The following is a 141,693-nucleotide window of genomic DNA, read 5'->3' as shown; positions in this document are numbered from 1 at the left end:
TGAGATGCACAGAAGTTAAGTGACTTGCTCATGGACACACAGCTAGTAAGCAGACATGCCAAATCCGCAAAAAAAAAAAAAAAAAAAAAAAAGAGCAGAAATTGGGCTTGTTTTTGGCTTAATTGGCTTGTGAGTTGCTTGTTGGCTAGTTTTTGGCTTGCAGCTTGTTGCTTGTTTGGCTTGTAGCTTATTGCTTCTTTTTTTTGACTGGCTCCCAGCAAGCGGGGGCAAGCAGGGGCAATGGGGGGAGAGAGTCAGGGGTGCACAGCGGGCCCACCACAGTCCTATTCTGCACACCGGTGGGATCTAGTCACAAAAAGTGTTGGGGTTCTTAGGGATTGGCTTGTTTTGGCCTTGTTTCGAAATGGGATGAGCTTGATTTTTGGCATATTATGAAAGTTGGGGTGCCTATTTACCGCATGAAAGTTGGCAACTGTGCATAAGTGGCACAGCGTGGGAGTCTGGATGTAAGTTAATTTTACAGGTACTGCTCTGTGGACTCATTTGGAGTTAGGATTCGGGCTTAGTCTACACTTAAAAGTTTCACAGGCATAGCTATGTCAGTGAGAATTGTGAAAAAAAATCACCCCCTAACCAGTCTAGGTATGCCAGCAAAAGCTGTAGTGTAGACACAGTTATACCAGCAAAAAATAGTCCTTTTGCCAATAGATCTTATTTTGTTTTGGAAACTGGTCTAAACGGTACCAGAAAAAGAGTTCTTTTGCTGATATAAGCAGCAACTTCACTAGGAGAGTTTGCCAGTATAACTACATCCATATAACTGTACCAGCAAATCCTTTCTAGTATAGATCAGAAGATCTATTTCCAAGTGGTATAATCATTTGCTTAGGAAGCAACTGGCTGGGATTCTGCTATGTTAGGGCCTTTTTTAAAGTATATTGAAACCAAGAAGTTTCAGAATGGTAGCAGTGTTAATCGGTATCAGAAAAAGAACAGGAGTACTTGTGGAACCTTAGAGACTAACAAATTTATTTGGGCATAAGCTTCCACTGCATGCATCTGATGAAGTGGGTTTTAGCTCACAAAAGCTTATGCCCAAATAAATGTCTTAGTCTCTAAGGTGCCACAAGTACTCCTCATTCTTTTTGCTGAAACTAACAGGAGGTTTTCCATTGATTTCAAGCGGCTTTGGACCAAGCCCTAAATTTGCCTGTGGTTTAGAGTCTGTTCTTGCTCCCACTGAAGGTAATTTCAAAACTTCAAATGACTTCACATAGGATGAGGCCCTTAAAGCACAATAATCTGTTTTCAGTGTAATGCATTTGAATGAGGCGGCCTGTGTGCATAGAAAACAGAATCAAGGTTTCCCATGCCAGGGACTCTTTTGTTTTGCTTTACAATCAACTCCCCAGGGAGCCAGGTGGTGTGAGGAAATGAATGGGAATCCACAGAGCATAATAGAAAAGGCAAAGAAAAGGGATGGAGGCCCAGCAAAAGGGTGAGGTTGGTGGGGGAAGGGGCTGAAATGCAAAGGAAAGAAGAGGCAAATAGTCTACTTAGGGCAGTGGTGGAAGTCCTATTGTTTGGAACTATTAAAACTAGACTGGGCAAAACACTTGAATATGCTTTATAAGGGACAATCCTTCATCTGCAGAGAGACAGACTGGCTAATCTAATGGGCCTTTTCCATTTATTATCATTAATTGTTAAAGCAGCAAAGAGTCCAGTGGCACCTTATAGACTAAAAGACGTTTTGGAGCATGAGCTTTTGTGGGTGAATACCCACTTTGTCGGATGCATGTAGTGGACACTACATGCATCCAGTGAAGTAGGCATTCACCCACGAAAGCTCATGCTCCAAAATGTATGTTAGTCTATAAGGTGCCACAGGACTCTTTGCTGCTTTTACAGATCCAGACTAACACGGCTACCCCTCTGATACTTGACATTAATTGTTAATTATTATTATGATTGGTAGCAGTAGCAGCAGCAGTTGTCATTTATTTATATTAAGATAGCACCTAGGGACTCCTGCTGAGATTGGGCCGCCACTGTGCCAGGCACTCTACTATAATACACTGATCATCATTATAATTAATAATCATAGTCATGGGGCTACCCATGGTAGCAAAGTGAAGCAGATACAAAAGTGCTTGCTGGATCAGGGCCATAGAATAAGAAACAGTCCTTCCCCAGTGAGGCTTATAATCTGAATAGAAAAGACAGATGAGGAGTTGTGAGCAAGGGAAAGCACCCACAAGCAGAGTGAACAATTTGATGGTTTGCAAATGTCTTATTAGTTCCATGATTTTTGTTGAATTTTGTTTTGTTTTGATTTTTTCCTTCTCGGATTTACATGCTTCTATTATATCAGACTCTACTACACCAAGGATTGAAGCAGGCAAGTGATCAAACTGAAGAGGTGCTGGAACAATCTTTATAGTGGGGGTGCTGAGAGCTCTTGAACCAAAGCGTAAACCTTGTTATTGATGGAAGACGCTTCAAGCCAGGGGGTACAGCAGCACCCCCCACACCCCTAGTTCCAGCCAGGGCCACCCAGAGGATTCAGGGGTAAATATAGTCCATCACCCTTTGTTGTTGGTGAAGCAGACACTAATGAATTGCTGCTTTCCTTACCCTATCCTAACTTAGAGATCAGATCATCAGAGGAATCTGCACCTCACAGTAAACACTAAGGTCACAAAGAATCCTCACCACACACACACAGACACACACAGACACACACTATAGAAGCTATAGAAGTTTGGGTTGTGAGGCCTTTATCCTTTCACCCTCCTTCACCCCCAACACGCCCTCCCAGGGGAAGGAGGCAGAAGCAGCATTGTGTTGGCAACCATTTAACTAACAGTCAGATGCACTTCATAATTGCATAAATGAAGCTGCACTACATAACTGATCCTTGCCCAACTTATTCTAGTTACAAGTGTGAGAGCTCTGATGTAGTGTGCAAAAATCTGAGAATCAGGTTGTCTTGGTCCTTCTCATCTTGACTCTGCCACTTATGTGCTGTGTGACCCTGGACAAGTCGTTTCACCTATCTGTATCTCAGTTTCCATATCCATGAAATGGGGATGATCCTATTTATCCACCATTGCAAAGTGCTTTGAGATCAAGGGATGAAAAGCTCTTTAGAAGTGCATTAATGTGATGTTTTTCTCTCCCACAGTAAGTGGCTTGTAGCCATAGCACTGTAGCTTGGGCTTTTATTGGCTCTTACAAACAAATCAGGCTCTGTACTGTCTGCGAGATGTCCTATATGCTGTGAGTAGCTCTGTTGGTGATTCAGGAAATGGTGGAGCTGTGGTCCTTCTATTTACACTGCCAGCACTAGAGCCAATGTTCTGTAGCACATTCTCTTGGGCTAAGGATCAGAAGTTGAAGTTCTTTATCTCCCAGTCTGTCTCCAGGGGGATCAGCCTGGAAGGGAAAAAAGTGGAGGTACTCTTCCAAACTCGGCTTACTAATTAAACTCTGCTTATATGAGCAGACAAAATGTGACAGTGCTCACAGTATGTTGTGCAGATATTCAAAATATGATGCTCTCTAAGCGCCATGGGGCTCCTTGAGCTTGACTCCCACCTGGTGGGGCTTAAATATGCCCTTGGGTTCACAGTAAATTGGACAGATCTATGATCCGCCCTCTCCTTGCTTACATGAAGGAGGAATGAAATCGTTAACATGTGTAGACATTTAAATGATCAGCACTGGGCATCTGAGCTGACACTTCACTAAAAGATGAATGGGACAGTTCACACAGCTCAGAGCTATCGTAGGTTTTCGACAAACCCAATTAGGCTAGAAACTTTTGCTGGTATAGTATTATTATTAATACTTATCTCTTAGATAGCAGTTTTCACCAGTAGATCTCAATCATGTTGGTTAGGGGTGTGAATTTTTGCGACATTTCTATACTGACAAAAGCCCTAGTGTAGATGCAGCTATACCATTATAAAAGTGCTTCTGACAGTACAACTAACTCCATTCAAGGAACTGGTATAAACTATACTGGCAAAAGCATTTTTTTTTGCTGGTGTATGATATGTCTCCACTGGGGAGGGCTTGCTGATCTAGCTATATATTTGCCCTTAGACATCTCTGCATCCTCGGTTACACGTGATTCATATTTCTGACATTTTTTTTCACAACCATAACAGCTAGAGGGTGTAGGTTCTGTAGAACAAGACAGCAGCTTGAAAGAGTTGCTGCTACTATGCCATAGAGCTGCATACTGACCTAGTCCAAATCCGTGTCTTCCATACTCCTTGCAATGTTTTAAACAGGTGGATCCTTTACACATCAGTGATGCCTCCTCAGGAGCGGCAGAATAAGCTTTACCCTCTTTTTTCAGTATGATCTTTACCCATCACAGTAAAATGGCCCTGAGCTCATTTTTTTGTGTCAGTTTTGCCTGCCACATTCAGAAATATGTGAATGGAAAAAGTAAATCACCCCAAGGCATCATCAATATAACAGCCATGAGTGATATATTTGTCACTGCGCTACATGATATTATGATAGCAGAAAAAGGAAGAAAAGCAGTACAATTCTTTCTCTTCACAACTCTAGTCAACAGGATTTTTCAAAGGCCATTTTAGTACTCTTTGAAAACTTTGGGGAAGGAAGAGACATTGACGGCACACTTACAATACTCATATATTTATCCCAAATTTAATCTAATCTAATCTATCTATCTATCTATCTCTCTATCTATCTATCTTTGGGATGATTAGATTGTTAGGAGTAAATGTTGGTAAACGATTTCACCTTGCACACACAAACTGACAACATTTCCAGACAAAATAACTGAAATTTACAAAGTGAGAAAAATTGCTTGACGACCAATTACAGTTTGATTTAAGGATATTTACTTGGCATATTTTGACACATGAGGTTGACCGTTTGTTTTTTAACAGTAAGAAAGCTTGAAGTTTTTGAATTCCATGTCTACTGTCGTTATTGCCTGAACCCTCAAAATTTTCCACAAATGTGAAAATTTAAATTGATACAAATTGAAAGAAATGCTTAAATATTAACATCAATATTATCTGTCAATGTTATTTTAAAAATGGAATTTTGCCAAGTGTCTTTATTGAGCTGACATAGGAATATCCCCTTTGAGAGTTTGTCCAGACGTTGTGACCTTGATGCTGCCAGATTGTGACACTGGAATTACAGTGCAGCACAACACTGATCATCCTCAATATGCATCAAATTGATCATTAATTCCTATTGTTCTAGGTCTCTTAGTCAGTTTCTGATCCTTGAAAGCATTCTACTACCTAATTTCCTTAATAGCCTCTTGTGAGGGACTTTGTCAAAGGCTTTTTGAAAGTCCAAATAAATTATGTCATCCAGTCATCCTCTATCCAAAATTCTGTGGATGCACTGAAAGAATTCTACTAGATTGGAGCGGCACTGTTTTCCTTTACAGAAGCCACCCTGGGGCAGATAAATGATGGCTGGGAAGGGCTTGTCTACACTTAAAACACTACAGTGCTGCCACAGTGCTTCAGTGTAGACATTACCTATGAGGACAGGAAGGATTCTCCTGTTCATATAAGTACTCCACCTCTCTGAGAAGCATTAGCTAGGTCATGGAAGAATTATTTCATCAACCTAATGCTGCCTACACTGGTAGTTAGATTTTTCCCACTCCAGAGAGATGTAGTTGCACGAATGTAAAATTCTAATGTAGACCAGGCTGTAGATAGATGCATGGATGGACAGATACGTTTGCACTTAACAGCCTTGCACAGGAAAAAATGTCACTTTGAGTCATAACATTGGGAAGGAATGTTCAAACTTGTAACAGCTGAATTTGCTATGCCTCAATAAACACAAAAAAGGCGTGGTGAGTGTTACAAGTTTGAACATTGCTTTCCAATGTTATGACTCGTGAACATTTTTCTGATTGCCCACTCTTGTGATTTTATTTCTGCATTTCTCGTTTTTCTTATAGCCCCGGCTCCTAGACAATAACTGATTATGTGAGCATCTCAGCTTTTATTGAAGAAAAGTAAGTGGTTGGGCAGAAAAGGTGAAACATGTGACCTAAGAAAACCCTAAAAACTCAGAAAATAGAAGGCAAAGAAAAAGAACCTAGTATTTATTGGTTTTGTTTTTTTAAAGCTCATGTTTTTTAAGCCAGTCTCTTGAGTTGCTGTGGCCTGATCCATGAGATATTTGAAGGTGTCACTAATGTTTGTAAAGTGCTATATAATTGTTAATAAGACAGTTGCCTTTTATTCCTTGAAGGCACAATCATGCTCCTCTAGTCCTGGAGCTGGGGTGAACCCAGAAGTACCTAGATGAGAAGCAAATACGATGGGGGACTGGGTGGGATGGAAGGCGCCATGCAGATGTAAGACAGATATTATAAGGAATGGGCCTACGCCGCATCCCTGCGTTCAGGGGGTTTGGATTTGGGGGGGAAGGGGTAGGGCGACCAGATAGCAAGTGTGAAAAATTGGGATGGGGTGGGATGTAATAGGCATCTATAAAAGACAAAGACCCGAATATCTGGATTGTCCCTATAAAATCAGGCCATCTGGTCAACCCTATGGGGTGGGGGTTGGTTCAGCCCATTATAGACAGACCAACTGGGGTCTGGCACTGAAGCCCCTGGTGTTGGGGTGTCAGGGTGGGGGCAACATCTTACCCTCATGACTTTGCACATTAAGCACAGCCTCCGCCCTGGGTCCCCAATCGACCAGACAGCAAGTGTTAAAAAACGGGACAGGAGGTGGGGGGTAATAGGAGCCTATATAAGAAAAAGACCCCAAAATCAGGACTGACCCTATAGCATCGGGACATCTGCTCACCCTAAAGGGGCCCCAGGGCTGGGGTCTGGCGCTGGCAGTGCAGGCTGATGAGAGGGGGAAGGGCTCCCCCGGACCCTATTCAGGGAGCAGGAGAGGGCGGGTTCCACGGAACTGTCACTCCTTTGAGAGGCGCTCTGTGATTTGACCGCCGGCTGGGCGCGCGGTGGCAGGGTGCGGCTATATAAGTCCGGGCAGGGAAGGCGGCGGCCGCCATTTTGTCCAGTGAGGAGAAGCAGAGCGGGAGCCTGTTTGGGATCGAGTCGGCTAGAGCGTAGCGCGTGCTCCCTTCTCGCGCCCACCCCGGGATTCGGTGAGCGCCTCACCTGGGGGTCGGGGACGGGCTGACCCGGGGCTGGGCACCGCGCTGGGACGGATGGAGTCTTCAGGCCCCGGCGGCGGCGAACAAAGAGCCGCCGCCATTTTGTGTGGCCGGCCCGGGCGGCGGCCGCTGCGTTGAGGGGACCCGGGCGGGGGCGCAGCGGGGAGATAACCCTCGAAGAGCGAAGGCGGACCCCCCCTTGCGACGGGGGCGCGGCGAGATGAGGCCTGGCTGGGCGAGAGGTGCCGCGGGGGGTCCGGGAGAGGGTCCGCGGGGGGGCGGGCCTGGGTGGCGCCCCGTTCCCAGCGCGGCTTCCTGGGGTGGGCGCTGGTTTAGGGGGTGCGGGGCCTGCCGCCGAGCTGCGCGGGAAGGGATGTCCCCGCTCTCCATACAGCCCCGGGGGGGAGGGACAGGCTGGTCGTACATGCCCGGCCTAGGCTGGATGGGTCCCCTCTGCGGCGGGCACCTGGGCCTGACCCGGGTCCCCTCTGCGGCGCCTGCCCCGATCCTGCCCCTGGATGCGCAGATCCGCTTCGCGCGCTGCTCCGAGAACAATGGAGCCCGCGGCACGCGAGGGCTGCGGCGCCCCCTGCAGGTCTTGCTGGTGCCAGCTTTCCAGACCCGATATTTAAACGGGGGCGGGGGTCTCCGAATAACCTATAGCTAATAACACATCTAGAAGAAAAACTCGAGCCTCTAGAGTTGAGTCTAGCTTGATTCCACCTGTGCCTGGCATAGTCTCCTGGAGCCAGGGGTTAAAGAACCACAGGTCCTGCCTTCCTCTCAAAGAAGGGTGATCTTTCTTGAAGTTAGCTAACTTGAATTAAAATCCTAGTGAAGACAAGTCTGTTTATAGTTTTAACACAAGTTAACCTGCTGGGAGCCTAATCTTTACACTTCATTATGTATCATTGCTGTGGTTTCTGGGTGCAATGCTTTTTAGGTACCTATTTCCTATGGATTTCAGTGGAAAGTGGCAGCCTAATGACCCCTGAGGATCTAGGCCAAAATACTGTAGTTATCTGTAGGTTGAATGGAAGTAAAAGAAATTTACTTTCATTTCTTCTCTTCTAGTGATGCATCGTGACTCTTGTCCACTGGACTGCAAGGTTTATGTAGGTAACCTTGGAAACAATGGCAACAAAACTGAATTGGAACGAGCTTTTGGCTACTATGGACCACTGCGCAGTGTGTGGGTTGCTAGAAATCCTCCTGGCTTTGCTTTTGTTGAATTTGAAGATCCCCGAGATGCAGCTGATGCAGTGAGAGAACTAGATGGAAGGTAAAACTTGCTTTTTAGGCTATGCAGTTAATTTAACTAAAAATAATTGCTATAGACAGTATTAAACAACTTGTATTCACACTTAAAACTGACCAAGATCAAGTAACACTGAAACATCGTGGTCTTGAGTTTCGTAATCAATCATGCAAATGTTGGTTAGTATTACCGACTAGTTTAATTTATAATGCAGAATAACCATTTTAATTGAGGTGGTTAACTGTAAAAATAAGCTTTTTCACAGATAATCTGTTCATATTTTTGGTCATTGAAGTCAGATCTAGAATCATGTGCTTGTGTAATAATGTTGGTTAAGGGTGTGATTCATTATGTTTAACTGGCAAAACCCTAGTGTAGAGGCATTTATACCAGCAAAGTAGTCATTTTGCTGCTATAGTCTTTCATTTGGGGAATTGGTATAGGAAATGTTTTGTTGGTATAAGCTGATATATTTGCTGATATAATGACAAACCCTTTCTAGTATAGACTTGGCCTGAGATTGGAAATTTGAAATACCTAAACACATCTAGAAGAAATACTTGAGCCTGGAGAGCTCAGCCTAATTTGATTCCACCTGTACCTGGCATATGGTGCACAGGAGATTGACGCTAAGTCAATAACACTTCATTTTGAGTTGAAGAGAATTTTGTTTTTGTGAGAACTTATGAATACTATTAAATACATGTAACACTTCAGAAGTGCCTGGTGTTTGATCATTGCTTTTAAAGTGGAGCTAAGTTTAAAATTTGAAATGCATGAGAACAAAAATATATTTGAATTTTGAGCTATTAAATATCTTTTAAAATACTGATATAAAAACATTTGCATTTTGACTGCCAACCAGATTTGAATGTATTATAAACAGCTGAGCAATCTATCTTGATTTTAAATTCACAGGTCTCTATAGCAACAACTGAGTACATACTTCACACTAAACCATAGTGCAGTGGTTCTCAAACTTTTGTGCTGGTTACCCCCTTCACATAGCAAGTCTCTGAGTGTGACCCCTCCTGTTCATTTTTTTATATATTTAACCATAGGGAAAGCACCGAAAAAGCCCTGCCATAGTGCAATTGTGATTTCTGTAAATTGTACCTGAGTATTAAATGCTGTCCCTTCATCTCAATCAAATTAAAAAATGAATTGGTTTAGTTTTCTTGTAAAATTCTCTTATAGGGAGAGAAGAGGAGATGCAGGATTTTTTGTTCTCTCAGAAATATTAGGGAAGCCATTTTTGTTCTAGAGTATACAGTAAAATCTACTTCAATTAATTAAATCAGATTTTTATCTTGACAGAAGACAGTAATGCTGTGAAGATATAAAACTGTAGTGTTCACTAAAATTGATCCTCTTTAGTTTCCATCTGTATCAGATGTATATAAACTACCATTTGAGTTAACGACGTCAACTCTATAAAATCCATGTCCAGAAGGTTCTGTCTCCCTGTTTAAGTAGCTTTGGACATGAGGCTCTGGTCACTTGTGAATTTTAAATCTTTTTATACTGGGCTTATTATGATAGCTGAGTGCCTTATATATCTGACTAAATGTACACAAGAAATGTTTCCCTTCTCCAGTGCTAGGTCAGTGTGTCTTCAGTGCAGACAGATTTGTTGCTTGGAGCATTAACAGTAACCTTTTTTCCAGAACACTCTGCGGGTGCCGTGTCAGGGTGGAGCTGTCCAATGGTGAAAAACGGAGTCGGAATCGTGGTCCGCCTCCCTCATGGGGTAGGCGTCCTCGAGATGATTATCGCAGAAGAAGTCCTCCTCCTCGCCGCAGGTACCCTAGGTCAAAGATCATGCATAGAGCTGTTGAAATTACCACTTAGCATCATAGAAGCAGGCTTTCTTTAAAGCATGTTGATGGGTAACATCTTAAACATCCTGATCACAATTCGGAGATGCCAGACACTTTATATAAAAAATCAAGGTGAACATAAATTGTATTGAACGTTGGCTTTTGTCCTTAGGTCACTGTGTAAGTTGATAGTCAGCGCCCTCTGCCCTGGACTTACCCTTTTCCTTCCTAAAATCTACACATCTTCTAGTCCCTTTCCCTTTCTTACCATACATCTACTTAGGCTGTTCCCTTTCCTTTTCTCCATAATGGCAAACATTACATACAGCAACTTAGCTTTTCCATGCAAGTGCATTTCTCCACTTCGTAACAATTCAAATATTTGTCATGCAGGCAGCTGTTTAATAATGTTAAAACAAGTAACAGTTGCGTTTTAAATGTACAAATCTAAATTGACCCTAGTAAAGAATTTAAAATGTCTTGTGACAATATCTGTCATTTGAGTTTTGCAAACTCAAATCTAAAATATAGCAGGGTTTTTAGTAACTGCCTATATTCTTGGACCCAGACTAAATTGTCTGGATGTTCTGTAATGGTGCACGTCTCACACCTACAACATGGTTCATACAGGACTGAATTTACCTATTGCAGGTGAGTGAAGTCCTCACAGGATAAGCTTGAAACCATGTCCCTTTTGCTGTTTTTTTAAGAAAACCACAATAGGAGTATGTTAGCTGATAGACGGTTGTACTGATGGCTTGTTTTTCATTTTTTATGCTTTTTGGTCCATCTATTAATAAAAATGAACCCGTTACAGAGTCACCATCATGTCTCTTCTCACCACCCTCTGAGTCTGCATTAGCCAGTCAACTAGCCCTTTCAGCGTCATGTGACCAGCGCGCCCCATTCAGCTTGGCTGGTGTCGTTTCACATGACCCAGGCATGGCCAGTCGTCAGGTTGCACCGCCCTTTGGTTCCCGAGCATGCTGTTTTCTCTCAGCCTTCTCTCCAACCTTAACCAAATCGGCAGCAGCCACCTCGACCGCCCACACATTCCCGGCCAATCAGCTCAGCTGTTTATTTACCAAATGTCTTCACAACAACTACAGCAGCAGCCTTCGGCTAACAAAAAAGCAGGAAAAATCCACAACACCCCCTTCGCCAACCAACTAAATACAACGCAACATCTGGCAAAACCTTTTCAGCAAATTCTTCTTGGCAGTCAGTCCGGCAGCCTCACCTCACCATTTCTAGCTTGTTGAAACCAAAAACTAGTAAGTTTTTCCTGCTTATACAGTTTACTGCTGGTTAAAATAAGGAGTAAGCGGCTTATAAGTAATTATTTTTCTCAATCAAAGGCTGGCTGTGCATAATTGAGTGGTAACGTACATATGTTGCTTGAATAAAACTTTTAAGGGTGATAAGGAAACTTTTTAATGTAAATGGAACCAAAAGTAAATGAGGTATATTTGCATGTGAGATGCCAAACTAAATTTTTAATAAAGCTCTAACAAATGTAGCTTTTCCTTGCAAATCTGCCAAGTCCTATCACCTTTAAACGGTTTTACTAACCGTTTTCAAAACTTAAAACAATTACTTTTTTGGGATGAACTGGGCCAAGCTAAGGTTTTTAAGTCTAGACACACTATGGCATTTCAGAGAATGCCCATCACAAATATGCAGTTCTAATGTAGCACTTAATGGCATATCAGTATTTACACAGCGCATTTTCACTTTTTCTCCACTTGGTATCTCTTATCTTGTCATGGACCTTTTGGCTTGCATGGGTTCCAAAACATTGGTCTATGCTGTTTTTTGGAACCACTTGTGGGACTTTGGTGTGGTGTTCTGGGCAGTGGATTTAGTTGAAATGGAAGTGTTGTTGCATTGGACAGGTCTGCTGTGAAGCATTAAGTTAAAGTGAATTCTTGGTTGCAAAAGTGCTTTTCACACTGAGCTTTGTTTTACTGTTAATCTTTTCATACATTTTTACTGGACGATGGGTGCCAGTTGTTTCTTGGCACGTTCACTGGGCCCAACAGTGAGGTTGACAAGTTGGGAAATACCTCATCCCATTAATGCTAAAGAAATTGATAAAAAGGCTCATTTTTCTATTTCTGGTTCTAGATCACCACGAAGGAGAAGCTTTTCTCGTAGCCGCAGCAGGTAAGCAACAGTTGGCTAAACATGGGCTCTACTGTTTTACCCAGAATGCTTTCTAAGGAATCTTTTTAGTAAAATCCTTGGTTGTAGTCACTCAAGTGTCATATTTAAAGTAGTTATGCTGATACAGAACATAAGTTTTAAGACTTGGTAAATGTTCCAGAAAACACTTACTAAAGACTGTTTTTAAAGGGTTCCAGGGTTGATGGGGCAGGGGGAGGGAAGGCATTTCCATTACTTTAGATTTGCTCCATCGTTGCTAGGTTTCTGGCATTCCTGCGTGCATGGCAGTAATACACTGTTTCCTTGTTGCTACACTGCTTACCTCTGCTGTGTTGAGACACTCTCTCAAACTGTTGGGGGAAATTGATGGTCCCCCAAAGCTGTCCTACTCATGAAGTGGACTGCCTCTAGAGTTCTATTTTTCACTTCAGAGCACTCATAGGAAAAGTTGCATCCATCACTAAAATGCATTAGTTCAGGGGTAGGCAACCTATGGCACGTGTGCTGAAGGAGGCACATGAGCTGACTTTCAGTGCCACTCACATTGCCCAGGTCCTGGCCACCCATCCGGGGCCTCTGCATTTTAATTTAGTTTTAAATGAAGCTTCTTAAACATTTTTAAAACCTTATTTACTTTACATACAACAATAGTTTAGTTATATATTAGACTTATAGAAAGAGACCTTCTAAAAATGTTTAAATGTGTTACCAGCACTTGAAACCTTAAATTAGAGTGAATAAATGAAGACTTGGCACACCACTTCTGAAAGGTTGCTGACCCCTGCATTAGTTTCTTGGAATATAAAGCTGCTTTGATAGCATGTAAGCTACATGATACAGCAGTTGGTTGGGCACAGGAAACTATCAGATGGAAACCAGTGGCTCTAGTACTGTGCATGTAATTTTTAAAACTTGATTAAATATAAAAATATAAGTATGCAGTAGGAGTTTTAAGCAGTATCAGAATTCAAGCTGATTCCTCTAACTACATGAGGAAGGAGAGGCAACTGTCTTTATTAATGGATAATTTTCCTGATTAAATAGTTCCAGACTTTACAGAGACTGTGATTCTTTTTAATGAGGTAATAGAATTGTACACTTAATGCAGTGCTGAACTAGACATGCTAAACATAAGACAATGATATTTGAAAAAGGCAGTTGATATAAAAAAACTAATGTGGTGCTCAAATGTACATTGCAAAGGTGGGAAGGCCTGCAATTTTCTTGTTGGCTTTAGCTGTAAGACACTTAAATACACTTGACCTTACTTTACATGTTTCTTTGCACAGTAGTGGTCCTTCATGCATATTCATTCTCTTGTAATATAATCCAGTTAAACTTCTCACTCGTGTGTGGATATTCATCTTTCATTGTAATCTCATAGGTCCCTCTCTAGAGACAGAAGAAGAGAGAGATCACTTTCACGGGAGAGAAATCACAAGCCTTCCCGTTCCTTTTCCAGGTCTCGTAGGTAAGAATATTTTGCATCTTCAGATTTCACTTTCTATTTGATTTTGAAAGGCTTATGCCATATCATCGATTCAGTGACTGAAAGCTCTGCTACAGTGAACATTTTTCTGTAGTGCTTTAGGTAAGGTCTTTTCTCAAGGAACTTGTAACCTAAGATCAGTTGATATGTTTATAACTTCATCCACTCAAAGATTTTTAAAGTACTTTCCAAAAGTTTCAAGTACGTAATTTAGAGTTGTACTGGAAGTAACTTCCCCAAGTAAAATAGTTTGAGATGGAGCTATTTTTATTAATATTCATTCTCTTATTTAGTCGTTCCAGGTCAAATGAGAGAAAATAGGACTTCAGGAGGAGCTGTGTACAGGAAGTCATTAGATCTGAGCACAGGCAGGAGGAGTATGTACAGAACATTGTGTTTTGTTGGAGACTTCATAAAGCTTGGTGCATTTTTAAAATGTTTTAGCTGTTGATCTTGCTTTTCTTGTATCTTGTAACAGGTGACAAATGTAAAGATGTGAATCTGTATATGGTTATGAACAGATCATATGATTTGTAATAAAACTTCTTGTTTTACAATGTACCCGTATGCTTAACTTTCATTTGCCTTGAGTGGTCAACTTGTCTTGCATAGACAAATATATTTCTAGTTTCCCTATTCTGTCCTGGAATCTTTTCTGGGTATCAGATGTAGATAACTTTTGAAAAGAAGGTTGCAGTGAATATTCATTGTAATAAACATCTATTACGACATCAGGCTATTAGCTTATCCAGAACAAGATGCTGATTCCTAGTAGTTTTTGGAAAGAAGGCAGAAATTGCAAACCAGTAGCAAGTAGAAAGTCTGAATTGCAGATAGTTTTGTACAGAACTTTTGGGGGAGTTCTGTTGATTTCCTACATTGGAACTCTGAAGAGCTACATTATGTAAAATGTATATTTTTATCCCTTGGGCCTAGATAATTTTTGTACTTAATGTGATTAGAGCATTTTTTTTAAATACTTGATAGCCTAAAATGCAAGCTGTTTGGTTAACCATATCTTACAGAATTTCTGAGCAGACCAAATTACACAACTGGAGTGGATGGCTTGAGTGCATATGGGTACATTGTAGAAGTGAAACATTACTGTGCAAGAATTTTCATGTCACTTGTAAAATGTTTTGTGAAATCCTTGGGATTAAAGTTTTTGGTTACAAATTTGTTGTAAGCATTTAACTTTTGAGTCTCTTAACATGTTTCTATGCATAACATTTAAATCAGGATGGTTTAGGCACATCTTAGTTCTAACCTAATACTGTTTCAAGGTAAAGGGAGACAAATTGCAGTTACTTAAATTTAATATTTGGAATAATTAGCTAGTTAGCAGTGCTACGTTTCAGTTATAAAATGCAATTCATTGACAAGCCCCTTGCTGCTTGGAAGTAGTTAACTGTGCTCAATGACTTAACAAGGCTGGGGCTATGATCCTATGATGATGGCTGGGCAGTCTGTCAGGATTACTCTTAAATTCAGTGCTTAGTGTTGTGCTTTTCCGTGATGAGACACTTGTTAAAAAACACTTCAGTATATCTAGGGTGTTGACTTCCCATAATTGAGTTGGCAACCTGTTTCATAACCAGAGATTCAGAATTTGTCAACCTAGCTTTATCATGTATGTCCACGAGACTTAAAATTGCTTGTCTGTAAACTGAAGTCTTGCCTGGAGGTTTCACCCAGGGTGTAAAAATTCATGGCATGATTCAAGTGTAATTAGAGCACCAAACTGCATAATGCTCCTTTTCTTCCTGTGTCTGGGGGGGAAAAATGGTACATCATTCTTTGATTTTTGTGCATTTAGATTAAATCCATCATACTTCGAACAATCTTGTGGTTTAATTTCCTGAAATGTCTCTAAAAAGGGTGCTGCATCATTTACTTTAATCTTGAAGTTTTAATGCAAGGAATTGTTTATATTAGTACCATTCTACTCCGACCTTTTTATTCACAAGGAAAATACAGCTGTTAGGTGTTAATAAAATGGAATGAGTTATCACAACATACAATTAATCACTCATTAGTAGCAGCTTCAGTTTTCAGAGGTTGGCATCCATGTCTTACCCCTCTGATTTAGCCAGGCTTATTCCTGACATCAAGTAAAAAATTAGTCCCTGGTAATTTAGCAAAAAACACTGCTCATGGTTGCTTTTTTTAATCTTTCTGCATAAACTGATAACACCCTCAAAAAAAGTAGGCAAACCAGTCAGTAGGCAAGTATTTTCAGTTTAAGATTGCTGCAGTCTGGCTAGAACAAAATCTTAACACTCCCTTTTAAAAATCCTAAACTGTATACACAAATGGGATAGTCATGTGTACCTTTGTGGAATTTCAGTGGTTACTATTAAACTACAGTGTTTTTCTGGATATGATTGACTACTCTTTAAAGGTATTTTTAATTATAGGAAATGAATTGCAGCTTTTATTACAATGCAACATCTGTGCATGAACTTACTGTCTAATCTTGACCTTTTAGATAACATTCTAAAGTGACCAAATTTTCCAAAAAAGGTCAGTGAGCTTGGGTATTGGTTTTTGTATGCCCAGCATAATACCTCAGTCTCTTCCAGAAGAGCAGAGAACATACAAGTCTTGTGGACTTGAGTTGGAGTTTGATTCTGGGGTTTTCTCAAATTAGGCAGTCTCACATGATGATCATGTTGAAACATTGGGCAGCTAGTGGGTCTAGATTTAGCTATCTGGGAGGTTACCCTACTGTGTATTGTACGTTGTTACTATTACTGACTTTGATTCTTGGTATATCCTTTGTGTCAAACTCCTTACTACTCATTTGGTCTCTGTGCATGGGGAGACTTTTTTATACTACTAGAAAAGCACCCAGACACCAGTGTGGAAATGACCTGGATCTGTGGTTCTCAACCTTTTCCACCCTACTATACTCTTTCAGGAGTCTAACTTATGTACTGCAAGTTTTACTTCACTTAAACTACTTGCATACAAAAATGTCATGCACTAGTACTGACATTGCTTGCTTTAGTCTGTATAAAATTTTAGTTTGTACTGACTTTGCTAGTGCTGCTTATGTAGCTTTGTTGTAAAACTAGGCAACTGTCTAGATAATTGAGGCAGCCCCTGGAACCAGTGACCTGGATGATTTAATGTACCAAATCAGAACTGTTCCTTTCCTCCCTCCTCTGCTCTCAGCAATTTGTACAGGGGTTGCCACTGGGATGTTTACATTCTTCATAGCTTCCTGGGAGTGAGCTTTCATTAAAACTGTTAAATTCAGCATTTCATCTAGCTTTTACCTGTCCACACTTGTGGAGTCAAAGCACCTGCACTGTGATTTATAGAAAGTAGTGTCTGTTAAGGCAACTCCTTCCCTTCCAATCCTGGAGAATTCCTAGGATATAAAATGAAGTGTTCCAACCAACCTTCAGTTCCACTGTGAAAGGTGCAGCAAGCTTGGATTGCACATGCTGTCAATGTTTTCCTTTCCCCCACCTGCTTTTTTCCAGGTCTGGGTGCAAATTTTGTTTACAGTCAAGTGCTCAAGGTTTTTAAAGGAAAAGAGCTGGCCAGCTGGCATGGGCTTTGGGAGTGCCTCACAAACAGCTGCTGATGGGAGGCTGGTCTGCTAAGTCTGGCAATCTCTAAATTCCACATCTACTTGAGGATCTGGTCTCCAGGTCTCAGATTGATCTAGAAGACCTAGTTATGTGCCTAAACTGATCGGCTGTCAGGGCCAGTTTCCAAAGGGTCTGATCCTTCAGCAAAGCATGGAGCCAGGGCTGTAAAACCAGGATCCTGATTTGGCAACCAAGCCTGGATCTGGAGCTGAAAAACTCAAATCTCCATTTAACCACCACCTGGTGCTGGAGCTGCAAAAGCCAGACCTGGATTCACAACAATACACAGATCCTGAGCTGTATTTTTTTAAAAGGAAAAGGATCCAGATTTGACAGCTGAGTACAAGCCTACAGCAGACAGCTATGGATCCAGAGCCAGAAACCAAACCTGTATCTAGATCTGATAACATAGATCTGGGGCATGAGTCTGGATTCAGATTTGACAGCCAAACTTGAAGGACCAATGAAATGAATAGGTTTAAAACTAACAAAAGGAAGTAGTTCTTCACACTACACACAGTCAACCCATGGAACTTGTCACCAGGGGATCCTGTGAAGGCTAAAACTATGACAGGGTTCAGAAAAGAACTAGATACATTCATAGAGGATAGGTCCATCAATGGCTATTAGTCAAGATGGTCAGGGATGCAACACTATGGTCTGAATGTTCTTAGTCTCTGCCAGAAGTTGGGGATGGATCACTCGATGATTGCTTGTTCTGTTCATTCTCTCTGAAGAACCTGGCATTGGCCCGTCAGAAGACAGGATACTGGCCTAGATGGACCTTTGGTCTGACCCAGTATGGCCGTTCTTATGACTGCCAAGCACAATTGGCAAGAAGAGGTCCAGTTGCTTCAGATCCAGCCAGTACAAGAATGACACCTTTGAGTACTGAGTCAGTTGACTAGTGGTTACGTACCACTAGGCCCCACATCTGCTCACATCACTTGGGTCAACACGATCATTGCAGAACTGCTTACCTTATTGATTCCATGCCCAACCTAGTGGTCAGAACAAACCAATCCAGCATGGAAGGCCCAGATCCTCAAAGGTATTTAAATGCTTAAGTCCTCAAAACACTGGACAGGGGAAATGCATTACAAACTTCTGATCTAATCTAAGGTTTCTCTTTAGAGAGGAGAGTTTTAACATTTGCTTTATTTGGCCATTTTCAGATGCACACACTCAATGTCCTGCTTGTCTTGGAAACGGTTTTTCCCCTTCTGATGCTCCATCTATCAGACCCTTCTGCTTTGAAGGCGAGATGAGGGAGCCATCCTTAGGCTACGTCTACACTACAGGATAAATTCGAATTAGCTTAAACCGATTTTATAAAACAAAGTCAATTGGGCGCGTCCACACTAGGCACATTAATTCGGTGGTGTGTGTCTATGGTGCAAGGCTAGCGTCCATTTCTGGAGCGGTGCACTGTGGGTAGCTACTGTAAAATAATGAGGCCAATAACGTCAATTTGCGTCCACACTAACCCTAATCCGATATAGTAATATTGATTTTAGCATTACTCATTTTGTAGGAGTACAGAAATCTATTTAAAGAGCCCTTTAAATCGATATAAAGAGCAGTGTAGTGTGGACGGGTGCAGCGTTAAATCGATTTAACGCTGTTAAAATCAGTTTAACAGCGTAGTGTAGACCAGGCCTTAGACTTTTACTGTCAGAAGTTTTAGAAGCAAATTTAGTCAGTTCTGGAACTGTCCAGTCCCTTGGCTCTGGGTAGGATCTGTTGACTTTCTCTTAAGCTGCTGGCCCATTCCTAACAGCTCAGTTGTGTAGCAGAAATTTAGACACCCTTGGCCAGAGTACCTTTTTAGCCAGTCACATCCTCAGCAGGTGTATGCTCAGAAACCTGGTTTTGGGTGGCTGAATTTCTGCTAGACAACATAGCTATTAAGGTTTGGTGAGGCTCCTGGCCAGTCCCTAGGGCCACGTCCAGACTAGGGTATTAAAATCGATTTTAGATACGCAACTTCAGCTACGTGAATAACGTAGCTGAAGTCGAATTTCTAAAATCGAGGTACTCACCCGTCCAGACGGCGTGGCATCGATGTCCGCAGCTCTCCGTGTCGATTCCGGAACTCCGTTCGGGTTGATGGAGTTCCGGAATCGATGTTAGCGCGCTCAGGGATCGATACATCGCGTCCAGACTAGATGCGATATATCGATCCCCGAGCAATCGATTTTAACCCACCGATGCCGCGGGTTAGTCTGGACATGGGCTAGGACATGAAGATGCTGTACTCCAATCCTCACTTCTCAATTGATAGATCTCACAGATCCCAAGATTTCCATATTATGGAATCTCTGTAGACTCAAGAAACAAATTCCGCTGTTGGGTCCAATTGTCCAAAAAGGACTGCTTATTGACTTCAGCATTTCTTTGTAGCCAAGGAATGCAAAGGCAGAGAGAGACAGAGACAGACCTGGAATGCTCTCTCTTCAGGGAATTAAAAGGCACATTGCCAAGGTTTCTGCAGAGAAGATACAGAGTGCCGTAGGCCCAAGTTAGATTTAGAGCAGTATACGAGAGATCAGAGTAGGTCTCTTGGTACATCCTGGAACTGAAATAATAGATACACTGACAGATCTGTGTGTCTGATCTATTAGAGGAGGAAATTTTGTTAGGACACTAGTTGCTGGAAGTCTGTGCTGTCTCTTGGGTGTAATTTGTAAAATCGTGTGTAAAAAGGCCAAAAATGGCTGAGAACTTAACAAAAGGATGGTAACAGACCACAAATCCCAATCAGGAGTCTATTTGCTGGTTGTATTGATTTGTGGGGGGTGGGGGCTGTATTGTGCCGGGAGAGTTGTGTGGATGGCAAAGGAGGGGGGAGTACAGTGAGGGGCTATGTGGTTTGGGGGTTACGTGTGCTGGTTGTGTTGTTTTGCTGTTTGTGTTGATTTGTGTCGGGGGGGTATTGTGCTCGGAGATTTGCATTGATCTATGTGGGTGGCAGTGGGTGCATGGGTGTGACAGTTGGGCTGGGTAAACCACCATCTGGGCAATCTCCCTCTACAACCACTGAAATTGGTGCATGCAAATTAGCTGTAGAGTCAGGGTGGTGACTGGCTATCACAGTGGTGTCTAGGCATGGCATGGATACATGGCTTACATAGCACAGATGTAAATCAAAGTCAAAATGGCCGAGAACTTAAAAAAACTGGAGCCGGGAAACCCAGCAATGACTGAATCCCTGGTGATATTCTGAACAAAAAATGCTCTCAGCCATGCTGGTAGCTGCTGCCATTGCTTCTCCCTGGCAAACATTTTAGGCTTCAGATTGACACACAGAGTGATATTCCTGGAATATTATACAGATTACTGGGATCTGAGCTACCGACCTCCCAGTTCTAACCCAGGAAAGAGACTGTTCAAGTCTGGTTCTGGAGTGGTTTCACCCTGGAGGACAAAGTGTCTAGGATTCAGTAGTGCCATTGGTAGCTTCCACCCCGCAGCATGGGTAATAGAAATACCTAAGGGTTCCCATCCTTAGCTGTACCAAGCCTCCCTTGGATCCAGCGGAGTACATGACTCCAATGGCTGGCCCAGCATTTCAGAAGCTCCCAGTAAACCTAACTGATTGGAATCACCTCAGGGTTGAGACATCCACCACCTACACTTCATAGAGAATCTACTCCATCCTTTGGAAAGCTGTTCAATGGTCAGTTACCCTCAGTGTAATTAACGGAAGGAACTGATGGGAGGTTGGGGCCAGCTCCCCCTTTCATACCCTCTGAACCCTCCTGGAGGGGCAGGAAGGGGCGAGGGGCCCCAACAGACACTACTTTCCAAAAGGTTCTGGAAGCTCATGGCACAGACGTTTTGATCCCACAACCGTGGATATGCAGCAGCTCATCACGAAGGACTCCAGTAACAGGTAAGTAACCTCCCTTTCCTAATTCTGCTGCTTGAATATAGGAATTTTTTTCATTCCTATTGCTTGTTGGCCTATTGCTTTCCATCCTGAAAGCATACTGGAAAAGCAGGAGACATAGCTAACGGAGTAAGACAAAGATGCTATATATATATTATGATAACACAGTTTGATTTATGACCAATACCTGTACGTACACGTGTACACACACACACACGCTAGATGTTCTGCACCTGCTGTATAGTTACCAGTCCTGAACATAGCTTTAGTCTATGGCTTGATTTTGCAGCTTGGGTTCGTAGCTTGTGGCAGCTCACTGGCCAGGAAAGCCAGGCACAAGGAAAGGCTGGGTCTGCCCTCCCATTTTGGCAGCAGAACGTTGCCCTTTCATGCTGTGCCCACTGAGGCAGCACAAATGTCCAAGTGTGCTTGTCTATTGCTCTGAAGCTGTCTTGCCATTAAATCATGCCCCTTTCAATCCAGAAATCATGAAATTCCTAATAGTGACCTTGATCTCTATGCTCTCCTGGAAAAGATGGGGAAAAAAAAAAACACAACTCTCTTCCCCTCCTCCCCGCTCTAGAAATTGCAGTCCACTGTCTTCCTCTCTGGCCTTGTCAGTACCAGCCTTTCTTCTTAAAATTCCCTGGCTCGCCCCATTTCTATGTTGAAAGCTATGCACCCTGGTCGTCCTCCATCCTGAGAGAAATGGCAGTGGAAAGCACTCAGTGCATCACCCACTTGTTTTCCTTGCTATGGGCCTTTTCAGGGACACAAAATCCTTTTAAATACATTTCTTATCATTCCCCCTTCTCTTCCCTTTGCTGTGTCCTGTCACCATAAACGATGCAAAGCCTCCTCACCAAGTTACATTGAAAACTGATGAGAACTGGTGACCACTCCACCTTCTATTTTGATTTCCTTTTACTCAAATCATAATGACTCAGGGGAAATGGACCATTGTGATGTCTCCTTTCCAAGTACTGACTTCCTACAACATTGCTTAGCATATAACAGTTGATAAAATGACAGCCCTAGGCGGCTGCAGTGGAAATAAAGGAAGTGACTATTGCAGGAAAAAAATATACACTCAAACATGGTTTGCAGGAGTACAGCTACTGCACCTATGTAAGATAAGATGATTTAGGAACTTGGAAAGCAGGTAATGCATCAAGTAAAAACAGATTCCATTGTCCTGTGTTTAATGCTAACAGCCAAAGAGTTAGCATTAAAAGAGCACAGGATAGATAACAAAATACTGTTACAATCATCCAGGCTCCTAAAAGAGTCCACCTGCAAACCTAGGGTGACCAGATGTCCCTTTTTAAAGGGACAGCCTCATTTTTGGGGGACTTTTTCTTATATAGGTGCCTATTACCCCCCACCCCCTGTCCCATTTTTTCACAGTTGCTATCTGGTAATTCTATGCAAACCCCCAAATTAAGGCTTGTACATTTAGCCCCTCCCCCTTCACATGCAATTCTGAGTTTAGATGGCTCAGCACCATTGAACATATTTCCTGAAACCCCCATGGATTTGGATTTTCAAGGGCTCAACATGCACAGTTGGCAACAGATTTTCCAAAGAGTTTGGTAACCCCCAGCTCCCAATGTGACACTTCAATCTCAGGACACGTCAAATGAAAATGTGGCTTTAGAAAAAAAAATTATTTTGGTGTCTAAATGGGAGTGAAGTGGAGTCCTTTGGAAAAATCTAACCCCATTTATGAGCACTGAACTCTTCTGAAAATTCTGGCCCTCCCCTGTATCTCTGTAGTATAGGATCCCATTCCAAACTCCATGCACCTCAGCTGCTAGCCCAAGTGGTACCCAAAGCAGCTCAACAGCAGACATATTTTAAAGGCCAAATAAAGATGTTGTTCATCTACCACGCTCTCCCTCTTTAATTATCCTGGACTGCAGAGCCAATGCTATAAAATGTGTGCCGAGTTCTGCCTAATGAGCTTTCTGTTACATGGTTTTTCTGGAGAGTGAAACACCCTCACAAAATATGATCTTGTTTTAGTGACCCAGTGAACAATCGCAGCACAAACTCCATCAGCCAATGCCAGCTCAAATCTGTTTTGACATCCTCCAAACGGGTGATGAGGTGGAGCTTCGACACTTCATGACAACAAAGAAAAGTCAAAAAAAATCCTACTGACACCAGCCTGACCCTACCATCCCTACATAGACATCAGAGCAGGGCTGGACCTGCCCTAAAGATTTTCAGTGTGCTCATGCTAAATTAGATACAGGGATTGACTTCACCCATAAATGCAGCTAGCTCTGAGGTGAAACATACCCCGTTTAACATGGCACCGCACTGATACCTTTAACAGCCACAAGTAGCCACTGCTTCAGTTTGCTGTCTCCTCTGAAAGACTGCACTTCGGGGGCAGCACAGAGCCCCCTCTTGCCATGCTAGGATATTGATGCAGTGCTTATTAATGCCATCCAAACAAGTATGCCTTTTAGAATCAATCTGATCTTGTGCCAGATCCAGGCAAATACAAACTAAAGAGACACTGGAACAGAACATACCTAAGTTACTCATATGCTACTTTATCATTTATATTATTTAAGGAGTTGACAAGGCTACTGCTATAGGATCTGATCTAAAGCCTATTGAAATTAATGGGAGTCTTTCTATCAGCATAAGTGGGCTTTGGATCAGGCTATCAGGCGAGTTTTAGCTGCCACCGTTTTTTGCATGAGATGATGTTATATCTGATTCCAAGACGGATTCCATACATAAAACCCAACCATAAGTGGCAAATGTATACTCTTGTAACTCTAGAATTCAGTGGAGTTACTCCTCATTTATAACAATGTAATTTGGATCAGAATCAGGTCTCTGAAATTCTGTTCTTACTTAAACCCAAGTACCCCAGTAAAGACTATGAAGTTGCACATGTGTAAATAAGAACAGTTTGGCCCTGGTCAGTTGCAGTGTATTTATACATGACATGGGGCACTGTGCTGATTGTCAATGCCATCCAAAAAGCATGTGCTCAACACAATACATCCTGGTTCATTACGTAGTCAGAGAGAAATGCCTGGGGAGCACTTGGAGATATTTCGTCAGCAGCGGCGGTATCAGGGCGTGGCACCAGTATCAGGGTGGGGAGGCATGTCACCCGTGGGTGTCACTTTTCAGCTAGATGGAAATCATGATTGCCAGCTGTAATTAAAAACGTTGTTTTCACCTGCATTCTCAGGCTGTACATGCCACTTAGCGCAGGAACAATCGGAAAACTACCTTGAGCATACTGGCTGCACTGTACCCACAAGGAAGCAGTATCATTCTCAGCCTGAGCACCTTTCTGGGAACCAAAATACTGCCAGTTCCACACAGGGGTGCAATATTTGGCTCTAGCGTTTACTCAGATTTTCTCAGCCCTACCAGTGGTTAAAAATACCATCCAGACGCTATTTGGTGTCACATTAAGAACGCTGCCAGGAGGTTGTGATCGCAGAAGAAATGTTTATCTGGCGGATACAAGGTAGTTTTCATTTTCCAGTGAAATCAAATTTTAAGGCAGATTAAATGGATCAGCTCTTTCCGTGAGATTATTATAAACCCGTTTGGGGCCTGATCCAAAAAAGGCCTCACTGCACTTTGGATCAGTCCCTGGCTGCTTTACACTTACAAAACGTCAAGGGCGTGGTTCTGATCCCATGTATTTTACAAAGGCAGGACTGCAGACTTTAATGAGAATACGCCTGACTTACATTGTTGTAAGAAAGCAGAATCAAGCCCCTTGAGATAAATCTTCCCATAATAAACCCTGTGAGAGCCCCTAATCTATATAGCTAGGGCAAGGGCCTGCTTCCTTAAATTCCTGTTGATTTTCTGATGCAGGATTGGACTCAGAGTTAGCGTGCATATGACAAACTATGGGCCAATGAGAGTTGCAGAGCTGTAACTGATACCCTAATTTACCTCATTGTGTAAAACAAGGCTCTCTCTAGTCTCAGAGTCAGTTTCCTGTATGTCTTTTAATGTGGGTAAAGATTTGTACAAACAAGCAGATCGTTACCCTATATTACAGACAGAGGCATGGACCAGTGGCCTCAGTGCAGAACTGGGAGCCAGGCACTCCTGAGTGCTAATATCTATGCCCTCTGCAGTCACGGGCATGTCCCATGCTGAGAAATTTTCAGGAGTGACTTCTGATGTTGATGGTCGTACCCAAAAACTCAGCCACCCCAAATCCACGGCCACTCTTGTATAGGGTTGCCAACTCTGACTGAAGCTATTCTGGGAGATTCTCCCCCCCCCCATTACATGACATAATGTCATTTTCTTAAAAAATCTTATCTCCCGGGTTGCTTTCAATAATCACTGGGAGACTGATATCAATTCCAGGAGACTCCAGGCCAATCCTGGAGGGTTGACAACCCTACTCTTGTACACTTTTAGCCTTATCCTCTCTGCCTCACTTTCTAGATCTGTAAAATGGGAGAAAGGACTTGACTGCCTTGAAGGGATATTGTGAGAGTCAATGAATTAGCTGATTAATATTTGTACAGTGCCTTAAAACCGGCAGAACACCAGCGAAGTCCATGGGTCTATGTCAATTTGCACCCACTTAGGGTCTGGCCCAGTGTTGTTGGAGGTTTGCGCTCATGCACGCTTACGTACAGAGGCTACTTTGTTTATTGGCAGGTGAAAGCTTCGCCATTCTCAAAGACCAAATATTCAAGCTTTCTGTGGGTGGAGCGTGGAAGGGAAAGTGAAATTGATTCCCCAGCCCAGGGCCGGTCACAGTCTAGCTCTCTTCTACAGGTGCCTTTTCTGGCTATGAGCAACCCCTGATGCAAGTCATACCAAGTAAACACAGATTCCCTCCCCAGGCCTACCACTAAGTTGTCCCCAGTGGGGCCTTCTGGGCACTTATGGCTACACACAGATGCCTGTGCACCCCCTTCAGCCAGCAGAGCCCCTTGTACAGACCCTGTACAGCCCTTAAAAGAGGCAGGGGGCCCCTCCCACCCAAGTTAATTTTATCCCTGTAAGGTTTAGCATATGGACTTTGATTGCCTTCTACTGCCTTCGTGCAGTGCCTCTATCTCCTGTTGACTCACAGGAGGCACTCAGTTTCTGGTAGGATCAGGCCCTTTCTTACTGGGTGAAGGCAGCAGAGACAATGAAATTTCCACTCACCATTATGGGCATTTATTTATTCAGGCACTGGCCACATCTTGGTTTTGTAGGGAGGTCTATAATGTGAAACAGTCAGGCTTTGCAAACAGCACTGGAGTGGCTTGCACTGGAGAGGCTTGGGCTTTTGTTAACATGGGCGGAGGGCAGGACATCAGTGATTATTTTTAAACCACAAAGATCATGAGCAAGCTTGAGTCAATAGCTTACCATAGAAACATCCTTCTAGAGTGTAAACAAGGAAGGTCACATCTTGCCACCCTAGTACATACACCTCCAGCAGCACTATTAGGCTAGACTGCAGTGTTGGGTATGCAGCCTGAGTGAGGGACAGGGCCTAAGATGCACCAACCAAGAGTGACCCCAGGAGGTACAATTCCCTCCTCCCTGATCTAGGAAGATACTAATCTACTGACCTATCCTGGAAGTGAATTATGACATTCCCTACACCAGCTCAGCTGTGCTAGCCGCTACATTGGGGACAGAACCAGGGCTCCACCATTCCTCTGCCCACCTGTGCCAGAGGGAATAGACAGACACACTTGGTCCAGCATGCCCACGGTTGGGTGTGGTGAGGTTTAGAACCCCAACACCGCCTCCTCTCCCTGGCCTCATTTCCCTTTGTGGGCATGTACTCCCAAGATCTAGTCTCATCCATTGAGATCAATGGGACTATTGACATAGTCAGATGCTACTTGTAGCAAGTAAGGGTGGAAGCCTTGGGCCCAGAAGTTTCAAGCACATGCAGTCCCTTACCCCGCAGGGGTATGGGGCGGGAGGGCTTTATTTTTTAAAAGTACACTATTTTATGGATGAGGAGATCACATTAAGTTTAAAAAAAGGTGTGCCAGTGTCTGGGTAGTCAGTTCAAATTCAGTGAGTTCAGGCCAAATTTACAAAGGCATTTAGGTGCCTAAAGATGCAGAAAAGTGTCTAGTGGGATTTACCAAGGGGTCTAGACAGATCAGGAACTTAACTCTCATTGGCCTTCAATTTGAGGCACCTAACTCTTTTTCTAAAGACCTTTGTAAATCCAGACCCGTGACCAAAAAGTTCTCGCCCTCTAATGGCTGTTCGGTGATGCTGCGTGAAATCAACTTAGTGGGTCTAAACTCATTCTTAACAGTCAGATCAACAAAGCCAAAACAAAAACCATTGGACACAGGCCCAGCCCAGAGGCCCAGCACTGAAAGGGACATGGAAACGAAAGTACCTCACACACCCCCAATGTGGTTAGGACACAGAAAAGTGGATGAGTAGAGCAGATTGGCATTTTTTTTGACTGAAAACTTTTCCTGCCCCCTCCCCCAAAAGGGTTTTGATAAAAACAATTTTCATTTTAGACAAATTATTTTTATCGGAAATTTTCATTTCGTTTCAGTTCTTGAACAGCAGAATTTTTTCGCCCGCTGTGCTCCAAAGGCTGCCTCCTGTCAGTTACACTGGAGTAAATCCAAGGTAAATCCACCTAAATCGATGGATCAACACTGGTGTCAGAGCCAGGCCCCAGAGCTGTGTTTTGGGGCCCAAACCTATGAAGTGCTGAGCACTTTCAACTCCTCTTGACTCAGGTGCGTCTGAGGGTGCTTAGCACCAGGCCAGAGTGACCCCTGTAACCGGGTGCATGAGTGCCTCCTCCGAGCCTGAGTTGTCTCTTCATTGGCCTGCTTTCATTTCCGTTCTTGGGCTCCTTAAAAAAGCCACACAGAACATGGGTTTATCATCATAAACTGTTCCAATCAAAATAAAGTCCAGATTTCATCCTTCCCCACCCTACCTTGCAGGAAACATCTACTGCACTGGAGTCCTGCTGTAGCTCAGTCTCTCCCACAACCTGCCAGTCTTCTCCCGCTTCGTCTCTAGGCTGAGAGGTCAGTGGTTCTCCTTCCCCTGCTGGTGTCTCTCTCTTTATAAGGCCCAGATACCTTCTCCCTTAAGCCCAATTGGGCAGCGGGTAATCAGTCATAGGTGCACTGGATCCCACTCCCTCTTGAAGGGGCCAGTCACCCTGTAGCAGGCCCATAAAGCTTTGGCAGTGATCTGGAGGCAAAGAGATTGAGCCTTTAAACAGTTGCAAAATGTCTTCAGACATCTGATCCCAACTGCCACTCCCACAGCAGGTGCCTCAGGCAGGTGCAGTGCATTTTGCATAGGCATGGTTTTCTCTCCAACTGTGGCAAACGGTATGAAGTAGTAAAACCAAAATAAAACATTAAAACCCTGCAGGTACTTCCTGCAGCCTGATTTCAGAACCTCGTAACAACGAGGTTCTTTTCTACCAGCCAAAGAGTCTCCGTAGCTCCCACTGGACAGTTCCTGAAGCAATTACGTTAATGACTATGAATGAGCCTCAAAACCAATCCCGGGTGGAAATGAGTTAGGCAGCAAATGAAAACAATTCATACTCCAGACTCTCTGGATCCAGCAATATTTCCAGTAACCCAAAGGCCTTGCTTTAGAGAATGCCTCACATAACCATCTGTGCTTGGCAGGATTCTGTTTACACTCTACTGGGTTTGGTGTCTCATCAACATGCCTTCATAAATAGAGCAAACAATGGCTGAATATGGCAGGGAAAGAGTCAATTACCATGATCCAAGTTCTTTTAGGGGCAGAGTTAATCAAGCATTCAGCGTTTTGTCATTCGTGTCTTTCTTTCCTGGGAAAATCCTATTAGTATAAAATCACTTAATAGGGTACTTCAAAGAGCTGATGGGAAAACATTCTTTGCTCAGTTATAAACGCCATTCAGCCGAACACTGGATTCATTTAAGACTTTTGCTGGAGCATGAGAGTTTCATTAAGAGTGTTCGCATTTCCTACGTTAAAAAAAAAAAAAACAAAAGCTCATTAGCCACAAGAATGGAAAATGTTGGAGATTTTCAATCTTGCTGAATAGATTTTAAGAGTCTGAATATTCATGGTTTGGCCCCTTGTGCGGCCATTTATACCTGTGCACAATAGATGTTTCACACTGCCCATCTGATCTGGTCGTATTTTACACCTATTTTGTACAGGCACGAGGGATGAAAAGATGCAGGGGAATGGGCAAACTGGACCATAACTATATTCTGCCAAGTACAGTTTGTTTCAGGGAAAAAAAACAGCCAGCCTCCTGCTGTTACTAGAGAGAGTTATGAATCCTATAAGCTGCTGAGCATGGAAACAGAGCTTTTTACAGGATCAAGTCCTTAAGTAATCGAATGCAAAAAAAAAAAAGGGCCTTTTCTGCACTCTGCTTTGGAGATGAGGGCCCGATCCTGCAATCCTCACTCAAGAGAAACTCCCATTGAGAAAAGCAGAAGAGGACTTGAGGATCAGTTAGTGTTCATATTCCGTGCAGGCAGGATTTAGCCTGGGGACACTCCAAGTTATACAGTTGTTACATATTAATGACATATTCAGGCAAAAATCAGCCTTAAAGTCCTTAAATGTACAGACACGTAGGTACATGCAAGCTTAAAAATAGTCATTGCTACAGTTCAGATGGGACCTAAGACAAAGGGTGTGATTCTTCTCTCTGCCTTCCAGCCAATATCATCACCCCTAAAACACTAGGGACCAGATTATCTCTCCGCTTATGCTGGTGTCGGTCCATTGGCTTAAATGGAGTTACACTGATTTACACCAGCTGAGGATATGGCCTTCAATTCTGGCCCAGGGGAGTGTTACCCCTACTTTGCACAGAGGCAAATAACTCCACAAGGTGCAAAGCAGTAGAGACTCGAGCCTGCATGGCCAGGTCTAAAATACAGACTTCTGCCAGCATAGCTAGGTCAGTCAGCGGTGTGATTAGTGACTGGCAGAGCTGTGCCAGCCAAAGCCCCCAATGCAGATGCAGTTATACCTATCAGGTTTCTCTTAGGGGGGCTGGAATAAGCTAGGCTGGCAAAAGCACTAGTTTTGCTGGTATAGTTGCATCCACAGTGGGCTCATTTTGACAGTATATTATAATGGTATAGTGAGATCTGCAAAGCAATTCTAGCATAGACCTGGCTTCTCTTTATCAGAAAGGGGCTGAACCAAAAGCCCAGCCCCAAACCAAGTGAATCTCAGGGTGTCTGGAACCTTCACGTGAATTTTACAGCCCTAAGCCTCTCTCCCTCTTTTAAAGCCCCTCTGCCTTATGTTTCAAATCTGGATCTAAGTCAATTTTGAATGGAAGTCCAGCATTCCTGGGACTCCTGTCCACGCTGCCCAGTGAGATGTTTGGGAGCCTGTCACACATGTTTCTGGAAGGGAATGAAACTGGACTTGGAGGAAATAAGTTCAGGCATGTTTTACAGCTAGACTCTGCTGTGAGTCCAACACTGTCTCACTGATGAGCAGCAGGTGACTCATGGACACTGTGGTGCAAGAGACACTGCCTTCAATGATAAAGAGACACTGCCTTCCATAACCTGATCAGCTTTAGACTAAATACTTGTTAGAGTAACGAACACAGAGCGTAAAGAAAAACATCTGTCAAAGAAGTAATGATTGTTCTTTATATAACATTGGTGCCAACACCAAGCATCCAAAAATCATAGCTCAGTCCCCCCAGAATCATGAGTTAAGTTTAAAAATCATGAGATCTTAAACAAAAAATTTACAGGTTTGGGGCCTTCTGAGCTTTCAGGGGTCATATTTTCAAATGTTTCTCCCAAGACAGGAAGGCTGGAAACTTTCTTTTTTAAAATGAAAAAAAGAAATTCTCATACAACCATTGGACTCCCGGGGCACCAGTTAGTAAGAGGCTCATGATAAAAAATCGTAAGAGGTGGCTACACGCAGACAGCTACATCCCTGCCCCTCTGAGTAGACAGTCTCTATGTAACTCAGCAAAGTAACCACTAGTGATAGTGGGAAAGGGGGCTATAAAGATATGTAGAACCTCAGGGAGAGCTCATGGGATAAGCAGCTCAGAGTTGTGTCTGTCGCTTCTGAGAGTCATTCAAATCCCATAGATGTGAGGGTATGGCTAGGACCCCTTAATTACAAGGGATGTGGTGGATTCTCCATCTCTTGGAGTCTTTGAATCAAAACAGGAAGATATGCTTAGATCAAGATATGGTAGTGGGATCAACAGAAGGGAATGTAGGTGAAATTTAATGGGGTCTGTGATACACAGGAAGTCAGATGAGATAATCTAATGGTCCCTTCTGGCCTTGAACTATGAAGCTCTTAAAAGATTAGTGCAGGAATCACTGGGGGGAATTTCTGGCCTGTGTCATGCAGATCAGACTAGATGATCAGAAATTTTTCTGCTCTTAAAATTCATCTCTCTCTAGAGACAGCATCCACAGAGAAAGCTGGGAGAGAGGTGACAGTAAGATCCTAGAAGACACCAAAACATTTTTACAAGCAGCAACTAATAACTACAGCTATAAACCCCTTCACCTCTTGGCCGCCTCTGGTGGGGAGCACAGCAGTTGTTTAGCAGTACACAGTAATTTAATGAGCCAGAAAGAAGAGGACACTTCAGCCCATGGTTAAACGCAGCATTGAACTCAAGTTTGGGGAGCACTTTGTTCCCGGGCACTTTGGAAAATCTGCCCTCAGTTGTGGGGGCTGAGGCCCAGGGTCTCAAAAGGTATTTAGGCAACAAATTCCCACTGATTTCAAGGGGAGCCTAAAATACCTTTGAGGATCTGGGCCCCAGTTCTATTAAAAAATCTGACCCCAAGCCCTCTGTAAGCAACAAAGATCTGAAAAGCATTGTCAAAATCAGCACATTCTTCTCTTTGCCTCTCCTGTGTGCTAACAGTTCTGCCGGGTTACTGGGTCTTTTAAAGAAAAGTCCTTCCTGGGTTATTCTTCTATGATGGCAAGGCGGCTTTGGGACCTATGGTTGGGGATCCTTGCAGCCTGTTCTGTGGTTAGCCAGACAGCAGGTCTTCTCTCCTTATGAGCTGATCTGCGGAGATGCAGGGCAGCTCCACTGTCCACTGGGGTCAGCAGGAGCTGAGGGTGCTCCACACCTCTGACAATGAGGCCTGGCTAGATTTTCATTATATCAATAGGAAAATAAAAACCACAGCTGCTACTGTAATAGTCAATTCCCTAAGGGTTTCTGATTCTCAATGTTCCCCATGCATATGCCACTGCTGCTGAATCTTCTGCCCCCGGAAGTATCCAGTGGTAGTATGTAGCATCCAGGGGTACCAAGGAGAGAATTAGCATCCCACAGAATGCATGCCCCTGCCTCTCCCCACCAGCACAATCTCCCTGCTCGGTTTGGCAGAGCGAGAGCTGGGCATAACAAGGGAACCGTTTTCCTTGGGGCCCCAGGCCAGGGGTAAATTCCGCAGCTGCAGGATCAGAACGAGTGGTTCCCAGAATATGATTTGTGAGGTCATTAACCACAATGTAGCTGTGTCATAGAGAGTCTTGCACAGATGAAAGGAATCATTGCTCCAATACCTTCTAATGAAATAGCTGCCATTTGGTTTAATACAGAACCATAAGAAGTGCCAGACTGCATCAGACCCATGGTCCGTCCAGTATCCTGTCTCTGACAGCAGCCAGCATCTCATTCTTCAGAACCAGGTATAATCTCCACAGCTGACAATTATGGAATAGCTTACCCACAGGGAAAGCCTCTTCCTAGCTACGTTAGTAACTGACGGGTTTATGTATGCCCTTAAGCAGGAAGTCTCATGCTTGTTTGAATCCTGCATTCTGGGCCTCAATGCAATTTTTGTTGCAATGAGTTCCACAGATTAACTGTGCATTTTGTACAGAAGTCTTGTCTTTTATCTGCTACACTGATATACCCACTTTAAATTTCACCAGGGATGATTATTCCATTCTCTTTATTTTTGTACCTTTAAAAAAAGAGAGCTATTTAGTTAAATACTTTTTGGTAGCTGTTCTTTATCTACAGTGATATAGCAGCATCAGCCACCTTCCAAGCACCCCTTTATGGACAGCAGTAACTCTGTAGTGCCTTACCTGTGTCCCTTCTTTTAGATCTCCTCAGCCTTCACACTGTGCAAACACCCCTCCCTAGAGTTGGTGTTATTAATATAAACAGAACTCAATGTCCAAAATAAAGTCCACAGACTAACTCAGTTTTCTGCTTTTAGCAGGCCACTTCCTACCCTACCTGGCTAGAATCTTGTTTCTCCTGGTGTCTCAATCCCTTTTATAACCTTCTAACTCTCTGTTGCAGTCTCCTCCTTTATAAGGCCCAGTTGAGCAGCAGGAAAACAATCACAGGTGCATCTTCTTAAAGGAGCGAGCCACTGTGCTAAGTGTTAATAATTGCAAATGGCATACAGATGATAAACTGTGTCACTCTTAGCTATGAAATGGTTATGCTTTTGCTCTCTGAGTAACAGACCTTGCAGTCTCTAAATCCACTCCTTGCATACAGGGTTGGCAGACATTTTGTTTTCACAGCTCAATATAGTCAGAGGAGACACACTGTGTTCTCTAAGTTATGGTGGAGACTTTAGTGTTGTTCTTTCTCTTGGTGGCTGCTGTTCTCCATCTAAAGTAAAGGCCATTCTGGCTGAAAAGCCTCTCTGAATTATGTGGCTGGCAAAACGCAAGGTACATTTATAGCTGTTGCTTTCAAAATTAATTAAAATACATGAACTGAAAAATCAGAGTCAGGCAGGTTAGTAAGAGCTAATGATGAGACAGCAAATGTGAAAAATCGGGACAGGGAGTGTGTGTGGGTGTGGGTGTAATAAGAGCCTATATAAGAAAAAAAATTGGGATTGTCCCTATAAAATCGGGACATTTGGTCACCCTAATAAGAGCATGCCAGACAGCTGGGTTTGTTCACTAAATTGCCACGAATAAGCTTTAGTCACTGCAACATTGAAGCTAGAATCAATCTAAAACCCTTCGTTTAAATAGCCCCTGAACTTTGGAAAGTTCACCACACGATCACAGCTTTTCAGGGCCTATCTCTGTGCCATAGATAACATCTTTCAGCTTATTTCATGCTCCCTGGATGCGTTTGCATCCTGTGTAAGGGGACTTGTAGGAGAGAGACCTGCCCTGTGTCATGAGACAGTCTCCAGCAGAACATGCCCAAACATATTCTCTATTAAACCAGGCCAGCCTGAAATCTGCAGATCTAGGAACTTTGCATTGTGGCAGGGGTTAAATCCATCAACCAGCTGCACACCGCAGGCCTGATTTTCAGAAGTGTGGAACACCGACAGCTCCCCCTGATTTCAGCTGGCACAATGGGGGCCGAGCACCCTGAAAACAGAAGATTAGATGGATGCTTTAGCATGTACCTACACTTCTGATTCAAAAGAGACCACAAAATAGATGTTGAATGCTGCTGGCCTCAGCTGCAGCTGCACCGCTGCAAGCCATCAATGCAGACAGTGCACGGCTGTGAAAACTAAGTTGCACCAGTGAGTTTACTCTGCATTTACACAAGGGGTTTGCAGTGATGCAGCTACACCGTGGCTAATGACCCAGTGTGGACAACCCCTGAGATTAGGGGAAGCCAAAACATGCTTCAGGATATAAACTGATCACTGCAGAGATCAGGAAGGAGTCTTTCTCCTGCTGTCTTCCTTCCTCCCCAGGATGCAACGTTAGGCAACTGGTTAGGAGCATGGCCCCAGATGTTCCAAAGGTATTTAAGAGCCTAATTTCCATTTATTGTAATGGGAGTTAGGTGCCAACATACCCTTGAGAATCTGGGTAGCTGCTTTCTGGCTTTGCTCTGAAGCAGCAGATATGGTAGCCACTGCTAAAAGTAGGGGACTGAACTAAATGGACCAATGGTCTGCTCTTGTATGGAAATCCTATTACAGGAATCAATTTTCAAACCTGCCCGCCCCACCCCCCCGCCAAACCAGCGAAGCCCCAGGGAGGTCAGTGGGCAGCACTACTGTTGTTAAGAGCAAAGTCTGGCCTGAAGTTCTTACCAGTGAACTATAAAGACGGTAGATCTGAAATCACAAATGATAGGTAACCAGCCATCGGAGACAGGGTTAACAAACCCAATGGCCGGATTTGCCAAAGAGGTGACATCAGCGGAGCCAGGGCTTGTCGGGCAGCTCACCTGTAATCCTGTGGATTGGAACAGCCTGTGGTAGGGATACACTGGCTGGCCTAGGGAACTGGCAATGGGATCGGGACCCTCCCTTCTAGGGTAGCGACTGCTCCGCCGCCCGATGGCACCTGACCCTAGCGGTCCAGGTGCTTCTCCCGCGCCCATGGGCGCAGAGCTCTGGGCGGGGCGGGGCGGACCGCGGGGGTTAATTCCGCCCCCAGCGGAGCAGGTCGCCGCATCGCCAGCGCGAGTGGCAGCCAGGCTCCCTCCAGCCCAGGGCTAAGGAGCTGGGCAGCAGAGCCCAGCCCGGGGCAGCGCAGGGGGTGAGCTCAGCTGTGCGGGGCAGGTGGGGAGGGCCGGGGGCGGAGCTCCGCCAGGCTATATCAGGCGGGCAGAGGAGCGCAGCGCTCAGAGCCGCTGCTGGAGGTTTGGAGAGACGCAGCAGCAGCAGCAGCAGCAGCAGGAGAAGAAAAGGCGGTGACTGGACGCGAGGTGAGAGGGACTGCCTGGGGCATTGAGGGTGTCTTTGTCCCCGTGCCCTTTTGGGGCGGGTCAGTGCATCACTTCCCCTCCCTCGCCAGGTATCTGTCCCCGAGTCTCCTCGCCCCCTCTGGAGGGTGGATTCGCGCACGATCAGTGCCGCCCCCCCTCGATGGGGAGCCCCGTTCCGGGCCGATGAGAGAGGAGGCGACTTAACTGCTCCGTGGCCCCCAGGTACTGGGGGGTCCCACCCCGCTTCTCGACACCTGCTCGGGCTCAGCCCCTTAGCTAAAGGGGAGTTGGAGGGGCCCCACTCTGGGGTGCCCTAGGCTAAGCCCAGCCAGAGAGAGCCCGACCGGGAGCCGCCTGCTGCTGCTGCCGCCCCGCACCGACCGGAGTCACCGGGGGGCTTCCCGAGAAGCGAGGCTGAGCAGAGATCCCGCTTCCCCCGTGGGCAGAGGCTCCCGGGCTGCCGGTCTCTCCCTCCCGGCTACCGGTGGGGATTTCTTCCTCCTCCATCCCAAGCTGCTCTGGCTCTATCAGTTTCGCTTGCTGGGGAGCCGCCCCCTCTCGCGCCCCACCGATCGGTGGGCTGGTCCCTCTGCTATACTGAGGATGCGAAGATCCCCGGAGCGGTGCCCTTAACGCGCCGTTGGGCTGGGAACCGGGGCAGTCTCTGTACTGGAAGGGCTGGGATTCCCAATACCCCTATAGGGCTAGAACTGGGGGCACCCCTTGCTGGGGACCTCCGGCCAGGCCGATCTGGGAGCGCGCACACGCGAGCTGTCATTTGGGGTTACACGTCTCCTTCCGTAGAGCAGCGAGGCGAAGCCTCGGGGAAGGGGCGAGTGTGGCGCATGTTGGATTAGACCCTCGGGCCATATAGCCACTGATGACGGCAGCAGAGACAACCGATCTCTCCAGCTCCCAGATCTCCCCCAGCCCATCCTGGAGCCCGCCGGGGCTGCCCGGTGGGGAGCCGTTTCGCTTGCGGGGCGCGGAGCGCATCGCAGCCAGAGGGGGCTGTGGAAGCCGCGGGCCCGGCGGCAGGGCTGGCTGCCGGGGGTGTCAGGAGCGGGCGGGCGGGCGATTGGACGCGGTGCCGTGGCGTGTGACACTCAAATACATGACGCCAGCGGGTAGGAACGCCCGGCGCGGCCCGGGGAGTGAGCGTTCGCCGGGCCCGACAGCGGGGGGCGCTGCGGAGTCGGCAGCCCGGGCTGGCCAATGGAGCGGGGCGCTGCCTGGGCATGTCTGGGCGGCCGGCGGTTAGTAATAGTCACACGTTCGCTGTGATGTAAGAGACCTGCCCTATTGCAGGGGCTCGCGAGTCATTTCCAAGCGCACGTCGGGCTGGGACTTCCCTGAAGCTTTGGTCTAAACACGTCCAGGAAGAGCCATGTACCAACCCACCGGGCAGGGAGCGCGCTGGGCAAAGCCACTCCCAGCCCGGCTGGGTGGCTGCGTCAGCACCGCCCTGATCGGGGACTGTCGCGCTCCGCTGGAACTCCGTGTCCCCGGGCACTTCCTAGGAACAGAAGGATCAGGCTGATAAGAGCTGCCTGAGTCTCTGCTGGCCACTGGCTGCTGCAAACTGCACAGCCCGACGGGACAGCAGCGGAAGCGGCCCAGCTAGCTGTAGGGATGGCCAAGTTGTCCTCTGCTCAGCCATCCAGTTTGCATCAGCTTGAGTTCGTTTTGAACAGTTGGACAGCACTTGCATAGATGAAGTGCTTGCTTCTCTGTGCAGCTTGTTCCATCACTAGCAAAGATCCCCGGGGGTCTGACCGCAACTTAAAAAAAACACCTTGCAGCAGGGTCCAGGCCGTGTAACAGGATGAAAGGTGCAAATGCTGTTTGTGGATTGAGAGCCTGTCTCTAACGGGATATTTCACAATATTATTCATCACCTGCTGTACTCATCGGCCGCTCGGCTGGTCCAAGATGATGTAATCCCAGCCGCCCCTAGACATGTCACTCTGCCTGTCCCAGGATGTGTCATTCTGGCGGGCTGGCTCCGGCTGCTCCTTAGGTTTCACTCTGATTGCAAATAATCCCTCACTCTACAAGAAATGGAAACTCCAGGAGGCTACTGTAGTGAGGGGTGGGAAGACGTTTATCCCTGGGTGACGAACACCCCCTGGCGGACAAAGTGGTACACTGTTAATTAACTGAACACTTGCGTGTCTGGTGTAAAAATCTGCCTCTGGCATCCCAGTTATTGCTTAACTTGGCTATTCAGGTAAAGCTACTTTCATTTATTGTAATCTAGGTTAAAATGGTTGACAGGAGCCATAGAGCTCACAAGAAAGGAAAGTGAAGCCTGCAGATAACCCAGAATAGTTCCACTTCCTCCCTCTCCAGACATGCTTTGCCTAGAAACTGCAATATTAATGAGACCAAGCCCCAGCTTGTTCCAGAGATTGGCAATAAATGGGCTGCAGACAGATGGACTTTAAAGCTTGTCCCCTTGCTGCTGTTCTTTCTGCCCCTTAGAATTTCCTTTCCCAGCTTGGGAGTATGGGAAGAAAGGGGCTGCATTGAGCCCAAAAATCCTGCTGTCAAGTTCACTTGCTTCCAGGATCCCCTCTCTGCTGTCTGTCTTGAAGCAAAAATCCTGACATGGCTGAAGATGTGGATGTTTAGCTTGAACATAGCGTGCTCGTCAAAGGATCCCCCAAACCTTACTGTAATTAAACCTCCCTCTGTGCTCCTTGTGCTAGGCCAGTCTCTCATGTCACTTTGGGACACATAAGGCAGAGCAGGTGACTTGCTCAGGTCAGGCAGCAGGCTCCCTGTACTCTGAGTGCAATTCACTTGATCACTGCACTCAACTTAGTTTCCTATTGAGATCCTGTCACCTGTAAGAAACTGGCTTAGGGAAACAATGTCCCCTGTTTCTTAGAGGGTTCAGGATGAGCAGAGCAGTGACAAGTTGCCTTTTGCTTACCTGAAGCACTTGCCAAGAGTCGTATAGTTGGATCAGCACTGCCCTGGCACCCACTGGTGACCACAAACATTGCCCTGTATCAGCTGCTTGTTCAAGTCTGCAGGGTTCTGTGGCAGAATTTAATGTGACTTACAAGAAAGCTTTATTGTATGAAAGGAAATGAAAATGACTTCAATGGTTCTTCAGGTCATCAAACAGACTATTCAGGAAATTAAAAGTAAAGACCAGCCATGTGTCGTCGGCACTCAGTGGTTTCCAACACACACAATCAGGAGCGGAGGATGAAGCATTAGTCTTAATGCGAGGTTGTGCAGTTTTGTGGCACGCTGATCCTGTGAGGTGCTGAGTAGTTGCAGGCTTGTCTGCTGTAGCACTTCAGTATAGACACTACCTATGCTGATGGGAGAGGCTCTTCCTGAGAGGCCGTAGGTAGGCTGACAAAAGAAGTCTCGTGTTGACCTAACACTGTCTGTATGAGGACTTAGGTCTGTTTAATTATGCTGCTCAGGGGTGTGGATTTTTCACATCCATGACTGATGCAGTTAAACCATCCTCACTTTCTACTGTAGACCAGGACACGGGTTTAAGTCAGTGGTAGGTGTTTAGAATGCCTACTCCTGAGAGATAGGGAGCATTTTCATGGGTGTGGGTGTTTGCTTTTATATGCAGCAGCAAGTTGAAACTTGTTACCTGCCAGGGCTTGTTTGGACGTGCTGGAACTTGACTGACTCATGATGATGTCATTCCATTGAACTGTTTACAAGGGTGTGAACTGTCAGGCGATATGAAGGTTGAGTTCTATTTTTAATCTCTCAGCCTCTTCCTCTCTGGGTGAAAAGGCAAGAACAGGACAAGCTGGATCAATAGAATATAGGCACTGAGGCTATTAAAGGGTAAGGTTCAAGACATACAAGCCAAATGTGGCCTTTAGCTGTCGTGGTGCCTAAATGTCTCCCAGACTAACAGCATAAAGGCTAAATTGTTGCTGCCAAAGGATTGTGTGTGGGCAGAGTTGAGCAAACAGTTCACTGCTAATTAAAGTGGTGAAAATAACTTTTTTTTTCTCTTGCATTACTGGACTCAAATTCATTTTGGGTTGAATGAAACACTTTGTTCAACCCACAACGTGATTACTGTTATAAACCAACAAAAATGCAAAGTAAACCTCAAACTCAACGTTTAGATTTTCATAATCCTCTTTTTCAAACTATTTAGCAAAACTGTCAAATTCCTGAATTGTTTTGGTTGATGCAAATCTGCATTATTATTTTTTATTTTCTGGCACAAAGCTTTGGCTAAAATTTTTGCCCATTTCAACTGCTAATAACTGATTTGGCTCTAGCTTTCTGCTCATGGGCCTGTTGTGACTGCCCTCTGTCCATTGTGGGCTGGATGTTTTGTGCTGAACCTCCTCTGTTGCCACTGCAGTCAGAAGAAGCTGCAGGTGCTCTGCATATCTGACCATCAGGCTCTATGGGAGTAAATTCATGGTCTCAAATTTAGATGAAATGCTTTTAAAATATCACCTGCCCTTCTAAACAAGCCTCCTTACATAATTACAAGCTGTGAAGAGATTCCTTATAACCTTGCATGCCCACATCAGGGGGAGGGCGGGAGGTTAGAACCCTTTTGGGGTTTTTGTTGGCAGTTGGCAACTTTCTTCACCACTTAGGTGCATCTCCTGTTTACAGACCAAGTGTGGCTCCTCTTTGCCTCCATTTATAAAGCAGGGTCTTATCAATGGCTATCCAACTGTTTTACCAATAAGGGATTATCAAAATGGACAAGCTTGGAATTTGTTCTATGCAGCTTGTTCAAAGCATAGTTCCTTGCACCGTGCCACTATGTTCTGGTACTTGGGGGATTTAAGAAATTCACCTAATATTTCCTGTTGGCTTTGCCAGCTGCTCTCACATGATCTGTCGCGTGCAAACTTGAATTCAGATCCTATTCTGATTTTAAATATCCTCCAAGTTGAGATCCAGTACTGTTGTAGCAGTGTTAGTCCCAGGGTATTAGAGATAGAAGGTGAGTGAGGTAATGTCTCTTATTGGACCACAGGGCTGACGGCAGGGTTTGAATCTAGGACTTTGAGTACTAGATGGAACAGCCCTTACCCCTTGAGCTCAAGGATTAAGTCCTATAGCTGGGAAGCCATAGCAGGTTCAACCCTCATGTAAACCAGACACAAGAGGGAGACAAGTGCATGCTCCTTTCATGTATTACACTGGTATGCACGTCCCAGGAGATGCCTGAACCCCATGGACCTCTGGTCATTTACTAATTCACTCAGTAGCCTAACTATTGATCACTTGCACTGCAGCTCAGTAACCATATGTTGCTCATTTTCCTTCCAGCTGGAAACATGCCTCTTTCACAGAGTAACATGCGGCAGACCCCCTGCAACAGGAAGCTCTGCCGAAACCTCTTTGGCCCAGTGGATCATGAGCAGCTCCAGAATGACTTGCAGGATTTGATGAGGAAACATCTGGAAGAAGCTCAGTGCAGGTGGAATTTTGACTTTGAGACGGAAACACCGCTGGAGGGCAAGTTCAAGTGGGAGAGAGTCCTCTATCCTGACATGTCTCCTGCTTGCCTGCCTTCCCCGGACCCGAGCCACTCCAAAGGTAATGGTGGGGAGAAGAACCAGAGCTCTCCAGTACTTAATATTTCTACAAAGGATCTTAACGTGGCCCTCTCAAGTGAAACAATACAGGCGGGCTCGGAGTCCTGCAAGGCCAGCTCCCCACGGCACCTGAAACGAAAGCAGACCAGCATAAAAGGTAAGTACAAATGCTCATCCTGCCCCTAGTTCACAAGTACCCCAATGGCTATCAGAGCAAGAGACAATGTCAGTGGCAGCTTGACCAGTCCAGTCATATCTCTGGGGTGGCATAGGGCACCTGTCACTGCAGGCATTGGTGCTTATTGTCAGTTCACCTGTTCACACTGCAGCATTGCCCTGAGGCTCCAGCTGAGCTCAGGATCTCACCGCAGTAGGTGTAAAGAAAGCAGCTTGTGTCATAAGAGGCAATCTCTACCCTGGAGAGCTTACAGGGGTGGGAGGCCAGTATTCTCTGCTTGCTGTACAGCTGGGGAAAGGAATCTCAAATGACATCACACAGGGTGGCTGGCAGAGTGGGAATCCAAATCCGATTTCCCAGATCTCAGGTCAATAAATCACAAGACTGGAGCAGATAACAAAAATGAAGCCAGCATCCCACTGCCATTCAACCAGATAGCCAAAGGGAACTTGATGATAAAACCCTGCACAGATGAGCCTTTTCTCACTATCAGCCAGACAATCTGAAGCATGACTCCGGATTACTCTTGCCAAAACAGATGTTTATTGCTCATAAAGCTCCTCCAGCCAGTTTATTGGAAGGGGTCATTCACATTCTCACTTGAGAACAAGCTCAGTAGTCTCCTTTTCTTTCTCCCTCCAGATTTCTACAGTTCGAAGCGGAGGATTGTCCCTTGCAAGCCAAATCCGTGATGCTACAGCACAAGTTGTTCTGCTTCTGTGTGCTTCTTGGCTGGGGCACGGTCATCAGGCTGTGTCTTCAACTACTAACCCTACTGGCCCTCTGCAGCCCTCTAGGAAGACCGTTTCTATTGAAGTCTGTGGAAGGGTTGTCTTAGGGGCTGGATAAAGTCTGTGTCAGGACTTAGAGGCAGGAAGACTTAGTTACAAGCCTCCATCTGCAGTGTACTGTATAATCTGCCTACTGGATCTGTCTGTTATGAAGTGATGTAGAGTTTAGTGTCATATTTATGAATAGAGCTAGGTGTCTAAGGACCCACTTGTGTGCCATGTGTTTTGTAAAGGCTTTATTTAAAATAGATGTGGAATATTTGATTACCTCCTTTTGTAGGCCTTGAAGAGGGAATGATAAATGCTGAAAATTGAGCCTTCACCATAGGCCAGTGAGACACTCAACAAGAAGGGGTAGGAATGAGAGGGTTAAGTCTCAACCCCCTGACCAGCTCTACACCCTTGCCCTTAGGACCACAGGGTAAAAGGGGTGGGTGGAGGAGAGATGGGCCTAGACCCTAAGCTGCTGTAAAGTGTTGTACTTCCGCTGAAGTCAAGTGTAAAAGAGCATAGCTCCCCAGCTGAGGCTCCGGCCCATGGCAACTGATCCTCATGGCCATGGGATGCTTATGTACATGGTCTTCTATAGCCTTGCTCCTGGGCAGCATCAACACTCTCCAGCTGCCTGGGCAGCAGTAAGCTGTGAGTGCAGCAGGCCTGCATTGATAGAAGAGTATCTGTCTCAGGCTGGGGCTCTGCTTCCTGAAAAGGAATGCTTAGGGTAGAGGTGGGAAAGGAGATGCATATTGCCCATAAAACAAGCATTCCTGACTGCAGGGCCTACCTGAATGAGCAGGGAGTGGATGCTTAGCTGGGTAACCAGATGACACAGCCAGCTTTCTCCCTGGCTAGCTCAGATCAAGTTCTGCTTGGCATTTAAACTTTGCCCTCTGCTTGTTGACTTGAGGAAAGGAATAATTTGTAGCTCCATCTCTTGGGTGGTTCTTCTGCAGTATAAGGAGGCTGGTAGTAGGAGTTGGGGATGGGGGATTCTGACAGGATAGACATCTCCTCTGCTAATACGAGCCAGTCCAATTCACTACTTGTAAAGCTGCTTGATGCACCCTTGAGTGGAAACAGACTACTGATGCCACCTGGTTATGCCCAGGCCCAATTGCTGTATTGGCTACCTTCAGCACTAGCCTAAGGGCAGAATTTGTCTTATAAGACTCACCTTTAGTTCCCCCTGCTCTTGTCATAATACACCACTAGCTCCTGCCACTAGGCTATTCCAGGGCATGCTCTGTGTGGGATCCATCTACACAGCAATTGGTAGACTCTGTGATTTTCTACAGTAGAGTTGTAGCACCACTCTGTACAGCGGGGCTAATTCCATTCCCACTTTCCCCCTCCAGCAGGAGGGTTAGCTGCTTGTCTCCCTCATTATGTGGTGGTTCGTGTCATGGCTTCTGCAGTTAAACTTGCTACATGTGGTCCTCATGTGTTAGAGGCCAAGTCCTCCTGGCTCCTGCTGCTGGTTTTCATGGCTACATTGTCTGTCCACAAAGGATGCAGTCTCACTGTTCAAGATGGTCTCAAGAAACATCAGAAATTCTCAGGCACTTTTTCTGTGATGGGTTCAGCCCCTCTGCTCATGGAGTTGGACTTCTAAACCTGGACAGAACAGATCCCTTCACACCCCCATCCTTGCTGCACTTTGCGTTCAGGGTAACGCCGGCAAACTTTCAGCACTAATACTTGTATCTATAAATAAGATGCTGCTGCATTTATTGGGAAAAAAATCTAGTTTAAAAATGTAACTTTATTATAAATAAACACATTGTGTATAAATGAGGCTGGCTTGTCACCTGTCTTCTCTTTGCCTGCTCTGAAGAGGGGGAGTGTAACTTCAGGACCAAGTATGCTATTAATGCACTGTGTCACTGTCTGCATGAAGGATGGTTCAGGTGTGAGCCTGGACACAAGATCTGGGTTCAGTTCCTGGCTTTGCTATGTATGTGTGACTTGGGCAGGCCACTTGGTCTCTGTGGGTCCCCGGCCCCCGTCTAAACAATGGAGATATGGGCACTGTGATCTCTCAGCACAACCACATGTGGAGACCCAACACTCAGCTGGATTGCATGAATGCTCCCAGAGTTGCTCATGAATCGCATAGGGAAAGGCACCAGCCAAATCCCCCTTACACAGTATCTCAGGAATATACCATCTTGTACTGCTCAAGATGACCAGTGCAAATTTATTAATTGGTTCACCACTTCATCAGTGGAAAGTGGACATACAGCAGCTTTTGTAAAACCTGAGCATATTTACCATTCATGTCAGGCAAACTCAAAGATAACCAGTAAAACAAATTTATTGACTAAAAGAGAGAGGCAAAAAGTCAGTTAATTAACAAAATAAAATGTAAGCACGCTGTCTAAACTCTCAATCCTATTAGATTAAGCAGTTTTTTTCTCACCCCACTGGATATTGCAGTTTATAGTACACAGATTTCACCCTTGAAATCTGGGCCAGTCCCCTGAGTTGGACTCTTTAGAGTGTCCTTGTTGCTTGCAGCGTAGGGTGGGTGAAGGAGAAAGGCCCAGTATGTGGCCACTATGTCTCTCTCATATGCTCAGTCCATGTGCTTGTAGAACACAAGTCCAGGCATGTCTGGGTGGGCATTGCTGAGTCTCTAGACAAGGTTGAGCAATTCCCCTGCTGTGGCCTCGTGCAGGTGTGTCACTGAATTGTAGCTCCCTTGCTGGACAACAGCTGTTGATGGGTTGTTTGACAGTCTGCCTGGGCATTGGTTACTTTCCTGGCTGTTGCCTCTGGGGAACTAATATCTGGCTGAATCTCCAACTTACAATATGTTTTAGTGACAACCAAACAAAATTCTCATAACTTCATATGCATTAATGATATACATATATGGATAGAGAAATGACTTTCAACAGATTATAACCTTTCCCCTGATACCTTACAAGGCATGCTTTATATGCAAGATCACAATCCTATATAAATTAGGAATATGGGGGTTACAGGGTGGTCCCCCAAGATACAGGATGTCACTTCTGCTGATGTAACTGCTCCCCTACACTGATAACTCCAGCTCCATGAGAGGTGTACAGTCAAGGCCAGTGCAGTTCTGTTGATGTAATGTTACTGTGTTGCCTATGTTGACTTTTACTGGATTTCAGGAGCCATTCCACAATCCCCCACTTAAGACAGTACAATAAATACAAGCACTCTGGGGGAGGATGTGCACAGCCAACACACACACAAATTATGTCATTATTATGGTGGCTGTTTACCGACATAAGTTGGTTCAACTTAATTTTGTGGTGTAGACATGGGCTGAGGTAGTGTAGGACCACATAAGTATGAGAGACACTTTGCAGCACGGTCTTAGCTACCTAGTAAATGCTGCAGTCAGGTTGAGGATGCTGAAGGCTCTCAGACTGGACTCCCTCAATCACAATTTACAGACCTTATTCAGTGCTCCTTAGCACTCCTTCCTTTACAACTAATCTACCAAGCCCTGGTATCCTACTCTACAACACCACTCCTTTCCATCAGCGCACCAGTGAAGAGCATACGCCATGAACTTGGCTGCTATAAATCAGCCTGACTCATTCATGGCACTGGAGCTGTGTGGACTTACACCAGCAGAGGATCTGGGCCCATAGATCATTTCTGTCACCTGCTCAGCTCCAGTCCCTGCTGCTACAGAACAATGGAGCTTGATTGCTTCCTTGGGGGAGGGCTAGTTTAGTGGATTGAGCATTGGCCTGCTAAACCCAGGATTATGAGTTCAATGCTTGAGGGGGCCATTTAGGGATGAGGGACAAAAATCTTTCTGGGGATTAGTCCTGCTTCAAGCAGGGGGTTGGATTAGCTGACGTCCTGAGGTCCCTTCCAACTCTGATATTCTATGATTAAGACACCTCATTAGCTAGGAGCTTTGCCTTTCTTAATTCACACCCCTGTACACCAGGCTAAATCATTCTTCCCTCTCCTAATGTGTCAACACCCTTCAAATAGTTGCAGAGCATTGTCATACTATCCCTTAGCTGTTCCTCAGCCAAACTCTACAAATTTAGCCCTTTTAATCTTTCCTCCTGCGTCAATCTGTCCAGCCCTTCCAGTGACTGTCACTGTTTCCCTGCAGGTTGTCAGCAGGAAAAGATACTGAGCACATAAACATCCCCTGAGATCTAAACCCGTCTCAAAATGAGCCAGGCCCATTTCCTCAGCTGCTCTTCCCCATCACACAGGATCCGCATAGAGGTTAGACCGCTTTCAGCGAGGTGGAGCAGAAGACTGATTTAAGCAGAATCTTCATCATGCTCTTGAGGCACATAGCTACAATGTATGCTTGGAAACCACTCATCTGTTGCAGAAGTGCCACAGCAAGCATTATGTGACTGTTGTCACAATTCACCTCCTCTCATACAGGTGTCCCATTTCCTGATAACCACAAGTGCCACGCTGTCTGCCCAACTTAATCGATAGGATTCTCTCACAAATCCTGCAGCCTTCTGTAAATCCTGCTGAAGGAAGCAGCTGCACTGTCTAGCACTTACAACACTGCAAATCAGACAGCAAGGAACAGGACTACATGTCACAATCCTCCCATTGTGTGCAGCCATCACACTAACATTCCACCCCCCCACACCTCCGTGACCTCTTTCCAAATGGCCCAAAGAGCCCCATAGCTGCAACAGCTGTCCAGATTTTGAACTATCTGCAACTTATCATTAAGAGCAATGCACAAGCAAACATAGCTGCTTGCCAAGTAGATTCTACAGCTGGAGGTAGGCCCTGGGAAGTGGAGAACACCGTACCTGCCCTGTCTCTAACATTAAACCACTTCATGGGTAAGTGCACAAGCTTGGCTTTGATCTCCTAAGCAGGGAGGAAGATAGGATCTGTTGGATGTTTCCAGTTATGTGCAAAGGTCCTAGAGACATTTATGCTTAGCCCCCCATAAAGCACCCATAGGCAGGACAGTGCAAAGCTCATGTTCCAGTTAGCTCAGCTTTGGAGAGCAAGAATCAGTGCTCAGTATGAATATCTCTGATCTAAGAGTCATAACATGCACTGGACATTTCACTTCAGTTCTGGGCTCTGAATAAAATAATATTTAGCACTTATCTTTTCTCTCCAACGTACTTTATCTAAGTCAGTGGCTCGCAGCCTTTCCAGACTACTGTACCCCTTTCAGGAGGCTGATTTGTCTTGTGTACCCCAAGTTTCACCTCACTTAACTACACCTCTACCCTGCTATAACATGGTCGTGGGGAGCCAAAAATCTCTACTGCATTATAGCTGAAACCCTGTTATATCAGGGTAGGGGCAGCAGGGCTCCGGCGATGATTTAAAGAGCTCTGGGCTCCAGCCGTTGCGGGGAGCCCCGGGCCCTTTAAATCGCTGGTGGAGCCCCGCTGCCACAGCCCCAGGGGCGGCAGGGCTCCAGCGGTGATTTAAAGGGCCCGGGGCTCCCCGCAGCAGCCGGAGCCCCGCTGCTACCGCGCTATACGCGAACCAGTGTTATATTGGGTCGCGTTATAGCAGGGTAGAGGTGTACTTGCTTATAAAATCAGCCATAAAAATACAAAAGTGTCACAGTCACTAGTACTAAAACATTGCTGACTTTCTCATTTTTACCATAAATTATAAAATAAATCAACTAGAATATAAATAATGTATTTACATTTCAGCCTATAGTATACTGAGCAGTTTAAACAAGTCATTGTATGAAATCTGAGTTCGTACTGACTTCACTAGCACTTGTAGCCTGTTGTAAAACTAGGCAAATATCTAGATGAGTTGATGTACCCCCTGGAAAACCTCTGCGCACCCTCCGGGGTATGTGTACCCTGTGTTGAGAACCACTGATCTAAGTCTTGAAACTTCTCTGCACTATGTCGGGGAAACTGAAGCAAAAGAGATTAATTCTACTGTCCCAAAGAACAGCCCAAAAGGTGAAAACTAAATTATTTTTTTTTAAGTTCAGGTTAATAATGGCAGGTGAGGAATTTCAAAAGAACCTAAGGCAGTTAGTCGCTCCAGATTCAAAGAGTGCCTACCTCCCTTGTCAAGTATCAGAGGGGTAGCTGTGTTAGTCTGGATCTGTAAAAAGCAACAAAGAGTCCTGTGGCACCATAGACTAACAGACGTATTGGAGCATGAGCTTTTGTGGGTGAACACCCACTTCGTCAGATGCATGTGGTGGAAATTTCCAGAGGCAGGTATAAATATGCAGGCCAGAATCAGTCTGGAGATAATGAGGTCAGTTCAATCAGGGAGGATGAGGCCCTCTTCTAGCAGTTGAGGTGTGAAAACCAAGGTTGCAGAAACTGGTTTTGTAGTTGGCAAGCCATTCACAGTCTTTGTTTAATCCTGAGCTGATGGTGTCAAATTTGCAAATTAACTGAAGTTCAGCAGTTTCTCTTTGGAGTCTGGTCCTGAAGTTTTTTTTGCTGCAGGATGGCTACATTTAAATCTGCTACTGCGTGTCCAGGGAGATTGAAGTGTTCTCCTATAGGTTTTGTATATTGCCATTCCTAATATCTGACTTGTGTCCATTTATACTTTTATGTAGGGATTATCCAGCTTGGCCAATGTACATAGCAGAGGGGCATTGCTGGCACATGATGGCGTATATTACATTGGTGGATGTGAATGAACCGGTGATGTTGTGGCTGATCTGGTTAGTTCCTGTGATGGTGTCGCTGGTGTAAATATGTAGGCAGTGTTGGCATCAAGGTTTGTTGCACGGATTGGTTCCTGAGTTAGAGTTACTATGGTGCGGTGTGTGGTTGTTGGTGAGAATATGCTTAAGGTTGATGGGTTGTCTGTGAGCGAGGACTGGCTTGCCTCCCAAGGCCTGTGAAAGCGAGGAGTCATTGTCCAGGATGGGTTATAGATAACTGATGATGCGTTGGAGAGGTTTTAGCTGAGGCCTGTAGGTAATAGACAGTGGAATTCTATTGGTTTCTTTCTTGGGCTTGTCTTGCAGCAGGAGGCTTCTGGGTACACGTCTGGCTCTGTTGATTTATTTCCTTATTTCCTCGTGTGGGTATTGTAGTTTTGAGAATGCTCAGTGAAGATCTTGTAGGTGTTGGTCTCTGTCTGAGAGGTTGGAGCAAATGCGGTTATACCTCAGCGCTTGGCTGTAGGCGATGGATTGTGTGGTGTGTCCAGGATGAAAGATGGAGGCATGAAGGTAGGTATAGTGGTTGGTGGGTTTTCGGTATAGGGTGGTGTTAATGTGATCGTTGCTTATTCGTATCATGGTGTCTAGGAAGTGGACCTCTCATGTAGATTGGTCCAGGCTGAGGTTAATGGTGTTGAAATCGTGGTGGAATTCTTCCCGAGTCTCCTTCCCATGGGTCCAGATGATGAAGATGTCATCAATGTAGTGTAGGTAGAGAAGGGGTGTGAGTGGACGAGAGCTGAGGAAGCATTATTCCAGGTCAGCCATAAAAATGTTGGCACATTGTGGGGCCATGCGGGTGCCCATAGTGGTGCCACTGGTCTGGAGGTATATATTGTCATCAAATTTGAAATAATTGTGTGTGAGGATAAAGTTACAGAGCTCAGAAACCAGTTGTGCTGTGGCATCATCAGCGATACTGTTCCTGATGGCTTGTATTCCATCTGTGTATGGGATGTTTGTGTAGAGAGCCTCCACATCCATGGTGGCTAAGATGGTGTTTTCTGGAAGATCACCAATGCATTGTAGTTTTCTCAGGAAATCAGTAGTGTCACGGAGTGTTGGTGGCGTAGGGTCTGAGTAGAGAGTCCACATATCTGGACAGTTCTTCAGTGAGAGTGCCAATTCCAGAGATGATGGAGTGTCCAGTGTTTCCAGGTTTGTGGATCTTGGGTAGTAGATAGAATAACCCCGGTTGGGGCTCTAAGGGTATGTTGATTTGTTCCTGTGTTAGTGTGAGGAGTGTCCTGAGAAGATGGTGCAGTTCCTTAGTATATTCCTCAGTGGGATCTGAGGAAAGTGGCCTGTAGAATTCGGTGTTGGAGAGTTGTCTGGCAACCTCCTTTTGGTAGTCAGACCCGTTCATGATGACAACAGCACCTCCTTTATCAGCCTCTTTAATTATAATGTCAGGGTTGTTTCTGACCTCCCTTGTGTGCCCTTGAAATTCCCAGCCAGAGAGTGTAGAACAGCACTGAACCAAAACCCCAGAGCCCAAAACATCTGGACTTTGTGGGGGTTTGAAAATACAGGCAAAGGCCATTTAAATTAGAATGATTGACATAGCACCCAAAAGTGTGCTTGGAGCTTTACAGGCATATGAAAAAGACACATCACTGCCCCAAAGCACTTACAATCTACGGGACAGATTTTTTAGAAGTTCAGCAGCAGCTGCCTTTGTCATAAGTGGGGGATTCTGAATTGTTCCCCATAGGAGCTGAGAACTTTTTGGAAAATCTGGAACCTATCTCTATGTTTTATATCAGCGGTGTCCCTTTAAATATTGTCGTCTTATGTTAAGGTCACAAAGCAATGTTTCGTGAACAGGAAATGCAGGGAACTCTAACTGTTATATTTAACCCAACAGCGGAAAAGTGAGTTGAGCAAGAGAAAGAAAATGTCAGATCATGCCCGAGCCAGGTTGATGAAACATAACAACAGAAGCAGCACCCCTCCTCTGCACTTACTATGCCAACTTACCGCAAGAAATAAAGGAACCAACTCACTTCAGAGAAGGTGCCCTGCACTTTGCAACGTCTGAAACCCTCTCTCAGAGGCACTGCTGAAAGGTAAGTGCAGTTTACACCTTGGTTGCTTTTTTATTCCTGAGGCAGATTTAGCCCCAAATCTGCTGCAAAATCCTGAACTGATCTACTCTTCTGCACAAAGAAATTGTTTCCATGTTGCTTAAAAAAAAGTTTGTGTAACTTGGCTCCCAATTTGATTTAATCAGGGCTGGATTTTTCAGGGGTGCCAAACATTTCCAAAATCAGGCCCCTAGTAGAAATGTTTTGATCTTGATATTAATGGGCTCATGCAAGCGTCTCAAATGCAATCAGTCATCTAACTGCTGCGGCTGAGTTAGTGCACGTCTTGCTACTTGAAAAACCCAAGTAACAACCAGAGAGATCCCAAACCCACTCTGCTCTTTAGCTGAATAGGATGCCTCATGAGTGCTCTTTGTTGTCAGGGTAGCTTGCCTTTCTGCTTGTCACCCCTCTCTCCCGTGGATAGGTATCGGTGCAGGACAGTTCAGTAAGACCAGACCGAGGAGGCAGCATACTCTGGAGAAACAAACAAGAGCTTGGGAGGGTGTCCAGTGCTAATCCTGGCTCTGTCAATCACCTGATATATGACCTAGGGCCCACTCAATTTAGGTGGGATTTTCAAAAGCTTCTAAGGGAACTAGGCACCTAATTCACTCTCCTTCACCCAGGCATCTAAACCCCTTAGGCATTTTTAAATGCAAACTCTTCCCCAGTCTGTGCCTCAGTTTCTCCATCTATAAAGCAGGGATAACACTAACCTTTCCCATCTACTTCACTGTGGTGGTGTGAAGATAAGTTGCCCATAAAGCCCATACAACATGCCTATTTGCTAAGTGTCATTAAAGCCACATGACCTGATCTGCTGTACAAGCTTCTGTTTCATTTCCATTATGGGCAAAAGACAGATTCACATCACAAACCACCCAGAGTTAGGAGTCAAACTCTGTGGACTGGGCCAGACCTTAAATAGCAGTGTTGGTTTCCAGATCAGAACCCTTTTATGTTGATATATTTTTAGGGGAAAGCCTGTAAAAATTGGTCTAAAAGCGCCTGTTTGAACGATATTTATTTTAGTTTATAGACAGTTCTCTGGCCTGGTAACTCATTTCCTGTGAAGTCTGGATGCTTATCAGCATCTTTGCCTAACCATTACAAAACACACAACATGCTGAAGTTAATGTGCTATCTCACCCAGACCCACCTAACCTCCCTCTCTTAGTGTGAAACGGTTAACTCCTTTAGTTCCCATGCAAATATCATTTGTTTAGAACGAACAGAGAAGAACAGCCTCTGGGGACAGCCTCAGGCAATGTATAATGAGAGGAAGGGCAGCCTGGGGGGTAGGGTGCTAACTTGTATTCAGGAGCTCAATTCCCTTCGCTGCCACACACATCCTATGCGACCTTGGGCAAGTCACTTATGCTGAGATTGTCAGAGGTATTTAGGTGCCTAACTCCCATTGAAACCATAGTCTCTGTGTGACTCAGGGTACACCTACCCTGCAAGAAAAACCCTGCACCAGCAAGTCTTAGCGCTCAGTTCAACTGATTTGAGCTTGTGCGATGAGGCTAAAAATAGCAGCCCAGACATTCCCACTCAGCCCGGAGCCCAGGCTTTGAGACCCACCTCTCTTGCCAGGTTTCAGAGCCCAGGCTCCAGTCTGAGCGGGAATGTCTATGCTGCTATTTTTTTAGCCTGTAGCACAAGCCCGAGTCAGTTGACCCAGGCTCTGAGACTCGCTGCTATGGGGTATTTTGCTGCAATGTGGACGCACCATCAGTTCCCCATCTGTAAAGTGGGGATAATTATTATATCGAGCTCTTATCTAGAGCTTTTCAACAGCAGATCTCCAAGCACTTTACAATGGAGGTCAGTATCTTTATCCCTGTTTTACAGCTAGAGAACAGCACTTCCCTACCATACACGGACATTGTGAGGATCAGTATATCAAAGATTGTGAGGCGCTCAGATAATTAAGGTCATAGGGCTACAGCAGGCCCTAAGACAGAGGGGCTCTGAGCAGAGGGCTCTGGAGACTCAGAGCCACAGTTCTGCCAACACTGATGCACACACTCAAAGTTCAGCATGTAAGTCGTTGTAGGATGGGGGCCCAAAAGGATGCTCCCTCAGAATTTAGGGGGAAGCTGTATCTTTTGTAGAACTTCTCCTATATTTCAGAGCAGTTGCTTATGTTTTGAGATGGCTCAGAACCGTGAAGCCCGTAGGAGGGATTACAGAAGAAGAAGGATATGCACAAAATGAGCAAAGATTAACAGCACCATCAAACTAGGCAGAGGCTTAATCTTATCTACTTTCTCTATACCACTCATGATTTTATAGACCTCTATCATATACCCCCTTAGTTGCCTCTTTTCCATGCTGAAAAGTCCCAGTCTTATTAATCTCTCCTCAGACAGAAGCCGTTCCATACCCCTAATCATTTTTGTTGCCCTTTTCTGAACCTTTTCCAATTCCAATATATCTTTTTTGAGATGGGGTGACCACATCTGCACACAGTATTCAAGGTGTGAGCGTACCATGGATTTATATAGAGGCAATATGATATTTTCTATCTTATTATCTATTCCTTTCTGTCTTATTATCTATCCCATTATGTTTGCTTTTTTGACTGCCACTGCACATTGAGTGGAAGATTTCAGAGAACTATCCACAATGACTCCCAGATCTCTTTCTTGAGTGGTAACAGCTAATTTAGACCCCATCATAGTATATAGGATTATGTTTTCCAATGTGTGTTACTTTGCATTTATCAACATTACATTTCATCTGCCATTTTGTTGCCTGGTGACCCAGTTTTGTGAGATCCTTTTGTAGCTCTTCGCAGTCTGCCTGGGACTTAGCTATTTTGAGTAGTTTTGTATCGTCTGCAAATTTTGCCACCTCACTGAGTTTACCCCTTTTTCCAGATTGTTTATGACTATGTTAAATAGGCCCAGGACGGACACCTAGGGGACACCACTATTTACCTTTCTCCATTCTGAAAATTTGAAAGGCCCCTGCGTGGCCAAAGCTTACAAGGAGCACAAACAGGATTTGAAGCCACCTTTGCCCCATCCTCGTCATCCCTTCCCCAAGGGTGGGAATGGACCAATTGAGAATCAGGCCCTCAGAATCCACATGATGCTGTAACCCTCATCTCTGCTATCCCCTCTCGTTAAGTCAGTCTAAAGCTAACCTGTCAGCTCTTTAGAAAGGAACCTTTCATTGTAACTTTCCTGCTTTATCTAGCACATATTTGGGGGCGTTAACAGTAAGCATAGTTAATAACGACACCATGAGATCAGCCTCTTGGTTTTGCTTTAACTTTCAGTTTCAAATCAACCTAACAAACTCAAGATAAAACTCCACCCAAACTGCCTGCTTTTGACTCGGTTGGGGAGCTGAAGCCACCAAAATTCCATGTGGACTCTCCCAGCGTTGCCTACTCTTGTGAATCTATCACAAGTCTTGTGATATTTGGTGTTTTTCTGACTGCCCAGCTCCAGGACTCTGTGATTATTATGTGAGAATCATAGAACTGGAAGGGGCCTCAAGAGGTCATCTAGTCCAGACTCTACACTCAAGGCAGGGCTAAGTATTATCTAGACCATCTCTGACAGGTGTTTGTCCAACCTGCTCTTAAAAATCTCCAATGATGGAGATTCCACAACCTCCCTAGGCAATTTATTCCAGTGCTTAACCACTCTGACAGTTAGGAAGTTTTTCCTAATGTCCCACCTAAACTGCCCTTGCTGCAGTTTAAGCCTATTGCTTCTTGTCCTGTTCTTAGAGGTTAAGAAGGACAATTTTTCTCCCTCTTCTTTGTAACAACATTTTATGTACTTGAAAACTGTTATGTCCCCTCTCAGTCTTCTCTTCTCCAGACTAAACAAACCCATTTTTTTCAATCATCAATAGGTCATGTTTTCTAGACCTTTAATCATTTTTTTGCTCTTCTCTGGACTTTCTCCAATTTGTCCACATCTTTCCTGAAATGTGGCACCCAGAACTGGACATAATACTCCAGCTGAGGGCTAATCAGCATGGAGTAGAGTGGAAGAATTACTTCTTGTGTTTTGCTTACAATACTCCTGCTAATACATCCCAAAATGATGTTTGCTTTTTTAGCAACAGCGTTACACCATTGACTCATATTTAGCTTATTATCCACTATGACCCCAGATCCCTTTCCGCAGTACTCCTTCCTAGGCAGTCATTTCCCATTTTGTATGTGTCCAACAGATTGTTCCTTCCTAAGTGGAGTACTTTGCATTTGTCCATATTGAATTTCATCCTATTTAATTCAGACCACTTCTACAGTTTGTCCAGATCATTTTGAATTTTAATCCCATCCTCCAAAGCACTTGGAACCCCTCCCAGCTTGGTATTGTCCACAAACTTTATAAGCGTGCTCTCTATGCCATTATCAAGATCATTGATGAAGATATTGAAGAGAAACCGACCTGGAACTGATCCCTGTGGGACCCCACTCGTTATGCCCTTGCAGCATGACTGTGAACCACTGATGACTACTCTCAGGAATGATTTTCCAACCAGTTATGCACCCAGTTTATAGTAGCTCCATCTAGGTTGTATTTCCCTGTTTGTTTATGAGAAGGTCATGTGAGACAATATCAAAAGCCTTACTAAAGTCAAGACAGACCGCATCTGCCACCCCCCCCCCGTATCCACAAGGCTTGTTACTCTGTCAAAGAAAGCTATCAGGTTGCAGCAAAGAGTCCTCTGACACTTTATAGACTAACAGACGTATTGGAGCATGAGCTTTCATCATATTCACCCACGAAAGCTCATGCTCCAATACGTCTGTTAGTCTATAAGGTGCCACAGGACTCTTTGCTGCTTTTACAGATCCAGACTAACATGGCTACCCCTCTGATACTCAGGTTAGTTTGACATGATTTTTTCTTGACAAATCCATGTTGACTGTTATTTATCACCTTATTATCTTCTAGGCATTTGCAAACTGATTGCTTAATTATTTGCTCCATTATTTTTCCGAGTACAGAAGTTAAGCTGACTGGTCTGTAATTCCCCAGGTTGTCCTAATTTCCCTTTTTATAGATGGGCATTATGTTTGCCCTTTTCCAGTCTTCTGGAATGTCTCCCGTCTTCCATGACTTTTCAAAGATAATTGTTAATGGCTCAGATATCTCCTCAGTCAGCTCCTTGAGTATTCTAGGTTGCATTTCATCAGGCCCTGGTGATTTGAAGACATATAACTTGTCTAAGTAATTTTTGACTTGTTCTTTCCCTATTTTAGACTCTGATCCAGCCTCATTTTCATTGACATTCATTATGTTAGACTTCTAATCGCCACTAACCTTCTTGGTGAAAACCAAAACAAAGAAGTAATTAAGCACTTCTGTCATTTCCACATTTTCTGTTATTGTCTTCCCCCTCATTGAGTAATAGGCCTACTCTGTCCTTGGTCTTCCTCTTGCTTCTAATGTATCTGAAGAATGTTTTCTTGTTTCCTTTTATGTCCCCAGCTAGTTTGATCTCACTTTGTGCCTTGGCTTTTCTAATTTTGTCCCTACATACTTGTGTTATTTGTTTATATTCATCCTTTGTAATTTGACCAAGTTTCCACTTTTTGTAGGACTCTTGGCTGTCATTTTTTTTAAATAAATTTTTAGCCCTGACAGCAGACGTGACAAGCTTGGGAACATGACCTGAGTGCACCTTAAACCTCTCCCAAGATTATCAAATTTATATATTTAAAATCTCATTATTTTTAAGCCAATTTCCTGATTTTTGGTGGCCTGACTCGGGGAGTTTGAACTCCCGTGAGAGGCAATGCTACATTCGTTTCATTCTGAAGCCCTCAGCAGAGCCAGTTTCACTCCGACCAAACTCACCTAACAGTTCAGGAACCTCAGCAAAGCTAGCCAGTCCTAAGCTGTTCATTTGTACGCCACTAAGGCCTTGTCTACAGTACAGGGAAAAGTCGATTTAAGCTATGCAATTGGAGTTACGTGACTAGCGTAACTCAAGTTGACGTAGCTTAGATCTACTTAGTGCGGGGGCTCTCCCAGCGACTCCCCTTACTCTTATCAATCCGGTGGAGTACAGGAGTTGATGGGAGAGCAATCTGTGGTCGATTTAGTGGGTCTTCATCGAACGCCATGTGTCAATCCTCTGGTAAATGTAGACAAGCCCTAAGATTCACAGTGTTCAAAGAGAGAGGCTGAAGCAGGGCCTTGGGCAATGGGACCAAATCAGGGACCCTCTGGATACATCTACACTGCAAAAAGAGAAAAAAGCCAAGCCACAGCAGCAAGTTTCAGAGCCCAGGTCAGCTGACTGGGGCTTGCACTACTGGTCTAAAAACAGCAGTATAGTTATTCTGGCTTGGGCTTGAACCCAGGCTCTGAGACATTTCCCTTTACTGGATCTCAGAGCCCAGGCTCCAGCCCCAGTGGGAACATCCACACTGTCCAAGTCACTTGACCTAGGCTCAGAGACTCGCTGCCGAGGGTTCTTTCCTGCTGTGTAGACGAACTTGCAGTCCTCTGTCTGTGTCGGCAGAGTGGTAGGATGGTCTTGGGAGTAAATCATTGAGCCTGGGAGTCAGGAGATCTGTGTCTAATTCCTGGCTCTGCCTTGAATGTCCTGTGTGACTGAGCAAATCCCTTAGGCCTAGGTTTGCCAGCTGCAGTGAAGAAGCCACTGGGTTGAGACCTAGAGACTCACACAGGGACCACAATCATACGGTGACATGTTCTACTTCAAACTGATGAGGACCAGGTCTGCACTGGACAATCAGAGACTGTCCCACTGCCAACCCTCAGCCATTCAGTCCCCATTAGTCTATTCTAATTCAGACATAGTCCATTCCCCTTTTCGTCACATCAATAGCAAAACAGGCTTGTCCCCCCTCTCAGTGTAAGAGTTCTATGACCCTCTGAGCTAATCTAATTAAAAGCCCATTGCTAAGAGAACTCGAGAAGATGAAGGGGAGCACGGTGCCCTCTGATTTCTCTCTTACACATTGAAAGAGCCATGGAGGAGCAGAGGAGGCCCAGGAAGCTGGGCTCAAGCCGACGAAAGCAGCTGCGAGATGTGTTCGGTGGTGCAAAGACACCCTCGATCCCGGAGGAGGAGCCGTTCCCACCTGAAATAATGGAAAAGATTCAGGAATTCTTCCAGGAATGCGACAAAGACCAGAAAGGTTTCATCACACGTGCCGACATGCAGGTAAATTGCAGGTTTATGCAATGAACTCACTGGGCCAAATTCGGGCATTAGTGAAAAGCCCATAGAAGCCAAGGAGGTATAACTGAGAGCAGGACTCCCCTGATGGACAGCATGTGGGAATGGAACTCAGTCCTGTTTCTGGGTCTGCCATTGAGCTGCGGTGGGAAAGTCACATTGCTCTGTGTCTCTGTTTCTCCATCTATAAAATGGGGAGAATGCACCTTCCCTGCCTTCATAAAGCACTTTGAAAGCTAAGACATGTGCTATGTAATTATTAATCATTATTGTGTTGCAGATATAGATATATGAAACTATTACTCATATAATGTCTGGTTCTCTAAGGTATTCTGCTCCCCTCAGTACAAGTTTAGGACAACTAACACTGCTCAACGTCAGGCCATGTTCAGCAAATCACCCAAGTAAAGGCTGAGCCAAAAAAACATTGAGCAAGGGAGGCCATGTTGGCTTGTGGTTAGACCAGGGGGCTGCCACGGACTCACGGTTTTGGCAAGTCACATCACTTCATGCCTCAGTTTCCCCCACTGTAAAACAGATCTAAAACAGGTCACTAGCAGAGCTAATAAATACAGGAGGCCCTTGGATGGACAGTGCAAGGGAAGGGCAAAATGTAACCACTGGTTATTGTTCAGCTTTGGTCTCGATACTTCACACTTACAGTGTATTTATTAAGGAGCTTCCAGTCTCAATAGAGAAGGAGAGAACAGAGGCACAGTGAGGTGAAATGACTCAGCATATCACTGGTGGAGCTAGGAATTGAAGTCAGGCCTCCTGAGACCCAGGCCAGTGCCCTGTGCACTGGATCAAGGTGCCTCTCTTGAAATTAATGGTGTAAAATGGTGAGGAAGTGGAATCAGGCCCAAGCAATACGACAGACCAGATTTCTAAAGCCGCGATCACACCTTGTTGCTTTAAGCACAGTGCCTTCACAATGGGCAAACAGGACCCTACACCTGAGCTCCTTCACAAAGTCAATCACATCTCTATCTAATCAAACATTTGCACTGGTTTTAGAAACTGAAGAAGGAGGATTTCCCATGCAGCGCAGAGGAGCTGGAGCTGGTCTTTGATGGTCTCGATACCAACAGGAATGGATATTTAACTACGGAAGAATTCACCACAGGGCTCAGTAGGTGCCACTTTACTGCCTTTCACTGATGGGACATGGGAAATTCATCAAAGAGTTAATACTATAGCGATACAAACAACAGTGATCAGGGCTGGCTCCAGGGGTTTTGCCGCCCCAAGCAGCCAAAAAAAAAAAAAGCCACGATCGTGACTGTGATCGCAATCTGCGGCAATTCAGCAGGAGGTCCTTCGCTCCGAGCGGGAGTGAGGGAACCTCTGCCGAATTGCGGCTTAATACCTTAAAGTGCCGCCCCTCTCAAGAGTTGCCGCCCCAAGCACCTGCTTGGTAAGATGGTGCCTGGAGCCAGCCCTGACAGTGATGATCATGGTAGAAGGCTTGATGCTGCTCCCAGTTTAAGGGGCATGGATGGACTCTATGGCAGTGATTTCAGAACACATGCAAAGACGCAGCCCTCAGTCATGCTCTTCAAAGCCTCAAAAGGCTAGTGAAGATTTAAAGTTCACTTACCACAGCAGGGTAACGCTTTGCTGCAATGATTTTATTAATGCCCAGAGAATATTTGCCAAACACTTCAGACTTGCTAGCTGTCTCTTTCATAAGAGCAACAGGCTTTTTCCCTCACTTAGCCCATTATCCACGCCATGTGCCTGACATGCCCACAGGCTGCCCCAGGTCCACAACATAGTACTCCTTCTGCTCCAGGTGCCTGGACTCCCTCGCATTGCCCATGTGCCTCGAATGCCCAGCATGGCACACCTACCCAACCTTGGGCGTTGGCCACCTGCTGCGCAAGTAGCATGGCTCACTGGCCCAAACTTGCCTGCTGTTCTAAGCCCCTGTTCAGAATGTCTTCCCATAATGCACCATTTTCTTCCATTCTAAATCTATCAGTCAATCCAACCCAAGCGTGACTGTGCCGGGAAGCTGGCGAACAGTCACTCAGCTGCTCCCTTTTTTTTACATGGGGAAGGTGAGACTGATGTCCTAGTCTGACAGTTTGCTTCTCCACCAGCTTTCTGAAATGACACCCTGGGCTTCTGAATCAGGAGGGCTGATTTTCAGAGGTGCTGCGCATGCAGAAACCAAAAGGAACTGCGTGTTCCCAGAGCCCCTGAAAACCACCTTACGTAGGCATCTAAAGGTAGATTTAGGTGTCTAGCTTTGAGCACCCATGTGGGAAGATGTTGGCCTTGGTGCTTCACTGTTGTATTGCATCTGGCCATTGATATAGTTTTGGTCGTCTATTGGCAGAACAGTTCCTGAGCTTGCAGACCACAACAAGGCAGCACAGGAGGAGGAAGACAGCTTCCAGGAGGGTGTACATGTCCCCCATGGACTACTCCTTGGAGGAAGCAGACAGCGAGGAAAGAAAATGCTTCAGAGCGTTCATGGACCAACTGGGAGCAGAAAATATCTTTGAAGAGTAAAAGTGCCCCAGCCACACCTTCATTTAGCACCTAGCAAGGGGTTCAGGGCTGGGATGGGGCTACATGATATTATGGTTAAAGCTTGTGAGAAGGGTGGAATCCATGTGTAACACACTGGTCAAGCTCAATTCCCCATACAGGCTACCATGTGTGTGAATCTAGGGAGTTCAGGAATGGCTTAAGGCCACCTTTGCCTGCCCTCTCCATCCCTGCTCCAAAGATAGGAACAGAGGAACTGAGAATCAGGCCTTGAGCTTAAACACAATCTTACCACTTGTCTCTATGGGAGGGTCATCATCAGGGGTTGAACTTGGGATCTCCAGCTTCATGAGCTCCTACTGCTTGCGCGGAAGGACCAATTCCATTAGCTCAGAGGCAGTAGCAGACTCAAATCTCTTACACGGCTTGGCACCAGAGAGGGACAGAGACACACTTGGCCTGTGTACTACATGTGTTATTATTGAATCCTTGGAGAAGGGCATGTATCCCCCCCTTAGCAAGTTCTGCAGAGTACCCCAATTCATAGGCACCAACTCCATTGGTGCTCCGGGGCTGGAGCACTCATGGGGAAAAATTAGTGGGTCCTCTGCACCCACAGGCAGCCAAGCTTCCCTCACCCTCCGCCCCACCTCACCTCACCTCCTCCTTCCCCTGAGTGCACTGTGTCCCCACTCCTTTGCCTAGCTCCCAGTGCTTCCCACCACCAAACAGCTGTTGGTGGCGCTTAGGACTTTCCAGGAGATGGGAGGGAGGAGCGGGGACACAGTACTCTCAGGGGAGGAGATGGAGAAGAGACAGGGTAGGGGCAGGGATTTAGGGGAAGGGGCTGGAATGGGAGCAGGGTGAGGGCGGTGCAGGGGTGAGGCCATGGATGAGTGTGGGGTCGAGCACCCACCGGGAACAGTGGAAGTCGGTGCCTATGCCCCAGTTCCATTCCAGGTCCATGCTGCTGATGGACTGTCACTATGGCTGTGGACAAACTTTTCACTGAGACATTTTGTCCAATGAAAACTGACTTTTTGAACAACACAAACATTTTTGTTTTGCTGGCAATCACCCAACTCTTCAACAGCATGAACAGTTTCATCCAAAAAGCTGGAAAATGTCAGGAAAAATTTTGAATGAGCAAACAAACATTTTATGTTGGAAACTTTGGTGGAAAAGAAATCCCATTTTTAACAAATCCAAATTCTCACCCTTGCCCATGTTCCCTATCCACAACCCTTTCCTCTAGCCTTCAGCAAAGTCCTTTAACAGACTTTTTCCAGTCTTTACAACCCATCTGTCCACCTACCACTATGGCAGTGATACAGTGGTTCAAGAGACAAATTAGCGATCAATATGACCTAAAAGAGCCACAGTCATGTGAATTCATTGTTTCATTTACTTTTTTTATATAGCTCTATGTTATTCTCACAGCAAAATGACTGACCAAGTATTCTACGACTGCTTAACAACACAGTAAGAGCATCCCAGCTGGTTAATTACTTAGATTGGTTAATAATTAAATCACACAGGGTTTTAATATCATGTGCTGCGAAGAGCCGCAGGTATTGTTAGGGGATCTTTCCCCACATCTAACCAGCAACTAGACCCCAAGGCAAAGATTCACCCAGCTATCACCAACAGATCAAATCAGGCTCCGACTTTGCTTAGCTTGCAAGACCCAATGGGATCTGAATGCTATTAAGCATGAAACATCCTAGTGTTTCATGCCTGAATGGACAATTCTATCATCTAGCCTGACCTCCAAACAAGGTCTCTTTCTCTCTTTCCTCAGTCAGTCAGAGATTTGGAGGCTGTGGGTGAAGCTCCGTCAAGACGAGCCTCACCTGTTGGGGAACTTGGAGGAGTTCTTGGCCACAATGACGCACCGGATCAAGGAAGCTCAGAGGGAAAAGGTGACGTTGGAGCTGACCTTGAACAAGTGAGTGGCATGGTGGGGCTGGCGTGGAAGGATCCGCTTCCACAGACAGAGCCTTACAGAAGGGGAGATGAGTGGAGAATGGGGCTGTGAGAAACAGAAACCAAAGGAAGGAGGAGCTGCTTTCAGCATTCGCAGCTCTGGGAGAATGGATGGCTGCAGGGGTTAATAATCAGCTAATAATTAGTGTAGCCTAGATCAGATGTTGCCAAGGCCTATTTGTTGGCCCATATGAAATGGCCTTAGTGGACAGATTTCCACATTTCAAAACCACCTCTGCAGCGGGTCCTTTTACTGCAGTAGTGAGACAAAGGATTCAGGGCCCGATCCACCCCCATTGGAATCGATGGAGATAGATGTGTGTCAGATCAGACTCTTGAATGGAGACTGAACGCCCCTCTTACTTCTGAGAGTGGCCCTGGCCCCTGCCAGGTTGAGGTTGAAGCCGGGTTGAGACAAGGGCAGTGTGGAAGAGGAGGAGCTTGCCCAGCTGCTGCCCAAGTTGCGCTGGTTCTGTAGGGAAAGAGAGGTCTCCAGGGCTAACGACTGGTCCCCTTTCACCAGTGCTACATTCCCCTTCAAATACTAGACCTGGTGTAAACAGACCCATATTAAAGCTGCCTGCTCATTCCCTTGTGCCAGACGGGTCACTGATCACAACCGGGAGGTGCAGAAGCTGTATGAGGAAATGGAACAGCAAATAAACCGGGAGAAGCAGCGCCTGCAGCATGAGGTGAGTTCACAACCCGGACAGGCCTGGTCACAACCAGCTCCCGTGCGTGGCAATGGACGGAGGGAGGTATAGTTCCCTCCTAACAATGGTGGTATTCCCTCTTTGGGGATCCTGCTGTGGGGAGGCCTCTCAACCCAAACTATGGGGTTGGGCTCGAGTGTTCCCCGTCTGGGGCTCAGGTCCATCAGCAGAGCAGTGCTCTCACAGCCTCTCTGGCCTCACGTTTGGCACATGGACTGGGAAGAACTTTGCAGAGGAGCTAGGGATTTGCTCAGGGCCGCCCAGAGGATTCAGGGGGCCTGGGGCAAAGCAATTTCAGGGGCCCCTTCCATAAAAAAGAGTTGCAATACTATAGAAAACTATATTCTTGTGGGGGCCCCTGTAGGACCCGGGGCAAATTGACCCCCTCTGGGCAGCCCTGGATTCGCTGCTGGGATGTGGCCAGCTTTGGGATTTGGCCTTTTCCATGGTATTTGACCAGAGGGTTGGACACAGTCAGACCTTTCCTGAGAAAGGGAAGAACAAAAACAGGAGCCAGCCAGGTGCAGGGGAGGGTCATCAGCTTCCCTGCTGGTTGAATAGCCACACCCACATTTCCTGAACATTTGCAAGGATGAGCTGGGGCTCAAAAATTTATCAAACCTCAAACCAGAGGATCAGCAGGATCAAATCCATCCACCACGAGTAACTGGGCTTAGGCCTACATGGTTCCCTCCTGGGCAGTCGTCCCTGACAGGTCTTGGCAGGGCAGGCAAGCTGCTCCATGTCCCCCACTGCAACCCCCTCCAACCTGTTTAACCGAAAACTTCCCCCAAGAATATACCTGCCAGAATAGGGGCCCAATTAAATGACTCTGCAGAGACTCACCAACCACTCCGCTCTGATGGGTTTGATCTAACCCCACATTCACCTTTTCTTCTTCATCTGTCCTTTGGTTTTTACCCTGCTGCCTTTCACTGCAAACATACCTGTTTCCTTCCACTCTCTGACCCCAGATTGTATCTGAATTCAAAATGCAGGGCAGCCTATTTATAAAAGGAGGCCCTCCCATGGGTGTGGTTATAGTAATTATGGGGTGGAGCTAGGGATTATATATACTGCTCTGATGCTGCCCACAGGTGATCTCAGGTTAGAAAGAGGGAAGACTCTGTTTACTAGCACTCAAAAAAAATCTCTCTGTGTGTTCACACATTCCTACCCTGTGTGTAATTTTTACAACTGTTCTTGGGTCTCCCGGATTTTGGGAGCCAGAATGTGACTTTGGGATTTCTAGAATGAACGGATTCCTCCTGGGAGGAGAATTGAGGACATAAAGCTGAGGATATTTTTCCCTCACCTCTTGTCATAATATGGAACCTATTTGCCTTTAACAAAGGTGGTACATGCACCAACAAAGCTTCCAGTGATTATTATTTATATCCCAACAGCACCTAGTGTCCCCAGGTGAGATCTGGGCCCCACTGTGGTAGGTGCTGTACAAACACATAATAAAGCAGTTCTGGTCCTGTAGTGCTTTCAGTCTTAATAGACTAGTGGGAGAAAGGGAGTGACATCACATCCTTTTTACTGGAGGGGAACTGAGGCCCAGGGAGATCAAGTGGGTTGCCCAAACTCAGACCTCAGATTTCCTGCACCTCAGTCATGTGGCATCATCACAAGAGCACCCTTCCTATTCTCTCTTCCACGACGATTTGTTTTCAGGGACCCAGCTCCACAGCACCAGTCTCTCAGCCCCCTTTGAGCTGGCTCTGAAGCATGCACCATTCCCGTTTCTGCTATGCGGTCTGACGTCTCTCCCCGCCCTCACCCCAGACACATATGTTAGTCATTCTTGGTGTTAAACGTATTGTTCAAAATCCCTCTGCAGCCACGTGGATAGATGGCCAACTAGACCCACTCTGTCCAGTTCTCCAGGCTGCCAGGGGCTTGCCATGATGGAGTGTTGCCACCAACCTGCCTATGAGGTCTAAGGAAGTGTAACCCCTGCTTGCTTGGAATGGCACTCTGTCCCCCTCTAATGGTGGCTGAAGCCTAGACCCCTAGAGCTTGATGAGCGTGCTACAGCCTTGGCTAAAAGAATGATGTATTTTGGCTCATGTAGCAGAAGCTCATGCATTTAGCTCCAGAGATCCAAGGTTTGATCCCCGCTGCTGACGCCCCTTTGTGGGTTGGCATTACAGAAACAATATTTAACTTTCAGCTTAAGATTGTGGATCAGATCCTCTGAGCTATGCCTGTGGCCCCTGAACATAAAGGGTGAAATTCCCCCCTTAGAGCTGTGCAGCTGCCCTGCTGAAATGAACAAAGCCATCAGGATTGCTCGGTGTACTGAGTTCCTAGTGTGGAGAGGATTTGTTACTCTGGGTAGCATCAGGGAATTGTCCTTGAGTGGCTGGTCATATAAAGAGACTGGCATTAACATTTCCTCTGTGATTCCAGAGTAAAGCAAGAAGTCACCTGCACACCACGGAGGTGCAGAGAGCACTAGACGTTGTGGATGGGGAAGTGCAGCGCTTGCTGGTGGTTCAAAGTGAGGTGAGATGTTCTGTGGCCTGTAGAGGACTCAGTTGAGTTCCTAGAGGGGCGAATGTCCACATCATCACAGTTTTGGGTGGCAGACAGAGCAGAGAGGGCAAGGACTGCATGGGCTGCTCCTCATGCAGCACAGCTCCTCTTGGCACCATGCTGAGCACTGTTTCTGTACTATGATGAAAGAGCAGCTCCTACTGAGTCACTCCACAGAAAGCATCTCCTGTGCCCGCCTCCATTAGCCCAGGCTACAAGTGTCACAACCAGATCCCCGGCCTGTTAGCTCAGCCAATCAAGTCCTGTTCCCCAGGCCCCTTTTATTGGAGCTGGTCACTGACAGAAGCATATGAATACCAAAATACCACATATTAACCCTTTGCTTGCTGCTCGAGTGTCCCAGCTATATCCAGATGCAATGCACTTGCTGTGCTGAAGACCATACCAGGTGTGCTTCTGGGTATGCTAAGCACATCCAAGCAAAAGGCACCTGCTGTGATGCTGAATATTCCAGGCATGCCTGAGCAAAGACACAGGCCATGTCTACATCTAAAATTTTGCAGCGCTGGTTGTTACAGCTGTATTAGTACAGCTGTATAGGGCCAGCGCTGCAGAGTGGCCACACTTACAGCAACCAGCGCTGCAAGTGGTGTTAGATGTGGCCACACTGCAGCGCTGTTGGGCGGCTTCAAGCGGGGTTCGGGGAACGCGAGAGCAAACCGCGGGGAATCAGGTCTCCTTCCCCGGTTTGCTCCAGTGTTCCCCGAACCCCCGAACAAGCAGGTCTCCTTCCCTGCGGTTTGCTGGGTGGTTCGGGGAACGCGAGAGCAAACCCAGGAAAGGAGACCAGCTTCGCCGCGGTTTGCTTTCGCGTTCCCCGAACAAGCAGGTCTCCTTCCCTGCGGTTTGCAGGGTGGTTCCGGGAAACGCGAGAGCAAACCGCGGCGAAGCTGGTCTCCTTTCCCGGTTTGCTCTCTCGTTCCCCGAACAAGCAGGTCTCCTTCCCTGCGGTTTGCTGGGTGGTTCGGGGAACGCGAGAGCAAACCCGGGAAAGGAGACCAGCTTCGCCGCGGTTTGCTCTCGCGTTCCCCGAACAAGCAGGTCTCCTTCCCTGCGGTTTGCAGGGTGGTTCCGGGAAACGCGAGAGCAAACCGCGGCGAAGCTGGTCTCCTTTCCCGGTTTGCTCTCGCGTTCCCGGAACCACCCAGCAAACCTCAGGGAAGGAGACCTGCTTGCTCGGGGTTCGGGGAACGCGAGAGCAAACCGCGGCGAAGCTGGTCTCCTTTCCCGGTTTGCTCTCGCGTTCCCGGAACCACCCAGCAAACCTCAGGGAAGGAGACCTGCTTGCTCGGGGTTCGGGGAACGCGAGAGCAAACCGGGGAAGGAGACCAGCTTGATTACCAGAGGCTTCCTCAGGTATGCTGGGATACCTGCTTATTCCACGGAGGTCAAGAAAAGCGCTGGTAAGTGTCTATATTTGATTACCAGCGCTGGATCACCAGCGCTGGATCCTCTACACCCGAGACAAAACGGGAGTACGGCCAGCGCTGCAAACAGGGAGTTGCAGCGCTGGTGGTGCCCTGCAGATGTGTACACCTCCTAAGTTGCAGCGCTGTAACTCCCTCACCAGCGCTGCAACTTTCTGATGTAGACAAGCCCACAGAGTTGTGCTTCTAAATGTACCAGACATGCCTGGGCAGAAGGTACCGGGTGTGATGCTAAACGCACCGGGCCTTGCAGTGCAGATCTCTGTTGCACAGTCTTGGTCTACAGATGCCTGTGGAAATTCCACCCACAGAACCAATGCAGAATACACTGCAAAGGTCTGCAGTGCAAATCGCCAGGGACATTTTCCCATCCGTTGCACCGTTACCCTCCTGCTGAGTTGGGGTACAATACTGGGAGGCTAGGACATTCCACACTAGTGAATAAAACCCAGGCCTTAACAATCAGCCTCACCAACTCTAACCAAGCAGAGCACTAGCTCCTGGGAGAAGGTAGAAGGTGGAGCTGTTTCTCCATTGTGTCATTAGTTTGGGACCCAGCCTTCAAGCCCTGTTTGAAACAGGAGTTGGTGCATTTTTTGCAATGGAGACAGGTGCCTTGAGCTGCGCCAGTTTACGCCAGTGGGGAACTTGGCCCCAGGGATTGCTCAGTTCATTATTAACAGGTTTCCACATATGCAGCTGGCAAATCTAACACCCTCCTGCTGGCTCCTTTATGAGTGCCTGAATCTGCCACCTCCTCTCTCCTCCAAGCTCGAGACCCAGTTCCACAGCCTCAGCACCAAGCAGCATGCTGCCACCAGCGAGAACCAGAGGCTAAAAGAAAACAACCAGGACCTGGAGAACCAGCTGCAGCAAATTCACATTCAGCTCCAGGAGACCCAAGGGCATCTGGGTGCTATGAGGGGCAGGGTATCTCAGCCCCACGACAAGGAAGAGAGGCAAGTACTCCTCTGTTCATTGGTGGTATCATTCCCTATGGGACACATGCCAAGAGAAAAGTAGTTTACTTATCCTGTGGCTAAGCTGAGGTCCATCCTCTCCTCAGAAGGTTCTCCCAGTGCTGGAGTAACTTGAATCCCCTTCTCTCTCATATAAGAGTCATTTCCACCTGAACACTGCTTGGGGGCTCACAAGAAAAGAAGTTTGTGGGTCTGAGTCCATATCCTAGGGGACAGGTCTCTACAGCATCAAGGGAGGCAGTGTTTCCTAGTGGATAAAGCCCTGGACTGGGACTTGGGAGACCTGGATTCTATTCCTGGTTCTGTCACTGGTTTGCTAGGTGGCCTTGGGCAAGTCACTTCACCTCCCCATGCCTCAGTTTCCCCATCTGTAAAAGGGGAATAATGATAATGACCTTCTCTGTAAAACTCTTTGAGATCTGTGGGTGAAAAGTGCTATATAAGAGCTAGGTGTTACCATCGTCATCATCACAAAACTAATTAGCTGCTTTTGGGCCAGTGTCAGCAGAGAGGCTAAGGGCTGAATAGACTTCCAGATCACATCTGAGGCAAGGCCCAGTGTGTGGGGAAGATGCTTGCCTAGCTGCTGCCCAGGCTGTACCTGCCCCGTGAAGAGAGCATTTTACCCCCTAAGGCTGTCCCCTCTCATCATTCATATCATATGTTCTACATATCATCTCATTCACATCATACGTTCTACATAACAGCCACTCTTCAAATACATCCCTCTTCCTTTCTGCACCGTCTTCTCAGCCATGCGCTGTGAGCTTCCTGTCTCCGATCTCACCAGCTGTCCCATCACAAGATCAGAACTGCTGCCAATGCAGACAGCAGCACCCTGTGGCAGAGGGCTCATAGTGCAAAAACAGCAGGGGTGTGAAAAGGCTTAGGCGTAGGAGTGGTACATTGTAATTCTTGCCACCACCTCTTTCTATTTGCAGAGACAAACCATTGGCTGAGGCGACCTGTGAGATCCCTCCGCCTTCCCAGGTATCTCATCTGTGCAGGGGGAGAATGATCCTGTTTTCATGCTACAGGTTACGGGGAGGGGATGGAGGTGGGGAGGATCAGTTAGCTTCTCCCTTCTCCCATGTAGCACTGCTTTTGCCTTCCACCTCAACATGGCAGCCTCCTCTCACACTGGCACTAACCCTGCCCTCCCACCATGCGAGGGGCTGACCAGCTGCAGTGGCCCCAGTACCACCAAAGACACTGTTTCAGCAAAGCCTTCTGGGGCACAGCCATGCTTGTGGTGGAACCTTACCTCATTTTCTGCATTTCTGAAACTAAGCAGTGTGAGGGATGGGTGAGGCCATGTAAGAGATGTACATTGCTCTGAAGTTGCAATTCCGGCTCTCAGGCCCACCCCCTCATCCCAGGCTCTAGGGCCTGAGTTGTAAGGTCAAAGCAATGTCTACACAGCTATTTTTAGCATCCTAGCCCCATCCCTGCTTGCACAAGGCTCTCTCCCAGATGCAGTGTAGACAGACCCATAAAGGGAGTCGGTGTGGCTGACTGGATAGGATCCTGAACCAGGGGAGGAAAGAGTTGGGTTCAATTCTCAGCTCTACCCCTGATGGGCTGCAAGTTGTTTCCCCTCACTGGGCCTCAGTTTCTCCATCAGTGAAATGTGGATGATGATACTGGCCACAGTAAAGCACTTGGAGATTGAGGGGTGAAAAGTGTTACGTAAAAGTATTTTTAGAAGGTCCATTCATCATAATCTGCCTACCAGAGGGACAGGATAAGAGAGTTTATGCTGCAGAGAAAGGGCTGTAGCCAGCACAAGCACAAAGCGATTTTTCCTTTTAAGTTCCCGCACCAATGATGTTTTTTCTCTCCCTTTTCCCTGGCTTGTTTAAGGAAACTTTGAACAAGGATAAAATGTTCTGCTCTGAAATGTATATTAGACTTGGATCCCAGCAGAGCGATGATACACCAGACAGCTCCCGTCAGCCGTAAGTGGCCCAAATGGAGGCGATTTGTTTAGATAAGGCAGGATCAAAGGAGTGATGATTACCTCCCTGGTGATACCTCAGTCCTACTCCATGACATCTATCATGTTCCTCCCATGTGCTGAGGTTCTACTGAAACCCCAGTGGGACACTGTGTTGTACCTAGCACATGATGTGAGGGAACGTTTTGCCCAATGTATCTCATACGCTGAGCAGCACTGGAGGGGCATTTTTCCCTGATGTTCCTTGTATTTGGAGCAAATCTAGAGGGGCATTTTGTGCATTGTATCCCAAGAGAGAGAAGGGTGATATTTTGGGGGAGGGTTTTTTGGTGGTTTCTGCATTGACTCATGTAAGATGCTGACTAAGTGGACAAAGCACCCTTCCAGTAGCTAGTCCACAGAGTCCTACTGCTGCCACTGGACAATGGGGTTACTCTTTAGCCCAAGTGGTAGAGGCCTGAGAGGTGGTGCTGAAAAAGTTCTATCCCCACTAACCCCCCAGCACAGGGCATTGTTAACTTACCTCCTTACCTATCTAGCAATCTCTCTGCCAACCTTTATCCTTTACAAAGCTCGGTTATTTTAATTGGATGCCCGTGATCATCCCTTTCTGCTGTTTTACCTTTGCATCAAGCCCTCATCATGTTTTACCGATAGGCCTCTTTATCAGTGGTTTGGGCCATTTACTTTTCTTTTAATCTCACCCAGTGCACAAGGGACTAAACAATAATCCCTCAAGCCAGGTGCAATTGTTTTTATTGCTGCATTAACATACATGAGGAGCGAGTAAGATGCCTCTTACCCCCCTGCTTTGCTCCACATGCAGGGTGGGAGGTGAACTCTGCAGATGCACCTCTGAACTCTGGATCTGCACTGACCAGGGGCAGCAACCAGGGGTGCATAGAAGGGTTGGGCATGTGAAGGGGACTTTTGGGTTGCTGGACTTAAGAACCTGAGGGGAAAAAGACACTGCCCAACCTAACTGAGGGGGGTCTTTACTTATGGTTTACGTTTATGAACCCTGTTTGTGGTGGTTTTGCACATTAACACTGAGTTACTTCCTTCCTTTTATTAAAAGTTTCTTTTCTACATTCAGATGCTATGCTTGCAAGTGGGGAAGTATTGCCTCTCAGAGGCGCCCAGGGGTGAAAGTAACTTACAGGACTTACCGGTACTGCGGAGTCCTGAAGGGGGCATGGCCTCATCCAGAAGAGGTGTGGCCTCAAGATTTAAAGACCCTGGGGCACCGGCTGTGGCTGCGAGCCCCAGGACCTTTAAATCAACCAAGGGCTCCCAGCTGAAGAGGTGGCTGGGAGTCCCCGCCCCCCAAGCTCAGGGGCAAATTAAAGGGCTCTGGGCTCCGGCCACCGGGGGTAACCCTGAGCTTTGCGGGGCTGGGGCAGGGATTTAAAGGGCCCAGAGCTCCTGTCGCTGAGGGGAGCCCCGAGCCCTTTAAATCCTGGCCCCAGCCTGGCTGCCAGAGCTGTGGCTGGGATTCAAAGGGCTCTGGGCTGCCCACAGCGGTGGGGAGCTCTGAGCCCTTTAAATCTCAGCCGCCCTTTCAGAGCCCTTTCAATCCCCACCATGGAAGCCGATGCGGTCCAGCACAGCGTACCGGACCGGACCAGCTTACTTTCACCTCTGGAGGCGCCCGGGGTGATGGGTAAATTTCCCAGGTTACTGGGTGAGGACTCGAGCTGGTTATGTGTTGAATCGATGGAAAGGAACCCCTAGATATTGAACCTGGCCCTGGCTGCTGCTGGATCCACCCGGCAGAAAGTTAACATACAAGCACGGCATGCCTGCTCTCTGATGTATTTCACAGCACTGGTATAGTCCATAGAGCTCAGTGCAATGTAGTGTGTTCGTGTGTCCATTATGGCCTTACTTTCTCTCTCCTGCACATAGCATATGCCATTGTGTATTATTTTGCAGGGTCCCGTACGGTATTTCATTTGGTCCTGAAGCTGATTTGGGACAGAGGACAAGAGTGATCTCCATAGAAGAAGACCCCTTCCCAGAGTTTATGAAAAAGGGAGAGGCATTCTTCCAGCAGGAACTTTCAGGCCAAAGCTCTTTGCTCAGTGAACTGAATGATGCAATAGCAGCTCTGAACAAGGTGTCTGAACCACAAGTACCAGGGACAGATGACCTACTGCATGGGGATGCTTCTTTACAGCCAGCCAGACAAGGTGGGGATTCTGAGCAAAGAATCAAGCAGGTCAGAGATTCAGAGCATCAGGTGCTCTCAAGAAATGACAATGAACCTAAGGCCCTGCCTGAGGCACTTTCAGTCCTTTCGACCAGTCAGGCTACATCCCAAAGAGAGGCTCTTAAACAGGGACCAACTCAAGCAGAACCTCACACACAGGAGGTGAAGCAGGCTTGGGCTTCTGAGCCAGCAACGCATGATCTGGCTCAAAAACTCACAAAGAAAGAGGTTGTTTATGCAGAGGTACAGCCCCCTGCTGTTTCAGAGCCAGCAATGCAAACCACCATTCACAAGCAGAACCCGCCAGAGGGAGGTGTTCTCCTGCCAGGTGTATCGCAGCCTGGCATTACAGAGCAGGCAGATGAAATTCAGAAGTGGGTGTCAATGAAGAGAGATGTGGTCCTTGCAGATGTGTGGTCACCTGCTGTTTCTGAGCAGGCACTGCTGAAGGAAAAGCCTCCAGAAATGAAAGTGCCAGAGAAGATATTTGAGCAGAGAGAGACACCAAAACAGGAGACACCACCAACTTATTTCCCTCATGTGGGAGCCCTGCACAAGGCAGGTGTAGAAAATGAACAAGGAGAAGCCCTTCTCAGAGCTAGCCAGCTGGGGGATACACTCCAGGCCAAGATGCAGCCCCAAAGCACTGGGAAACCAGAAGCAACACGGGCAGAAGAAACAAGAGGAGACATGGATATTTTTCAACAAGAGGATAAGCAAATTAGCAGTTTGAAAGTGAACGAGGATGCAATCCCCAAACTGGGAGGCCAGGGATACCAAGCTAATGTGACACCAGAGCAGCCAGGAGGAGCTGCTAAAGGCACCACAGAGACCTGCCCTGATCCAGACCATCTTTATAATGTGTTGTTTGTGGGGGACTCAAATGTTGGCAAAACATCGTTTCTGTACCGGTTACACGAGGATTCCTTCAACCCAAACCTAACTGCTACTGTAGGTAAGAATTCCACAGCTTCCATTAAGCATAAATACAGTCCTGTAGGGACATAGGACTTGCCCTGCCAAATCAAACCAATGATGGATTAAGTCAGGGAATCCAGGAGTGGCCAATTGTTGATGCATGAGAGGAAGGTGAGAGACACACCTCCACATATTTAAGATGGATTTGTAGAGATATACCTTGAGCTTGGGTACGTTACCAATCTCAGGCCCCAATCCCGCAGTCTGATCTGTGCATGGGCTCTCACTGGACTCTGCAGCAGCAAGGGGCTGGCTGTGCGGATCGGACTGCAGGATCGGTGATAAACATTAAATAAAGTACCTGATCCATTGTACAGGGGGGCAATGGAGCAGAAAATCTCCCTGGTCCATGAACCGGTTAGCAGAACATGCTCAACTGTTACTCTTATTAGTCATCACAAAACTAACCAGACCTTTTTAAAACCCAGCCACTATTCTGGGATTTTAATCTGAGAAGAGACTATTGTGATCATCTAGGCTGGCCATAGAATATCACCCTGTCACGCCTGCCCCATGTCCATATCTCATGGCTGAATTATACTGCATTACAAATGTGCTGTATGCCCTAGGAATGGATTATCGGGTCAAAAACCTTTTTGTGGACAACAAGTGCTTTGCTCTACGCCTGTGGGACACGGCTGGCCAAGAAAGGTAAGGCACAGTGCTATATATACAAAAAAGAATGCGTACAGGAAAATACAGCTTTGGATAAGGAAATCCACATAAATACATGCTCACACAAGACGTTTGAAAGGATAAAGTCCAGATGAACAATAAACATCCAAGCTCATTGGGGCAGGACTGAATTTAGGGAGACATTTAGTCCCCAGGGCTGTCAGTAGGGCCCCTCTCATAAGTACTGAAGGCCAAACCTCGGTACCACTCAACTCAAGGCAAACTCCTGCTGATGTCAGAGAGGCCAGAATTTGACCCTAAATTCACAGATATGTGCATGTGTATCTACTTAGCATATCAGGGTTGGAAGGAACCTCAGGAGGTCATCTAGTCCAACCCCCTACTCAAAGCAGGACCAATCCCTACACAGATTTTTGCCCCAAATAGCTCTCTCAAGCATTGAGTTCACAACCCTGGGTTTAGCAGGCCAGTGCTCAAACTACTGAGCTATCTCAACATATACACATAATATGGAGTGTGTGTATTTACTCTATTTATATATGTATATACCTAGACACAAATATCTGTATGTATTTTGTGTGTTTATATGTATATGGTAAACACAAAATATAATGTGTGTGTATTTACTCCATGTGTATGCATATACACATACACACATAACTATAATTACCTGTTATCTATCTATAAACAGATGCACACACAGTTAAGGCTTTGCAACACTGTAATAAATTTTGAAATTTATTTCTGCCAAAGCTTTGCAAACCCCTGCCCATATTCTCCCCCAGTTTCACTTATCTGTCAAACTTTGCAAAATGGTGTCTTTGCTTCACACCCTTGCAGGAGGGAATATTTGCATATTTTTGCACATTTGCATTTTCAGTTTTGTTACCATGGTTTTGCACAACCCCTACCTGAAACACACTTTGTATGTACTTGTGGGTTTTTTTATACCTCTGGATTGCTGTTAAAAATGGTGCAAAAAGAGTAAGTACCTAAGTGTAAAAAGCAAAAGTGCTTTCTGACAGGTACCATAGCATCACCAAGCAGTTCTTCCGAAAAGCTGACGGAGTGGTGTTGATGTATGATGTCACTTCAGAATATTCCTTCGCGGACGTGCGGTACTGGCTGAATTGTATCCAGGTAGGTATAATGGGTGAAATCCTGGCTCCACTGAAGGTAATGCCAAGACTCCCAGTGACTTCAATGGGACGAGGCTTCCACCCTATAATTCTTTATGCTTTATTAGTTCTTTCTATCTGAGGATTTCCAAGTACTTCACAAACATTAATGAACTGAGACTCATTTCTCTCTTGAGAGGTAGGCGACTATTATTATCCCCATTTTACAGCTCAGAAACTGAGGCACGGAGAGGTAAGGTAATATGCCCGATGCTGCACAGTGAGTCAGTGGAGCACTGTGGCTAGAACTCATATCTCTGCTTTAGCTACAAAACCATCTGGCCCATGTGAATGCTGTAACGGAATCATGATGGGCACAGGGCCAGATCTGTAGCTGGTTTAAATCAGGATAGCTTCATTGAAGCGACGCCAATTTACACTATCAGAGAATCTGGCCCAAAGAGTCTACATGTTTCTTCACTCTGGCTTTCCCTTCCTTTCATGAGGGTGGGTGTTACAGACCATATTCTGCTCTCTGTGACAGAAGTGTAAACTCAGTGATGCTGTTGTCTTCAGCTGAGTTACTCCAGATCAGCGGCCCCCAAACTGTAACAACCCATGAACCCCTTTCACTAAAATGTCAAGTCTCGCGAACCTCCTCCTAAAAATGAATATTTCCAGGGATTTTCTCCTTTACCTGAGTATAAATTATAAAAAGCCGTAATCTTGGAAATATAAAAAAAAATTATGACATGCTTATTACACACTATTTATTATTAATTATTATTTATCATTACAGTATTTTTATTACATTATGAAAACTCCTCCAAGATCTCACTTTCGTAGCTTGTATCATTTTGAATAAGCCTGTTATAAGACAAGGCTCCTATGTTTCATCAAGGAGTATCAGATGTGAAACAGCATAAAGGTATTTAAGAAGCCAACTCAAAAAGTTCCTCCTACACAAGCATTCAGGTCTTGAGCAGTCCAGGCAAATAACGCTCATTACAACAAAGCTTAAACTTGTTCTTCATAATAATTTTAAAAACAATACTAGCTGCCTATTTAATTTTAAAAACAGCAAAAAATATCCACCTCCCTTTCCATTTCATATAAGGAGTCTTGAAGTTTAAATCTCAGCGTGATAGATACGCTTGCTTTGATCTGCTTCTCTCTTGAAAGTCCAGGGGCTCTGGGCTGCTGGCCCCGTGCTGCCGGCCCCGTGCTGCCTGGGGTCCCTAGGGACAGCTCTGTCTGCCATTAGGGATTTTTTTTCTTCAAGAACCCCCTGTAACATTTCATGAATCCCCAGGAGTTCACGAACCCCAATTTGGGAACCACTGCCCCAGATTAATCCCTGTGTGATTGGAATCTGAATTTGGCTGGGTAATAAATCTCCCCTCCTTCCTGGTTTTAAATGCACTAAGTTCAAGATAGGTTCTTCTGGGATGGCTACCCTGGATGATACAGCTGCTGTCAGAGGGAGTCCAATGGTAGGGTCATTGGATGCTCATTATTGCACTGGCTTGCTCTGTCTCATACATGTGTCTACACAGCAGGCGGGAGGTGTAATAGCCCAGCTTGAGCTAGCACCTAAAATACCAGCATGGCCACGGCAGAATGGGTAGGGGCTCGGGCTAGCCACCAGAGTACAATCAGTCCTGCCTGACTCCTTGGATACACAGCCCGAGCCACCATAGCCACACTGTTTTTAGGCACTGGTTTGAGCAGAGCTAGTGTGTACAGGTCTACTCACGCTGGGGATTACATCTCCCAGTTGCTGTGTAGACATACCGAGAGACATAATGCCATAGCCTAAGGAACTATTTAAATATCTCTACGAGGCATAACCAGGAAATATGTCTGTCTGTTCAACTAGGAGAGGTGGTGAGCTTTAAGGTACGTCTCTACTGCAAAAAAGGAGTGTTCTTAACTTGAGTGAGACCGGCAATGAAGCCATGGCAACTCGACTTTGAACTCTGGGCTTGAATTCATGCTGCTAACCCAAATTAAAGCCGAGTTGTCATGTCTTCATTGCTATTTTAATCTGAGTTAGCTAATGTGGTTTAGTTAACCTGAGTCAAGAACACACCTTTTTTTGCAATGTAGAAATACTCTTAGCTGTTGAGTGGGGGACTGGAAACAAGGACCCCTAGATTCTATTCCCAGCCTGGTCTCGAACTTGCTGTTTGCCTCTCAGTGAGGCAATGCCCCTTTCTGTGCCTCAGTTTCCCAACTGTTCTATGGGAGAGGGAGGGTTGTGAGGCTAAATTAATTAGTGCAAGAGGCTCTGAGATCTTTAAATGCTATATTCTTAAAAAGAAACACGTAGTCATTTTAGAAGACAGGACCAAATTCTGCCCTGACCTAAACATCATCAAACCCAACTATACTCAGCCAGGTTGATTGGGGGCAGAAATCAGAGCAGAACTGGGCCACCTATATTTTATGAATCATGTTTAGGATGACTATATTGGTCCAAGAAAATAGTCAAGAGAGGAACAAGGGCATTGGTACTGGGACTATTCATTTTTTGAAAAAGACATAAACAACCCACGTACTTGATGCCATGAAATTTTATCAGCCCTCAGTATCATTATCTAGACAGAGTCACCCATGATGTAATCCCCATCAAACATACTGGAATGACATAAGGAATGAATTCGACCCATGTCTTATGCTAAGCTAGGAATGCAGATGGAAGAAACATTTGTGAATTTCAACCTATGCGGCTGTATCTGGCCAGATCCTCAGATGGTTTTAATTGGTGTAACTCCATTATGTCAATGGAGCTACACTGATTTACATTATTCTGCCACATGAGGGTTGGGATTTGCAGTAGCAAGTAACTGAAGAGTGGCAGAGTCTGTCTTTCATGTCATAATAATATCAGAGGGGTAGCCGCGCTAGTCTGGATCTGCATCTGAGGAAGTGGGTATTCACCCACGAAAGCTCATGCTCCAAAACGCCTGTTAGTCTATAAGGTGCCACAGGACTCTTTGCTGCTTTTACGTCATAATAATACTAGCTCTTATATAGCACTTTTCATCCACAGATCACAAAGTGCTTTACAAAGGAAGTCAGTATTATTATCCCCATTTTACAGATGAGGAAACTGAGACACAGCGAGGGAAAAGGTTACCCAGCAGGCCAGACCCTGGAATAGAACCTAGGTCTCTTGAGTCTTAGTCCAGCGCTCTAGCCACTAAGCAAAACTGTTACATCAATATGGGCCAAATTTTGCCCTTGACCAAACACCCACAGTTCCCACTGAAGTCAGCTGCAGGCACCTACATGAATATGAGGGCTAAATTGGCCTTATCTCTTATGGGGACAATGCAGTGGTTGCCAAGATGGGTGTTTTAAGAATTCCCTGTAGAACTATACCACTGACAGCCTTATTCTTGTTTAGGGAAAAGTTTCACGGTTTCTTTAATAACCATGAAAGGTCACAGCCTTGATTTTGCATCTCATCCATAAGCTGGCTATAACTGAAGCAGGTGGAAATTTTTCAGATTTTTTTTTGACAATTGGCCACTGGCATTGGCCACTGTTTAAGAAAGTATACTGGGCTAGATGAAGCTTTGGTCTGACCCAGTATGGCCATTCTTATGTTAATTAATAGCCTTTATTCTATCATTCATTTATTTATTTTGTAATAAAGGTTCATTTTTTCTATAGTTTGCACAATATTTTCCTGATGTTGTTTACTGAAAACATTGTCAAAATGGCTATCAACTCTTTTTTGTTTTGATTTGGGGGAAATGAAGGATTTTGAAAATGATTTCTGCAGTTTTTTTTTTATTTAAAAAATTGCAAAAAAAAGGTTTTTTGTTTTTAAAGAAAATGGATCAGCTTTGAATCCTGAGGAATGGAAACAAAGTCAGTTTTTTCATTAAATGTTTACATTAATTTTTCAATCTACTCTGGGGTCAGTTGGAACTATTTTAACAAACTTCCAAGGGAAGTGGCAGATTCTCCATCTCTTCATGGCTTCAAATCAAGACCAGATGCCTTTCTGGAAGAGATGCTCTATCACAGGGGTTGGCAACCTTTCAGAAGTGATGTGTCGAGTCATCATTTATTCACTCGAATGTATGGTTTTGCGTGCCAGTAATACATTTTAACCTTTTTAGAAGGTCTCTTTCTATAAGTCAATAATATATAACTAAACAATTGTTATATGTAAAGTAAATAAGGTTTCAAAATGTTTCAGAAGCTTCATTTAAAATTAAATTAAAATGCAGAGCCCCCCCGGACCTGTGGCCAGGACCCAGACAGTGTGAGTGCCACTGAAAATCAGCTCGCATGCCGCCTTTGGCACGCATGCCATAGGTTGCCTACCCCTGCTCTATCATGTAAACCCAAGCCCCAATAGACCAAATCCATGCAGGTCAGTGGGGTTACTCTAGGCTTTGCCCTGATGTGTTCAGAAGCTGTGTAGGGTTATGATTTGAAGAAACTGGAGATCCCATTATGGTCAATGGCAAAACTTCCACTGACTTCACTGGGGCCAAGATTTCACCACAACTGACCTGCTTCACAGGAAGGAGCAGGAGATGGCGTTGTCATCCTTCTACTTGGTAACAAAACAGACTGTGCCGCAGAAAGACAGGTATCTACTGAAGAGGGTGGACGCTTGGCTAAGGTATGTGAACAGATCTATTGGAGTTTGCCATCCATTTAAATTCTTTCACCATCCTTAGTTGGGGGTCGGGGGGTTAAAAGAATAAAGCAAAACCAAGGCTATAATTAAGCCATGATGACTGACAGGATAGGCATTTCCTCCCATTAATGATTAGTGTGGGAATTGAGGACCTGAGGCAAAGCAGAGAGCCCTTAACTCATCGGGCTGGTCATTAATTGCCAGGAAATGACCACAGAACCGTATCTTGTGCCCTCCTGCACCTTGTGTTTTTGTCTCCTCCTGCTGGCCTGTTTCAACTCAGACCATGATCTGGCAAGCTATTCCCTGGCCCTCCTCCACTGAACTGAACCCCAGCAGAGCAGCTTATAGGATCAGGGCCTCAGGCTTTAACATTTTTGAGGCAGAGAATCTGGCGCAGATCCTCAAAGGTATTTAGGTGTGTAATTCCCTTGATTTCCGTGGAAATTAGGCTCCTACATGTCTTTGAGGATCTGGGCCTGTCTGTACCATAACATGCCAGGCACCTCTCCAGCACTATGTAAACAATAAAACATAAAGCAATTACTGACTCATCCCTTTGGAAAGATGCTTTATGTGTCCAAGCACTGATTCTTGTAACAGTCTGTGAGATGGACAAGTATCGCTCTCCTCATTTTGCAGAACCTGGGACAGAGAGATGAGGTGACTTACCCAAGGACACACAGCAATTCACTGGCAGAGCCAGAAAGCATTCTAGCTGCCAACTCTGTGTTCAATCCACTAGGAAGTGCTGCCTCTGTGTATGTCTATAGCATGCCAGACTTTCCTTTGCCGTTAAAGATTAGCACTGAAGCTGCTGGGGAAGCTGGGTTTCATTCTCAACATTCCCATAACTTAATAATTACAATGCACAATTTTATTCACATATGAATTCTGTGCCACAGCAGCAAGGAGACCCTCTGGGCTGTGCATTTCCAACAGATCACCACCTTTCCTCGCGTAATTAGTCTCTCGTGCTTTTTTAAAAAATCCTATACAAACCATGATATTGCTCCAAATGCACCGACTCCCCCATCTTTGGTTGTTTGATGATTATCTGAGAAAAATCACAACCCTTGCGCTCCACCTGTTTTAAATCTATGCAATCTATGGCTTGAACCTACCAAATAGTTTTGGAAGGGAAGTGCATTTGTGTGTGCCTTCTTGTGTCTTCCAGGAGTGTGAGCTCTTGTTTTATGAATGCAGTGCTGCGTCAGGCGACAAAGTCTCTGAATCCATGATTGACTTCGCCAGGTGAGAGTGTGCCGTGGGATTGTTGACTGTCCTGAATTAATGGGTTGAGTCCTGATTTCCACTGCTCTTCTTCAGCTTTACATGCTGACGTGACCCCTGCAGCTGAAAACTGTATATCCCCATGCTCCATAGATAATGTACGCAGCTCCTATGTGCCCACCCAGGGCGTGTCAAAACTGGAGCTACACCAGTTTACCACAGCTGAGGATCCGTCCACAGATGAAAAGATAAGAGTCTGTTCTAGCTGGGACAAGTTTTTACACTGCAAAGTATCAGAGTACTTTCCAGTCATGTATTAAGCAACGTGACTAAAATCAGTCACTTGTTTGTTCTCTCATCCTCTCCCTAAGCAGAGAAGCACGTGCAGTGGCATGGCTTGTTTTGGCAGGGAGAGTGTTGTTTTTTCCTTAAGTATATATGTTGGTCTGTGTTTATGTTGGAGAAGATAAGCTCAGAGAAGTGCATCTTGCACTTGGTATGGAAGTTGGTGAGGTTTGTAATGGTCTTTAGTTCATGGAGGCAGGGCTGGCTCCAGGGTTTTTGCCGCCCCAAGCAGCAAAAAGGAAAGAAAAAAAAACCCCGCGATCGTGATCTGCAGCTCTACTGCCGCCGCTTTCAGTCTTTGGCGGCTGGTCCTTCGCTCCGAGAAGGAGTAAGGGACCCGCCGCCAAATTGCCGCCGAAGACCTGGACGTGCCGCCCCTCACCATTGGCTGCCCCAAGCAGCTGCTTGCTGGGCTGGTGCCTGGAGCCAGCCTTGCATGGGGGAGTTCATTCCATTGTCCTGGCCCACAAAAATGGGCCCTAAATGGATTCTTCACTGGAATGTCAGGCTGAACCTCAAACATTCAGCCCTGAAAAAGCAGATTAACAAAACCATCAATAGTATATTTTTGTGCCTAGAACAGACTGTTGGAAGGAAGAACGGAATAGGGAATACCGGGCCCAGATCCACTTATGCTCCCCCACTAAAAACGTCCAGTGTGACTTCTAGATGCTGCCAACCCAATCCCCTTCTCCCCATCAGAGAATAACACAACCTGAGGGCACAAAAGACCTTAGCTATTTCTCTTTCTCCTGGAGTGTTGTACAGAGAGTAGGTGGCTAGCTGAAAGCAACAAGCCAGGCATCATTCTACCTGCTGTTGTTAGGTTTACTGCTTTGCCTGGAGACAGCTCGCAATCTGGGCTCCAATCCTCAGGATGTTGCTTAACTCCCCTATGGGTTGATTGACGTGAGCAGGTTTGTTTTGACTGTGGCTTGATTGAGCTTGGAATTTTCAATAGAGCCTAAAGGAATAGGTGCCCAAATTCCATTGAATTGCTGTGGGAGTCGGGCATGCAACTCTTTTCAGACCCTTTGAACACCCCAGCCCTACACTTTACTAGAGCTTTCCACAACAGATGATGATGTAGATTCCAAACAGCAGGGCAATTAACTGGCTAATTTGTTTCATGTTTATCATGCCAGATCACTGAAAGCTCACGAAGACAGATTAAAAACTGAGGTGATGGAGGTACCAGCGCCACCAAAGAAGAAAAGAGGTTGTTGCAGATGACCGAGAAACTCGGTGCTTTGATCAAAAAATACAGCCTGAAAGCATAAGAATGGCCCTCTCTTAACCTTCATCTCTGCTCCTCCTGTCTGACTTTACTGATTCCCCTTAAGTGTAAAGGGAATTAATCCTTTTTCCCTTCCCCCCTCCAGGTGCTCCTGGAGAGATACACAGACACAAGCTCTGTGAAACTACACAGAGTGACTTCCCCTCCCTGTTTCCAGTCCTGGAAACAAAAAGTACTTTCCTATTCCCCCAGAGGGAATGCAAAGTCAGGCTAGCAATCCAACACACAGATCTCCCCGATTCCTTCCTCCCACCAATTCCCTGGTGAGTACAGACTCAATTTCCCTGAAGTAAAGAAAAACTCCAACAGGTCTTAAAAGAAAGCTTTATATAAAAAGAAAGAAAAATAAGTACAAATGTTCTCTCTGTATTAAGATGATACAACACAGGGTCAATTGCTTAAAAGAATATTGAATAAACAGCCTTATTCAAAAAGAATACAAATCAAAGCACTCCAGCACTTATATTCATGCAAATACCAAAGAAAAGAAACCATATAACTTACTATCTGATCTCTTTGTCCTTACACTTGGAAACAGAAGACTAGAAAAAAGAAACTACTTCTCCAAAGCTCAGAGAAAGCAGGCAGGCAGAAAACAAAGACAAAGACACTCAATTCCCTCCACCCAAAGTTGAAAAAATCCGGTTTCCTGATTGGTCCTCTGGTCAGGTGCTTCAGGTGAAAGAGACATTAACCCTTAGCTATCTGTTTATGACAGTGTTACAGAACAAATGCAGTTATGAGGGAGTGAGTTGTAATCTATCTCATTCATAGCTAATCTATTTCTCTGATTGCCTACCCCCACAGAATGTTAGGGCCTAACCCATTAGTGGGCAAACATTATTTCTTTCATTAAGAGATCAAAACTGTGCTCCTCCATTGCTGCTCCTGATGCAAGAAGCAGAAAGAGCCCAGATGGATTTTCAGATCTCAGAATGAGTTTTGCAGCCAGCGGATAAAAAAATCCTCTTTGAGGGTGGAATTCATTCTTATGCAGAGGGCCTGTGCAACGCCTATAATGTATCGCAGGAGATCTCACAATTGGTTTAAGTGGTGCAGGCACCTCTGCACAGTGGTGAATTTCACTCAGAATGTGTAAACTCAGAAAATCTGATCCAGATTCAATTGAGAGAGAATACACAATATGCCTCAATCTCATTTTTACAGTCATTTTTCCAACTGCACTTTATAAAGTATGTCATCAGTTTGAAGTGTCTTCACCTTTATAATATCTAGCTTTGCCCTCGCCTACGTCTCGTATTGTACTACACCAGCGGTCAATAGAGGATCCCTACAAAAAAGACTGCTAAAACTGTGATTAAAAAAACAACACATAGAAAGATGGTTAGAAGGTACAGGATAATAAAATCACTTTGGAGCGATGAGTCAATCGAATAGTTTGATCAGCGGAACATTTGTGAGTCTATCATTTTCAACGGAGGGTACTTTGAGCAATGGAACAGTCTCCAGGGCAATGGATCGTTGCATTAGAACAGAGGTTCTCAAACTGTGGTCTGCGAGCTCCATTCAGGTGGTCCACGGATAGTTTCCTGTAAGGTACATGCGTGGGGGGCTGTACACAAGAGAATGAAGGGCCAGCCACCTAATAAATGGAGCCTTGCAAGTGTGGCTCCAATAATTAGGTGCCTGGATCCTGGAGAAGATGCACATGTAAGGTGAGGGGGTGGCCTTGGGAGGAATAGGGGATAGGTGGGAGGGGGCAGTGGGGTGAGAAGAGGGGGTGGGGGAATTTGGGATGTACAGGGCTGCAGTGGCCAGAGAAAGAGGCGACTTTCCCCAGCTCCAAGGCTATGACTGTCAGGGAGACACCCCAGTCCTTCCCAGCCCCAGCTTGGGGGCTGCCACAGCGGGGGAGAGTGGGCACATCCATCACATTAGAAGGGCAAGACTATATTAAAATATGAGTTGTGTGCTTTTATTTGTAGAACAAAAAATGTTAATTATTATTAAGTTTTTTAAAAATACAATGCTTTTATCTAAAGCGCTTTACAATAGTTAGCTAACGGTACAAACAACATTTGGAAAGATCATTAAGTGGTCCGCCGAGACCCTCAGCTGATTATTATCATCATCAATGTTATTTAACATTTATATCCCAGAGACCTCAGCCAGGTCAGGGGCCCCATTGTGCCAGGCTCTGTACAAACGTAGAAACAATGATGAGTAATTTTTCAACACCATAAATAAAAGGGTATTTTAACTTAGTTCTGGTTCTGCTTCTCTTTTGATTTGTGTGTGTTATTCATAATGCTATCACACAAATCAGTGATGTCAGTTCTGCTCAAGCTACTGAAATTTAGTGAAAGGAGCTGGGACACTTTCACAGAAAGGCAGAGGATGTTTAGGGACCTAACAAAATGGAATTATCCATTTGTTGGTTACAGTTGGGGAAAATGACCATTATAGTTACATTACAGGACAACTGTGAATATTCCAAGAATAGACCAAGACCAAAAAGATCTCAGATAAAGCAAAGCTGATTAGCAGATGGAGAGATCCACTGGTCACACATTAACAAATGGTATCAGATCATAACCAGTGCTAGTTTGGGTAACAAGGTTAGCCAGGTACGACGGGATCTTGTAATTAAGACAAAGGATCACATCTTACAATGTCAGAGCTCAGGTGTTTCAGTGTCTCACTGACGGGCTGTTTCTCTCTGTTAGCATTGTAACATTTCAGAACTCCATCTCCCCTGAATCACCAAAACATTCTGTGTATGTCAGGTTTACCTGCCTCCTGACACTTATTACAGCAGAGGGGTGAACCTCCTGCATTAGCGTCTTAGCTGCAAAGTCATTGGCTGAATAATCTGTTTTCTCAACATTATGGAGACTTTAACAATCTCTCTTCTAATCAGAAATTACAGCCTCTCCCTATTCCAGTGTATGCACCAATTTAATTTCACACTGAATGGAGTTGCCAGTTTCACTTCCTGCCACATAACAAATTCCTTCAAAGGCTGCCTTTGAGCCCTCTGCCTGCCATTCATTCTAACAACCTTTTATTTACATAGCTTGTCTCATCTCTGCCCAAACTGGTATATTCCTATTCCTGATTAGGTGGCACTAAACTCTACCTGCATTTGTGCTGTATCAGGGCAAGTCACACTCTTTAATGGCTTAACCTCACAACCTCTCCTGTGAGGCAGAGCACTGCTATTAGCCCCATTGTACAGATGTGCAATTGAGGAATAGAGAGACTATAGCCCAGACCTTCAAAGGTATTTAGGTGCCTAATTACTGTTGATTTCAATGGAAGCTAGATGTCTATACAACTTTGAGGATCTGAGCCCAAGGGACTTGCCCAAGGTCACACAGGAAACCTGTGGCAGAGGGGGGAAATGAGCTCAGGTACCTCAAATCCCAGGATAATGCCCTAACTCCTTTCCTTACTTTCTGTTGCCTTTACTGTTAATGCCAGCTAGAAGACAACTGTCCCTTAGCCCTAATAATAAAATGACTATATTTTCTTAATCCAATTTACATAATTCGTCTTGTAGGCTATCGTCTCTTATCACACTTCACTATAAAATGATATTATTGTATCTAGTACTACGATCAGTCTTTGGAACATATTCACTAAAGAGGGACTCTAACAGCACAGTTCAGTTCCAGCTCTGGGGTCTTCAGATCCAGGTTTAATTTGAGCCAATCTGAACTATTTCTATTTTAAAAGTCCCTGTATATTGCCTTGAACAGAATAAACCCAAATACATTGGAAATTCTGATCAACAATGAAAGTAACAAAATCTCAGTGTCCATCAACCAAAACAGACCATCTGTTCACTTTATGCAGCTGTGCAGCTGCATGTAGACAAAAGCTGCCCACAAGAGGTTTGTCTTACCCTAAATCTTGTTTGGATTATGTACGGAAGATGGCGCTTTCCCTGCTTCAATCGGTCAGCAAACAGCTTTATTTGCCTACAAAAGAAGATTAAATTAGTTATGGTTGCTTTTCCTCAGTTCTTCCATTAGATGGTAGTAAATACAACAATGCATTCCAACTGCATAATATTTGAGCTGTATAAGAGATGCTGATAAGCTGAATTTGGCTCAAAATGTAGATCTGTAAAGCCAAACTTTTATAAAACATCATACACAGAGAAATGGTACTATTTTATTTCCAATGATTCCAATGGTATTAATTCTGATTAAAAGATATTTTTAACCAAAATCACTCCCGCTGATGTGTTGGCAAACTAAACATTGCAGCACTAAACTGTAAAGGAAAACTGAATACATTATAAACAAAAGTCAAATTGATTTTTCATTCTCCAAGCTGAGAGAAATGCAAGAAAGTTAACAAAGAGCATAAGTAATGACAATAATTTTGCATTTTAACAATTCTTTCACTTTTAAATAAGGCCTGGGTCATGCAAACACCTACATACGAGTCACTGAAGTAAAAAGGGACTACTCAAATAAAGTGCATCTGTGTGTTTGGAGGATCAGGGCCCAGAGTCATAATAATATCATAGGAAAACACATTTTATTTGCTTGCACCATATGATTTTTTTAAGCTGTGTCTCTTTAAACCTTTCAGAATTACTATAAGTACTTTACCAGTAACAGAAAATTTTTCAAAATTAAATTTCATTTCAGAGCACTGCAGAAAATCATAGTAAACAACAATAAACCAGCTGAGTGCCTGCAGCCATACCACTTTGCCAGCTGCTACTTAAAAGCAGAGCACAACTGGACTGAACAAGCACTTAGATCATGACACATTTTAACAGATCATTGTACAAAAGTTCAAATACACAAGCTATTTGGTCTCAAAAAGCCACTTCTTCAATTATCTCTGTTTTCATTGTTTAAGGTATTATTTACTCTTATTGTTATATAAAATATGCACCAAATGAAGCACAATAACTAGCACTTTTCATCTGCAAATCTCACAGTGCTTTACAAACGAGGTCAGTGTCATTACTCCCACTTCGGGATGGGGAAACTGAGGCACACATCCGTGAAATAACTTGCCCAAGGACACCCCACAGGCCAGCAGCGCAGCTGAGAATTAGAATCAAGCTTTTCTGAATGCCAGTCCAGTACCTTATCCATTGGATGCAGAGAGTCCTTTGCTTGCTCCATAAGCTACAGTTTAAAAGATGGAAAATTAAAAACTGATAAAAGGAAATACTTTCTCATTGCCACCAGAAAGCACGGAGACCAGTCTCTGTACAGAAACCCAGAGTCTGTACTGATCAGATGCCCCCACATGGTATTAATGGACACTGCCCTGCTTGGCTTTCACATGTGTTTGAATGATGTCAACGTTTTAGATTTGTTCATTGTTAAACTTTTGAAACATTATCAGCTGTGAAATGGGTAGACTGCAGGTTATGAAGGTTTTCCACAAACACTGTTAACTATTTAGGATGATGTTTACTGTCGACTGTAAGCACATCGCAATAGGGACTGGTCCTGTATAATCTGTACAGTGCCTAGTACATTTTGGACACTACTGAAAACAAAAATGAGGCAGCGGCTTACTTTTAAATGGCACTCCCAGCAGAGTTTTGCAAAGGTTGACAACGAAGCAAGTGACTGCAGTTTTACTCAGCGTAATATACTGAGACAGGCCAAAAGCAACAGACACTGGCCACATTCTTAACTGTATGTAGCCAACTAGATAATAGCTTAAGCAGCAGAAAACAGCAGCTATAGAGGGAGACGGTGCATGGACAAAGCAAAGGCATAGGAGGAAAATGGGTGAGGCTGTACAGTGATTGGGGAAGGTAAAAATATATTCAGGGTAAGAGCACTTAGAGCAAAATAGGGAGTGCTGTGGGTGGTCAAGGCAGCTGGGCAGAACTTGGGTGAGAGGGGCGCTGTGGAGGGCAGAGCTGCAGGGGGGCTTGAACAATTTCTATAGTGGGCATGCTAAGAGCCATTGAACCAAACTGTCAACCCTGTATATCATGGAAACCACTTCAAGCCAGGGGGTGCAGCAGTCCCCCTTGTCCCAGTAGTTCCAGCACCCACGCAGAGCAGCCAGGTAGGAGATGTGTGGGTGACAGGGCAATTGGCGAGGGGGTGGGCAGTCTGGCAGAGGGTGGGTTCCTCGGAGTGGCAGGGCAGGGGGAGGCCACAGGGTGGGTGAGAGGGGCACAGTGGGATGGGATGCAGTGGAGGTGGGACAGTGGGGCAGCACATAAGGGCAGAAGGCATGGTGGGGCTGGGGCAGTGGGGTGAGAGGGCACAGGGGGGCAAGGGGCACAGTGGGGCAGGGCAGAGGCCGGTGGGGCAGGGCAGTGGGGCGGGGGGGGGCAGAGGCCGGGAGGCGCGGTAGGGCAGAGGGGGCGGGGCAGAGGCCGGGGGGAGGGGCAGTGGGGTAGAGAGTGCGGTGGGGCAGGGAGGGCAGAGACCGGGGGGCATGGTGGGGCAGGTCAGTTGACCAGAGGGGGCACGGCAGAGATCAGGAGTCGCGGTGGGGGCGGGGAAGTAGGGCAGAGTGGGTGGAGCAGAGGCCGGGAGGAGCGGTGGGGCGGAGCAGAGGAGGCGGTGGGGGCAGGGCAGAGGCCGGGGGGGGGGCGAGGCAGAGGGGGCAGGGCAGAGGTCGGGAGTCGCGGTAGGGCGGGACAGAGGTAGGGGGGCGCGGTAGGGCGGGGCAGTGGGGCAGAGAATGCGGTGGGGGCGGGGCAGAGGCCGGGGGGGCGGAGCGAGGCAGTGGGGGCGCGGTGGGGCGGGGCAGTGGGGGCAGGGCAGAGGCCGGGAGTCGCGGTAGGGCAGAGGGCGTGGGGCACTGAGTGCGGTGGGGGCGGGGCAGGCGGGGCAGAGGCCGGGAGGACGCGAGGGAGCGGGGCAGTGGGGCGGGGCAGCGAGGCAGAGGCTGAGGGGGCGCGGTCTCGGCGGGCAGGCCCGGGGCTGTCTTGGCGGCGCTGCGCAGCTCCTGGCGCCCGAGTCCCGGCCAATCTGCGGCCTTGGCAGCAGGAAGCAGGAAGCGCCGGGCGGAGGCAGAAGCAGCCGGGCCTGAGCGTGGATGGGGTGAGGGGCACGGGAGGGGTGAGGGGCTCGGGTAATGGCGGGGCAGAGAGGGAGGGGTAATGGGGGGCAGGAAGGGAGGGGGGCAGGTCCTGGGGCAGGAGGGGTGAGTAATGGTCAGGGAGATGGGGAAGGTGGGTAACGGGACACGGAGAGAGGCAGGCAGGCAGGCAGGCAGGCAGGAGGGGGGGCCTCAGAGGGGTGGGATTACTGGAGGGAAGGCGAGGGCAGGGGGGCAATGGGGATAGTGAAGGGGGAGCCTGGGTCGGGCGCTGAAGGTGCTGGGGGCAGGGCAGAACGGTGAGCCTGATGGCCCGGTGCACCTGGCAGGTGGAGGTACAGACAGATTCCCAGGACACCCTGCCCATTTGCTGCAGATCCCAGTTACGGAGCCCATGTGCCCTTGCACCAGCTGCTGGGTGTCATAGTTCCCTTTTTACCGCTGCTGCTCTCCAACTGTGGAAAAATGAGAAGTGTGGAGCAGAGAAAAGGCCTTGGCCTTAGTTCAGTAACAAACCAACTTGTAAGCCTTTGCGCTACAGCTCTGGGTAGGGGGAAGTGATCCCTTAAAGGGGGTACCCTCAGGCAACGAAGGTCCAAAGTTTAAGTATTGTACCAAAATAACAAAATTTCAAAATAACCTGGTGTCAGCAGAAATAATCTAATTAAGGAGCAAAATTTCAAGGCAGATATTTAGGGGTTTTGTCTCTTTGTTTTTGGCCTTTCAACTTATTGCTGTCGTGTTTTGCAATCCAGCGTGCTATTGCATGAGAGCCAAATGCTGACAAGGGCTCTGATGCTGCAGTTGGAGCCCTGCCCCCATGCAAAACCCCATAGTCTTAAAAGGGGCTCTGTGCGGACTCAGGTACAGGATGAGGTCTAGCTTTTTTTTCCTTATTGCTCATGCAGAGTGAGGCACAGTTGGGAAACCAACACCATAAATGGTGAAATGTAAATTTGATTTTTAAAATTTGTTCAGATTTAACAACCTTGGGTCTTATTAGTAATGTAGGTGAGGAAACCTGTCTTTTAAAAAAACAACAAGGAGTCTGGTGGCACCTTAAAGACTAACAGATTTATTTGGGTATAAGCTTTCATGGGTAAAAAACCCACTTCTTACCCATGAAAACTTATGCCCAGCTAAATCTGTTAGTCTTTAAGATGCCACTGGGCTCCTCATTGTTTTTGTGAATACAGACTAACATGGCTACCCCCGATACTCATCTTTTAAAAATTATTTTTAATCCAATAACATCTCTTTTAAAATAGATTGCCCTTAAGCCCAGATTCTGAAAACACTTATGCACACGTTTAACTTACAGCACGAGCATTCGCATTGAAGTCAATGGAACTGCTCACATGCATGAAGTTGAGCAGATGTTTAAATGTTTGCAGGATTGGAACCTAAGGGCATGATCCTGAATAGAGCCTTGCAACCCAACCCGAACCTGACAGAACCTGATTACAGGTGACTGGCCCAGGTCTGGTAATTTCTGATCACCTCTTCCTGCCTGTGGGATCGGCGCCGTTTTTCTACCGTGTGCCTCACTCCTGCTGGCCGCCACATCAATGTGCTTTGTATGCTTCAGCTCCTGTGTGCTGACAAGTCACACTCCCTCTCCTGCTGCAGGAGGTGGCTAGATTGCCAGCACCAGGCCTAGGGAGTGGGAAGCCCCCACCAGGCTGAGCCCCAAGGATGAGGCAACACTGACACAGGCTCAGGGCGAAATGTCAGGCTTGGGTCTACTAAACACTCTCAGGTTGGGTTTAGGTCAGTTGTCCTTTGCTTGGGTTGGGTTCTGATCCAGCTTTAAAATTAGGCTTGAGCAGATCTCAAATCCTGAAAATACCTGCATGTGAATCACTTTAATCTCATACATAAATATTTGCAGGATTGGGGCTTTAAACTATACATTCTTTAGTTCAGGAACCTTCCCTGCTGCTGTGTTTGTACATCACCTAGCACAATGAGTTCCTGATTCTTACTGGTTCACTACCATAAATAAGTACTAAATAATAGTAATAATTAATAACAGTAAACCTGATGGCTTTCCAATAAAAAAAGTACCAAAACAAATGTAAAGACTGTTATTTCTCTAGTAGGCTTAGCTGAATAAGAGAGAGATGATTTATTTCTTACATGTATATAGCAACTAAGTAGAAGAGTTAATCTGTCATTCTTATTTCATAAATCATGTTGCATTGATCTGAGAGTAAATGATGGATATTTTTAAGGCATCGTTTATTTTTAAAACAACGTTAGAAAAGGTTTTTATTTTCCAGCAGAGAACACAGATTACTCTTGACTTTTGTTAAGGAAAGGTGAAAGGTTTTCAATGGTAGTATGTGATTTGTAGGTGTCATCTTCAATTATGCTCCCTAATAGTGGATACTCATATGGAGTGGGCTAGTCTTATGACATATCTCAGCTTTTTTGACACTGATGAGCGTCTGCTACTAGAGAGAGGAGAAAAATTGCACGATGTGACACTTTCTGTAAGGATATCTGTCATGAGCTGCTGCATGGAATTGCTGTCAGCAGTTACGAAACAAGTGCTCGATTTTGCAAGCTCTTTGTGCACAGCTCTCATTGAATTCACTGGAATTCTTTATGTGGAGGGCTCGCAGGACTGAGCTCTGGCATTTCAGCAAATGATTCAAAGATCTATACAGGAGCTACAGCGAGGCCCAATGACCTTTCAATCCATTTCGTACATCACTTGCGGTTCCAGTACCAAGGCAACTAGAACAATCATAAAAGTTGAGCAAAGACAGTTTAATTTTCTGCAGATGCTTTGGCTCTTGCTTAGTTCGTGAATCAGTGTATTATATAAATGAAAGAGTCAGTAAAATAATAATATTTTTATGGAGCCAGCTGTTTGTAAAGCAGCTAGCACACAAGTAGAAAAGGTACCTTTCCTGGAGAGCTTGCACTCTACAATCCAATCTTCCCCATGCTAGCTCCTGGATATAGGGTGGGATTCACAAAGGTGCTTAGGCTCCTAATTCCCATGAAATCAGTGAGAGTTAGGCACCTAAATATCTATGGGAATCCCACCCAGAATGTTTACTACTCAATGGTGCTACTCATAAAAGTAAGAACTAATTACATCTTATAGTAAACATTTACCTGATCAGGTCATATATAAGCATGAGGAATGAAGAATGGTGTATGACAAGAAGCAGAGCAAACTGGCAGTATGGTGTAGCATATATCCCATTCCATCTTTTTTTTCAGATTGCTTGTTAGTGTTTCTGATAGTGCAGGAATGGAGGCTAGAAATGTCATCACTTGGTTCTAGTTAATTGTTAAAGTTGGCAGACTAGGAAACATTTTCAGATGTCTACTTAAAGTACAACCAGATTTCAGATTTGGTTGCCTAACAAGGAAATGTGATTTCTTGAATCTTTTTTTCTTGTGAGGGGAGGATTAGCAAAAATGAGTTGTTGTTTAAAATATTTGCTTCACTGTGTGTTGTACTGCCCTTTGCGCTCTCAAGGACAGGCTGCCGAATTGATCTGTGGTTTTTAAAATAGTGGATGAGTTGAGCAATTGGTCAGCAAATACATGTGTAATTAGCCATGTACACTGGTCTCATAATAATGCTGTAGGGGGTGTATTAGACTGAGCGGAGCCAGAGGAGGAATTTCATGACATCGTGGACAAGCTATCCGCTCCTGCTGTTGGGTGGTGTTGAGAACAAAAGTGAGGCAGCCTGTTCTCAGCCTGGGGTGAGCCTGAAACAGTCTGCACACCTAGGATTTTCCCATGCAGGAAAGCACCCTCCGTGCTGGGCTGTATGTGATTAAACTTCCTCTCTCCAAATAGATTTTTGGTTGCCCTAGTCTAGTGGATAATAGAATTTTCCAAGCTCAGAATTAAGAGCTAGGGGAAGGCCCTATATCCAATCCCCTCCTCTCCAGTGCAGGATATTCACAAGTTTTTATGTGACTCTCTAATGATGGAACAACCCAAAAAGGCTTATTTCCTTATGTCTTTCTACAGCCCATCCCCATTGTACAGTGCCCAGTACAGTGGAATCCTGATCCATGCATCTGATGAAGTGGGTTTTTTACCCATGAAAGCTTATGTCCAAATACGTCTGTTCATCTTTAAGATGCCACCAGACTCCTCTTTGTTTTTGCCCTCAAAAGCCATGTTGTCTCTTTCTTGTATTTGTGATGAGTCTCTCACTGCAGTACTTGGTTGTGTAGAGATGCTATACGTGAATCAGTTTCAAGGAAACGTAAAGGAAGAGCTTACTACTGGGAACTCTTCTTGCTTGCAGCTAGCAGATGTCATATTGCCAATACCCAACAATGAGCTGGCCTTGGAATTAAATTGTAAGAATTTGAATAATAAAATCGTGACCCTCCACTCACCCACACGACTTATTTTTAACAAGGAAGAGGACAGAGGGACAAGGGATTTAATGAACAAAAGATGTGCCTGGTTAAAATAAGTGACTCACTAAAGCTGTAACATAAGAAAGCTTGGCCAATGCACATGCTTATTGTCTTCCATAGTGTTGACAGTGACCTTCAATGAGCAGTACGCTTTATGGGCCAGATCTTTAATTTGGGTAAATAGATGTAGCTCTATGGATTTCAGTGAAGCTATACCTGTTTACACCATCTGAGGTTCTGGCCTTTTATCTCCATTGTCTGCCTAGTATCCTTATTAAATCCCATGACCCATAAGGCTATAGTTTCTTCTTTTGTATGACCCCTAGAAGGCGCAGATGCAACAAAGAAGGTTAAGGCTGCAGCTAACTGCTCTCAGACGAACTCCCTTGATGTTTGAATGAACTATTGCTTTCTTTTGCGACAATCGACTTTGTAGCTGTGCTGCCTTCCTTTCTCCTTGAACCTTGAGGAAGTGCACCTTTCTGTGGAGGGTGGCCTCGGGCTCTGTGTGTGTGCGGGGGAGTGATGGAGAGCTTCTGAAGGTTTCTTGTTGCTTGACTGTGTTCAATCCCCTCACAGGGATTTTTCACTGGTGGCTATGGAGCTTTCTGCCAGCGAACTCAGCATTTATGACAAGCTGTCGGAGACCATTGACCTGGTGAGGCAGACTGGACACCAGTGTGGAATGTCAGAAAAAGCCATTGAGAAGTTTGTCAAGCAGCTCTTGGAAAAGAATGAGCCCCAAAGGGGACCCCCCCGGTACCCTCTCTTGATGGCTCTCTACAAGGTAAGCCATCTCTCTGACCTGCAGGGATGGGAGATGTTGACGCTTATACATACATGCCTTTTGAGGGTTTGACGTTCTTCCTCTTCATAATAGCAACTGAAGCTTGTATTTCCCCATGATTAAATAATAAAGGCAAACTATCCCAATGAGAGAGAGAGAGAGAGAGAAAGAAAGGAGGTAGTTGTCCTGTTCTACTTGACACTGCTGAGGCCTCAGCTGGAGTACCCTGTCTAATTCTGGGTTCCATACTTTAAAAAAGTTGTGGGCAATTGGAGAGAGTCTACAGGAAAGCAACCAACGTGCTAAAAAGTTTAGAAAATCTGACTTATGAGGAAAGGGTTAAAAAAAACCGAAACACTTAGGCATGTTTACTCATGAGAAAAGAAGAGTGAAGGAGTGGACCTGATAACAGTCCTCAAATATATTAAGGGCTGTTATTAAGAGGACAGCGATCAATTGTTCTCCATATCTGCAGAAGGTAGGACAAGGAGTAATGGGCTTCATCAGTAGGGATGAAAGGGAGATTTAGGTTAGATATTAGGAAATACTTGCTAACTATAAGAATAGTTGAGCACAAATAGTACTCCTGGGGGAATTCTGCACCAAAAAATTAATTAAATTCTGCAAAATTTTGAATATTTTATTTGTTAAAACAATATCATCACTCCAGTTTCAATTATTTTGGTAATTTATTTCAAAATACCTGTCAACAAGCATGTCAACAATACAGACAACAGCAGGAAAGATTCCCCCAGGAGTAGAGAGTTAAAGAAACACAACATCCCAGTTCCAGTTGCGGGGGAAGGGGAGAGGACTGTGTGGGGTGCACAGACACCAGCATCCCCCTTCCCAAAGAGCCCAGCCGCGGGGCACCCTCTGCCTTGACACTATCACCCCCTTCCTCCACAGATTCCAGCCACAGGACACCCCTCAGCCCAGAGACCAGCATCCACTTCCCTCAGAGCCCAGCAGTGGGCACACCCAAATCCCAGACACCAGCACCCTCCTCCCCCTAGAGCCCGCGCACCAGTACTCCCAGAGCCTTTACTACCCCCAACTTCTTAACTGTCTTGCCAGGGGACATGGTGTGGTGCAGCCCAGCCCTTCCTCACCCTTGCCAGAGCTGGGTCTTTGGGGCCCTCTCCCATCCCTGGGAGAATGAGGATCAAGCATAGCAAGCAGCCACCAGCTTAGCCAGGCTACGTGCTCCACTTACTGCGAGCTGGACTCTGCAGAATCCAGCAGCTGTGCAGGTCCAATTCTGCGGGGGAAACGGAATCCTGCAAAATTCTGCATTGTGCAGTGGCGCAGAATTCCTCCAAGAGTAAAATAGGCTTCCAAGAGAGGTTGTAGAATCCTCTTCTTTGGTGGTTTTAAAGAACAGGTGTCACAGTGCTTGAGGTTATTTGGTCCTGCCTCAGTGCAGGGGGCTGGACTAGATGACCTTGTGAGGTCTCTTCCAGCCCTACATTTCCGTGATTCTATGATTTTCTTGAGGAGTCTCTCAGACTTTGCTATAACTAGCCACGTTCATATCCCTGACCCATTCTCCAGTGAGATTGCTTGAAGAAGATATGTTGACTGAGCTTTGGAACTGCCCTCAGTGTGTTGAAAGATGAGTGTCTAGGCATCCCCCTCTTAAAGAATGTGGCTTCACCTCTGAGCTAATGAAGACTCATCACATCAGGACTTTTAGTGGAAACTTTAGTTTCCTAGCGTGATTGATATAGAGGAAGGATGGGACTTGTGTTTAAAGCTCAGGGTAAGGACTCGAGATCTGTGCTGTACTCCTGGCTCTGCCACAGACTCCCTATTGACCTTGCACCTGTCCGCATCTGTTTTCTCATTTGTAAAATGGAGATGCACCCCTCAAGAGGTTTAATGGTGGGAAACTGCTTTGAGATTCTTGGCGAGAAAGTGCTACATAGTTTCAGAGTAGGGTATTTATTGGATAGGGGTGGTGGGTAAGAAGACAATTTCCAGTAGGGAGTGGCCAGATATTTGCTACAATGATGAGAAATTTCCCATTAAAAATACTACTGGATAAGTTTTATTGTCCTCTTCTACAACGGACTCTAAAGATTTTTTTTGTCATCAAAAGTCGTCCTGTTTTGTCTTTCCCAAGAATACACAAATGCTGCGTAGTGAGGCAGGGGTGTCTTCTGGTTTGTATTCCTAGTTCTGTCAACTTACTGTGATTTCTTTGGGGCTTATTTTGGCTGATTGTACCAGTTAAGTAACTTCACCGGAATGTTTTGAGGCTTGGTTAATGCTTGCAAAGTGCTTTGAAATCCTTGCATAAAAGATGCTGTGGAACTGCAAAATATCTGATTAGAGACTCGGAGTCTAGAACTGTTCATGGAGATCCCTGGCTTTTCTGATGGAGAATGTTAGTACTTAAGTGTTAAAAACAACCCCCCATGTCTGCAGATGTTTGTTTAAATACCAATTATCTTCATTCTTGTACAGCTCCAGTGAACGGAACTGAATGAGAAGTCTATACCTGTATGTGACTAGCATTGCTGTTTAAACGAGGTGTCTCAGTGGAAGTTAAAACACACACAGCTCAGACACTAGAACCCTTCTTCATACCTGGACAGAGAAAGTTTTCATTCTGAAGACGTCTCCTTCTTTCAGTGTAATTAATCACTTGCCTGTTTTCTCCCACAGGGCCTGCTTACGCTGGGCTTAATCTTGCTAACTGTGTACTTCATGATGCAGCCGTATAGCCCTTCGCCACCTGAAACCACACTCTCCAGGGCCCATGCCTGGGGCTTCCTCGTCGGTCACATCCGGCTGCTGTCTTTGCCTATTGCCAAGAAGTACATGCTGGAGAGTAAGGAAATAATTTCTTTGCTGTTGCTTAACAGATGTAGTGAGGCCGGAAAGACAGTTGACTCCGAGTTGGATGGTAACTACACACGCCCCCTGAATGTTTCACTTTCCACCAAACTAATAACACTTTACTGTGATTGCACCAGTCTTGTTTCTAGCACCGTATTTACATGCAATCTGTTTTATCAGTAGCCAGAGCATGAAGTTAGCCTGAATAAGATTCCCACAAGCAGTTTCCAGTGTGTAGATCTGGACAGGGGTGTATCTTCTGTATTAACTTTTTATATCAAATCCTTCTCTTCTTCTAGTACCAAAGGTCTTGGTGGAGAAGTTCACTTTCCTTCTACCAGCATATAAAAACAGTGTTCTTGCTTGAAGTGGCTCAGTAAGGTACTCAGATGTTGCAGTGATAGATGGATTTTCCTGTAAATGCTGCCTCTTCATTCTCGGTTAAGCAAGTGGGAGGTAACTTTGTAAATCGAAGACCCTGTTGTTTGTGAATAGAGGTTTGAAATGCCAGCCTGCAGGTCTGATTGGTTTAGGGACAGGCAAGTTGTGCCCATTAGTGTGTTGGGAGGAGACTTTGGGATTAATAACTGCAGCTTTTGTACACCTAGAACTCCTAGGGAAGTCAGTGGCAGTTCTGTGCATGGGATAGCTAGAGCATTGAATCTATGAGTAGGTTTGTCAGTGTCACAGCGATGAACACAGTGTAAATGCCTGGATAGACGTAATCGGAACGGAAAAGTTTGCGCTAAGTTCTCGTTTCCATTCTAAGTCAATTTCCACCGACCCAGCGGGACCGTGGTTGGGCAGTACTTAGGGTCCTGGGGTAGTTTTGATAAATCCCTCCTCCAGACCCAGTAATGGCAATAAAGTTTTCAGTTATTCTAACTGAGAAGGTGGCGCGATAGTGATCGTCTTGCTGCCCATTGTAAAGCAAAGGCTCAAGTTCTTGCCCTGAGTTGGTTTAAATTTAGCATCAGCGGTTCATTGTGTTAGAGGTCCATTATCTGGCTTTGAACTTCCTGCATCCGCTAAAAAGGACCCTCTGAAATGCCAGCTCCATTCTGCCTTTTTGCTGAGTGTCTCTCTCTGTTCCGTTGACATAAACACTAGACGGGCTATTGATTGAATCCCAAGTGGGTGAGTCATGATATCCCTTGTTCATTTCCTAGCTTGCAAATTGGGATTTCATGGGCAAAAAAAACAGAGGTGAAGGAGAGGCCTCTGATTCCATGTTGGCATTGGTAGCCTGCTTCTCTAACTCTCCCTACATGTAATTGCAAAAATGTCCTTCGTGCCAGTAAAATGTGTCTCAGCTTCTCTGCTGGAAAGAGAAACACGGCAGATAGTTCTAGGCTTTGAATTTTTTTAACTTGATCTAGTTAATAAAATGCCAAAATACTTTTTAAACACTTTCAGATGCTGCAGTTTATATGTACGCGGTTGTCTTGAGCGGGGAAAGGACAGTAAGGTTTCCTGACACTGTGGGAAATATCTATGAAGGAGGCGAAGTCCCAGTTCAGCTTCTGTTGAAGTCAATGAGCATCTTCCTGTTGAGTTCAGTGGGAGCCAGATCAGCCTTTTTATGTTGGGGTGAATGGTATGAGATGGAAAGGCATCCTATGGGAATAGGGAAAGCCAGGGACTCTGGGAAGTTGGGAGAAGAAGTTGTTAAAACATTTTAAATACTGTAACTTTGCATGGATTTTAAAGCTATGCTAGATGCAAAACCCACCTAACTGGCACTATCGCAGGCAGCGTCTGTATAGAGGCAAGGGGCTGCCAGGCGCCTGGGAGTGTTGCGAGGATGTATTATAAGGATTGTGAGCCCCTCATACTATGGTAATAGGGGGGCCATGCAAGCACCTAGTCAAAATAGATAGGTGCTTTTCCCAGGGGCATGTGGAACTGATACGTGGTAATGGACGCGATATAAATAGCTTGACAGACAGACTGACCAGCTGGTTCTCATAAGGTTCCTTCCCCACCCCCTGCCCCTGCCCGCCACATCAAAGTAGCTGCATACTTCTGATATTTTTATTGCCATTTCAATGTGAATTTAGATGCCAGATTGACAGCTGTGGATAGCTGAACCCTTCTCAACAGAACAGGTGCACTCTGCACTGCATCAGCTCAAGCTTCCTTCACGCAGCCTGCTTGCCTGCCACACACCTGCCCTGGAAGGAGCTGCTCTAGGGGCAAGTGGATAATCCACTGTCAGTGACCCACTAGTGGTGTTCTTTGTGATGTGGATTCCTGAGAAATGGCCTGAGACGTAGTTCACCAAACTCATTTCACACAAGTCCTCAAACAACCTTCAGATTGTTGTTGTATTACTGCAGTCCCAGGAGTCCAAGTCATGGGCCAGGACCCCGTTTTGCTAGGTGTTGTCCAAACACAGAACACAAAGCTAGTCTCTGCCCCAAGAAGCCCACCCGGGGATGTTAATAACTTTCAGTCACAACTCAGGCTGGATTTGAGCCAGCGAACTTGAGGGAGAAGGTTCCATTGCCCGTTTGCGATCTCCTGAGCTGCCCAGCTCACTGCAAGAACCTTCTCTTTGAACGCTTATTTTCTGCTTCACATTTTGGTCACATACTAGAATGAAAAGAATAGTGAATATGTTCCACCCTCTCCATTTCCCATAGGAGCCCTCAAGTTGTCCCTGAATCACTTGGACACAACAAAGGGTTGTTTTTGTGTGTGTGTGTGTGTGTGTGTGTGTGTGTGTGTGTGTGTATTTAAATTTTCAGTGGGTTGGAACTTTATTCTCAAATCTTTCTGCCCCCCAAATTGTTAATGAAAACCTCAAGGATTATATCCTTTTCCAAATGGTGTTTATGCTAATATTACCTGCTGTCGGGTCCACTAAATGCTCTCCTCAACATGCTTTGCAACTGCATTTTATTTGGTGTGAAGGCAGCCACACTGAGGTGAAACAAACAAGTCCTGCATCATTGCTTCTGTGGTTAAAATAATCTTCCCTGGTGTTTCTGCCACGAAATTGAAAGAAATGCCCATGTTGGCAGGAGGAGCTACCCTTATCTAGGGCCTGATCCTGACTGAGCATCCTCTACCCTGATTTAAATCAATGGGAACTGCAGGTGCTGAGCACTTCTGAAAATCAGGCCCAAGACATCTCATGCTGGGCACACAAAAACTGCAGCATATAAGGTCAGAGACTGCTTGTGAAAACATTAGCCCATGTGACTCCCCAGACCACAGAGGGGAGTAGGTGTTGGAGGTGAGATTAGAATTTGGAAGTTCCTGGTTCCCAGTCCTATGCTCAGACTACCAGGCCATCTAGATCGGAGGAGTCTAAAAATGTGTTCAAATAGAGTATTCATGAAACTGATAAAAAATTAGCCTCGCCACAGTTGTCATGTTTAAGCAACAAAATGTAACTGAAGTGTGGTTATAATGTTACAGAGCTCCTCTCTGGTGCTGTTGAGTGCTAAGTGTGGGACAGATCACAGAGGGAGTGGTTAGCTGGCCCTGAACAGCTGGGAGAAAGTACAACAGCAATGTTTGTCTTTTGGCTGGCCACCTCCAGTTTTGCTTGAGGCTTATTTGGCTCCCAACCATGTTCCAGCTTCCCTGTGAGGTTAACCCTTTCCAGAGCAGCCTTTGCTGGGCCAGCCACCCACAGATGTCTATGTCTATGGGATTTATATGGCCCTGATTACTGTAACATCAGAGCACCTCACAATCTTTAACATATTGGTCCTCACAGCCCCCTGTGAGATAGGGCAGTGTTATCATTATCCCATTTTACAGACAGAGGACTGAGGCATTGAGGGTATATCAGTACTACAAGGGCTACAGCATTGTACCACTGACTGTAGCGTAGACACTTGATACAGCACTGAAAGGGGATTTTCCGTAAATCCATCCCCTTTGAGAGGCAGTAACTAGGTTGACGGTGCCATGTGATAAAACGACCTGGCAGCATTTACACCGAGACTTAAGTCAGCTTAACTGTGTCTCTCAGGGGCATGAATTTTTCTGGTGGAGCAGGAACCGAACCTGGGTCTCCCATGCCAGCGCACTGACCGCTGGACTGGCCTTCCTTTTTACCATCAACCACAAACCTTGGTGACAGACAGATGATGATTTTTGTTCGCTTCCCAGCAAAAAGCACTTCTGCCTAATGGGGCACTCGGCTTTTGCACCGACTTCGCTATGCCCCAGGGCTCCCTCTGAATCCTGTTGCTGCTGCGAGCTCATGAGACATAATAGCAGACACATGTGTTGGCTCATGTTTTTAAAAATAAAAAAGGAAAAGGAAAAGTCAGGCTGGCTTTGCAGTGAAGGGTGGTATAGAGACTTCGTATTTTTCAGCTTTACTTTGGCCCTCATTCAAGCAGTGGGGTTGTTTATTTGAAATAGCTGACGGTAAACTAACGCCTCATTATTTCGGGATTGTGGAATGCAGAAAACTTGCTATATTTTTACATTTGGAAGACTCCAGTATCTTTCCCATTCCCTGGCTCCCTCCTCCGCCCTGTTCCCCCTGCCCTCGTATGTTTGTTAGCAAAGGTTTCTGGGGGAAGCACTGATGTGCTACACCTGTGAATGATACCTGCCTCACAGGGCTATTGTGAAGCTTCATGTGTGTGTTGTGATCCTTGGATGGAAGCAGCTGTAGAATTGCAAAGTGGTGGTGCAATTTTCCTGTCTGAGTTGTGCTGGGAGTCAGCGTTGTGTATGCTGCCTTACAGGGCATCTGCTCATAGCTGGAGGTGCAGGGTGGAGTGGATTTCTTAAGGAGTTTTTCAGCCAGCCAGAACTTTTATCTTTCAACGAACAGATCAGTTGCTGCAAAATTGCCCTGCTTATTCTGATCACTCGTTTACATGAATTGTGAATCCGACCATTCAAATGAAGTTGGAGATTTTATTTCCCCATTTTCAGCTGGATCAGAATGATTATTCAGTCCCTCTAGCTATGAGTGAAAGATGTTCTTTGACCAGCCACTTGCCCATTGGTGAAATGCATGACTTTGACCCATGAGACATTGACCCAATTGACCCAGAACGAACCGTAGGCTATTTTGTTAGCAGATTTCCCTTGGCAGATGCTTTCCACCAGCTTTGAAGGTTGTTGAGCTATATCTAAATTACCCAGAGGTAATGATGAGGATTGTGAGCACTAGGCAGCGGCCATCTCTTTGTTCTGTTTGTACGGTGCCTAGTTTGGGTCCATGCCTGAATCCCTTAGGTGCTACCGCAATATAAAACAGAACCTGGCACACGTGGGGAGAGGTTCCCTTAGGTAGACGCATTTCCCCCCCCCCCCCCCCACAATCCTGGCACACGCCCAGGGGAATGAGAGCAGGGCTCAGACACCACCTGAGAGGCAAGCCCTTCCCATACCCCTGCTCACATGAGGGGTGCAGTGAGATGGGCTCAGATGCCCCTAGAGAAGTAGGGGACCCCCAGGTCCCAGTACACGCAGAAGGGGAGAATGTGGGGCTGACAGGCATCTCTGCCCCCATTCTCCCTTAGTTCCTCTGACACTCACTCTCTTGTCCCCTTCCCAGTGTCCCTCCTTCGACCCCTTCAACCTCCCCAGAATCCTCCCTCCCCTGCCAGCAAGCTTTACGCGTCTCATTTCTTTACTTTGATTACATTCCCCCAAAATGAACCCCCCCCATGACACAGCCAGATTTTAGCAATGTGCTTTCCCACCCTTTCCAGATTTCTGACTGAGATGAGAGTTGACCTGATGCTGGCTGGGTAAGTTCTTTGGGATCAGAGGCTTACTACTTAGCCCCTCAAGCTATCCAGCTGCCGTGAAAGTTTTCCACCTACAAATCCTATTAGCCTTGCTGTCTGCACATGCTCAGTGATCTGTTTGGTGCTTGGCCCTTACTCCAGAGCCCAATGGGAGAGCCAAATTCTTGATGATAACATTCTGAATTTTCTTCCCCCACCAAAGGCTAGTGGGTACCATGCGCTCTGGGGGTAGCCCTCAAGTGAGTGAGATCCTTGTGTCAGGATCAGATCCAAGGTTTGATCCCTAGGTCTGGGCAAAAAAACATTGGCAGAATATACCTTTTCAGAAGCTGTTTATTTGGAGTGAGGGAGCTGTATCTTTGGAACCCTTTGGTCAAGTGACCTCAAATTTGGATCACTACCCATACCCCACGAAGCATCTGGGTTTTAGAGCACTAAGAAGAGCCTTTCATAGAATCATAGACTATCAGGGTTGGAAGGGACCTCAGGAAGTCATCTAATCCAACCCCCTGCTCAAAGCAGGGCCAATCCCCAGATGGATTTTTGCCCCAAATTCCTAAATGGCCCCCTCAAGGACTGAACTCACAACCCTGGATTTAGCAGGCCAATGATCAAACCACTGAGCTATCCCTCCCTCTGTTTAAACAGAAATTACCTTTCAATCTTAACTGTAGTGCAGCTAGTGCTCCATTGTAATAATAAACACTCCTGTGAAAATAGACCTTTCTGAACTCATCTGATGTCTACCGCACCAACTTGGTCTCATTCTGACTTTATATTATAAATGACTGAATTAATTTTTAGCCTAGTTTAAAAATCATTTTATTTATGGAGGAAGGATAGTCCTTGTAGCAAAGATGCGATTTCGGGCCCTGGCTTGGTCACTGTCTTGCTGTGTGATTTTGAGCAAAATGCTTCATCTCTGTGCTCTTAGTTTCCACAGCTGTAAAATAGGGATGATCATCGCTTCCTTCCTCAGAGACTAAGTTGCATTAATTAATTAATATCTGTAAAGTGCTTTGAGATTCTTAGGTAGCAGACTTTTCACAGAGTCAGATTAGAGGATCTTACAGTTACGAAGTGCTTGTCATCCCGATGGATCCCAAAGCACTTTGCAAGCTGAATCATTGGGTATAGGATGTAGAAACTGCAGTAGAGATAGCAGAAAAAAAATGTACACAATACAAATAGTTGAGTGAGCCACACGAGGGGGTGTAGAGGTTAGAAGTCGGCAGTGGTGCTAACCTGGCCATTGGCTGGTCGTTTCTTAGAGGCAAGCACAGATGGAAGATGAGATGACGATGACTCTGGAATGGAGGCTAAAGGCAGTTAAGTGCTGTCAGGGCTGGCTAGAGGAACTGAGAGCCTTTGTTTAGCTGTGCTCAATCTTGGCCCAGAAATGGGGTGCCTAGCAACACCAAGATGAGGCCTGCATCCTTCTGCAGATTTAATGAAGCTGTTGTTTAACTCTGTATTTTGTCCAGATAAAGGATTCTGGTCATAGGCATGAAGACAGGTTTCTGTGACTTTGGCCACATATTCTTTTGCTGTCATGGCAGTAGTGGTTCATTTGGAACAAAGACCTCACTTTTAGGTTAAGGGCTCGGTTCTGCAAATCCCTACTTCCAGAAGGGCTTTTTAAACTAGCAGAAAATGACATGACATAAGCTCCCGGGCTGAAAGTTGAAGCAACTGGAAACATGGAGTGCATGTGTAACAGTGAGGGCAATTGACAATTGGAATAATTAGAGATGCAGTTGGAGTCTTCATCCCTTGCAGTCTTTAAATCAAGATCAGATGTCTTCCCAAAGGATCTGTTCTAGCTCAGGCCTGGTCCACACTACAGCGTTAAATCGATTTAAACAGCATTAAATCGATTTAACGCTGTACCCGTCCACACTACAAGGCACTTTAAATCGATTTTAAAGGCTCTTAAAATCGATTTCTGTACTCCCCAACGAGAGGAGTAACCCTAAAATCGATATTACTATATCGATTTAGGCTTAGTGTGGACGGAAATCGAAGTTATTGGTCTCATTCTTTTACTGAGCTACCCAGAGTGCACCGCTCCGGAAATCGATGGTAGCCTAGGATCATGGACGCACACCACCGAATTAATGTGCCCTAGTGTGGATGCGTAAAATCGATTTTATAAAACCAGTTTTATAAAACCGGTTTTAATAATTTCGATTTTATGCTGTAGTGTAGACGTGGCCTCAGTGGCAAGTTATTGGGCTCAGTGCAGGAATTAAAAATCCTCTGCAGGGGGACACACTATATGACCATAATGGCTCTTTTGGCCTTAAAGTCTGGGGAAATAGACCCTTTTTCTTGTGATGTCTCCCATTGACGTCCATAAAAGAACTTGTGAAATAGGCCTGCAAATGGGAGTAAGGAGTTCTTGGGTCTCAGGCAATCATCAGAAATTGGAGACCCTCTCAGAAATTTGTTGGACTGTTCAAAATATTCCCTGTTGTGCAGGGGTCTCATTAAAGCCATTTTGAAAGGCCTGTGGTTTAAGCAGCTGTATAGCAATACGCAGATGTTGTTATGGAAGGATCAGCAGATGTCCATTTCAATCGTATTTAGTGCACCTAAAATCTGAATAGATAATCATCCCCTGGCTCTCAAAGCAACAGAATAGATGTCATTTTTCCATGCTTGTAGGGGTCCACCTGAAGCCTGAATTCACCTTTGAGTCGTCTTGGGTTAAAATTAGTCACGCTTATTCCACAGCTGATTTGGAACCTAGATCTCTGATGCTTATTTGTCAACCCACCCAGATTTCCACTGCTCTGGTACTGTCTGACAATGCAGCTCACATCCTGTGAGGAGGCTGCAGCATTGGGTGGTGGTTATTGAAAACTGATCAGCACAATAGACTTAGAAGGAAAAACAAAAATTAAGCACGCAGACCCAGCATATAGACCAGCACTCTTTAAGGGCCTGATCCAAAGCACATTGAAATCAATGAAAAGACTCCTGTGGAACCAAGATCAGGTGGGTTTAGTGCTATTACTTGTTAAGACTTCCTAGGACTTATTCAGAGAGAGGAGGCAGGAAACCCAGAAGAAAATGTGTCTGAAATCAGGTTGGGAGGCTTCTTTGCTTGACTGTCTCACTGCCGTGTCTGCTTGGTGCAGGGAGCTTTTTTCCATTCAGCATGAATGATGGTGGCCATCCCTTTCTCTAAAGGCAGCATCTAGAACAGTGACTGCAAAAAAGCTGGAACCTGATCTAAAGCCCATTGAAGTCACTGGGCTTTTTCCCATTGCCTTTGAAGCAGGCTTTCTGATGCAGAGAACTCATCTTCGGTCCACCTAATAAACTGCCACTAGTTTGCCTAAAGGAGCTTTTCTGAGTCTTGGGTGCTTTGTGGCCCTTGTGGAAGCTTGTAGAGGCCAACTGGCTCTGAGGTTAGCCAGTGAACTGTCAGCTCTTAAAAGTTTTGATACACATAAAACGTTGCATTCTGAAGCGCTTAAGTATCTGAGCTCTAAGCTGCCTTTGCTTCCACAAGCATAACATTTTCAGCAGAGTCAGGGACTGCGCCTAGCTCTCCGCATCATGGCACTACAGAACTTTACAGGGTCCCTGAACTAGATTTCTGGCCTTGTCTCAGCCTGCTGCTGTTGACTGATGTTAAACCACAATACGGTGCCTTGACTAAGGAGAACAAGTTGGTACTGAGGCCTCACTCTTTCTGTGTGAGTGGGTCGCCGCTGACTTCATTGGGGTTCTACACAGGCACAAGGGTGGATTCGGACAGATCCAATTGCAGGAGCAGTGCCCAAGCTTGTTAAGAACCTTTTAGTTTCAAGTCCAGCTGTGTTGCACACAAGCCCTTATTGGCTTCGGCATTCATGTGCATCTGCCAGTTTAAAGACCGTTGCATTCCTTGGTGAGGAGAGGGCCAAATACTGAGAGATTTTGTGGAAATGTAAAAGAGGGTGGGGTGGTCATTTAAACCGATTACAATTTGAACTACTTGTTCTGTCATGGAAATGTTGACCCAAAATCCCTCTTATATTAATTACAGTAACATTCAAAAAGAAGTTGTTACTGCATCTGTGTGTTTGCATTAGCAGTAGCATATAAGAGCCCCGTTGCGCTAGGTGCTGTACAGCTACAGAACAAAAAGACAGTCGGTGCCCTGGTGACCTAAATTTAAGACAAGACAGGTGGTGGATACCACATGCAGGCAGGAGAGAGTGATGTGAGAATGAGGCAATATTGGTCAGCATGATAGGCTGTGGTCACCGCACAGCAGTTGCCTTCCTGTGAAAAGCGAGTGCGCTGTATAAAATACAGCAGAGGAGGGAAGGGTAGTTGCAGCTAGACCGTTGCCTCTGCAAGGTATATGTGTAGTAGGACATATCAATACAGCAGCCACTCCCACTCATCCCGGGAATAATTACGCACACATGCAGCTTTAAGTTTGCAATGGAGCTTGATATAATCGCAGCCCTACGGTAACAGTCTGTCCTTTTTGTATGAAGGTGCATTCTCCTGTTAAATCTACAAACAGATCACACACCCAGTGTGCTTCACTTAAAACCCAATGATCCCCCAGGGTGGCTGGACACAGGCATAATCTGAAAGGAATGTAGGAGTCTAATCGAAATGGAGAACAAATACTTTGTGAAGTGCCTGCTCCAATCCCTTGTGTGCTCTTATAGGCGTGTTGTCCTCCTATCTACATGCAGTCTACGAGCCTTTCATCACTCCCTCCTTTCTTAGCAAGGCCTGGCCCTCCTCTCCAGTCACACTTCTCATGCAGGTCACATGCATTCTGATGCGCAGACTAACACCCTCAACGATAAATCTAAAAGATTAATTAAAAACAAACCAACCCAGCCCCACTGGCAGCACTGGGAATACATCTCGAATGCTTTCTAGATGGCTTATTCGTGGCAAAAATAAATAACCTCTTCAATCGGGCAACTGAGAATGCAAATATCCCGTGCTAATTCAAAAAAGAAATTGGGCTCTGGACTGGAGAGCTGATTAACATACAATCATGCAGGCTACTGTGCTCTCGTCTCGTATAGAATTTCAGCAGACCGATTGGCTACAACACCTTCGGACAGTGTTTAGAGGCTTTCACAATAAACAGATTATTTTAATGTTCCTTGCTTTATTGTGAATTGCCATTGTCTAGTCCCAAGATACGTTTTATTGTTCTCTGCCCATACTAATGGCGACCGCAGTTACGCCGATGAGATCGTTCAGGTCTTTGTTTCCCATCAGCGACCAGATGGGTTTTTAAATTCACACTCCCTACTGCTGACAAAACAAAGATTTTCCTTTTCTCTTTTGTAAGCTGGGAGGATGGGAACAGCCCATTGAAGTGGCTGCTTCTTCTGTCTGTTAAAATATCATGCATGTGGAGGGGTGGAATTGACCTTTTGCTGGGAATAAAAATGTTACACTTTCATATCTTTTAACCAAAAACTGTGTGTTTTCCAGTGAGAAACATGAATTCTATCCTGATCCTTCTTAGTCCATATATCAGCAGTAATATGTGAAATGCACTGTTCAAGCCTTACAGATTCCCACATAATAAAGAATTGAAGCCTGGGACCTGCATGAATTAAAAAAAAAAATTAATAAAATCGTTCCAAATAACCCTCCCATATTGTTATCCCTCAATGAACCTTAAACCTCCTTGACTGTTGGCAAGGAGGGGAGCTAAGGTAGGGGAAATACATCTAATGCTTTCTCATCGTATGATGCCCACCAGATATAACCTGTTACATGTAATAACTCCAGTGTTCATTCACATTTGGGAGCTGCTTATTTTTATTGATTTTAGTATTAAGAAAGTCTCCAATTGTTTGGGTGCATGTTCAGTAGAAACACTTAGGCTATGAGCTTCAAAGCCATCTGAAGGAGTTGGGTACCCAGTTCCTGGCCATCCCAACCCTCCATTTGATTTGGAAAATCACAGCTTAAAGGCCCTTATGGCATGTCCGGATTAAAGCGTAGGCACTGTAAGCCCATACCTGGGATCTCAGCTGCTGGAATTACATGAGATGAGAATCTCAGCGTTGGTTACAAATGTTTCCAGCCCTCTTGGATGCAAAGAAAGACTTGAAAATGTGATCTGAGTGTCACTAATGTCTGTCTGAGTCTGCAGGTGGCATGAAACAATAGCTCCAAGAGACTGGCTCCATTTGGCTTCTCTCTGAAATGTGCTAGCACCCTAAGGCGGGGTCAGGGCCACAGGCTGGGAGCAGGTCTATGGGGTACCATGTGAGCTGTGTGTGGGGCTCTGTTTTGCTTTAACTCAGCCCTGCCTGCTCCTGCAATCTGAGGTGTGTGGGCCGTCCCCTGCACCCACGTGGAGCGCTGTTGACTTCACTGGGACTCCATGAAGGTATAAATAAGGGTCTCCCTGTACAGATCAGATTGTATAATCAGGACCGTAGCTTTTACCAGCAGAGACCCTGATCCTACAATTTACATATGTGGACCCCTGAACATTGTGGTCAGTCATTACCTCTTCTGTGCCTCTTTCTGGCAAGGATTGACTAAGAGTTCAGCACCCAAACTGATCTTTTTAAAAAAAAAATTACATAACCAGATAGAAATAAAAATGTTGACGATTTAAAAGAATACATTTCAGCAGAGTGTCTGTCTTGTTTAAATCCAAACCATTCCCTTGCAAGCCCTGCAACCAAGTCCTAGCAGCACTGTGCTACTGTATAATTGAAACTGGCCTAGGGACACAAATGGCACCTGCCCAAGCTGAGTGCCAGGTAAAAAGCAAATAGGCAGCTGAGGTTGTGAAAAGCGAAAGATTTTGATAGTCTAAGGTGGTGGTAATGACACCAGCAAGGACATTTTAAACCTGGTGACTTAGTTTTGTCTTCTGGATGTCTTTTAAACGGAAGAGCAATCCAAACATTTTCTTTGTGGATTTGTTTCAGTTTAGTCACACAATAATAAAGGCCCATCAGATTTCCTCAAAACTTCTGTAGTAATGGCATAATCTAGCCCGCGTGCCTCACACTTTTACAGACAAATGGAAATTTCCATAAAGCTCTTCCATGCACAGCCCCAGGACCCTGTCTCCAAAAACATCAATTCACTGCCTTTTCTAACACCAAAGGAAAAAGTCTATTAAAAGCAACATTGTTACTCCAACAAAGCTTGCCCGATTAATTATTCTTAATAGCTAATAAATCTTAGATGCCATCAGTAACCTGACAATACTTTGTGTTGAGTTTAGAGATAAAGAGTTTATAATCTGGATTCCGTTACCTTTCCATTTGACTCATCTCGATATAAAGCTTGATGTTTCTTTTTCCTCCAGAGTGCCATGACTGGTGGGGACTAGATTGCAGGCAGAATGGTTCTGAGATTCCTGCCAACTGCTCTTGCTGCGCTGCCATTCAAAGCCTCCAGGTAGTGACTGACCTAGGACAATTATCAGAAAACCTCCAGAGGCCTCAGCCCCTCCTAATCAAGGTAATGCATATGTTTTTCATGCCAGAAGGGAGGATTGTGATCGTATAGTCTAACCACCTGCATAAAACAGATCAGAGAACCACTCCCCATGTTATCTGCATTAAGCCCATCATTTCTGTTTAAGCTACAGCAGCTCTTATAGAAAGACATCCAATCTTGAAGACTTAAAGTGATTGAGATCCCACACATCCCTAGGTGAATTGTTCCAATGGTTAATCGCTCTTCCTGTTAAAATGCAAAGCCGAGATGGCTGCGTCTTTTTGATGTGATGGCCGGAAGTGGAAATGGGAGAGAAAATAGGCCAGGTTAATGCTGCTGATCTTTCTTTTTTGCTGTTATTAAGACAGGGCAGCATCTGTCTTATGATGAACTGAAGCATTTTCAGTCCCAGTACCCAGAATTGACAGAGATCACAATAGAAGAGAATTCAGCTGAACTCTGGCGCTGCCTTCCAAGACAGATGTTTCCATTTGCCTTCCCATGGTGAGTTGAGACAAAACACATGGAAATTGTATGCCACCCTTTTCCAGGGGTGCCCAAGCTTTGCCCAGTTCAGAAACGTATTGATGACTTCTCAGAAGCCTGAGGGTTGCACCTGATTGGCAGAGACAAGATAGGAGCAGAATTTAGCCCACCTTTGCTCCTAATGGAAATGCAGTCCATGGAGACTGCTGGCCTCAATGTGGAATGCTGCATCCTGGGACTCTGTGTGCTGTTCCTCACAGTAAAGATCAGGCTGAACTTGGGTCGCATGGTACAATTTCTTGGGCATAATCTGATCTCAGTCCGAAGGAAACCATCTATGTTCCAGATATAACTGTGTGGAGTCTTGAAGTGTGACGGGGGCCTCAGCTTGTGTTGACCATGTCTGTGAGCTGTGTTAAAGCGCTACACTTGTCCAAGGCTTTGACACAGTGAGGGAGCGTGATAGGGTCCCATGTAGGGGCAGCACCATACTTTTACAAACACCATTCCACTCTGCTTATCCAGACTTCATAGAATATCAGGGTTGGAGGGGACCTCAGGAAGTCATCTCGTCCATCCCCCTGATCAAAGCAGGACCAATCCCCAGACAGATTTTTGCCCCAGATCCCTAAATGACTCCCTCAAGGATTGAACTCACAGCCCTGGGTTTAGCAGGCCAATGCTCAAGCCACTGAACTATCCCTCCCCCAAGGTCATGGGACCTTTCTCAGAAAGGGGCAGAGGAAGGGAGTGTGAGCAAGCTCAGGGAAGGGTGTGATACGTCTATGCTTTGGTTAATGCTTAGTGGGATTCTTTTTGCAGAAAACACAGTGCTCCTTATCGATCAAGAGTGATGTTATGATGAGTGATTTGGCTGCAGGCTACAGAAGGATTAATCATGTTAGTCCACCAGGCAGAGATTTAAAAATAACACCCCCCACTCTGCCAAACTATCTTGTCCTCACTGGCCTAGTGAATAGACTTGGATACCCTAAACCTTACGTGTGGTTTCAGTAGGTCTGAACTTGTGGACTTTTTGTTCTGTGTTTGTACAGCACCTAGCGCAATGGGATCCTGGCCCAGGACTGCGGCTCCGAGGCGCTACCTCTACACAGATAGATAGTTAATAATAATGCAGGGTGGATTCTCCCCATTTTGATAATGATTTTATTTGATTAACGACTTAGAACAGCTTTTTCTAAGGGAACGTAGGGAAGGGAACTCCTTAGACATCTCTGATGAAGAATGAAGCCTTTTTCCCCCGACTCATCTCATCCTATCTCCTGTTCAAAGATGCATCACTGTGTAAGGGAATGGTGTGACCAGGGCACAGGCGGAGGAGCTGGGGAATCATAAATTCTAATCCCAACTCGGACAATGACTCTGTGGGAGCAAGAGCCTACACCTGGCTGTGCCTCAGTTTCCCCATCTATAAAATGGGACTATTAATAATATGTAGCTGCCAACCTCACGGGCGTCGGGGATAAATGTTTGTGAAGACCTTTGTCATTGGACAGAGGCTATATAAGTTCTAAGTATTATCCTAAAGTGATTTTTTTTTTAAATGTTTTATAGGTACAAAGCCCTGAATAAAACTCAGATTCTCCACGAACTTTTCCCTGCCTTTTCTTTGCTGGCGTTCCCAAAGGCAATCTCCCTGGAAAGCTGCTTTCTCATTCGCAACCCAGAGTTAGGGAATAAGGTGAGAAATCCATCACAGGGATGCTTTCCTTTTTTGTGTAGGTACATGACTGGCTTCGACACAGGGAAATCACCCATGTTCAGAGAGTCAGTGTAAGCCCTATGCACCACATGTACCAGGACGTGCTCACATGTGGCTTGGGCTGTGTACTGGTGCTCTGCACAGGAATACATTTCTCCCACTAGTGCAATCAACTGCTTTTCCCAAGCACACTGGAAAATGGAGATTCTTGTCTGATGGTTCAAGCATGGGGAAAGCAAGTTGGGATGGGTGGGTTTTGTTTCGGCTTCTGTCCTGCCTCACTGTGACTTTGGGGGCCAGTCATTTGACTGCTCCGTGCCTCAGTTTCCCTATTTGTAAGATAAGGATCTGACTTGGGGTCTGTCTACCCTGCAGTTAAAAACATGCAGCTGGCCTGTGCCAGCTGGTTCAATTGCAGTGTAGGTATTCAGGCTTACCCTGTAGCCCGGTTTCTAGGATCCTAAAGGGGGGAGGGTCCCAGAGCTTGGCTGCAGCCCAAGCCCAAATGTCTATACCTCAGTGAAACAGCCGCAAGCCTGAGTCAGCTGGCACAGGCCAGCTGGTAGTGTCTAACTGCAGTGTAGACACACCTATAGCTACTTAGGAGGAGGATTGTGAAGTTGGTTTAATGCAGTAGCTCCCAACCATTTTTTTTGTTGGCACAGATCAGTGATGGGTGCTCCTGGGCACATCCCCTTACTCTGGGCCTCTGCCCCATTCTCTCCCCCACCTCGGGGGCCCATTTTTCCTCCTCCTCATCTTGTTTGTTTTTCTTTGAGTGCGGAGGAGTGGTGGGGCTGTGCTGCTTTGTATAGCTGAACGGGGGGCATCAGCAGCTTTCAGGGTCTTGGGTTTGGTATGATTTCATCTTGATAACCCCGTAATAAATAGTCTTTTAACATCAGCCACTGGCCTGGTTGAGTCATGCCCTGAAAGGACAGGAAGAGTTTTTGAAGCTCCTTCATCTATATCTTTCCTCCTTCCTATCTGTTACAGACCCACAGACTGCACAGCATGTTTGCTGTTGGAAGTGGCCAGCTAACCCTGAATATTGCACCTTCCACTGAGTGCAGAGGACACTGCAGGACTCTGTTAGTGGAGTTGGAAGCTGGGGATTTCGGTGAGTTCCAGTGCTGCAGTGCGTAGACCTAGGAGATTCCCTCCCGAAGCAGGGCCAGGCACCTGTTCCCGGTTGTGTCTTGTACCAAGTGCCTCTAACAGAGATGAGCATCTCTACTTCCAGCATCAAATAATTGCACCCAACCAACTGTGCCAAGCCTTCTCATGTAGTGGGAGAGAAAAACTATTCCCCAGACCCCTTTGAGGGCTCAGTTTGTGACCTGGAGCAGAAGCAGCAAAATGCCTTGAGATACTCTGTATAACTTCATGTCTAAGTTCTCATCCCCCACTGATTTCCAAGGATCATTTAAGTCTCCTTTCCCTTGAGGTCCTGCAGGCAGAAGAGTTTCATAGCCTTGCATTTATCAAGTCCCTTCTAAAGCCTTGTCATGTCACGTTGCCGAAGACGAGCAGGGGCAGGTTAGGTGAGTGCTTAGAGAGGAAACCGCTCAGGAATAGCCAGGTTGCTGCAGGAAGTGGTATGGATGACTTACTCGCCCCTTTCCCTCTAAGGCCATGTCTACATCTAAAATTTTGCAGCGCTGGTTGTTACAGCTGTATTAGTACAGCTGTATAGGGCCAGCGCTGCAGAGTGGCCACACTTACAGCAACCAGCGCTGCAAGTGGTGTTAGATGTGGCCACACTGCAGCGCTGTTGGGCGGCTTCAAGGGGTTTTGGGGAAGGCGAGAGCAAACCGGGAAAGGAGACCAGCTTCGCCGCGGTTTGCTCTCGCGTTCCGCGAACCACCCTGCAAACCGCAGGGAAGGAGACCTGCTTGCTCGGGTTCGGGGAACGCGAGAGCAAACCGGGGAAGGAGACCAGCTTCGCCGCGGTTTGCTCTCGCGTTCCGCGAACCACCGTGCAAACCGCAGGGAAGGAGACCTGCTTGTTCGGGGAACGCGAGAGCAAACCGGGGAAGGAGACCAGCTTCGCCGCGGTTTGCTCTCGCGTTCCGCGAACCACCGTGCAAACCGCAGGGAAGGAGACCTGCTTGTTCGGGGAACGCGAGAGCAAACCGGGGAAGGAGACCAGCTTCGCCGCGGTTTGCTCTCGCGTTCCGCGAACCACCGTGCAAACCGCAGGGAAGGAGACCTGCTTGTTCGGGGAACGCGAGAGCAAACCGCGGCGAAGCTGGTCTCCTTCCCCGGTTTGCTCTCGCGTTCCCCGAACCGCCGAGCAAGCAGGTCTCCTTCCCTGCGGTTTGCAGGGTGGTTCGGGGAACGCGAGAGCAAACCCGGGAAAGGAGACCAGCTTCGCCGCGGTTTGCTCTCGCGTTCCGCGAACCACCCTGCAAACCGCAGGGAAGGAGACCTGCTTGCTCGGGTTCGGGGAACGCGAGAGCAAACCGGGGAAGGAGACCAGCTTCGCCGCGGTTTGCTCTCGCGTTCCGCGAACCACCGTGCAAACCGCAGGGAAGGAGACCTGCTTGTTCGGGGAACGCGAGAGCAAACCGGGGAAGGAGACCAGCTTCGCCGCGGTTTGCTCTCACGTTCCGCGAAACACTGTGCAAACCGCAGGGAAGGAGACCTGCTTGTTCGGGGAACGCGAGAGCAAACCGCGGCGAAGCTGGTCTCCTTTCCCGGTTTGCTCTCGCGTTCCCGGAACCACCCAGCAAAGCGCAGGGAAGGAGACCTGCTTGCTCGGGGGTTCGGCGAACGCGAGAGCAAACCGGGGAAGGAGACCAGCTTCGCCGCGGTTTGCTCTCGCGTTCCCCGAACAAGCAGGTCTCCTTCCCTGCGGTTTGCAGGGTGGTTCGCGGAACGCGAGAGCAAACCGCGGCGAAGCTGGTCTCCTTCCCCGGTTTGCTCTCGCCTTCCCGGAACCACCCAGCAAACCTCAGGGAAGGAGACCTGCTTGCTCGGGGTTCGGGGAACGCGAGAGCAAACCGGGGAAGGAGACCAGCTTGATTACCGAGCTTCCTCAGGTATGCTGGGATACCTGCTTATTCCACGGAGGTCAAGAAAAGCGCTGGTAAGTGACTATACTTGATTACCAGCGCTGGATCACCAGCGCTGGATCCTCTACACCCTAGACAAAACGGGAGTACGGCCAGCGCTGCAAACAGGGAGTTGCAGCGCTGGTGGTGCCCTGCAGATGTGTACACCTCCTAAGTTGCAGCGCTGTAACTCCCTCACCAGCGCTGCAACTTTCTGATGTAGACAAGCCCTGAGTCTGTTCTGAGTGATGCCCTGATGTGGTGCTGAGGGACACGGTGCTGCTGGAGGTGCTGCCTTGTGATAGAGATGTAAAACGGAGGCCCTGATCAACTTCTCTTCTATCTACATATTTATCACAGTGGGGTCTGAGCTTGTCCAGTGCAATAACCAATCATGGGCCCGTCTCATACTGCTTCCTGTTGTGTTTCCCAAAGGCTATGCCAGCGCGGATTACTGGAAGATGAGCTTTAACTCCAGAGGAGCAGAGCCCATAGTTATTTGCGATGGATCTGCTAGCTAGGAACTGTGGGAGGCTGGAGTCCACTCCACTGCAAGAAGAATGTGCAAGGGGCACAAGGAGATGGGCATATAGAAGCGATGAAGCTGGTGGAACTGAAACATCCGGGGAAGCAGCTTTGCCCACCTTGCCCACAGTGTGGGAGGCCTTGTGTTTCAAGCAACCGTTTCCCTGTCCTCTGGGGTAAAACTTCCCCTCCTCAGACATACCTAAGGAGAGAGGCAGTTGAAAGGATCACCCCCCTCAGGTAAGTCCTGGGGGTGCACACGTTTGTTTTCCTGAGTCCAGGCGGCTGCATTTCTGAAAACAAGCTTCTCCTTGTGTCCTTTGTTACTATTGCACTATTAGAATTTCACAGGGAGCCCCAGAGTGGGCAAAATTGTGACTGAAACCCTCCTGTGCATTCATTTGGGAGAGGTAACATTGGGCCTGCCAATTGGAGCAGCTCTGTCAAGAGGACACATGATTGAAATGTTCCATGGTTCCTCCCCCCACATCACAACCCAGTTCCATGCCCCACAAGGAGGAGAATGAGCCCCACAGCCCCCATTCACAGACTCAGGCCTGGCTCCGTGCCACAGGAAAAGAATGGGCCTTACAGCCCGGCCACCACACACAGCAGCTTTCTTATACCAAATGAATCTGTTTAACCCTTTACTCCCCGCCCCCTTGTCTCGTTGTGATCGCTCTTCTGCATTATGGCAGCCTCAGAGTGTTACTGGTTCCAATAAATAGTCCCTATGCTTTTTTCCTCATGGCTGTCCAGGTTCTGAGAGTGCAAAGAGCTTTGGCAAGAGCACTGCCTAAGCTTACCCTTTCAGATCAGTGAGTGAACTGCACTTCCCCTGCTCCCCCACATCTCCACCTGGCTCTGACTTGGAAACCCCTGGTTAAGATTTTCAAAAGGGATTAGTGATCTTGAGCCCCCTGATTCTCAGACAATGCTGAGCTCCCACCCTGTGAAAATCATGCTCCCTTGAGGTGTCCCAAGTTGGCCACTCAAAATCACTGATCTCCTTTGAAATCTCGGCACCTGTCTACATTGGCGAGACAAACGGCATCAGCACCTTACTCACAAATCTCGCATGCATATACTATGCAGTTCTTGTTTGAAATGTGCTGGCTTGCTTTCCTTGGCCAGTATGGGAAGGACCTAAATGAGGGCAGCTTTTAGGATCTGGTTTACCTGGAAGTTCCTTCTTCCCCCACCATCATTTGTGTGTTAACTCCTTCCAGCCCCCAAAGCTCCATCTCGCTCCAGAATGAATATTGGTTTGTTTTTTTTCCTGATTCCCTTCCGAGATTCCTCTGCATGTTTCCTGTTGCTTTTGTGCTCTCTTCTCTGGTGCCTTTAGAGAGGATCAGTTTCGTCCCGGCTGCAGTTACAGCCGTTCCTCCCAAGTCTGATCCTAAGGGTCTTTGTTCCTGCTGTGGAAGATGGCTTACAGATGTGTCAGACTGAAGTCATAGCCCCGGGCTGCGGTTCAGGACATACTCTCTCACTTGTTCATATGGTATTGTGAGAGCCTCTTTTGTTTTGAAGCAAGTTAATCATGTTATGAGACACAAGAATCTTTTCATTTGTAAACATCTTTAGGTCAATTAAAATAACGGAGTGGAACGATTTCATTCCACCCTTTTGCAGTTTTTTAACAACAGCTGGAAAATGGGTGTAAAGCTGCTGCTGGTATTTATTAATTGTGTTACAGTAATGCTTAGAGGTTCCAGTCCAGGTCAGAGCCTTATCTTGCTGGCTGCTCTACAAAACTAAAATAGAAGACAGTTATTGCCCCAAAAGAATTTATAATCCAAGGGCACGATCTTGTATGCATAATGCTAATGAGTTACTCTGGGGGGGTGGTCCCTAAAGAGGGAAAAGACAAAATAGGTAGAGGAGAACACGAGATGGTGGGTGTTATTTTAGTTGGCTTTGAACAGTAAAGGTCTAATTTAATTAGCAGGAAAATATCACAGGGAATTAGGTTAACACAACTCACAGTATTGTTTAATTTTTGTTGGTGGGTTTTATGCTAGTAATTATGTACACACCCTACACTCTCATGAATGTGTATCCCTCTGAAGGGCTGGATCCTGTGCAAGTTACGCTTGATTTCAATAACAGAAGGATCATGCCCTAAACACACACATTAGTGACGGATGCTATTTGCATTTTGGCAGCTTCTCAATTTAAATTCGGAGGCTAACAAGGTTACCTTATCAGCTCCCAGGTTTTTCTGTGCCTAGCTCTGTTTTTATTAAGCATTCAATGAGATACGCACACAGGGAATATATTGGTCTCAGTGTTGTTAAGATCATGAACGAGTTAGTGCTGCTATTGCTTCTAAGTGTCCTTGAATGTGACCTGTAAAAAGTTACAAAGAAAATTGTCAGCAGTCTGTGAAATGCCTGTGTTTTGTGACCCACATCAGTGCCAACATGGTTCCCTGGCTTTATGGAAGGAGAAGAAATCAGCCAATAGGACAATCAGCTGTCAGGCTCTCTAACAAGCAGTGGGTTTTCAAGGTGGTTTGTGTCTACTCTGCAGACACTCTCCCATAAAAGCGGCTTCGCGCCAGCTCAAACACAACTAGCAGAGTGTTACACCAGTTGGAGAGAAAATGGTGAATCTGTCTTGATTGCAGATCTGCTTTCCAAGTGCACTTTTGATCTCTGCCTAAGTTTCCAGAGCTGTGTCTGGGAGACACAGTGCTCACGTGTCCAAACCTCACTGCCTTTGGAATTTACATCATTTGTTTTTACACTTCTAGTATGCTTTCTCCTCTGCTTCCAAGAGCAGTAAGGAATTAAAGGCAGACTCAGCTGCTAAACCAAAACAGGAGGAGGCTGATTTTACTCTGCTTGTTAAGATACTGAAGAACCAAATGTGGCCCCATCAGTACTAGAGTACAAAGCCCTGGTGGTTTCTAGCTCAAGTCCATCCCTGTCTCCGGCAGCCAGGGAAATAGTATTCACACCTTGCTGTGATTCAGTACAGGCAGGGCTGTCGGGGTTTGATAAGGCCAAAGGAAAATGAGGCTGGTGAGTCTGAGGTGCAACATGCTCCTAGTCAACAATTCAGCTCCTAGTCAATGCTTTCCAGGCTAGATAGTCTGATGACTGCTGGCAAGAACTGGTCCCATCCCATCCCCTACTCCATTTGTGTTTTGGAGACACAACTTCTCCCACCCAGAAAAGAAGCAGCACTTCCAAAGGCAGTGACAGGCTTGAGAGCTGGGGAAGGGCGATTCTATTCTTGCGATCTGCCAAAACCAAGGACTTGGTAGAGAAAGGGTTATATGTCACCCCAAACAGCTAGCCGGCTCCTGTGACTCTGGAGTTTGTAACAGAGTGGAGCGACCTAGCCGTCTTCTCAGTTACTTCGGCATCTTAGCAAGTGGATCAAGTTGTTGAAGCTGTATATTACATCACAGATGTCCATGGCATCCAGCATTGCCTGACATTTGTGGGCTTTTTTGCATACAACATGTCTTAAACAGTCCCTGTGTGTGGCTAGTTTGACACCTTGCCCTGCTCTCTACTGGCATCTGCCAGGGGCCCAACCTCATTTGCACAGTTCATCCCTTTTTTGAAATTCACTTTGTGCCTAAATGCTTCATGTATGAGCCTCCCTGAATGCCATGGCTTTGCAAAGCTGCTGTGAAAATTCACCAGTCAAGGCACAAAACTTGCTCACTTGCCCTTGCCCATAATAACTGGAGATAATGAAACTGTTGTATCTTACTCACCTGTAAGGAAAGACTCTCTGCTCCAGGGAAGGGGACAGATAGAATTTCGTAGAGGCTGGTTTAAGGCTTGTCTCCAATAATTGAAGACATTGTCTATCCCGATCTCTCTGGTTTCTGAACTCAGGGTAATTGAATGCAGGAGAAAGGAGTCTGACTACTTTGCTAATTTCAGCACTGGGAAACTAGGGGGATCTGGGCACCCAGTTCCCACTGATTTTTAATGAGAATTTTGCAGTGCTGCAAATCTGAACCTCCGACTCCCATTGCAAAACCCCTGGAGAGTTTTCTAGGGTAAGATTCTACTGGAGTCAGATGGCTTTTGGTGCATTTACCAGCCCTCTCTCAACAGCTGTTGCAAAGTGCCCACTCTTCAGATGGGAGGGGAGGGAGGTACTGGCTGTGCTGTATGGTGCACTTTTGTCTTGGCATATGTCTACACTAATTTTAGCTTGGGTACACGTCTCCATGCTTGCTTTAATCTAGCTAGCACCAGTAACTATAGTGGTGAAGACATGGCGGCATGGACCTCAGCACGGACTAGCAATGCAAGTACATACCCAGGGTATCAGGCGGGCTTGTACAGGCCACGTTGAAGTCTGTGCTGCCAGGCCTTCACTGCTCTTTTTAGCTGTGCCAGGCAGGTTAAAGTTGGCATGGCTATGGCTACTCAAGCTGCAGTCACATCTCTGATTGCAGCGGTAGATACAGCCTTCGACGAACAGAGAAGAATATCAAGTTACTAGTGATTTGAATGGTAACCACGCTACACGGTATGAGGAAGAGGAGCCTACCACCCTTTCTCATGCAAGTAGACTGCCTCGCTGCAGTGGGACTGCTGTCATGAGGATGGGTTGCAGGATTGGCCCCGATCCTGCAGTGTGCTGAGGCGCCCTTGGCTCCCTGTTAATTCAATGGGAAATAAGAGAACTCAGCACTTTCCAGGATCAGGCCACAAGCAATGAGCAATTCCAGCAGCCATGCTAGCAATGAACAGAAACCTTTCACCTCTCAGAGAATTCAACTTTCTTCTCTTTGTGTGTTTCTGTCAAGAGCTATCTCTTCTCTTCTGGAATGCCTGAAAATAGGTATCTTAAAGGACTGAGGGACTGTCGTGTTGAGTTAAACATGGGAGGTGCTGGCCTTTCCTTTTGCGGTGCAGATTCCAACAAATGAGCATTGATTTATTTTTAATGTTCTCTCTTTGTGTAGTGGGAAATGAGGGGTAATATGGTTAATTGTGACGTATTACAAAGACTCGGGTATGCTGGGCAAACTATTCTATAGATATATGCATAAAGACTGTTGAATTATGTACACTATACATTCAAGTGGCTGTTAAAGAATGTAAATATGCAGTGAATTTTATGGATGATTTTAATTTAATATATTGCAAAGTTTGTAAATACTTGGGAAAAGCCTGTAAAGAGTGTAAAGAAATCAGCTTTGTACGTAAGAAGAATTTTAAAATTGTTTTTACTTTTTGCATTTAAATACAAACATTGATGCACCTTTTTCCCCAGTGTGAATTTTCCTTTTATTTTAATTAAAGAAACAGTGTCCTGAGTGAGAGCCGTGGTTTTGTGACTATACTTGAGCATATAGGCACCGACCTTTTGGTTCCTGGGGGATGCTTGGCCCCTGCTCTGCCCAGGGGCCTGCCCCCTCTCCACCCCTTCTTCCAAGCCCTTCCTCTTCCCACTCCTCTCCACCCCACCTCTTCCTGCCCCTGGTCTCCCATGCCCCACCTCTTCCTGCTCCTCCCCCGCCCCTCCAGAACCTCCTGCGTACTGCAGAACAGCTGATCACGGTGGGTGGGAGGTGCTGGGAGGGAGGAGAAGGCACTGATCCGCAAGGCTGCCGGTGGGTGGGAGGCGCTGATCTGAGAGGCTGCTGGTGGGTGATGAGCACCCACCATTTTTTTCATGGAGTCGGTGCCTGTGCTATGGTGGCAGAAGTGGTGGAGGAGGGTATAATAGAGATCTGCATATGCTGGATAGGTTGACGACAGTCAGTGTACGGCATTAAATATCTGACAGTCTGATACTATTATGTCTTTACACATAGGTAACATTTTCAAAAATATGTAAGTGATTTGAGCCTAAATCTCAGTTGCAAAAGTGATTTAGTATCCTAAAGTCTTGTCTGCACTTAAAGCTTTGCTGCTTTACCGGTACTACGGTAGTTAAAGGTGGCAAACCTCACCCCTAGTGTAGGTGTGGTTATGGGTAGAAAAGTGATTATACTAGTGTAGCTTATTCCTGTTTGAGAACTCAAGTAAGCTATGCCAGTATAAGGCACATGATACTAGTATAACTGTATCCACACTAGGGCTGTTACTGGTATATTGATGTCAGCAAAAAATCAGCCGACATAGCTAGATCAGTAAAAGCAAAGTAGCTTTTGAAAATTGGATGTAGGCTCCTAAATCACTTACACGCTTTTGAAAATGTTACCCAGAGGCAGGTATTTTCAAAGGAGCCCAAGGAGTTAGATGCCCAACTCTTGTTGATTTTCAGTGAGATCAGGGTACCTAACACCCTCATTTTCTTTTGGAAACGGTAGCCATTTGGCCTGATCCAGAACCCACTGAAGTCAATCAGACCCACAAACCCCATTGTATGTTTTATATCTCATACGTTATGTAACAAAATTATTTGTTCCTAATGATCCCTGGGTTTATTGGAGCTGCACAATATGTTTCTATATTGAAGCATTTGAATACCAGAAAGCTGCATTCCTCACACACTTACCTAATGCGGCTTGCGGGAGACAAGCTTGTCAGCAGAGGGGTGGGAGCTTGGTGCTTGTTTTGCAGCATCTCAGTGCTACCAATGTTGGTTCCAAAAAGAACAACTGTGGGTGGGATCCTGGAGTTGAGAAGCTGTCCTTGATCAGTTTAAAATTTGCCTGCAGCTGACCCTGCCAAAAACAATGTTGTTACTAGTAGACAAGCCATGCTGATTCTGAATGGGTTCGGGTGCTGCTGGATACCCCGCCCAAACCACAAGCTTCAGCACCTAGAGCGCACCAGGAGAGGCCCCATGGGGCAGTCAAACCATAACACACAGCCTGTGGCTTGGGTGGTGGATTCAGGCCTCCCCCCTTGGCCATAGACAGGGACAGGAGGGGATGGAAGGGAGAAAGGTCCAAGTAACTTCCCTAATGCCTTCCTACTTCTTTTTTTTCATAAACATCCCAGAGCAAGGTTGGCGTTTGTGTTCAGGGTTGGAAAAAAAGAGGGGTGAGAGGTTGTGTGTGTGTGTGTATAAAAGGATATATATTAACAATTCTCCTTTAACTCTGTTATTAAAACTCTGCAATTGTTTTGTCAACTGTATTTAGAATAGCAATCACTGCATAAAAGGCAAATTTCCCTCTTAAAATGAGGAAAGGACATACATTCTTTATTTATGCTGCTTCCAGTAAGAAAAAATTAAATACATGTTTCAAAAAACATCCTATTCTTTTCAATATGGCTGACAACACATCTCCAAAAATGATACCTAGGGCCCTGGAAAGGCCTGAAAGAGTAGGAGGGACTTCCAAAACCATAGGGCCAAAAAGGGGGTGGGGCAAAAGGCGGGGCCATGATGTGTAATACAGAGTTCTGATTGGCATATTGCCATGATGTGGGACAAGGAAACCCGTCAAAATTACGTAGTGATGAAAGACGTAGAGCTTTTACTACTCTCCCTTAACACCTCTCCTTATGCAGTTTCATAAGGTTTTTCTCACTGCCTGTCCGACCCAAAACGTTTGGGAAGGGCTATAAGCTCTCCTCCTTAAGGGTATAAGTTTATCTGATGAGGGTCAGGAAGAAACTTTCTGTGGGGAAGGTTATTCCATAACTGCCCACTGCACCTTGCTGGGGTGCTGGCAGCTCTAAGACATGATGATGGACAAGATGGCGGGGACCCCAATCTGAACTAGAATTACAATTCCTGCATGTCTAATGTTGCTGCTTGTTGTTAAATAGCTGCCATGTTCTGCCTCAGAGTTGGCTGCGTTTCAGTGGCAGGTGAAATGATCCCTGTGTCTAGTCTGTGTTTCAGTTTGGAAAATATTTGGTGATCCTCTGGAAGGAAAGGGGAGGAAGTAATTATATAAGTAATTATAGGACATCACAAAGGGTTATATTAATGTTTAAATCTGAAATTACAGCAGTAGCAGGGCCCCAAAACGGAGCTTCTTCAATTGTGGAAAAAATTAATACCAGGATTTCACATACATGATAGCTCTAAGGGAGTGGGCATTGCTCACTCATTGGCCCCTTAAGCAACATTCCTTTTTCATCAATGACATTACATGGGTGTGTTCCCTGTGGCTCTGAAATGTATTATAATAAAGAGATACATTTCCTCCCCTAATCTCAGCCTTTGGGTGTTCCTTATTTTGGGAAGTGCTTTAAATGTATCTGCCAGAGGCGTGGGCTGCTAAAGCCAGAGACCGACTGCCACAATGCTGAGCTCTGGGCTTCCTCCCCTTCTCCTATTGCTCACAGCTGTGGAACTGAGCTGGTCCCTTACAGATGATGACAAGAGGTTGATCGTGGAGATGCACAACCACTACCGCTCCCAGGTCTCCCCTCATGCTGCAGACATGCTGAAAATGGTAAGTGTCCCATGGGAAACCCAGGGTCTGATTCCAGTGGGATATCTCGAGTCTTCTATATCAGTGTTTCTCAGTGACCAGTCCGTGAACTGATGCCAATCCCGGAGATTTGCCTCACATAGTTCATTAAGGCAGCAAGCTGGTCCTTGGTATCAAAAAGGTTGAGAAACACTGTTCTATATGATAGAAAAGTGTGGGATATCTGGAGGTCTCCTGTATGATAGGAATCCTGTATCTTATTGCATCTTATTGAATAGCTGAGCGTCTCCTACATTTCTTCTTAAACTAAGAGCATCCTTTGTTATGAAATGTACTTTGAAAGTTTAAGTTCATAAATGTGATTGACTCTAACTGGAGATCCAGTGTAAAAATTGTTTCTTTTTTCCTCATGTAGCAATGATCAAGCTACACACCATGTGCAATAAATGTCATGGCTGTAGTAAACAAATTTGCAATGAACAAATAACCAAAACTTAAATTCACCATCCAGAATGACAAAATCTCAGCTGAGCTCAGAGAACTCTTCTTAGTGTTGCACTTGTGATTACTGATAGACTCTTTTATCTATAGAATGGAATATAAAATTGAACCTCAACCATTGATTTTGGCTTTATAGGTATCTTAATACTAGCCATTTTTCATCCAAGGTGCTTGTGTATGTTCCTTCTCACAACACCCCTGCAGAGTAGGTTTGGCAAATCAGTACTATCCCCATTTTATAAATGGGAAAATCTAACGCATGAAGAAGAAATGTGCCTAAGGTCTTCTAGTGTGTCTAAGCTATAAATAAAGCCTCATTCTTTCGGTCCCTGCTCTAATCATAAGAGAATGCTGCTTCTTCTATTAGACCCCTTGATTTGAGTAAGATGTCTCTCCACATCTGATGAATTACTTAATATTTGTAAAGTGTTTTGAAGAGGGAAAGTGCTACTTAAAGTGCAAGGTGTTAGTATTTGGACAGCATTGCCCCTTTGGCTAAAGACAAATTTGCAGCTGGTTCTTTATCATGACTACAGTCAGTTGGGGATTTTTTGATGAGCACTGGAAAATGTCAATTTGTCAAAACCAGAACTGTTCACGAAACAGAGTCAATTTTGATGACTCTCGTGATGCCAAAATATTTTTTGGGGAAAAAGGTTTCATTTTTTTAATTTGAAACAATTTTTCATTTTGAAATTTTAGTAAATTTCAAGTTAAAAGAAGATTTTTAAAAGGTCAAAATTGAAACAAAATGTTTCAAAATTATAAAAACAAAATGGTTTGATTGACCCAAACCAATTTTTTGGGGAGGATTTTTGGTATGTGAAAATTGTTGAGATTTTGATTTTTCATCCTGTTTTCGGGATGGGAAAATTTTCAATCTCTCAAAAATGTTCATAGGACAAGAAAACCATCCCCTTCTCCCCCTAGCTCTAATCATGGCCTGGTTATTTTAGGCCTTGCGAGCACACACAATTTGCACTGATTTAACTAAACTCATTTGTGTAGACAAAACCCAAGTTAATTTGACACTATTTTAGTTCAGGGGTGAAATTTTTAAAAAGCATCTAAGTCCCATTTTCAAAAGGGACTAGGAGTCTAAATCTCACTGAAAGTCAAAGGGACATAGCTGCCTAAGTGCTTAATTCATTTTTAAAAAATGAGGCTTGGGCATGTCTACACACTGAGGTAATGTGCTCTACAGGGGTGTGATTTCTAAAAAACACTAGCGTGTTGCACATGAATTGACCCTGCTGGTGCACTTTAATATATTACTGTTTAGATAATGATAGAATCCCCCAAACAGTTTTCTAGGGTGAGCTGAAACTTGGAAAGCACAAGAGGGGTGGTCAATGAAAATGCTTCAAAGACATTATTAAGTAGAATCTGACCTTAATTGACATAAATATTGATAATTTCAAAGACAAAGCCAAGGCCAGACCTGAATAGAGAGCAACTACCAATAAAGGTAGTAAACACTTTGAGGAAGACATACATGAAAAACGGATCAAAAAAGGGGCAAGCGTCCTGCCAAGTCCTCAATGGGACCCTTGCCTGCACATTCTTATGTGACATCTGTTAGCAATCTTGCTCCTTATGGATTGGACTGTACAGCCATATGAAAACGTGTGATGCTGTGATGTCATTGTCAGACATGCCAGCCAGCCATACAGTGCTGTCTGAAACACTAAAGTGCACGAGGAAACCTTTAGTGTGCACCAGCAGGGCCTATATACAGACCAATTAATACTCAACTCATTAGTACGCTTTAGAAATCAGACCCACTGTGTGGACAAGCCCTTAGGCTCTTAATCATTGAAGAAATTTTGAAAATGGCTAATGAAGTATGCCGCTGCTTATTGTAAAAATGGGATGATGACTTAGGCATACAACAAATGTGAACATTCAATCCTATTTGTTTGAAATAAAAGCTTGAAGCCAGACTTGACTGCTTTGTAGCACTTTCCGCCTTGACTCAGATCCTGTCCTGAAAAACGTATTGATCTTGATTGTGGTTTACTCTGAGTCTTGCCTTTGTCTTGAATTTACCATGAATAGATGTGAAATGCATACACCCATGCTAAATTTACTATTATAGAACTTAAAAGACCTGATGGCCAGCAGCAGCAGTTTTTCCACAGCCTTGTAAACTTTGGTAAACGTTTCAGCTTAGAAACAATCCCTTGAGTCTCTGATTGAACTCCTAGTGTCTTATAGACTCTAGGACTGGAAAGGACCTCAAGAGGTCATCGAGTCCAGTCCCCTGCCCTCATGGCAGGGCCAAATACTGTCTAGACCATCCCTGATAGACATTTATCTAACCTACTCTTAAATATCTCCAGAGATGGAGATTCCACAACCTCCCTAGGCAATTTATTCCAGTGTTTAACTACCCTGACAGTTAGGAACTTTTTCCTAATGTCCAACCTAAATCTCCCTTGCTGCAGTTTAAGCCCATTGCTTCTTGTTCTGTCATTAGAGGCTAAGGTGAACAAGTTTTCTCCCTCTTCCTGATGACACCCTTTAGATGCCTGAAAACTGCTATCATGTCCCCTCTCAGTCTTCTCTTTTCCAAACTAAATAAACCCATTTCTTTCAGCCTTCCTTCATAGGCCATGTTCTCAAGACCTTTAATCATTCTTGTTGCTCTTCTCTGGACCCTCTCCAATTTATCCACATCTTTCTTGAAATGCAGTGCCTAGAACTGGACACAATACTCCAGTTGAGGCCTAACCAGCGCAGAGTAGAGCGGAAGAATGACTTCTCGTGTCTAGTTCACAACACACCTGTTAATGCATCCCAGAATCACGTTTGCTTTTTTTGCAATAGTATCACACTGTTGACTCATATTTAGCTTGTGGTCCACTATGACCCCTAGATCTCTTTCTGCCATGCTCCTTCCTAGACAGTCTCTTCCCATTCTGTATGTGTGAAACTAATTGTTCCTTCCTAAGTGGAGCACTTTGCATTTGCCTTTATTGAACTTCATCTGGTTTACCTCAGACCATTTCTCCAATTTGTCCAGATCATTTTGAATTTTAACCCTGTCCTTCAAAGCAGTTGCAATCCCTCCCAGTTTCGTATCATCTGCAAACTTAATAAGCGTACTTTCTATGCCAACATCTAAGTCTGCGTTGCTCATCTGGATTTCCAAGGACATTTTTCTTTCGGAAGAACCAGATCTCAGCTTCTGAGTTCACCTACTCCTGTGGCTAACTGCCCATCTGCAGTCACCCTTTTCTTGTGTTTGGGACAGCAGAGCTGGTTACCATGGAAATGGTTATACAATGGGCATACGCAGGCCAAAGCCTTATTTATTTAATGAAGCAAATAACATAGAGGTTAGTTCTCTGCTTATGGTACCCGGCTCTCTGCCACAAGAAAGGGATAATGAGCCCCCACACCAAGACCTGCAATCAACCCTCTTTCCAAAGCACCATCAGACCCCCACGTCCCTCCCCCGGCTTCCGCCCCTCTTATAAGTAAGCAGAGAGCAACTTGATAGAACAATGACTGCATCTTCTCTGATCCTTGCTACCTATCCTTGGGCTCTGACACGTAGGAATCAGTGAACCAGGAATCCTCCTCACCCCAACTAAGATAATCACCTTCCCTGCAAAATACTGAGGGTTTCCCCATTGGATCACACTCCACTCCTGCTCCCATCAGCTGCTAAACCCACCTTCCTCACCCGCTGCTTTGTCCCGTGATCTTTCAGTGGGCTTGTATGTCTGGGCTCTCCTCCCACCTGCCCTGCTATCTCTGCTGCTTGGATTTCAGAGAAGCTGCTGCTCCTCTAAATAATGTAATGAAATACCAAGCAGTTGCGTCATAGTGTTCCCCTTAATGCTTCTCTTGTGCAAAAACTTCTCCCTCTCTTACCTAGCAACCGCCGCTAGGTAAGATATGGAGCCCAGGGGAGTTCAACTGGACAAAAAGCAGTTGTCAGTCCGGGCACTGGAGGGATCACTTGGGAGGCAGCTGTCAGACTGAGTCTCCAGTGGAGTTTAAATGATGAGGTTACCAGATGTGTGCGCTGGCTCCTGTGTTCTGGCCTTACACAGCTGTTGGATTGGGCAGGTCCCTCTCTCCAGGCATTCCCACAATTTGTCCTGTTCATTGTGGTCAGTGGTTCCAACAAGGGACCCAGGTCTTCTGGGTTCCATTCCCAGCTTTTTGCCAGGTGACATTGAATGAGTCACCATGCTGCTCATTGCCTCAGTTTCCCCATTGGTAAAACAGGGATAATGATCCAGGGACGGAAGCTGCTGTAGAACTGCTGCTATTTTATTACTGCCCATTGACAACCAGCATTTTATATTCACGTTTGCCTTAGGCTGGTATGTTCAAAGGAAACTAAAGGGGTTAGATACGAGCTCCAATGAATTCCACTGGAATTTGAGCAGCTAATGCCCATGAGTTCCTTTTAAAACCCCATCGTAAAACATTTTAAGGCTCCAGTCCAGCAGTTGCACCCCTAAGGGGGACTCCATCATCATCTTGGCAAACCCCAGGAACATGGCCTCCTTGCAGATCAAGCGCCACCTGGATCAATCTCTGGCTAGATCCTCAAGGTGGTCTGCTGGATATTCAGTCTGTGCCTATCACTGGCAATCTTATGGCACCACCAAAGCTTTTGATGCCCTTGCGGCGGCGTTCCTTGGTGAACACACTTCGGAATTCTCTGGTCTTCCATTATAATAATACATATCCACCAAGAAAGCTGCTGAAACCGAGCCAGTGCTGGTGGGTGCAGGGTTCAGTTTTGAAAATCCTCATTTCTGATCTTGTCCTGCTATGTAATATGGACCTGCCGACAAACATGGTAAGAACTGGAAACGTCACTTTGGGGAGAGCCATAGTCTTTTGCCAGTGCTTGGGAACAGAACCCAGGATTCTAGGTTCTAACCTCTGGCCCCACTGGATAAGGGATAGGTTGTGTGTGTCTCAGCATGTCAGAGCATGTGATCCATGTGACGAGGGACTCAATTCTGATTGACAATCCTTGCCCCGGCCTCTTGCTTTATGATGGTGGCAGCTTTGTGTTTGTTTCAGAGCTGGGCACCTGACCTGGAAGCCTTTGCCAAAGCCTATGCAGCGAAGTGCATCTGGGGCCACAACAAGGAGCGGGGCCGGCGGGGTGAGAACCTCTTTGCCATTACCGATGAGATGGATGTGGAGGTGGCCTTGGAGCAGTGGTACGACGAGCACAAGCACTACAACCTGACCACGTCCAAATGCACCGTAGGACAGATGTGTGGCCATTACACCCAGGTATCTGGCTACAGGGCATGAAGGGCTGGATTCCTGGGAGGGAGTTGTGCTTGGGACGTGACCCACTGTAGAAATATTGTTTAGGGGCTGCGATACCATAGTGATGGGCCCAGTATAAGAATCTCAGTTGGACAGGATAGAATTGATTCTTATTCTGCATGATGGCTCAATTTTGTGGGCATCATGAGCTGCTGTGATCATTACAGGCCTGCTGAACAGTTTCCCTTTAGGGAAAAAAAAAGTCTTTAAAGTCATCTGTATATTTTAATGCTGCACCATTTGGTCACTCAGCAAGCCTGGTGTGGCTTTCAAGTCCCTGTAGCAGATGGGCTCTGGCCTCAGAACTAGGATCCCAGGTCAAGCTCCATGTTTTGAACTCTCCACTACTCCAGGGTATTTGGATCTGGACTTTTCATTTGGCTTAGTATAAAGACAGGGGCCTCTTCCAAAATTCAGATCTGGATAATGAACAGCACCATAATTCAGGAGCATGTGGGTTGTGTCCGGATGGACAGAGAAGAATTGTTGATGGGGGTCTCTCATCCAACCACTAACAAGGCCTGACTGCTTAGATGTAACTCTGAAATGGTGTGCTCTTCATGCACAGAGTCCATGAGTCTGCTACAGCTCCTAGTTTGGGGAGTTGGTCCCTTAGCCCAGGCTATAGTGACTCATGCTTTAGCTTTGGAGGTCTGGGAAGAAAGTCCTGGTGACGACTGAGCTGATGCTGGTTGCAGATGACATCACGCACACTCGTCTAAACCTCTTTTCACAGGCAGGGTGTCTCATGGTCGCCCATCGGTGCTCTTCCTGCCTTGTGCTGACAGACATAACCCTTCTCTCTTCCTCCCTTGCTTTAGGTGGTCTGGGCAAACAGCGAACACGTTGGCTGTGGGATGCAATTCTGCAAAACCCTGCATGGTGTCGAGGAACCTGATCTCTACCTGCTGGTCTGCAACTACGATCCCCCGTGAGTGTGTGCTTCCCAAGGGTTGCTTTGATTCCATCTTGGCCCTGTTACATCTACTTACAGTAACCTTCATCCCCAGGCTGAGAAGGAAAATCCTCCCCCAGGCTCTGCTTACCTTGCTTTCAGGTAGCGAGTGGAAGCCAATCCTAAGAAAGCCCTTTGTTGTCATTTTCCTGTGGCAACAAAGAGAGGCAGATCTTGTAAATCCAGCCCAGGTCTGGGACAGAGGAGTCCTTGGTTCTATCTGTGGTGCTGCCATGGACCGTGTGTCCTTGGGTGTGTCATCAAAAGCCACATAGTTACAGGGCTGTAAATCTAAACTTGCTCCACGTAGGTCAATGGAAGCACCCTGGGTTTACACCAGTGTCACTAGGAGGAGAATTTGGCTGTTACTTTCTCTGTGCCTCATTTTCCCCAGCTGTGATATGGAGAAAATTAGCTTGATTCTGCTCTCAGTCTGGTGTCATGCCACTGACTCCATGGAGTTCCTCGTGATGACTTACCTCAGTGTACTTCACGGATGTGTATAGGGAGCTTTGAGGTCCTCTGTCGATGGGGCTGTATAAATGCAAGGGCTAACTGTCAGACCTGGTCAGAGTGTTCCCAGTTTGATAACCTCTATGGAAATATGCATGGAAATTTTAACGGAAAAAGGCAAAATAAAACGAACATTCAGGAAACTGAGGGGTCATTTTCTGAGCAGCTGTAATTTTAAGGGCCTGATCCAAACCACTGCTGAAGTGAATGGAGAGGCTCCCAAACTTAGGCTCAGGCGTCTAGACAGTGTTCATAAGCCCAGGTGCCATTAGTAGCACAGTCAAAGCTCCCCCCACTTTTTAAGTGACCTTTGATTTATATCTTAGCAAAATCTGATTTGAATTAAAAATCACCCTCCTTTTTGAGATGGGGAGGGGATTCATCCCCTCTGTTGTCATGAGCTGTTCTCTTTTCATCTGCATATTCTGCTACCAGCGGCAATGTGAGGGGTCGCAAGCCGTACAAGGAAGGACCTCCGTGCTCCAAGTGCCCCGAGGGCTATACGTGTAGGAATTCAATCTGTGGTACGTGAAGGGAACTGAAGGAGCCAGTGTCTCCACTGGACGGGCCAGAGAACTGGGGGGGAGGCAGGTTCCACCCATGGGACAATCCCCCTAAAAGCAGTGGGGTTATCTTCTGAATGAGGTGCTAGTCCAGGAGTGAGGGGGCAGAATCTGGCTGTATGTGGGGATCCCAGCACTTCCTCAGCCCTGCCGGTAAAGTTCTCCCAGGTCTCAGGGTTGGGATTCTAAGGCTTTCCCCAGAGGTGAATCACCTTTTTGTAAGTATATATTAGTATTGTCAAAAAAGAGCTGGAGTGGCAGACTTGGGACTGGAGTCCTGTGTTTATCTACAGACAGGGCCAGCTCCAGGGTTTTTGCCGCCCCAAGCAGCCAGCTGTGATCGTGATCTGCGGCACTTCCGCCGCGACTCTACCACCGCTGCTTCTTCGGCAGCAATTCGGCAGCCGGTCCTTCCTGCCGAGAGGGACCGAGGGACCCGCTGCCAAATTGCCACCAAAGAGCCGGACCTGCCGCCCCTGCCACTTGGCCGCCCCAAGCACCAGCTTGCTATGCTGGTGCCCGGAGCCAGCCCTGTCTACAGAGCAGGCATAGCCTAGGCAGCAGCAGAGCAAGCTTCCCTCACACATGCTGCCATGCCAATGTGCCTCATCCTGATCTGACGGGACCCCCATTACCCTCTCCTAGGGGTAGATCATTTTCACATTCTGCAGTCCATGCAGTCCTTGGCATCTCTGCTGCAGACACCAGTGTGTGGTGGTAGTTCTAATCACTGGGAGCTCCCCCAGCTCGTTCCACTGTTCAGCCACCAGGAGACAGGAAAGACTCACTGTTCTCCAACCTGGGCCATGTTTATGCTGGTGACAGATGGGAAAGGCTTCCTATCCCATTAGCAACTGCCTGGGCCTCTGCTGCCAGGAAATACCATTCCAGAGGAGTGGCGTTTTCCCACATCACATCTGAAAACAAATGTAGTCTTGGGACCTGCCCGGAAAAAATGATGTCCCTGCATCTGATGGGCTACCTGCTAAGCTCAGTTCCCACCAAGGGACAGAGAGAGCGGGGGTGTTTCCCCAAGAGCCTAGTAAAAGTGCCTGCCCCTGCTTTCTCCAGCTCTCCTTTGCTGGTTTTCATTGGGCTCCGAGTGAAGCTGGTGGTAACCCACAGCCCTCTTTGTCTCCCATCAGAACCCAGTGTAGACTCAGAAGAGGTCTCTACATCCTCTAGGACAACAAGGCCAAACCTCATCACTAGGCCAGCTCTCACCACAGCTACTATGAGCCCGACCACTACCGCTACCATAACGTCACCACCCACCACCGTGAAAAAAAGGCTGGCACCCACCACCACCAGGAGGCCTGCACCCACTACCACAAGCCCCACCACCACCACTACTCTAGGGCCAGCACCCACCACCACCACCGCCACAACAAGGCCGAACCCCACCACGACCACAAGGCTGCCACTCACCACAAACCCGCCACCTATCCGAACAGCTAGGCCCAACCCCACCACGACCACTGGGCCAACATCCTCCTTAGAGCCCACCTCAGACCTGGACCTTAAAACATCTCCAGAAATGCAAGTGGACTCTGAGGAGACTGGTGCCCCATTGGTGACCTTAGAGGCTGTGCTCTTTCTGGACCTGGAGTCAACCCTCAGCCCGACTGCCTCTCCAGAAATGGAGGGAGACTTGAAGGAGTCTGATACAGCCTCCGTGAGAGCTGAGCCAGCCCTCTCCTCAGAGCCACCTCCATCCTTCAGCCTTACAACTCTAGAAACCAATCTCAGCTTGGAAGATACCAAGCAGCCCCCACCTGCTCTAAAGCCAGCACCTGCCACTGCTAAGGAGATCTCCCTCCTGCACTTATTACCACCTTCCAAGGCCGCAGGGGGGCACAGCCTCACTATCCAGTCCTCCCTGTCAGGTAAGGCAGCTGTGGAGGGAGTCTTGGACGTAAAGGACATAGGCAATCCCTAAGAAACATAAATGCACTTGGCAGGAAACAATAGCAGACTGGCCCTCAAACTCCTCCCCCACACAGCACCGACCCCCTTCCCTGCACCTTCCCCTGCACTGTGTCCCCTAACATTATCAGGGACTGTCTGAGCTGACTGGTTCGTGAAGCATGAGCATGGATTTGGCCGGTTCCCCACTAACCCACGAGCAGAGTCATGAGCTGTGTCTTGCCTTCTGAGGGACTCTGTGCTGGTGTCCTGCGCTATGCATCATCTTTGCCCATGTGGCAGCATGTCGCAGCGGGAGCAGTGTGAACTGGGCCGGTCCTTTGCCTGTGGCTTCAGCTTTGACTCCAGGTTTCCTTCCTTTCTGCACACAGGTGCCAGAGAGACCGAAGAGCTGATGACGGGCCCCACAAAGAAAGACTTGGACCAGCAAAATGGTTCAGCCACCAGCAACCTTCTGGAGTTCTCTCTCTTCCTAGTGGCCGCTCCCCTGCTGACAGGCCTTCTGCTCTGAAGGGTCTACCTCGACCCTCTGTGCTCCTATCCTCAAATTCTCCTCCAGTACTGATTGTCCTGCTGCCCTGCTAGGCGTGGGGCATATCAGTCAGGTGAAGACCCCCTACTGGGTCTTCTTGTCACTGGCTAAGTCCACTCCAATCCAGATATACTCAGCAGTGCTTGGCAAACCACACCGACCACTCTGTTACGCTAGCACTGCTGAGACCCTGCTATCCCTGGATACCAATAAAAGGGGGGTAGCTAAGTTTTAAATGCCCAGCTCATCTGTTAAAGGGGCAGGAGCAGCTGGGTGAAGAGAGGGGAATTTCCTTGGTGCCTCTTCCTCCCCAGGCTCTAACTCTAACCTGAAGTTCCATAATTCCTACTCCAGTCTGACTCAGAGATGGGACTCCTTAATACTGAAGATCCTGGATCCCCACCAGTCTGGAGGCATGGTGCTTCATGGCCCTCCCCCTAACCGGAAACAATGAATGATCTACTATCTTTGTGGAACTGTAAGGTCCTTCCCCACAAATCCTATATGAAAGGCAGTGCAGACATGGATGGTACCACCCTATCTAAACTCCTCTTGCTTCCTCCACCAAATGTGTCTACAGTGCACATGCCCCTTCAGGAGAGCCAGGAATTGAACCCTGCTCATCAGTTTTGCTTGGTCCATTGCATGCATCCCATTCCAGAGTTACTCCATGTGGCATGGTTCTTATTTTTTTGTGCATGGGAAAAAATATTTCTGCACTAGAGAGGCGGTGGTGGCTCATTATAAAACTCCTGTTGGCATCCTCTGTATCTTGTGGCATGACTTTAGACTAGCTTCTCTTGAGTACTTGAAATGTACGATGTATTTCAAGTTAGATACAGATTTTGGCCGCCTATGGTGTATGTATCTTATACACACAGTGGAACCTGACCCAGCAAAAATCAGGTGGTGTGGTGGAGTTTAAAGCAAATTCTGCTTGGGGTTATCCACTGAAAGCACGACTTACCATAGAGCAGCTTTCACTGTATGTGGCATTCATGTTTGTTTCCCCTCTGCGTGTCTGCTCCATGTATCTTACATTTCCAAAAATGGTGTATTAACTACACGACAAGCCTCAGGTGGTGCAGTGGAAGGTGCCAAATGATACGAACCTTTTAGCAACCATAGTGTCCCTTGGTTTTGCTACCTGATGAGGTGGGGACTGAAGTGAATCCCATAGCCCCTTGGCTATGAGGGACACTGTTTCCAATACCCCATGAGGTCCTGCTCTCAATAAATGCTGTTCTGAAACCATCATGCTGGAGCGTACCATGTTTCACTGAGTGGTGGATGGAGTCCTGCGGCTGGGAGCTTGGTAACTTGCATGTGAAAGACTCTTGGCTGTTTTCTTAGTGGAGAGAGAAATGGCTTCTATGGTCACTCCCTTCTTTGCAGTAGTGCTAGGAATGAGGCAAAGTCCCTTGTTCATTTCTTCAGGATCCCCGAGCATTATGAGAGTGAGGGTGTGCACAACATGTAACTCGGTAGCTCTCAACCTTTCCGGACAACTGTACCCCTTTTAGGGGTCTGATTTGTCAAGTTTCACCGCACTTAAAAACTACTTGCTTACAAAATCTAACATAAACATACAAAAGTGTCACAGCAGGTTATTACTGAAAAATGGCTGACTTTCTCATTTTTACCATATAATTATAAAATAAATCAGTTGGAATATAGATATTACACTTACATTTCAGTGTATAGTGTACAGAGCCATATAAACAAATAATTGTCTGTGAAATTAGTTAGTACTAACTTTGCTAGTGCTTTTTATGTAGCCTGTTGTAAAACTAGACAAATATCTAGACAAGTTGATGTACCCCCCAGAAGACTTCTACGTACCCCCAGGGGTTGAGACCCACTCATGTAACTGACCTTCTGTCTATCCCTTTCTATGGCCTCTATTCCCACCATTTCTGAGCACTTCACAATCTTTAATGTATTTCTTCTCATAGCCCCCTCACCCCCACGAAATAGGGCAATGCTATTATCCCCCGTCCCTGGAGGGGAACTGAGGTACAGAGAGACAAAGGCCTGGATCCTCAAAGATATTTAGGTGCCTCACTCCCCTAGATATCACTCATTGAAATCAATTGGCCTTAGGTCCTTAAATTCCTTTGAGGACCTAAGTGACATGCCCAAGGTCACTCAGGGAGTCTGTGGCAGAGCAAGGAATTGACTCCACGTCTCCCCCACATCCCAGCCTAGCGACCTAATCTTTGGCCCATCTTTCCTCTCAGTATAGTCACAACTGTGTGTACATCTGTTGTGTCTTATGGCCATGCTGCTCACCAGTCCATAGTTAAAGGTGAGCTGAGTTTTGCTCCACAAGCAGGGATGCAGCCACTTTGCTACGTACAAAGAATATTCTGTACCCTACTCAGCATCACAGAGCACTCACTCTTGGAGTACAGAATGGATTTTCTGAGAATTTACAAGTAAAACAGTTCATTGGTTTAGAAGTTCACATTCATTTTAAAATGGGGCTTTAAAAAGCAGTAGCACTTTGGATCAGCCCTTTGTCCTGAATTGCAGAATCAGGGCTTCCATTATATTATTGCCCATAGTACTACGGAGCTCTAGACTCCCACAGTGGAGGACTTTGTATTGCTCCCAAGACCTGTTTATGGCAGCACTTTAAGACCTAGGGAGTGGTCCAGCAGCAACGGAATTACACAACTGCAGAGTGCAACAGCCAAAGTTTTCTCCAGGGTGTTTGTGTGTGTGTCTGCCTTTAAAATAAAGACATTACATGCAAATTCCACCCTCCCCCAGCAGCAGTTTGACTGCAGATTTAAACCAGAGCAGCTTTGCAAACAGAAATAGTGGCTCAGCTTCATTGCACGTTATGGTGTGAAGCTTAAAGCTGTTAAATGTATAATATCATACATGATGTGTAATATGGGTAAGTAAATGTTGTTATTTAGACCGTCACTTTTGCTTTTCCTGATCCCTCTGAGCCTGCTTTGCTCTCTTCATGATGCACTGAGCTAGATATTAAAGAAAGAGAAAACTAGCCTATATTAAAAACTCCAGTTACATAACAGGAAGAAGTGGGGGGGGGGGCCGGGGGGAGGTGTTCAGGTCACTCATGGGCACCAGCTGTTCTACCTTGTGGCCAGCAGATGGCAGTGGTTCAGATACAAGTGAAAACTGGGCCACTTTGAAGTAAATTGCTGGACAAACCTCCAGAGACTTGAGTGCTTTATTTAATCAGAAATATCAGAGGTATTTAAGTATCAGCTAAAAATAAACTGGTGCCCAAGTGACCTGGTTTGTTCGTGGCCTCAATGCAGGCTAAGTGCCCATAAAGCAGCTGCTGAGGCACGTTCAATACAAAATCTAGCCTTGGCCTATCTGCAGTGAGTCCTCGCTCAAAATGCAGATTTAGCTATTGCTATTTGCTTATCATAAAAGTACCCGGGTGTTTCCCAGGTGCTACTAGAGAGGGGTAATCCAGGAAGAGCCTTTCAGGCCTATAACCTTTAATCTGTGCATGGGCCAAGGCTAAAGACGTGTTATAAAACCCCTGCAAATCAGCAAAAGAACCATATAAAACAACCTAGACCAGGGGTAGGCAACCTATGGCACGTGTGCGAAAGGCGGCCCGCAAGCTGATTTTCAGTGGCGCTCACACTGCCCAGGTCCTGGCCACCGGTCCGGGGGGCTCTGCATCTTAATTTAATTTTAAATGAAGCTTCTTAAACATTTTAAAAACCTTATTTACTTTACATACAACAATAGTTTAGTTATATATTATAGACACAGAAAGAGACCTTCTAAAATGTTAAAATGTATTACTGGCATGCAAAACCTTAAATTAGAGTGAATAAATGAAGACTCGGCACCCCACTTCTGAAAGGTTGCCAACCCCTGACCTAGACCAAGGCATCAGATCACAGGGCTATCCACTGACCAGAGAGCCACAGCATTGCTAACTCTTCCAAGTGTATCCCAAGCCTCTCTATATAATTCTAGGGTCTTAATTTTTTTAACATGATTCAGCATTGCTAACACTTGTGAGAGTTGGTTTTTCCTTAAAGCACCAGCACCCAGAGGTATGTGATTACACGAGAATCTGTGCTTTCATATATATTTAATCTAATCTAATCTATCTATCTATAAAGCTTCTAGCCCTCCTGGTTGCTTGGAAAAGTGAACTTCAAAGGCTCAGAAACTAGAAAACAACCCCCCCCCCACACACACACTGTTTGTTTGCTTTTAATCTCCTGATTTAAAAGGCAATCTGATGATTTTCGCAGGGAGAAGAAGGGACTAGCTCAATTTTTGAATGCTTGGCAATACTGAAGATAAAATGGTTTTTGTTTGTTTGTTTCTTTAATTCCAAATTTATCTGGAATCCAAGGTAAGAGTTTGAAGATGGCCACTTGGCAAAGGCAATGCACCGGCTTCTGACAGATTAAAAAGTAAGATCATTGCACAGGGAGCAGGCTGCAACTCCATGCGGCTCTTATGTCACCAACCGCCCCAAACACTGGCTTGCACAGATTAATTTCTAGGGGCTGAAGAAGGGGCTGGACAAGGTTGAGGTGCTCAGAATGACAAGTGATTCTTAAGGGTAGCCAGATAGTTACAGGGATGCACATTACTGGGATGTCATATCACAGGTCAATTCCCAGGGGAACAAGGCAGAAAGCAGCTAGGCTGTAAAGCCCAAGGTAATTCCATGGGGTAGTGGGGGGGGAGGTGCGGGGGGGGTGTATGTGTGTGGTTTAAAAGCCCCAGATCAGTCCCAAAGGCAGTGGGATAGTGTGAGGGACAGGTTTGCAGGTCACAATTCCCAGGGGAGAGGGGTGACGAGGGACGCTGTAGGGGAAGCTCATAGCTATATCCCTGAGGCAGGGAAATGGCATAGGGGTGCAGAGAGAAGATGCTGAAGAATATTGCACTCAGGCCTCAGCTTGCTGAGATGGGGTGAGGCAGAGATAGTCAGTCAGGAGCAGGATCCTACGCTAGGCTGGGAGAAGCCAACGTACCGACCCACCGAGTCCGACACCCCAGTACAGCCAGGCCTTGCGGGCAGCAGGGAGCCTGCTGGACAGGCTGCCTCATGCTCCCCTGCTCCTGGAGACTAACCGCTTCTCGTCGCCTGCGTTCGGCTCCCCAAGTTGTGTTGCAGGCTGCAGAATGGGGCAGCTTGGCCTCTTTCTCCTCAACCATGTTGCTATGGCAGCTGGAGCCTTCGAACACAACCCCTTTTGTTAACGGCCAGCAGCTCCGCTCCCTCCCGCTCCCCCTCCCGCGCTCTGGGGCTCGGCAAGTCCCTGCCTAACGTTCCAGGCTCTTCGCACAGTGAGCGGCTCCAGGGCAGGGCATGGTGGGTTTCTGGGGAGACCGCTTGCTATGGTGACCACCAGGCAGAGAGAGGCTGCCTGCAGCAAGGCACTGGTGAAGTGGACCCTTGTGTGCTAGAGAGGCTGAGGAGGTAGTGCCCTGCCACTGCGAGCTGGCCCAATGGACTGGCAGGTGGCACCCGCAGGGAGCCCAAGGCAGGAGACGGGCACGTCCCCGTGCGCGCCTAGCATGGAGAGCAGGGTCAGCTCCGACAGCCAAGTACAACTCACGTAGGAGCCCAGGAAATGTTGGATTCATGGAGGCCCATTTTTTGGCTCCCCTTGAGGCTCATGCTTTTTTCATCCCTTCCCTTACACACAAGACTCCAATCAGCCCCAACTGCAGCCATCAGGGGCTAGTCGGTCAGGGAAACCCCTTGAGTAGACAGGTTAAATGGCTGCAAGCTGTGATGTCTTCTGGTGCATGCCAGCAGCGCACATAGCCTGTAGCGTAGGGGTTTGCCCGACAGCCCTTTTTTGCACTCAGAGCAAATCCCCTCATGGTCATATGGCCTAGATGCTGCTTCAACTCCTTTGTGCTTCTTTCTCCTCAGCCATTTATCTCCTGGTAGAACTGA

The 141,693-nt window shown here is 46.0% G+C and overlaps 5 protein-coding genes and 1 long non-coding RNA gene across 11 annotated transcripts; 5 read left to right on the top strand and 1 right to left on the bottom strand.

Moving 5' to 3' along the window:
* Window positions 1–6,997: 6,997 nt before the first annotated feature.
* SRSF3 (serine and arginine rich splicing factor 3) lies at window positions 6,998–15,031 on the top strand. Its single transcript, XM_050956486.1, has 6 exons — window positions 6,998–7,113; window positions 8,197–8,404; window positions 10,048–10,182; window positions 12,328–12,366; window positions 13,751–13,837; window positions 14,149–15,031. Exons 2-6 carry the CDS (start codon window positions 8,199–8,201, stop codon window positions 14,174–14,176), a joined length of 495 nt encoding a protein of 164 aa, XP_050812443.1. The 5' UTR covers window positions 6,998–7,113; window positions 8,197–8,198; the 3' UTR covers window positions 14,177–15,031.
* Window positions 15,032–35,893: 20,862 nt separating this feature from the next.
* CDKN1A (cyclin dependent kinase inhibitor 1A) lies at window positions 35,894–44,345 on the top strand. 2 transcript variants are annotated; one of them, XM_050956483.1, is made up of 3 exons: window positions 35,894–36,017; window positions 41,313–41,738; window positions 42,402–44,345. In XM_050956483.1, the coding sequence occupies exons 2-3, from the start codon at window positions 41,321–41,323 to the stop codon at window positions 42,449–42,451; spliced, it is 468 nt and encodes a 155-aa protein (XP_050812440.1). In that variant the 5' UTR covers window positions 35,894–36,017; window positions 41,313–41,320; the 3' UTR covers window positions 42,452–44,345. The 2 variants fall into 2 exon arrangements, with proteins under 2 accessions (XP_050812440.1, XP_050812439.1); XM_050956482.1 differs by lacking the exon at window positions 35,894–36,017 and having other exon boundaries at window positions 41,276–41,738.
* A 4,072-nt stretch (window positions 44,346–48,417) lies between these two features.
* On the top strand, window positions 48,418–83,150 carry RAB44 (RAB44, member RAS oncogene family). Its single transcript, XM_050956113.1, has 17 exons — window positions 48,418–48,480; window positions 51,082–51,283; window positions 58,282–58,480; window positions 59,513–59,627; window positions 60,840–61,011; window positions 62,796–62,942; window positions 63,582–63,672; window positions 66,112–66,207; window positions 68,457–68,644; window positions 69,607–69,655; window positions 70,529–70,623; window positions 72,558–73,789; window positions 74,382–74,463; window positions 75,474–75,588; window positions 80,113–80,214; window positions 81,410–81,486; window positions 82,956–83,150. Exons 3-17 carry the CDS (start codon window positions 58,286–58,288, stop codon window positions 83,041–83,043), a joined length of 2,844 nt encoding a protein of 947 aa, XP_050812070.1. The 5' UTR covers window positions 48,418–48,480; window positions 51,082–51,283; window positions 58,282–58,285; the 3' UTR covers window positions 83,044–83,150.
* A 1,956-nt stretch (window positions 83,151–85,106) lies between these two features.
* On the bottom strand, window positions 85,107–88,722 carry LOC127052663 (uncharacterized). The gene is made up of 3 exons (XR_007774841.1): window positions 88,624–88,722; window positions 86,976–87,051; window positions 85,107–85,265 (listed from the first exon to the last, which is right to left on the bottom strand). It is a non-coding gene; the product is annotated as an uncharacterized LOC127052663 (long non-coding RNA).
* A 31-nt stretch (window positions 88,723–88,753) lies between these two features.
* Window positions 88,754–122,437, top strand: C5H6orf89 (chromosome 5 C6orf89 homolog). 4 transcript variants are annotated; one of them, XM_050956372.1, is made up of 8 exons: window positions 88,754–88,842; window positions 95,101–95,308; window positions 97,979–98,144; window positions 111,206–111,360; window positions 111,704–111,843; window positions 113,401–113,527; window positions 114,545–114,668; window positions 117,040–122,437. In XM_050956372.1, exons 2-8 carry the CDS (start codon window positions 95,120–95,122, stop codon window positions 117,123–117,125), a joined length of 987 nt encoding a protein of 328 aa, XP_050812329.1. In that variant the 5' UTR covers window positions 88,754–88,842; window positions 95,101–95,119; the 3' UTR covers window positions 117,126–122,437. The 4 variants fall into 4 exon arrangements, with proteins under 4 accessions (XP_050812329.1, XP_050812330.1, XP_050812327.1 ...); XM_050956373.1 differs by lacking the exon at window positions 88,754–88,842 and adding an exon at window positions 89,834–89,853; XM_050956370.1 differs by lacking the exon at window positions 88,754–88,842 and adding an exon at window positions 90,008–90,117.
* PI16 (peptidase inhibitor 16) lies at window positions 117,279–135,832 on the top strand. 2 transcript variants are annotated; one of them, XM_050956268.1, is made up of 7 exons: window positions 117,279–117,369; window positions 125,370–125,479; window positions 131,015–131,233; window positions 132,094–132,203; window positions 133,176–133,264; window positions 134,449–135,189; window positions 135,601–135,832. In XM_050956268.1, exons 2-7 carry the CDS (start codon window positions 125,423–125,425, stop codon window positions 135,738–135,740), a joined length of 1,356 nt encoding a protein of 451 aa, XP_050812225.1. In that variant the 5' UTR covers window positions 117,279–117,369; window positions 125,370–125,422; the 3' UTR covers window positions 135,741–135,832. The 2 variants fall into 2 exon arrangements, with proteins under 2 accessions (XP_050812225.1, XP_050812224.1); XM_050956267.1 differs by lacking the exon at window positions 117,279–117,369 and having other exon boundaries at window positions 125,245–125,479.
* The last annotated feature ends 5,861 nt before the right edge of the window (window positions 135,833–141,693 follow it).

The sequence above is a fragment of the Gopherus flavomarginatus genome, chromosome 5, assembly GCF_025201925.1.
Source record: "Gopherus flavomarginatus isolate rGopFla2 chromosome 5, rGopFla2.mat.asm, whole genome shotgun sequence".
Lineage (NCBI taxonomy): Eukaryota > Metazoa > Chordata > Testudines > Testudinidae > Gopherus > Gopherus flavomarginatus.
Note: the sequence above shows the minus strand (reverse complement) of the source record. Positions and strands in the feature narration are given on the sequence as shown.

What these genes read in the sequence shown, in the direction of transcription:
- PI16 (XM_050956267.1), top strand. Translation starts at nt 125,327, where the DNA reads ATGCTGAGCTCTGGGCTTCCTCCCCTTCTCCTATTGCTCACAGCTGTG. An exon ending in GTCTGCAACTACGATCCCCC is followed by an intron (nt 132,204 to 133,175) that starts GTGAGTGTGTGC and finishes TTCTGCTACCAG; the next exon opens with CGGCAATGTGAGGGGTCGCA. An exon ending in TATCCAGTCCTCCCTGTCAG is followed by an intron (nt 135,190 to 135,600) that starts GTAAGGCAGCTG and finishes TTCTGCACACAG; the next exon opens with GTGCCAGAGAGACCGAAGAG.
- RAB44 (XM_050956113.1), top strand. Translation starts at nt 58,286, where the DNA reads ATGGAGGAGCAGAGGAGGCCCAGGAAGCTGGGCTCAAGCCGACGAAAG. An exon ending in GCAGAAAATATCTTTGAAGA is followed by an intron (nt 61,012 to 62,795) that starts GTAAAAGTGCCC and finishes CTCTTTCCTCAG; the next exon opens with TCAGTCAGAGATTTGGAGGC. An exon ending in CCCCACGACAAGGAAGAGAG is followed by an intron (nt 68,645 to 69,606) that starts GCAAGTACTCCT and finishes TTCTATTTGCAG; the next exon opens with AGACAAACCATTGGCTGAGG.
- C5H6orf89 (XM_050956370.1), top strand. An exon ending in ACCCAGAGTTAGGGAATAAG is followed by an intron (nt 113,528 to 114,544) that starts GTGAGAAATCCA and finishes TATCTGTTACAG; the next exon opens with ACCCACAGACTGCACAGCAT. An exon ending in GTTGGAAGCTGGGGATTTCG is followed by an intron (nt 114,669 to 117,039) that starts GTGAGTTCCAGT and finishes TGTTTCCCAAAG; the next exon opens with GCTATGCCAGCGCGGATTAC.
- SRSF3 (XM_050956486.1), top strand. Translation starts at nt 8,199, where the DNA reads ATGCATCGTGACTCTTGTCCACTGGACTGCAAGGTTTATGTAGGTAAC. An exon ending in TTTTCTCGTAGCCGCAGCAG is followed by an intron (nt 12,367 to 13,750) that starts GTAAGCAACAGT and finishes GTAATCTCATAG; the next exon opens with GTCCCTCTCTAGAGACAGAA. An exon ending in TCCTTTTCCAGGTCTCGTAG is followed by an intron (nt 13,838 to 14,148) that starts GTAAGAATATTT and finishes TCTCTTATTTAG; the next exon opens with TCGTTCCAGGTCAAATGAGA.
- CDKN1A (XM_050956482.1), top strand. Translation starts at nt 41,291, where the DNA reads ATGTTGCTCATTTTCCTTCCAGCTGGAAACATGCCTCTTTCACAGAGT. An exon ending in AAAGCAGACCAGCATAAAAG is followed by an intron (nt 41,739 to 42,401) that starts GTAAGTACAAAT and finishes TTCTCCCTCCAG; the next exon opens with ATTTCTACAGTTCGAAGCGG.